The following is a 144,179-nucleotide window of genomic DNA, read 5'->3' on the forward strand; positions in this document are numbered from 1 at the left end:
CAGGAGAGAGGTTAAGGCTGGATCTATAGATCTGAGAATCATCGGCATAGAGGTGATTGTTGGCCCCATGGGAGCTGATGAGATCACAAAGGAAGATGGCATAGAGGGAATAGAGAAGAGGACATGGGATAAAACCTTTGAGGACACCAATTATTAGAGGTCATGACCTGAATGAAAACTCAGTAAAAGAGACTTAGGAGTAGTTAAATATGTGAGAGGAAAACCAGGAGAGAGTGAGGTCCTGAAAACCTAGAGAGAAGAAAATACCAAAGTCTGCAGAGAAGTCAAGAAGGATGAGGACTGAAAAAAAAGGAAGAAAACAAGTATTTGTTAAGCTTGTATAGAAAATGAGTTCAAGCACCTATGAATAAACACTGCAAACACAACAGGGTTGGCGTGAGGATCAAATGGGATAACATTTATAAAAATAAAGTAATAAAAAGTGTAAGTACTTTGCAAACATAAAAGTGATACATAAATGCTAGCTATTATTGTGATGCTACATGCTTAATCTTGGGCAAGTCAAGACCTCTTGGATCCTCAGCTCCAAAAATCCTGGACCAAGAAATAACACCGAAGAAGGGGCAGAGGAGGGGAATGAAACCCAATGGAATCCTAACTGAACTTCTCTCTCAAGCACATCCCCCTCTCCTACCTTTATTCCTCTCCAGGTCTCTGGGCAAGATCCCACATCTCCTTTCCCCTGTATCTCACTTCCATTCTAAACAAGTACACTAAAAAGAAGTGACTGGAGCTTTGCGCGAGGTCCAAAAAGAAGGCCAGCCTTTGTCCTCTCGACTTTATTTCAGATATGAGCTGGTCTTCACCTGAGCTTCAGGCCTCCGGACTTTGAAGCTTGGGAGAGGGTATAGACAGTTGCTGTTCAAATAAATAACAAGCAGATGGAATGGGACATACTCGCTGGCCACCACACCATGTCCCTGCCAGCCAGGAAGAAGCCTCCCACTGTCCCTCAATTGGTCTTCAGCATGCCCTGGGTAGAAAAGAGCAAAAAGGACACAAGATATAAGAGCTGAAGACACAACAGAATCAGTCTTAAGGGAAGGATTCTAAGAGACAGAGGTAATTCGGAAGGGCTTTGCAGATATGGGGTGCAGGCTATGCAAAGTCATGGAGATAAGAAATGGAGTCTAGTGAACAGAGAAGAGCAAAGGAGCCAATTTGACTTAACGGGACAGTGCATGATGAGAAATAATGTGGAATAAACCCAGATGGAGAAGCTGGAGCCTGATTGTTAAAGGCTTTAAATGCCAAATAGAAGAGTTTTTATTTCATCCTAGAGGCTATAGGGAGCCACAGGAGCTTCTTGAGCAGGAGAATAACATGGTCAGATCTGTGCTTTAGCTGTATCAATTCAGCAGCCATAAGGATGAAAACAGTGGAAAGGAGAGAGACTGAAAATGGAGAGACCCAGTAAGATGCTACTGCAATAGTAAAGGAGAAAAGTTGTGAAGGATCACACTAGAATGAAGGGAAGAGTATGAATGTGAGAGGAGAACCAGTAGAGAAGGAGCTCATAGAGCTTCTCTTTTCTAGGTAACATATGAGATGACATCATTCACTGACAGGTTTGAGTAGGAAAAGGGGGGAAGTATGAGAGGATCAAGGAGAGGAGAGGTTTGGAAGAGTGGCTGTGGAGAGAGAGAGATTCAACTAGGGAGGACTAAAAGGATTGCTTAGTTGTGTGAGAGTCTTGGGTAAGTTAGAGAATGTGAATTATAGTGGACTAAGATAGTTCAGTCGTATGACTTTCCTCAGCTCTGTTGAGCAGCTGGCGTATACAGATATAGGAGATGGATGGTGGGTATTTGGTGAGGCACGAATATTTACAGGACAAGGGAGCAAGGGATTTGAGAGCATCAGGCTGACCAGCCATGATATCAAGAGTTGAAAGGGAGGAAAGGAAAGCCAGAAAAGGAGTGATGGGCAGAGGACCTAGATATAATGGAGATTTTGAAGAAGAGAGGGACAAAGAGAGAGATGCTTATAGGAAGCGATGGTCTCTCACAGAGGCATTTCCAAATTCTCCATCCTGAAAGTAGAACACCCATGTAATCACAATGGTGTGATCACGACTGCATGATTTTGGCTTGGACAGCCTGGTCACTAGCCTTCTCTACTCCCATGACCTGCTCCTCCACTCCATACAAGATTGTCATAGTATCATAGACAACGGCTTGGAACAGAGCTTAGAGACCTGTAAAGTTAAACCCCCTCTCTCATTGTACAAATCAGGAAGCAGAGGTTGAGGGAAGGTTACATTGAGTGAGTCATAGAAGATGAGCTTGTTCCCATAGTGTGAAGAGCTGCCTTGGGAGGCACTGGGGGCTGTCTCCTTGGAGATCTTCACAAAGATCTGGATGACCACTTGTTCAGCATGTTTGAGACCAGGCACTTGTGGAACTCCAGTTTGGAGGGTCTGTCTCTGAGATCCCCCTTGAATGTACACAGGTCTACATGGGAGTCACAGAACCTCAGAGTCAGAAGGGACAACCAGAAGTCATTTATTACTATTCTTGCTTGACCAATGCATCTGATGAATGGTCATCCAGCTTTTGCTTCTAAATCTCCAGGAGGGGAAGCCCATTACTTCCCAACACAGCCCAGTCCCCTCTGGAACAGCTAGAACTGTGAGGAAGTTTCTGTTTCAAGCTGACATTTGCCCCTTTGTCATTTCTCCTCCCCCACCCCCATCACTCCTGGTTTTCCCCTCTGGGACCAAGAAAGAAGTATCATCAACCAGGTTTGAACAGATCTTCCTAACTCAAATTTCTTAGTTCAAGCAGAAGCCTCATAATTTAGAAGAAGAAATAATCCAGAGTGCTAGCCCTGGAGCCAGGAAGAGGCATCTTCCTAAGTTCAAATCTGGCTTCAGACACTTACTAGCTGGGTGATGCTAGGCAAGTCACTTCACCTTGTTTGCCTCAGTCTCCATATTTGTAAAATGAGCTGGAGAAGGAAATGGCAAACCACTCCAGTATCTTTTCCAAGAAAATCCCTAGTGGGGGCATGAAGAGTCAGACAGGAATTGAAAAATGACTTTTCCTGACTCCAGTCCCACCACCAAGCTGCCCTACAACCACTGCAATAATATAAAGGGGAAGAAGAAAAAAGAAACTGGATATTATGTCATTATAATGACAAAGCTTTGCCCCCCAAATGAGAAGATGCACCACCTTGTATTCTTTGCAGGGATAGAGGGCTATGAAGGTAGGTGGCATGGTGGATAGAGCACTACACCTGTAGTCAGGGAGATCTGAGTTCAAACCTTACCTCAGACATTTCCTAGCTGTGTGACCCTGGGCAAGTCACTTGACCTCTCTTAACCTCAGTTTTCCCATCTGCAAAATGGGGATAAATAATAGCACCCACTTCCCAGGGTTGTTGTGAAGGTGAAATGGGATAATCATAAAGTGCTATGCAAATCTTTTAGTACTACAGAAATGCCAGCTGGTGTTGTTGTTATGCCAACAGACTCAGGGGATGTGCTGATTGATTACACAGAACTGCCTTTTGTTATTTTCTTTCTTTTTTGGTCCTTGTTACAAGGAATGGATGACTAAATAAGGAAGAGGAGAGAGATCTATTTGGACTCTACGATGATGGAAAGACAAAAGATACCACTCCATATGGCTTTATTTTTCAATGATTTAAATTTTATTGATATCTTCTGCTTTTCATCACCTTCCTTCCCAAAGCTATTAATACAAATTATTGTTTTAGAAAGAATTCTGCTCTTTGGCCTCAGAGGGCAAAAACAAGAGCATTGGGTGGGTTATGGCAAGGCAGATTTAGGCTGGATGTCAAGAGAACTTCTGCAGAATCAGAGATGTCCTGTGGGCTCTGGTGGGTCCCTCTTAATGGAGGACCCCAAGCCAAGTGGTGCCAAACATTCCTCCTGGATGTTATAGACAGAGGGGATGGCCTCATTCACTTGGGAGACCCTTTGCAGCACTGAGATGCTTGAAGCCTGTGATTGACTTCTGAGACCAAGGTGATGAGCATTCCCATTAGTCAACTGCCCTGAGGGTGAGTCTCCCACAGGGGGTATTGCTCTTCCCCATCACCTCTGTCCTCATCGTAGCTCCCCAGCTTTCTGATCTCAGCCTGTTGCCAAACCTAGCTGCCTTCTGTGAAAGTCTGAATCAGTGCAGTGAGACTGCAGCCCACCTCACTGCCTGCCCCAGAACCATGGAGCCAAGCAAAGGAAAGCCTGGCCAAACTGCATGGTAATATTGCTTCTGGGGGTGGCAGGACCTCTAAATTTTGCAAGCCCAGGGACACAGTGGCCAATGCTGTAGGAAGATAACTGAGCTGGGGCTCAGCAGCCATTGGCTCTAGTCTCTCTAGTAACCACTTGTGTGACCTTGGGCAAGTCACCTCCCTGCTCTGAGTGTAGTTTTCACTTTGCTTAATGGTGAAAGGAGGCTGGAGTGGATCATTCCCCCCTGCCCCTTGCAGCTGACATACTCTCTTCCAAGGTCCCTCCCAGCACTGACATTCCTTGTCCTAGGGATAGTCCAAGTTCTGAAATTCCCTTTTCTAAGGCCCCTTCCAGCTCCAACATTCCTTGTTCTAAGAGCCTTCCCAGTCCTGATGTTCCCTGTTCTAAAGCCCCTCCCAGTTCTGACATTCTTTTTTCTCAGGCCCTCCCAGCTCTGACCTTCTGTGTTCTAAGACTCCTCCCAGTCTTGACAGTCTCTATTCTAAGGGCCCTCCCAGCTCTGACATTCTCTGTCCTAAGGATCCTTCAAGTTCTGAAATTCTCTGTTCTTAGAATCTTCCTGGTTCTTACATTCTGTGTCATAAGTCAGGGCAGAAGATCCTCTGGGAGAGAGGACCTATGGGCAATCCCCAGACTCAGGGACCCCTGGCAACATTCTCTTTTCATATAGACCTTGAGCACTGTGTGAGTTCTCCATATGGTGATCAGAAGTGATACAAGGACACTCTCAAGGTCTCTCTCAAGAACTTTGGAATTGATTGTGTGACATGGGAGACACTGGCACAGGACCGCCCAGCATGCCACGCCCACATCAAAGAAGGTGCTGTGCTCTATGAGCAAAGCAGAATTGAAACAGCTCCAAGGAAACACAGGATGCGCAAGTTTGGAGCATCCACCCCAAATGCTCACGTGGACTATTTGTGCCCGACATGGGGTAGAGCATCCCGAGATGATCAGCCACAGTCAGACACATTGAATCTTGACTCAAGCATAGGGATGTCATTTTGGCCCTCTTTGAGAATGAAGGACAACAACCAACCAACCAGACCTTGAGCCCACCTCCCTGTGGCCTTGGTTGGGAGACAGCTATTCATCACTGGCCCTGAAGTCAAGAAGTCCTAAATCCCACTTGGCCTCAGACACTTCCTTGCCCATCAGACATCCTGCCCCTTGTCCAGATACCCTGAATTCTGCAAAGAGCCTCTCCATTCTTCAAGGTTCAGTTCTAATCTCACTTCCTCCAAGAAACTGCCCTGGATTCTGCTGAAAGTGATCCCCTTGGGGAGATAAGACTTATTGCTCTGCTCGAGCTTTGGACTCCTTTGATATTCTAATGTGTTTTGTGTTTATTTGTGTACCTGCCTTCTATCTTTTATTGCACTCTAAAGTCCAGGAGGCCAGAGACCGTATCTAATTCACCTCTGTATCTGCTGAATCTGAGCCCCATCAGTCAGCATGCTCTCATGAATGGCAGCTAGGTGTGCACAGAGTGTTAGATCTGAATCAAGAAGACCGAAGTTCAAATTCAATCTCATACACTCACAAGGTGGGGGTCAGGCTGTTAAATGTTCAGTGTGAGCATTTACATCTCAGAAATTGGCAAATGCTACAAGACAGGGCTAGATTTATTGTTTTCTGGATTATCTAGACTTAAGAAAATCATGTAAAAAATGTTAAGAATGGAGACTAAACTTAAAAATGTATCATAATCAAGTTTTTTTTCAGAAAGCCAGTTGTTTAACATTTACCAGCCTATCCTTGTCTTCATGTCACCCTATGAATATTAACTAACATCAATCAGCCTCAGCTTTATCATCTTTAAGAGGGGGATAATAAGGGAACTTCCCTCAAAAAGCTGTTGTGAGAAGACTAAAATAATATGTTAAAGTGCTTCACAAACCTCAAAGTGCTATATAAATACTAGCTGCTGCTCCTATGACTTGTATGACTATTATGACTACGACGACGATGACGACGGCGACAATGACAACTACTACTACTAGAAAATTCTATCAAAATTTGCTTGCCTGGAGAAGTTAATCAGTATTATATGTCAATTTCATGATGCCATGCTTACCCGAGTTCTAGACAATGGATGATGTTCTCGTGCTTTCCCAGTCATCAGTGGAGTGAAGCAAGGCTGTGTGTTTGCTCCCATGCTTTTTAGTGTGATGTTTTCAGCAGTGTTGTCAGATGCCTTCAGTGACAATGAACACAGCACCAAAGTCAGCTACCACGCTGATGGTAAATTCTTCAACTTGAAAAGGCTACAAGCCAAGACTTGAGTAGAGGGAGAATTGGTGCACGATTTTTTGTTTGCAGATGGTTATGCATTCAGTGCAGCCTCTGAGGCTGAATTGCAACAAAGTATGGATCGATTCTCTGCTGCTTGTGCTAATTTGGACCGAACAATTAACAGCAAGAAAACACAGGTTCTCCACCAGCCAGCATCATCAGTTTCATCAAATGGAGAAATTTTTAATACTATGGATAAGTTCACTTACCTCGGCAGTATACTTTCCAAGGATGTCCACATAGATGATGAGGTTGAACTAGTTGAGTTTTGGGAGGCTCCAAAGGAAAGTGTGGGAGAGAAGAGGATTAGACTGCCTGACAAACTGATGGTCTACAGAGCCATGGAACCACAGTTAGGATGACACAAGACTATTTTGCAATCATTTAAATGAGAGAAAATGTTGGAATATGGTATTCCAAAAGGCAAAAGATGAGTGTTTATAGCTGAACTGCAAGTATTTGTTAAGCATTTATTCTGTTCTGGGCACTGTTCTGAGTACTGAGGATACAAACAGAAGCAAGATATAAAATACAAAAAGACAGTGTCTGTCCTCAAGGAGCTTAGATGAAAGGGAGCTTAAGGGATTAGGAAGGAAGGTTCAGAAGAAGGGGTATGGTGTTTAAGTTTGGGAGAGCCATAGTTAGGGTTGAGGGGAATGAAGCTTGGGTGACCTGGGCTTGTCCTCAAAATGGAATCTACAGAAGCAATTCACCATTAAAAAAGGGAAGGTTGTGATGGTGGAGATAAATTCCAGGATCCCAAGAGCTGAGAGAAGGTCCAAAGTCAGAAGGCAGTCATTCTAAATCATGGCAGCAAAGTCCAAGAGAGTCAATATAACCAATAATAACTTGACCTGAAAACTAAGGCTAAGCTATAGGAGTAGAAATGAACCTTTAAAAATGTAAAGAGCTTTCAAACATCTCTGATTGAAAGACCAAAGCTAAGTAGAAACTTTAAAATGCAAACACAGGAGTCCAGAGAAGCCTAGAAAGGTAAATATATTTAAGCAATTGGAAGGCGGTAAGTGATGATGAAGTAATTTCATTCTATTGGGGAAGAAAATATAAGTGTCCCCTCAGGACCTAACTATCTCCAATGGCTATGGAAGGAGTAAAAAAAGACAGAGATGGGTCCTAAATGTTGTTTTGTTCTATTTTACTGATTTGGATAAGAGAGAAAAGGAAGTGAAAGAAAGGAACAAAGGAGGCAGAAGAGAGAGGAATTTACTGGTTCTCATATCTGGAGTGTGCCAGACGAGGAGTATACAAACATGAACATCATTCTTCCATTAACCAGTTAAGTGAGGATTGAACATACATCTACATATATAATTCCAACTACACATGAAAATAGAAGTCCCTTCCTTCTTTCCTCCCTCCCTCTTCACCACAAGGGAAAGAGCCAAAATGGAATTCCTTTACAAGAGCTGAACTCTTTCTCCACAGCTGCCTGTCTTCTCAACCTTAAGAGATTACTCCTTCAAATGCCAGGGATGATTCCTTTAGTGATTGGCTGTGAAGCTAGATAACTAGTTTTTAAAGGTCAACAGAAGAATAACTGATCCTTCATCAGTTAATGACTAGGTTACTTATAGTTCCATCAAATTGCTGGGTAAACTCCTAAATGGAGCAATGGAGCATAAATATTTCTTATGCTTTCTTAAAACCTGTTAATGAGCCATTTTCTGTTTCATATCCTTTGCCACTGCTTTTTGTCCTTTGTTCTCAAAGAGAACCATGACCTCAGGGAGGTGATGCCATGACATGAAAGTGAATTGGATTTAAGTGAGGGAGGGCTGTGCAAAGTCACCAGTCTTACTTTCACCTCCAGAGCCATCTGAGTCCAGTGGCCACATATAGATCAGAACAACTGGAGATGACCCAGGATGCAGTGGGGAATCTTGGCCTTTTCAAGCTAAGGTCTTTAAAAAGGTCTCAGTTTGACTGAGGCAAGGCCTGTTCAGTGATTCATACTTTTTATCATCTGAAATAGACCATTCAGATTATGCCATTCAGGGTCTCACATCCTTTCTATGGTATGAAATAATACACTCAAACTCCGAAAGATCCATGCCTTTTACAAGTTGAAAATGTGACAGGCCCAAGTCTGAAAAGGGAGTACCCTTTACAGAGTACATATGTGACTGTTACCTGATCTTTACATCTTGTAATTTCATCCATCGATAGGGGCAGGGACGCTCAATTAATGAAGGTTCCCCTCATAACTTCTGACCCCAATCTGATAAGTAATTTCAGAATTCTTAAACAATGGAATCGATCACTCACAGGTGTGAACAAGATCAAGGTGGTAGTCATCTCTATATAGAGAGTGGAAGAATAAAGTTGGTCATGGGTGCTGAGTAGATTAAGGAACTGGCAGGTCAGAGTATTGCTGCTCCTGGTGCTATTTAATGATATTATCTGTGACTTTTTTTACACAAAGGTGGGAATGATGTACTCAACAATAGTGGCAGAAGGCAAAATTATTCCAAAAGACTAGAACCTTAGGTTAAATCTTGTAAAATTTATCTATATTCAATTTAATAGGGAGTCCAGCAGTGAAGAAAAAGGAGCAGGATCAAAAATTAACTTCACAAGTAACAGACGAGGGAGACATGATTAGACAAGAGTTTTTAAGAAACAAAAGATCAGAGGAGTTGGGAAGTCCAGGGAAGGAAGAGTTAATGGACTACAAGCCCAGCAGGAGGAGGTAGTTCAATAAGACAACCAAAAAACTGAGAGATTAGGTTGTCTTTGGATATCAAAGTGTCCAGAACCAGGAAGGCAATGGTCCTACTGGGCTCTGCCCTGGTCAGGCCACATTGGGTTAGGGCATAGAAATCTATCTTGCCCTGCAGGAAAATAGAAGGGAAAGGGATAAGAGAAGGGGGAGTGATAGAAGAGAGGGCAAATTGGGGAAAGAGGTAATCAGAATGCATGCCATCTTAGGGTGGAGAAGGGGAGAAATGGGGAGAAAAATTGGAACTTAAATTATTGTGGAAGTGAATGTTGAAAACTAAAAGTAAATTAATTAATAGAAAAGTGGTCATTACTTTCAGCTTCTCTCATCTTCAAGGAAAAGCAGGATAACCATCTGGAGGTGTGTTAGAAAAGGGATTCTAGGTCAAGTGCAGGTAGGACTACGTAGCCTGTGAAACCTCTTCCCACAGAGAGATTCTATATCTCCTGAGGAAGCCCTCTGCCTAGTACAAATGTTATCTTAGAGATGTTAGAAGTTGCTGCTGCCACCTGCTGGGTATTATAAGTATTTACTCTTTTGGTGCCTATCGTTCATAACTTTAGTGTAATTTATTATCTCCATAAACAGTGGGTAGTGTTTATGGTACTCTAGAAGAATGACTTATAATAGAACTACATAGTGTGGCTCAATTTCTAGTTTTTCATGGTTTTAGTTCATGTAAACATGCTTCTTGATCTGTAGAGAACAGATGTATAAAAAGATAAATAGATGTTTGTGAAATATGCTATTTTTGTTAATTGCATTAGGAAATTTTCACCATTCCCTGTTTTTTCCTTACCTTTTAGATCCCAATGTTCCACAAACATAGCATATGTAGTAGTGTTATTTTTTTATATTACTGTTTCAAGAATCCAGCTAGCAGCTCTTGTGCGGGTGATAGACCAACACAAGCCTAACAACAAGAATGCTGCCAAAGTCCATGTTCTTTTGATCTGCTTTAGTAAGGAAAGCAACATTAGGGGGTTAACAAGCTTACTTTAATTCAGCACACAAATACCATTCACTTAGTTCAGGGGAAAAAGCCAGCACCCTGAACTTCGGAGCTAATACAAACAACTTACAAACATAGACAGGCAGACCAAATACAATTCATAGTTACCAACATCTAGGTTCAGCCCGGGAGCTCATAACAAGGGCTGGCCCAGAGTCACTCATGCCATCATGGCTGTGCGTAAGAGCTCCAAAAAATAGAAAGCCAACCCCTGGTTTTATATCTTTTTCGGGGTCAAGGGTGAGTCACACATGCAACTCACCCACGTGACCTAAAATCATCACAAAGAGGTGACTTAAGCCCATGTGGTCTAAAAGCCTCTGATGTCCCAAACATGTCATTCAAACTCATGTGTAAACTAGGCCCTCCCCTGAGACAAGGAGGTCACCAAGGACTCCCAAATCTAATCAAGGAAACAAAGGCCAAACTCTTCAAGGGCACTTGGTTGAACTGAGTGCTAAGAGCCCATTTTGTTTACCAACACAATTACGTACTTCTAAGTCCTTGGCTTCCCCTTGATTTTCTCTAAAGTATATTTACATTTCTTCAAGGTTTCAACGATATGTCTTTAGTCTCTCCTTACCCACTGTTTACCTCTCAGCTGCCTACAAATATACACAAATATTGCTCATCCTTTCTAAAAAGACCTTCCCTTGACCCTTGCATCTCTTCAGGCTATTGTCCAAGTATCACTCCCCTCTTACATAACTAAACTCCTAGAAAAAGCTATCTACAGTCTTGCCTCAGTCTCCTCATCTCTTACTTTTCAGCATCTTGCATTCCAGCTCCTGACCCCACCACTACACTGAATTGCTCCCACTAACGTTGTCAATAATTTCTCAATTGTGAAATCCAGCGCTCTTTCCTCAACCCTCAATATTTTTGAACTCTGCAGTGTTTGACACAGTTAACCACTTCCTTCCTCCCTTGGTTTCTGTAATCCTTCTTTCTCCTGGTCCTTTTCCTCCCTACTTGAGTGCTCCTTCAAAGTCTCCTTTATTATCATTCCTATCCTTCCTCCAAAGAACCCCAAGGCTCTATCCCTTAGACCTGCCTCAATTTCTGGCTCCAGCTTCTTTCTCTCTTTGTGTGTCTCTGTGTCTTTGTGTGTCTCTCTCTGTCTGTTTCTCTTTTACTCTGTGTGTGTGTGTCTGTCTTTCATGATTCTTTGTGTGTGTGTCCCTGATGAAGTGTCTGCACTTGGACCCTAAATCCTAACAGCCTCCGCTTGGGTGCCTGTGCCTGAACCCCAATATCAAAATACATCCAGTTCTCATAAACACATCTTGTTCCCAAAACATTCTATCCCAGGCTGTCTCTCTCTAGCTAAAGGGCAGCATGACCCAACTTATCCCTGCTTCTTCCTTCGTAAGCAGCTATGTGCAACTATAGATTGAATTCTGGATGCTGATAACTGACTGAACCATATTTACTATTCACTGACCTTTCCAACATGTATCTTAGAGATAGTATTTTGTCTAACAAGATCCTAGATAAGAAACTATATAGAGATTCCCCTTTAGTCCCAACTGCCACTGAACTTAGTGACGTTTCACAGCAAAGACCACACCCCCCAGTAACCCCACTGTGGGCTATTTCCTGGAGAACTCTGGGTAATACGCCTGTGCAGCAGATACTAAATGTGCAAGTCCCTTTAAGAACTAACCGCTCCTTGAACACACCCTAAACCACTCCCTAATCCCACCCCCAAGCCTGAAACTGACATGTTTTGCCTTTTAACCCTTTATAAACATTCCCCCTGCACCCCACTAGGGTTGCAGTTTCCCTAAGAACCCTTACTCACTTTTAAGCGTAAAAATAAACTTTTGCAAACTTAAAGATTGCTTGGGTCCGAGAATTCATTCCAGGCAACCTCGTCCTGGGAACTTTGGTTTGGGATTCCTGAATCCCTGGGTTTTTCCCCCCAACATCCCTCTCTATCCATATCTATGCAAATGACTTCCAAATCTATGTACCCAGCCCACATCTCTTCTGCATCATCAACTATTTCCTGAGCATCTCGACTTGGCCTTCCCTACAATACCTCAAACTCAACATGTCTTGAACAATTCATTGTCTTTCCCCAAAACCTACACCTCTTCCTAGCATCCCTTTTTCTGTGCATAGGGAGACACAGACAGAGAAAAAAATGTAAACAAGTAAAAGGGGAGGGGAAAGAACACCTTAGTGATGTAAAGGAAAGAAGGAGGAGCTTATTTCTCCTAATATCACTATTAGAGTGGCACAAACATATTGGTAATATGAGGAAGGAGGGATTACTCATACCTCATTCTTACTGAGCTAAAGGAGGGAAGACTTGGGGAGAGGGGAGAGCAAAGTATGGAATACGACAAAGCAATCATTGATTACAAAACAACAGATTAAAGGTTATTGAACCTGGTCCACTTGTTTTGCAGATGAGGAAACTAAGGTCCAGAGAAGGTAGTAGACTTATGCAAGGTCACATAGCTAGTAAGTTCCTGAAGCAATATTGAGAGTACCATCATCCTCCTCCTTAGCCAGGTTCCCAACCTAGGAGTCATTCTCAACTCTTTCCTCTCCCCTCCTATATTCAATCAGTAAAGTTCTATTTTGTGTTGCCATGACTGAAGCTGATGAGGTGATAAAATCCATACAGATGCTACCAGGTAACTTTTATTTTGGGTACCAAAATGCTTAAGATTTTATCCTTTCCCTAAACGGTCTTTGAACATGTCTGGAAAAACAACCAAACTCAGAGAATGGCTGGGGAATTGGGATGCGACACCTTACTAGGAATGACCAGATGTCAATGCTCAAAAGGATTTAGAGCAGATGTTGGCTTTGTTTTCACCAGAAACTGTGAATTGTCTGGAAAGTTGAGATTTTAGACCATACCGGGAGCAATGGATTGTCAATTCCTTGGGATTTCTAATTTACATATTTATCTTACCCTTTTTTTACATTAAGTCAAACTTACTCCAATATATTGTAAGGGTGGGATAAATTGTGTGAATCAATCGAGCAACCCCAGCTCACTTAGAGTAAGTGATTAGATGCCCTGAGGATACCTCAGCAGGTGAGAATAAATCTCAATCAATAGATCAAACACGTTAGATTAAATTTGAAAAGTCGTAGGAACTGGAATGACATTTCACAGGAACCAAGACACACTCTAGGGGTCTACTATAAAATATCAGAGCCAGCATTATTCCAGAAATTAGAGCAACTGTGGCATTCCAGTAAAACCTCAAGGAGGAATCATTGAGGGGGTATGGGGAAAGAAGAAGCCTTGGCTTTCAGCCCAGCCTAGGTCTCTTTCTCCACCTTCTTTGTTCGAGCTTCAAAGGATCCAGACAATTTGAGGTGTTCTATCAGCTTACTAGCATCACCCCCTTCCTCCCCAAACAACAGCCCTTGGATATGGTGCATGGAGATGTGTTTACAACTCCACAAGGAGCACAGAAAAGGAGTTACACCATAACTGAGAAAAATGTCTTGAACACTTGATCAGCAACCAGGTGCTGTGAGTTATGCTTTCTCCACATGTTCTTTCTAAGCCTGAGCACACTTCCCCTTGGACTCTGTATGTACAGATTGGAGAGTTTATCACAGAATTAGTAAAGAGAGGTGTTTTGTGCTAACTGCTCCTGCTGCATCACCTTAGTAAATACTCCTTTCTAAAAGCTACTTAAAACCAGCACCAATGTGACATAATCAGTGAAGACTTATTTTGAAGAACAAACTAAGACGTTGCTAGAATTAATAGAAAACTGAATTCATTTGCAACTAATAATTTTGGAGAGAAGTATACTGGTAAGGAGATTGTGAATCACAATACTAAAAAGAAACACTCCTGAACCTTCTAGGTATATCCCTAGAACCCTGAGGAGATATAGTAGCCTTACTCTAGGGACTCAACTCAGCAGGACAAGTAGGAGTTGGGATAAGTGCCTCAGAGCATGGATTACACTGTATACTATTTAGAAAACTTTCTGGTGCACAGAAATTGAGAAAGAAATGAGACTATAAAATGGGATGGGAGCTGAGCCATTGTGATCAATTATGATTGACTGCTGGGAATCTTCATACCCTTCGACTAGTCTGGGATGAGGCACTGAGGGCTGCAGGACCCAGGCAAATCCTATATGTGCATGTACAAGACTAAAAGGGGAACTCATGACTAAGAGAACTCTATCTCTTTTGCACATGTGAAAACTGAGCTGAATTGAATGGAAGCAACCCAAGCTCTGAGCGCCATCTGGTGGCATATGCAGATGTTGTACCCTGAGTTGCTTTTCCAGTCTGCCCCCTTAGGAGAGAGACAGAGGAAGTCATGGTTGCAAACACATCTCCACAATGACCACCACCACCACCTTATGTATGAGCTCGCCTCTGTTGCTAATGTAAAGCAAGTGCTGCTGTGGAAAGGAACACCCCTCTCATACACATACAGGTAAAAACTGAATGCTAGATAGAAGAATATTCACAGAAAAACCTAAGGAATTGGTTGTAAAATACACTATCCTGTGAGAATTCTGAAGTGATCCAATAAGTCTTTTCCTGGCCCCATTTGCCAAACACAGACATTATATGGAAATTCATATTTTAAAATTTGCAGGGAAATATATCAGATATTTAGAATTTTGATAAACATTTATGAATCAGATGAATGGTATTCTACCTTCTCCCTAGTGGTTCCAAAAATCAATCAACATCAAGCACTTATTAAGCACCTATGGTATGCAGTCACCTTGAAGAATGTGTTCCTTTCCCATTTCCACCAATGTAGCCACTGATATCCCACTGGGCAAACTCCCCAGTTCATCATTCTTCAAGCTGAGCCAGCCTAGGTCTATAAGAATTGGAAGCCATCACTGAATATTTCTCATTTAGGGAGCTGGTGGCCTATTGAGAGATCATCCTAGGAATATACCCATGGATCCCTGGAATTCTGTTTTTCTCTGCTCCCCATTCTAAAGCCTGGAATAAGCTCTGACTTGGGATGAATACTAAGGTGAGTCAAAAAGCTTCTATTTCCTCATGTTGTGGGAACAAGATCTCAAGGGAATTTTTGCTTAAAGTTAATGAAATGAGGATATACACCTGATGTCTGGGGAGCTCCTACAGTTTAAATTGGCCTTCATTCACATATACTATTTGTGACCTCTCCATCTTACAGAGGAGCATAGGGGGTATTATTATACCCACTTTAGAGAGGAGAAAACTGGAATTCATTAAGGTTAAGTGATTTGCTTATGTTCACACAGCTACTAAGTGTCAGAGGCAGAATTCAAACATGACTCTTCCTGACTCTCATTCCAACACTTAATACTCTTCCCTAAGCATAGATTCCTGTGACTAAAGGCTCCAATTCTGTTACAAATTTTGCTGATGCAATCAGTGAACCGAGTTTAAAAATGGTCAAAAACATTTTATTTCATGGACAACAGATATACAATCCTTCCTGAACATGTGGCAAGTAGAAAAGGTAGATTTAGGACAAATAAAAGCAAAAAGTAAGAAAGTGGGGTCATGTAGCCAGGCAGTGCCACATGTGGGATTTAAGTACTGCTCTTTCCTTTGTACCAGACTGCCTCTTGTGTTAGAAATGAAAGGAACCCTCAAAGACCAACCAGTCAAAAAATCAGAGAATTTGAGAGGTGGAAGAGGACTCAGAAGCCACCTAGTCCAACCCACATGAGAAAGGGATTTCCATAACAATATGACTAATGAGTAGTTGTCTCCCCCTTGCTTGAATATCTCCAAGAAGGAGCAACTTGCCAGTTGCAAAGGTAGCCCATTCCCCTTGGGGACAGCTCTAATTGTTAAGACTGTCCTTGGAACCACACTAGTCTAATGCCCTCATTTTACAGATGGGGAAATTGAAGCTCAGAGGGAGAAAGGAACTTGCTCAGGGTAACCCAGAAAGTCAGTGCAGAACCAGGACTCCAGCCTATGCCTCTGGATTCTGAGTCTCGGGATCACCAGCTATCTCAACTCTTCTGGAAGTTATCACACATGGTTTCTCTGATTCCTAAGGCCTAAATTGAAGGAGAGGAGGCCATGAGTGGATCTCTAGAGGAAAGGATTCACCAGCCATAATGATCACCACAATGCTAGTGACTTCATTCTTTCAAATCAGGGTTTCCATGATGAAAATACATGAAGCCAAAATGCAGCTGATCTCATGGGAACTGTAGTTTCTAGGTATGGACATCTTCAGAGACTGTTTCATCTTCATCTTCATCTTCCCCACACCTAGAACATTGGTAGGTGCTTGATAAATGTTGGTTCCATAAAGCTGACATACCCAGGAAAACTAATAAAGTCTATCTCCATTGTTTTAGGAAGCTTTAGTATATACACCTTTCTTCATTTTGCTTGAAATATAATTTAACAATGAGAAATTTTTTTCATTTGTATATGCTCTAATTATACATATATACACTCATTTCTTAGTTCTAATTTACAACTCTCTTCCTCTCTCCCCCTCCCCCATGACAGTGCAGGATGGAATCCAGTAGTGGAGAAAGGATGAGAGATTGGCCTTCAGGAACCTGGTTTGCAGAAGGGGGCCAACTGAATCTATGCAAAGTAAGCATGGCAGAAGACAGCCACAGCCAGGAGGATGATGCCATTAATATTGACAACATTTCTCCACAAAGGCTTCTCTGATGTGTCTGTCAGCTTCATCTTGAGGGCAGCCTCCTCCTCCTTGGTCAGCTTGGGCCCCTGCTGCTGGTCCAGTCCACAGAACATGTCATAGGTCTTCCTGAGGCAGCTCTTATTCTCCTGAGGGACTTCTGCATGAAAGAAGCACAACAGAATTATGGGACTTAAGAGGTGAGGAAACCTGAAAATAGCAAAGAGAGAGAGTCTCTATTTAGACGGCGACTTCCCCTCTGGTTGCCAGCTGGATGACTTTCTTCTGTACTTGTTTACAGAAATGGAAATGATACAAAATATTTTCATGAATGTGTCCAACTTGTCAGCCATGAGGAGGCCAGAAAAGAGGAGTGGAAAGAGCCTGAGTCTTTAGTCCAGGACCCTTGGGCTCCAGTGTGGGTTAGTGATGGGTGAACGATACTTACACTTGCTGTAATGAGGAAACGAGCAAAAATAATGAGAGCCAACATTTCTTCCAAGATTTAGGGCTTTCAAAGCACTTTACATATTTTCCACTCTAGGCTAACAATAACTTCATGAAGTAAAGACTATCATTCCCATTTTGCCAATGAGGAAACTGAGGCTCAACTTGCCCATAGCAACACAGCTGATAAAAGGGAGAGGCAGGATTTGAAACCAGTTCTCTTGACTCCAGTTCACCACACTCGCACATCACACTTGCAGCCATAAAGAACTTTGCAAACGTTTTAGGGCTTTTTCTCTTTATTTCCAGAAGCATGATTTCATTCATGTAGTGAACCCCCAGTGAGTTAACGCCCTCTACCAATGAATATCAGCAATCTGTCCTGCAACTTAGGGTCTTATAAAAGTGTTCAGGGCACTGAGATATTAAGTGCCTTGCCACAGGTCACATCACTAGCACAAGACAGAGGCAAGGCCTAAACTTAGGTTGTTCTGTTGTCCTGATGTCAAGGCTGGCCCTTTAAGCCCTAATTCTCCAATAGAAATTAGTGCTGATGACTTCTTTATTCTTCCACTAATGTCTTAGTCCTGCAGTACACTGGGACCTGGAGGTGACCCTGGGCTCTCAAAGGCTATTATAATGGAGTCTAAGCTCGGAAAGTTCCTTCCAAGCCAGAGAAGATGACAGTGGCTAGGTTTGGAGAGATTTCCCGAAACTAGAGGGTCCCAAAGGCCCCTTTCAACGTTAAAAGCTGTGAGCCTAGGATTTCTTCAATTACCTTGTGAAATGTTGGCAAAAATGGCCCTAAATCCTGGAGAATGCTTCAAGGAAGCTGTCCGTGGTTCTGAAACCAGACCACTGATCTCCCAGAGCAGTTTATACAGGGGCCTCAGGGTGATGAATTTATAACAAGGGGAACTCCTTCCAAAATACACCTATAAGCTCCCTTGTGATACTAATCACTCCTCTCTGGCTCCTTAAATTAGACTGTATTTATATTGTTAACTGTGTTACCCTGAGTAAGCCATTTAACCTCTCTCAGCCTCAGTTTTCTTGTGTAAAAAATAAAGATAAAACACACCTATCTCACAGGATTGTTGTGAGGATCAAATGGCCTATGGAAAGTGTTAAAGTGCTATACAAATACTAGCTATATTTCTTATTATTCCCCCTCCCCCATACAATGCAAGCTCCTTGACAGCATGAACTATTTTCTTTTTTGCCTTTGTAAAATTTCTGCTGCCTGATACATGTTATATGCTTAATAAATTCCTTTTGAAAGGATGGATGCATGCATATATGGATGGATTCTCTGCAAATGCCCAGACTGACAGGCTCTCAGAGTCATCTGACTGTAATTCATACAGGTGTTCCTGACAAATGCACTAGGATACAAAGGGTTGGTCTATAGGCACAGTAACAGGGATAATTTGCTATTCAACTTTGGGTCTGGTCTTCCAATGATATCTCATTGAGAAAATAAGGTGTTGATCTTGCCACCTCAGGAATCAGATTCTCTCCTTTTGGCCTCCTTGTCCACTCTCTGCTTCTACAGAGAGGATGCTGGCAGAGTCAGGCCCACAGGAGTGAGTCAGTCCTGCTGTAGGAATCAGGAGACTAGGATTTTAGTCTCTAATCTCTCACTAATAAACTAGGTAAAATTCTCTCCCTCTCTGGGCCTCCTTTTTCTCATCTAGAAAATGAGCAATATACTCATTGGCCTGCCTTCCTCATGGGGCCATTGTAAAGATCACATAAATGAATGGATGTGGAAGTATTTTGTAAGTTACAAAACACTTGATGAATGGAAGCATTTAATATCAAAGATATCTAGCACTATCATATCATTATGAATGGTAATGATGACAGAGTCATGTCCCTCCTTCCACCAGAGACTCTGATAGTATGGCAGGAACAGTGCTGGATTTAGATTCAGAGGACCTGAGTTCAAATCCTGACTCTACTACTTACTTTCTGTTTGATCCTAGGCAAGTCCCCTTCCAAGCTCTTTCCCAACTCTAAAATCTATGACCTTTCTGAGATTCATGAGGGGATTGAAGTAACAGATCTTTAATGTCCCTTCTGGTACCAAAAACCCTATCAAAATTCATAATTATCCCAAAGAAATAAAAGCAAAAAGGAAAAGGACCTACATGAACAAAAATATTTATAGCAGCTCTTTTTGTGGTGGCAAAGAATTGGAACTCAGGTATGCCCATCAATTGGGAAATGGATGAACAAGTTGTTGTATATGATTGTAATGGAATACTATTGAGCTATTAAAAAATGACAAGCAGAATGGTTTCAGAGAAGCCTGGAAAGACTTACATGAAATAATGCAAAGTGAAGTGAGCAGAACCAGAAAAACATCATACACAGAAACAACCATATTGCACAATGATCAACTGTGAATGAGTTATCTATTCTCAACAATACAATGATCCAGGGCAATTCCTAAGGACTTATGATGAAAATGCTATATACATGGAGAGAAGGAACTGATGGAGTTTGCATACAGATCAAAGGATATTTTTTCACTTTATTTTTCTTGGAGGGACTTTTGTCTGTATTTTCTTTCACAACATGACTAATATGGAAATATGTTTTGCATCACTGCACATGTATAACCTATATCAAATTGTTTTCCTTCTTAATGAGGGAGAAGAGGGAGGGAGGGAATTTGGACATTAATGTTTTATGTGTAATTGGTGGAAAATAAAATATTAAATAAATAATTCAAAAGTGGATTAAAATGAATTCATTATGAATGATAATTTTGTCATTCATTAATTTATTTTACACATAGTGCAGGAATGAGTGGCTAGTGCTTCTCAGAAGATCTAGGGACAGGTGCTTTACATAGCTCATGGTTTATGCACCAGTGACCTTCATTCCTCCCCTCCATTCTGAGGATGATATTTGTCAGTAGCCATGTAAGCAAACAGAGCAGTCAATAGGCTCTTTTATCGTGAATAATTGCTGGAGGCTTCTACATACACTGGCCTGCTACGGAGAACCAGATATCTTATTTCAGAACCGTGGACAGTTCCTGAATACCTTCTAGCTAGCCGTGCTCTGGCATTCATAACCACTTTTGTCTGAATACTACAAGGGAATGACTATAGGTTCATAGGCTTCAGCATTGAAAGGAACCTTAGGGATCATCTACTGTCCCCCCCTGCCCCCTACTAATTTTACAGATGAGGAAGTTGAGGTCCAGAAAGATGGAGTCACAAAAGTAGTTAGTTCAAGTCCAGTCCTCCAACTCCAAGTCCAAGGTTCTTTCTGATACATTAAAAGACCATATTATCCAAACTCATTTTACAGAGGAGAAAACTGAGGTCCATGGATGAGGAACAACTTTAGCAGGAATATACAGAAAGTCAGTGGCAGAATATACAGGAGTCAATGGGGCTAGAATCCAGATCCCTCTTCCTAACAAAATATAAGAGAAGTGGGAAGGGCCATGACTCCATAGCTATAGCAACATGTTTTTGGTTTTACCTCTGCTCTGATTCTGGCCCCACACTCCAATCCAGGCTGAACCACACAGAAAGTGTGGTTTACTATCACTGTAGGGAGAAATAATTTGAGGTCTATAAAAAGAACTGGAGTCCTAACTCACCTATTTCCAACTTGTCTTCAGGATCATCTGGGACTTCCTTCTCATCACCTGCATCCAGATCAATGCGTTCTTCCTTGCTGTTCCTCAGACTCCAACATAGGCGATAAAGCTGACAGGATGGGAAAAGCAGAAGCAGATTAGCCAAGGAAAACAAATAGCTGGCTGCACAGTTGAGGACATAGCTGTTGGACTAGCTACAATTCCCAGGAGGGATATATCAGATCCCCAGGAAGGAGAGATCTTTTGGAGTGGGGGAAATTTAGTGCTATTTAGACTGGGAAGTTGGGGATACCAATTCTCTGTTGCCTGTGAACCGATCCACCTGTTTTTAGGAAGCAATGTGAAGAGGCAGCATGACACATTGGATGGAGAGATAACCTCAAGAAGACTCAGTTTCAAGTCCTATTTCTGACACAAACTACCAGTGTTACTCTAGAAAGTTGTTTAACCTCTTAGGAGCTATAGACAACTCTCTAAGACTGTCATTTACACAGCAGGTGTCCATCTGCATTGGTAGGTGGAATTTCCTCAATGAAAGTTCCCTATGCCAATGAAATCATGGATTCAATTAAAAGGGGGGAAAAGAAATTATACCCAAAAAGTTACAAAATTGTTCTTACACTTTGATGCAGTGATCCTACTGCTAGATTTATACTCCCAAGGAAATTAATGCCAGGAAGGAATTATTTATCTGTACAAAAATATTCATGGCAGTTTGGTGGTGCAAATGCCAGGGTTGAAATCAGGAAGACTCAATCTTCCTGAGTTCAGATCTAACCACAGACACTTACTAGCTGTGAGACCCTGGGCAAGTTACTGAACCCTGTTTGTTCCTCAACTGTAAAGTGAGCTGGAGAAGGAAATGGCAAACCACTCCAGTATCACAACTGAAAACAACTGAGCAGCAGCCACACAAAAAAGTACTCATAGCAGCACTATTTGTAATGGCAAAAAAAGTTGTGAGTAAACTTATATCCCCAACCACTGGGGGATGTCTGAGTCAATTGTGCTATGTGAATAAAATGGATCGTTATTGCAACACAATGAACAGCATGTATGAAGAATTCAGAGAGATATCAGAAGTATTGTAGGAAGTGATGCAAAATGAAGAAAGCATATCTGTATATGTGTATAGGGTGCACTCACTGACCATAACAGTGTAAACAAAGACAATATTAAATAGCAACACAATTGAGCCTCAGTTTCCTCATCTGTAAAATGTAAATAGTATGATCATCTCTCTCACAAGGTTGTCAAATGAGATTATAAAGATATACATATATGCATGTATATATGCACACACATATGTATATAGTGTCTGTATAGTTCTTCGCAAAACTCTAAGTGTTATATAAATATTGGCTGTTGGTATTAGCAGACTAAACTTAAAGTGTATGACCTTCCTTTTAAAAAGAATGAAGTTCAATGAAGCCCAATCACTGTTCAGGGTTGTTTTGTTTTTACGGTGTGTGTGTGTGTATACATACACATATATACACACACACACATATATATATATATATATAGACACACACACACATGAATTGATTGTGTTTGCTTACTTGTCTATTTGGATTTTTTCTAATTATCAATTAAAAGAAGAGGGATAACTTTCCATTCATTCCATACATCAGTCTGTTGGTCACTCACTGAGAGACCAAGTGATATCAAAGAAAAAATCCTGAACTTGGAGTCAGAAAAGTCCTGGGTTCAAGCCCTGCCTCCAATATTAACTAACCACCTAGTAGGTAGGCAGATCAGTTCATCTCTCTGAAGCTTGGTTTGTTCATCTATAAAGTGAGGAGAAGAGTACCTGGGCCTGTCTCACAGTGTGAGGCTCAAATGAAGTATCATGCAATGAGGACTTACTTACTATGAGTACTTACTATGAGTACTAACCACAGCTGTCCCCTTTTGGACAGTTCTCATAGGTAAGCAGTTACATCATAATAAGGTTCTTTTGTGTGGAGAAGCTTTGAAGGACATGGTGTAAGTGATCAGTCAGGAACCTCTGGGGAATATGAAACAACATAGGACACTGACCCTGCCAGCCCTCTCTGCTAGCTGTCTCTCACTTTTTCAGTATGTTAGCCCTGCTGTTCCAGAAGGGGTCAGCACCATAGATAGGGAAGACAGCTGGCTCAGACACTGTGAAGGGAGAAAAGACAACAGAGCTGGGGCTATGGAACCAGGACAGCTCAGGAGATGGGGTGAAGGATACACTGCAAAAGTGACTGTTCATCTAGGTAGGCCAGTCCTCTGCCTTTAAACAATCTGTACTGTTTGCACAGCAAAAGTAAGACCAGGGAGAGCCTTACTGGTTTGAGAAGGGAACCCACCACATCAGCTGATTTTCCTTAAAGAGAGATTTCCATGGAGTATCTATGATGGCTCTTCTTTGGTATGCTAACTGTCAGGGAAGCAGCCAGAAAAGAGAGAGTGTGTCTGCATGGCCTTTTCCTGGAGATAATATTAATAACAATAATTTATGTAATACTTTAAGGTTTACAAAGTGCTCTACACAGATTATCTCCTTTGATCCTCACAACAACCCTGGGAAGTAGGAGCCATTATCATCACCATTTTGCAGGTAAAGCAACTGAGGCTAAAAAGAGGTTAAATAATTTCCCCAGGGTCACAGAGCTAGGAAATGTCTAACACCAAGTCAAGAACTCTATGCACTGCACCACCTAACTGACCTGCTCCAATGTTTGGCAACATGCCTGAGTGGCCTGGGGTTGGAGTCACTTTTATGTTAAGGGCAGAATCTGTAGATTCTGAGATTTTTCAGAGACATTCTTGACTGCGTTGCTTGATGTGAGACTGTTCCATTAACCTCACAGTGTTCTGGAGAGCTTAGGTGTTTTGTTAATGCCTTCTGTCTCCTGAAATCACCTTGTATTTACTGAGCTATGTACATGTGGTACCTCCAGTGCAGAATGTGAACCTTTTAGGGACAAGGACTGTTTAGTTTTTGTCTCTGCATCCCAAGTGCCTAGGGCAGTGCCTTACACAGATGTATTTAATCAATATTTGGTGAATTGAACTGAATTAAGCCAGGGTGAAGAATCAGGCTGAGTGAGTTTAGGGCCTTGCTCCAGCTCTCCAAAAGTTGAGGGATCTCATCATGCAGGTACTCCCTCCAACAATGAAGTCCATAAGTCACTCATGCCTTCCCATTTCTTTAAAAGCTGAATAGATCAAAAATGAATGTTGACAAATTACAAAGAACAAGCCTGACCCCAAAGAAGAGAGATGGGAGGACATCCCCTATTCATTTGCAGAAATGTAAGATATATGGGAGGATAACAGTACATGTGTTGTCAGATATTCTAAAATTTTGATTGGTTTGGCTGATTTTTTTTCTCTCTTCCTCTTTCTTTTTTCCTTAAAAAATTATTGGATATATTGAATGGCTTTCTGGGAGGGGAGAAAGAGTAATACAATGGTGGGGGGGAGATTTAGTTAATGTAAAAATAAAAGATATAAATAAAATATATTTTTAAAAATCAAGCAGAACTGGGCTGGCCCAGGATCATGGCCAATCAGGCCACCCACTGACACTATAAGTGTAGCTCAAGTCTGGAAGCTGATGCTATGGTTATTCATCAACAGTTTAGGGATCTGACAGTAAGGTTAGCAATTCCTTGGGGACCCGACAGTAAGATTGTGGGTTTCTTATGGATTCCACAAATCTTTGTGGAATAGAAGCAAAACAAGAAGCAAGAAGGCAACGATCAATGGAAGAGTCCTGAAAAAGTGACAACACTTACATGCACATCTGGGATGGGCTTAGTCAAGAGAGAGACAGCTAAAATGACAATGATGGACACTACAAACAGGATAATGGCAAAGTAGAGGTAATGAACACCACAAATTATCGTAGGACAGTTGCTGGGCTCCATACAGCTGCCTGTTCCATAGGCGAACTCTGTAATCATTCGAGACAGTCCAACCAGGAGTCCCACAATCAACCCCCAAAAGGCACCCTGCAAAAGAAGGACAGAGAAGGCATGTTAACTGTAAATCAGTCTCCTGGGCAGCCATGTTTCTAAGGTTGAGTGTCATGGATAAAGCACTAGACTTGGAGTTGAAAAGACAGATTTGAATTCTGGCTTCAGTCAAGTCATGGAACCACTCTGGGCCTTGATTTCCTCATCTATAAAATGGAAATAAGGGTCATACATACCGGCTCATTGACTCTCTTGCAGAAAATGGCAAGCAGGAAAACAGCACCAATGGGTGGCCCCAAGTAACTGGTGATTGACTGGATATAGTCAAAGAGCTGCCCACTCTGAGCCGACTGCACAATAGGGACCCAGGCAATGCTGACACCAATTAGTACTAGCATGAACACCCTGCAGATGAAACCAGCCCACACAAGTCAGGAGACCAAATCCACTTAATGGAGCAACCAAAACACATACAAGTGTCCAAAGGCACAAAGGTACCTAACATTGGCAGCAGAGAAGAATAATGAGCAAGTCCGTGAATTAGCAGCCTATTTTCCTGACTATTCCCAAGGATAATCATTTGTTTTGAATGGAATTTTCTGTCTCTGTGGAAGACATCTATGCCAATAGTAAATGAAAATGTGCTTAACTTTCCCCAATAACCACGTTTTCTAGCAGGAAACCAGGCTAAGTCATTGCTTGCCTGTACAGTCAAAGCACAGAATCTTAAGCTAGTTAACAATTAACCCTCACAGAGGGAGCTCTTTGCCTCCTGCTTTTCTACCTCTCTTGATATCATCTGGTATGACTCCCTCATTTTATTGATGGATAAACTGAGGCCCAGAAGGTGGCAGTGGCAGAGGTCCCACAATTAAGCATTTACTCCAAAGAGATCAAAGATAGAATGATATGTCCCATGGACACCAATATATTCATAGCAGAACTTTCTGTGTCAATAAAGAACTAAAAACAAAGGATATGCCCATTGATTGAGGAATGACTGAACAAATTTCAGTACATGAATGAATAGACTATTATTGTATCATAAAAATGCTGGATGTGAAAAATACACAGAAAAATAGAAAACTTATAAAACTGATGCAGAGTGAACTCAGTAGAGAGAGAACAGTAATTTACACAATGAATACGATAATGGAAATGGGGTGTGGGGGGAAAATCTGAAGCTGAAATCTATGTGATTATAGTGACCATGTTTGGTCCTGGAAAAGAGATGAGAAAATGCAGATGGGAAATGAGGTTATAGAATAAAAATGTTACATTTGAAAGGATGCTTAGACACCCACTAGTGTATTCCTCTCACTATTCATATGAGAAAACTGAAACTGAGAGCAGTTGCACTTCCTTTGCAGGTGGGACATTATGAGTGTGGAACATTGTATACACCATCAGTCTCGGTTAATGTTTGCTTTTGGCTTTGCTGAAACGCATCTTTTTCCTTCTATTTTTTTATTTTTAGAGATAGTTCTTTGAGGAAGGGAAGGGTGGAGGGCACAAATGGAAATGAAGAAAGCAATACAACTTTTTTTAAAAGTAACAAAAGGAATGGACTGCCTCAGAATGTAGGGATTTCCCCATCAACGGAGGTCTTCCAGTAAAGGCTGGATGATCATTTGCTTGGGATGTCAAACCAGGACAGGGATTCTTGGGTTGGCCTGGAGAAATTCTCAGTTCACTTCCAACCCCTACTAAATGTAATAAAAGGTACATTGTGGGGAAGTGGGGAAAGTGCAGGGCTGGGGGCAATGAAACTGGCAGCGTAGTACACTAATAATAGTGAATATATACATATGTGTGTATGTAGTGTGTATGTATGTGTGTATGTGTGCATGTATGTGTGTATATGTGTGCATGTATGTGTATATGTGTGTGTGTATGCGTGTATGTGTGTGTATGCATGTGTGTGTGTAGTGATTTCCATGTGCCAGGCAATGTGCTAAGTGCTTTACAATTATGATTTCATTTGAGCCTCACAACAAGCCTGGAAGGTAGATGCTATTAGTAACCCCATTTTACAGATCATAAAACTGAGGCAAACACAGTTAAGTGACTCACCCAGGGTCACACAGCAAAGACTTGTCTGAGGCTGAGAGCCCCAGATTTAGAGGCAGAGGACATAGCTTTGAATCTCTACTACCTGGTTGACGTCGGACAAGTGATTTCTTCCCTCTGGGTTTCCATTTGCTCACATGTAAAAGAGGTATTTGGACATGTTGTGATAGAAATAAACACGGAATCTGAAGACTTGTGTGAAGTCCTAACCATGATACCTACTACGTGTGAAGTCCTGGCAAGTTTCAGCTTCTTCATATGGAAATGAGAGGATCCTTCCAAATGGGACATTTTTATTCTATGACCTCATGCTCTTGAAGGTTCCTTCTAGCACTAGCCCCAGTGAGCCCTATGAACCTGGGCTCCTGACTCTGCTACTAAATTATCATGTGACCTGGAAGCCCCTCTCTGGGTCTCAGTCTTCTCATCTGCAACATGGGGTTGGGTGACTGATGAATGATTGATTTCTAGGTTCCTTTTTTTTCTAGCTTCTATGACTATAACGACAAGCAAAGTGGGACTTTTTACTGTTTTTTCTTTTGGAGGGCTTCTCAGCACCAAGGCGATCAAGTGCCTTTGATTGAGTCTTGTCTTTGTTTGTAGGAAGGCCCACACCCTTTTGCTATTTAGGTCACTGAGAGGTGTGAAACTTTTGAGAGGTATGAAACCTCTGACAGGTGTAAAGCCCTCAAGAGGTGTGAAGCTCTCAGGCCCTGAAAAGGGGTATATATACTCTGAGGTTAGCATTTTGTTTGCTGCTCACTCCTTGGAAGACTGTTGGTGTGGAGACTCTGAGTAGCTGTTAAAGAGCCCCCTGGCTTTGAAAACCCAGATGTTTGTGCTTTTCTCTCTGGTAACTATGTATGTATAGCTTTGGTCAGACAACTAGAAGCCTGCCTGTTGATTTGTTTTATTTGCTCTGTTTATTTTCTCTGTTTGTAATTTCTGTTTGTATTTGCTCTGAAGTTCAGGGTGCTGACGCTTTCCCCCAAACTAAGTGAATGATATATGTGTGTTTAATTAAAGTGAGATTGCAAACCCCTTAAAGTTGCTTTCCTTAGAAAAGCAGATCACAGAACCTGTGCTAGCAGTCCCCCACTGTGTGCTGGTGTTATTGGCCTTACACAGCCACAGTAGCTGCAAGTAACATTGTCGTTACAATGACCTGGCCTAAATCCTGAGGTCGAAAGTAACTTCAGAAGGACAGCTTCAAAATTTCCAGATAAAGACAGTGTTCAAGGAGGGGACAAAAGTAGCCACAGAGAAACACTCATGTTCCACACAAGCCTCAGACAGGATGGGAGACATGGGTATGAGAAGGGAGCTATTGTGGATCCATCTGGGTACACCTAGTTTTAAGGTCCTTCTCAACCCTGGCTTGCAATGTTCTGCTTTATGTATTAAGCACCTATGTGCCAGGAACTGTTCTAAATGCTGGGGATAAAAAGAAAGACAAAAGACAACCCCTACCCTTGAGGAGCTCAAAAATCCAACTACATACAAATAGCTATGTAGCAATAAACTATAGAAGGATAAATAGTAAATCACCAACAAAGGGAGGGCTCTAGAATGGAGGGGCTGAGAAAGGTTTCCTGCAGATAATAAGATTTTAGCTGGCACCCAAAGGAAACAAGGAAAGCAGATGAGGAGGAAGAGAGAGCATTCCAGGTATGGAGATGCCAATGAAAATGCCCGGAGGGGAGAGATGGAGGGCTTTCTTCAAGGAACAGCCAGGAGACTGGTGTCACTGGAGCAAAGAATGGGGGAGGATGAGCGGAAGCATACGAAGACTGAAAAGGGAGTGGGGCATGGTAGGAAAGGCTCTGAATATCAAACAGAGGATTTTGTATTTGATTCTGGAGATTGTAGGGAGTCACTGGAGTTGATTGAGTTATGAGGGGATGGGGTGGGGTGACATGATCAGACCTCTGTGATGGGAAAATCACTTTGGGGCAGGTAAAGGATATACTGGAGTAGGGAGAGACTTGGGGCAGACAGACGTCCCAGTAGCCAGGTGTGAGGTAATGAGGGCTGCACAAAATGGGGGCAGGGTCAGAAGAGGGATGAGGGCTCATTTGAGTGATGTCCCAAAGGTGAAATTAGCAGGCTTTGGCAGCAGCATGGTTATGGGGGGAGAGGGAAAGTAAGGAGTCCAGGATGACTCCTAGGTTGGGGGCAGGGAGGACAGAGAGTATGATGGTGCCCTCAACAGTAATGGGGAAGTTTGGAAATAGGGAGGGTTTGGGAGGGGGGAAGATAGTAACTTCAGTTTGGGAATAAGGTTTCTTCCAGTTCACTCTACCATTTTAGGCATGGAAGCTCCTCCATGTTTTGACATTCTGTGTTCTCAGTACCCTTCCAGCTCACACATTCAATGTTCTAAAGTTCATTCTAGCTCCAACATTCTAAAGCCCTTCCAGATCCTGACTGTTGTTCTGAAGTCCTTCCCAGTTCTGACAATTCATGTTCTAAGCTATCTCCCAACTCTAACACTCTATGTTCTGAGGTCCCTCTCACTTCCAAAAATTCTGACATTTGATGCCCTAAGGTTCTCCCCTCCCCCCACCCCACCTCTGACATCGTCTGTCCCAAAGGCCTTCCAAGTTCCGATATTCCATGTTCTAATGCACCTCCCAGCTCTGACATTCTGTTCTAAGGTCCTTCCTGTCTCAGATAATTTGGGTCCTAAGGGTTCCCCTAGCTCTGACATTATTTGACCCCCTAGATTTATGATTCAGGCAAGAGGAGTATACAGTCTCACCTTCCAGCTATCATAAGCTCCTTCTCAGATGCCTTCTTCCGGATTTTGGTGTAGACGTCCATGGTGAACAGAGTGCTGGCACTATTGAAGATGGAGGTGAGGGAGCTCATGAGGGAGGCCAACATGACAGACAGCATCAGGCCACGAAGACCTAGAACACAAAGGAGGATCCTGAGGTTGGGTCTGGGAGGAGCCATTGTCAGGGACCGGAAATACAGTTAATAAGTGTCCAGTTTACCACTTCCCTCTCCCCTCCCCCTTCTCTTCTCCCCACCCTCCATGCTGATTGCTGTTCCCACAACTGTCCAATGACACCAATTTCTGCTCTGAGCTGGAGCATGTGCTGAACCTTTAGATGCCAGAAGCCAGCTTTCGTTGTTCTCCAAACACATCACCATCACAAGTGCCCAAGATGTCGGGCTTCTGGCCTTGCCTCGGCAACTACTTCACTGAATGATAAGTAAATAAATTGTTATTGACTGATTTTGAGGAAAACACTTCCTCTGTCTGGGCCTCAGTTTCTTCATTTGTATTATCAGACCATTTGATCTCTAAAGTCCCTTCTAAACATTCCATCATCTCATGTCTCTCCCAGCATCGATATTCTATGATCTAATTTCCCTCCCAGCTCTGATATTCCCTGTTCTAAGGCCCCTCCCAGCTCTAGCATTAGCTGTTGTAAGGGCACTCTCAACTTTGACATTCCATGTTCTAAGGACCCTCCCAACTTTCACAGCCTATGTTCTAGGATTCTATGACTTTGTTCTTGGTACTGATCAGTGAATACAGCACATTATCTCCCTCAGTGATCTTACAGTCTAATGGGGGAAAACTTACCTATGTGACAATTGTCCCCCCAATTAGACTGTAAGCACCCTGAAGGCAAGTCCCCTGTATCCCTTATGGCTTTCCCCAGCACAGTAGCTGCTCAACAGGCTTTTTGATGAACAGTCATGTTTACAGTACCACCCAACAAGGGTGTCTTTGCATCATGCCTCAACCAAAGGGTCACAGCCAAGTTTGGAAGAAATATGTTGAGACTGGGGGTCAAGAGACCAGGAGGAAAGCAAGGGCTCTGCCACTGTGTGAGTGACCTGGAGAGGGCAATGGCACGTCTAAGGTCACACAGGGAATCGAGCTCTAACCCCTATACCACACAGCCAATCCTCTTTACTCCCAGCTCTGGCTTTCCCACTGCCCCACAGCATATGCTCACCAATGGCAACCTTCACTTGAAATCTTTCCTAGCATGGCCTCCCAAAGCAGCTCCTTTCACTTTGGTACCACCCAAATGGTCATTTTGCCATTTAGGGCCTCAGTTCCCTCACCTGTAAAATGGAGATGATAAAACTTGCCTTACCCTCCTTAGGAGAATGTGATGAGGTTAAAATCAGGTTATGAATGCAAGTCATCCATAAATGTGGGTTAGCCACCTATGATGATTAAGGCAATGTAGGGGACCCGGGGCATGTGAGAAAGCTTTGTGCGGTCAGCAGGAGGGATCATCAGTTACTGTTCTTCCAGTCTGATGGAAGGGTGGGGGGAGGGGAGAAAGGGGAGAGTTTAATGTCTTCCATCAATTCAGGTCAACCCACAATATGTGGAAAGAGACCAGGATCTAGAATCAGACACTCTGGGATCAATTCTTAGCTAAACATTCCATCACTATGTGATCTTGTAGGCAATTGCAACCCCAGTCCAGGCACTTTTCCTCTGGGTAAGAAACTTCAGAGGAAGCCAACAGCACCTCCCAGGGGTGTGCTTTCTCCCCTCCCCATGGCCCTCCCCCCTCTCACCACTGACAACATCAGCCTCATTGGATCACAGAAGGGACTGCAAAGTCAAGTCCAACCCCTACATTTTACAGAGAAGGAAACTGAGGCCCAAAGATGGGAAGGACCTCACCCACGGTCACAGAGAGAAGTAAGGACTTGACTCCAGCACCACTGTTCTTCCTACTATACTCCACGGCCTCATACTAAAACATTCCTATAGCCATTCAGGTGTCCATTCAGATACCATCAATCACATCCTCGGCCAATGGGCAGCAACTGTCCTACATGGAGGTCACCACAGCCCCAGCTGCAACCCAAATAGCCACTTCAGCCTTTTCTTAATTATGGGGCTTAATCAACAGGCAGCCCCAGTCTCTGAGGTGTTTAACAATTACCTTTGGTTGTTGTTGGTTTATAATGTTTTGCCCAAGGTTATGAATTATGTCTATATGGAAAACTCCACATTCTTCCCTCCCAAGCCAGGACAGAATATTTCAGGCCAGTGTGTGGAGTCAATAACTCCCTGTATGACCTTGATTAAGACCTTTCCCCATCTGGAACCTTCCTTAAGCACAAGATGGGAGAGTCATGCTTAAATAGCAACATGTCTGAAGAAGATCTTGGGGTCTTAGTGGACTGCAAGCACAATATGAATCAGCAGAGTGAGGCACAGACCAGAAAAGAAAAGAGAAAAAAGTAATGGGATCTTGGTTTTCACTCAGAGAGGCCAAGTTTCCAGGAACAGAGAGCTGACAGCCCCTAGTCAGACCTCATCTGAAGTATTCTTTTCAGCTCTGGATGACACAGTTAAAGGATGTGAATAAGTTAGGCTGGGGAAGGGTCTTGAGACCGTGGAACTGGGAGTGTTTAGCCTGGAGTAGAAAAGAGTCTGGGGGAGTTATGAAAGTTGTGTATAAGCATTTGAAGGGTTTCATGTGATGGAGGGGTTACATCCACTGCATTTGGCCCCAGAAGGCAGAGCCAGAAAGTGGCACAGAAGCCAATTGGCGCTTGATGTCAGGAAAAAGATGTGACCCATGAGAGATGCCCTAAGGTGGCACGACTGCCAGCAGAGATAGTGAGCTCATCCTCCTTGGAGGTATTTAACCAGAGGAGAAATGACATTTTGTCACTGGGCATGCCTTCCATGTATGTATGCATTGGACCAGATGGTCACTGAGGCCCCTTCCAACTCTGAAGCATTGAGTCTTCATGTGTGACTTTGGGCAAGCCACTTAAACTCTGGGCCTTGTTTCCTCAGCCATAAAATTAGGGACTTGGATTAGAAAACTTATGATGGGCCTCTTGGCCCTGGTGGCCTGGACCAAATGCAAACACTACCATCAAAAATCTCTATGGACCTAGTCCCTCCAACAGCCCCTTCCTTCCCAAGATCCCCCTGCCACCTGCCCTCCCAGAAATGGCCCTACTGGCTGAGCCGGGTCCTTACCATTTGGCATGAGTTCCACTACCAGGGTTGGGAAGGCAATGTTGGAACAGCCTACTTTGGTGCCGCACTGGGCTTCACACTCTGAGGGAAGGACACAGGCCACCTTATCTGGAAAGAAAAGGAGTGTGGCAGGGATGAGGACTTGAACCTGGGACTCCTGCCCCACTGGGACCTCCTCAAATGCCTACTGTCTTCAGATCACTCCCCTACTCAGAAACCTGCTTTGGTTCCCCACACCAAGATCCAACCAATCCCTTTGCCTGGCATCCCCAGACCCCCATAATCTCCCTGGATCTCCCTCAAAGATCCAGCCAACCTTATGCCCACATCCTGTTGCTCCAGCCCCACCCCAGATGAGGGCAACTACAGCTCCTGGGCAGGGGCAGAGGGAGGGAAGGCTTGAAGGTAGAGTGGGAGGAGGTGTCCTACCCCTCTTTGCTGTGGGGACAATTGTCTCATTTCTCCTGAGAGTTGCAATCCAGAAATTCAACTCAACAAACATTGCTACATGCAAGAGACTAGAGATGCAAGGATGAAAAATGACAAAGTCCCTGGCCTCAAGGAGATTGTGATCTAATGGGGGTATCCCCCTCCCCCATCCTCTATCCCCTGAAGTATCTGTCCCACTCCCATCATTTCCGTCTCTTGAAGTCCTCTCTCTTCCTTCGGGATTCTCCACAATCTGGCTCCCACCTGTCTTCCTAATCCTATCTCATATCATTCTCCTTCATTCACTCTCTGTGTCCCTGCCAAATTGGCTGGCTAGTCATTTCCTCTACACAACATTCTCATTTCCCACCTCTGTGATTTTGCACAGTGTGCTCCCCACTCCTAGAATGCCATCACCTCCACTTCACAACATCCTTGGCTTCCATATAGGTGCCACTTCCTACATGAGCCCTTCCTCCTCTGCACAGTACTCTCTCCTCACTAAAACTGTTTTGTATTGATCCTGTGCAAAGTTGTTGTATGTCTGTGTATATCCTGTGGTGCCTAGTAGAGTGTTATTGGCTTGAGGAACTGGGCTGATTCATTTGTGTCCTAGTAACCCCGGCACCCAGCACTGAGCCTGGCACACAGAAGGTGATTAATAAATGCTGTTGATTGGTTGGTCTTGCCCAGTCTCCCCTTGAGGACAGGGACTGATTCATCTTTGTCTTTATACCTCAAGACCTTGTGGTCACATGAATAAACAGGTCCTCTTAGGGGATGGAGAAGGGATATAATTAAAAAGTAAATTTATGGCAAATTTAGTTTGCTATGAAAACAAAAGAGCAATAAGTATTTTCAAAAACCACTAGTTTGTTGACTAAATCTGGACTGCATTGGATTCCAGGCCCACCACAGATGCCAGCCCCTCCAAGCAGACAGACTCCTCTGACCCCTTCCCTCCCACTTTCAAGTGATCACTCCCTCCTGGAACATCTCGGAGAGCTCTGACTTGCTTCCTTCTCCCTGGACACCCACCAAATCCCCTCTCTGCATCTGACTTATGTGTCACATCCCCCTAAAAGAAGGTCAAGTTTCCAGAAGGTGGCAAAGAATGGGTTGGCAAGAGGAGACAGGAACAGTCTAGGCTCTTGACAAGCAAATAATGCCCATATCTGGGGCCAGGCCAGCCTCACTGGGGATCTAAGAGGCTGCTGGGGTCAGGATTCCATGCAGGTGGTCCTGGGGCTGCAGGAGCTGGCTACCTGTGTAGAGTATCCGACTGATCATGCCAGGCATCACCATAAGAAACATGGGCAGTAGCTTCAGATAACCACACAGTATGCAGCCAGCCTTCACATGGGACATGTTCTTGGCTGAGAGGCACCTCTGCACGATGACCTGCCAAGAAAAGCCACAGAATGAGGAACATAGGCCAGGAACCCCCAGCCTCACCATACCTGCCACATCCACAGCTGGAGCCCTTGAGGACCTCCATTGAGATGGAGGTAGGCTGACAGCCTCTCAGCAGCAGAGAAAAAAATGATTGAGCTCAGCACAAAGAATTCCTTTATGTAGGAATAGGTTCTTCTTCCAGCAAACGCTGCTACCTATCTTATGAATTCCTGCATCTGTAGCTGTTGTCTCTCCCGTTAAGCTTCTTGTGGATAGGGCACATTTCAGTTTTTCGGTCTTCGTAGCCCTGGTTCCTAACACAGTGCCTGGCACAAAGTAGGAGCTGGCCTAGGGAACCTCCTTCTGCCAACACAGCTCTGCCCCTTGCCTGGAGCCCTGAAAGGTGCCCAGTCCACGGAAGTGTTGGCACTCGAGCCCCTGTCTTCCTGATGTGGAGGCTGGCTCTCTATTCATCATCTGAGGTTCTCTCTGTTACGTGTCCATAGTGGTCAAGTCTAGGCAATGAGTATTAAGCACCTACTACGTGATACAAAGAAATGTTTAAAGAAACCCAGTATCGTCTCAAGGAGTTATGGAAACAACATGCAAATAACCGTGGATAAGCAAGATAAGAATAGGAAAATGGGAAATAAGCCCCAAAGGGAAGGTGCTGCCCTTAAGGGAGAGCCAGAAAGGCTTCTTGTAAAAGGTGGGATTTTAGCAGGGAGTTGAAAGAAGCCAGGAAAGGCAGGAGGGGGAGATAAGGAGGAAGAGCATTCCAGGCAGGGGGCACAGCCAGGAAAAATGCCTGGAGTCAGGAGATGGAGGGGCTTGTTCAAGATTGATGTCCAAAAATTGAAGAGTATGTGGGCAAGAGGAGTGTAAGGCATATGAAGACTAGACAGACTGGGGCAGGGGACAAGTTATGAAAGGCCCTAAATGCCAAACAGAGGGCCTCATGTTTCATCCTGGAGGTCATAGGGAGATACTGAAGGTTATTGACCTCCTCAGACCTGTAGTTTAGGAGCGCTGATTTCATAGTTGAGTGGAGGGTGGGCTAGAGTGGGGAGAAAGAAACTGAGGGCAAGGATTCCAGGTAGGCACCACTTCACAAATGCTTGCTGATTAACTGACCATGTAAGTTATTTATGTATTATGTATAGACACATAGAATCTATCTTAGAGTAAGCTCCCTGAGGGCAGAGACTGGCTCCATTTCTGTATCCAGCACCTGCCTCAGGTAAGTAAATGCTTATTGATTGGTTGGTGAATGGCTGCTCAGATCATCACCATCACCACAGCTCTTGGTCCTATGAGACCTTAGACTCTTAGCTTCAGAGCTGGAAGAAGCCTCAGAACCCTCTCATTTTCCAGGGGCCCAGGGACTTGCCCAGGATCACCCAGGTAGTAAGTGTCTGAAGAAAGATTGATCTCTGATCTTCCTCACTCCAAACCCAGGACCCTATTTATTAAATCAGTGGTTCTCCAAGTGTGCTCCAGGGACCCCTGGACATCCTAGAGACCCTTTTCATGAAGTCCTTGGAGCCAAAACTATTTTTATAATGAAATTAAGATGTTTTAGTTCCTAATGTGGTAAATATTGATAGATATTACTCATGTAAGAAAAAGCTCTTAGAGGGGCTTGAGAAATTATCTAAACTATGATAGGGTCCAAAGACCAAGAAGTTTGAGGACTACTAGATTATATCATGCTGCCCCTTAGCTGAGTCTCTGTTCTTTTAATGATTTGGTTTTCCCATTATAAACTTGACCTTCTCACAAAAATTAATAAAAAATTGAAATAACATTGCAGCTGAAACTGTAAAAATTCTAACTATTTTCCTTTTGGTTAAAAGAAAAGACCAACAGAATCCACGCTTTGGCAGAATGAGAGCAATGGCGAGGGCCAACGTGGCATGCTGGAGAGCCAGCCTCCGAGTCTGAGAGGACTGACTCCAAGGGTCAATGTCCTGGACTTAAAGTCAGGAAGACCTGGGTTCAAATCCTGCCTCAGCCACTTGTTGTTTGACCCTGGGCAAATCAGATAACCCTGATCAGCCTCAACTTCCTCATCTGTAAGATTTGATAGCCTCGACACTCCTTCCAGACCTGAATCCTGTGGTCTCACTATTGTCCACCATGGAAAGAAAGCAGGACAGAATCTTTACCTCATGCATATCAGGGCCATTGCAGGACTCTTGGGAAAGGGCCCAGTGCTGAGCATGCTTAGAGATCCCCAACAGCCCCATTGGGTGGGCAGCAAGGAAGCACACACACACACACATGCACACACACTCATACTCTCACACATTCACACACACGGGCACAGGTATGCACACACTCACACACACAATCACTCACTGGAGTCACTTACCTGATCAGTGCACCAATACCACAGGGCAAGGATGGCAAGGCCAAAGATAAGACCCGGCCAGGGGAGGTCACTGGTTATAGGATCACGAAACAGATGAAAGGAATCTGCCCTCGGTGTGTAGCACTCGGAAGGGGCAGTGAAGTTCCCCTCAGAGATTTTGCTTGGAATGGCTTTCATGTACTTCTCCATGAAGGCATTATAGCCCCCAACTTCATTAAAGGCTTTAAAAAAACCATCACAAACACTGGTGAGCAGTCAGCCCCCACCCATGGCAATCCATTAATATCCAAGGAATACCCAAGGGGAAAGGGAACCTGGGCAGAAACACAACTACTAGGCTAACTGATGGGAAACCTGAGCTCCAGTCCTGGATGGGCAAGTCCTCTGCCCTCACTGAGCCTCAGTTTTCCCATCTGTATAATGAGGGGGAATTGGACTAGATTCTCTTTTAGGTCCCCTTCCAGCTCTGACATTCAAAGATGAGTAGGTCTCTGGTGAGGAGAGGAGAGAGATCAGACTAGATGGAGGTCAAGAGGCCTCTCTCTCTACCACAAACCCCTGGGTGACCTGAGGCAAGGCTCATCTGTAAGAGGGGCCCCTCCCTGCCCACCACTTAGGCCTCCTGTGAGAACCAAATCAAATCATTCATTCAGTAAACGTTTCATTAAACATCTGATAAAATCCAGTTTGTTCACTGCAAAGCCCTGTATAAATATGAAATTGTTTATTATTTTTTTAAGTACTCCTCCTCAGCATATCAGAAAGGACAGTGAGGAAAACCTGAGTTCAAAACCTACCTCAAACCCTTACTAACTGTATGGCCTTGGGCAAGTCAAGGGACATCACTTCTGGTGAATTCCCTAGGTCTTCCTGACTGGGTCATAGATAGCGCTGCAATCTGTCTTAGGAGAAGGAGTTTCCCTATCCTGCTGGACTCCAGAATCAAACTCACACTGACTCCTCCACCCTTTCCCTGCCTCTGGAAGTGTGTGCACATGAACACACACAGAGAGAAACATTCACACCAAAGAAATTGCCTAAGGGTGAATATCAAATCAAATCAAATCAAATTCAAATGTTTAAGCACATGATGGGGAAGGCACATTACCCATTAGCGAGGTAATATAAGCTACAGCAAGAAAGACAGGTGAGGGAACTGTGCCCTGGTCAGTCCCCAGCAGGAATATGTATTTAGTTCTGGGTGTCCACATTTAGGAAAGACCTTGGATTCACGGGAAAGCATCCCAGGGACAGACAACTAGGATGCGAGAGTGGGTAGGGGAACCATGCCGTATGAGCCCAGGTGGTGGGAAATGGGGATATTTACACTGCTGAAGGTAAAACTCATGGCAGGATGTGACAAGTGACACTATCATGGAGAAAGAATGATTTGTCTTATTCTTCTTGGAGACACAGGACAGAACCAAAACCAACAGGTAGAATTTAGGAAGGTAGATTTAGGCTTGATTTAAAGAAAAATGTCTTAGCATTTAGAACACTGTCCAAGAGTGGGATGAACCATCTTAGGAGGTGGTAAGTTTCCCACTTACTGGAATTCTTCCAATAAAGGCTGGATGAACACTTATTCTATGAGGGGGAACCCTGGTCAGGACCCAGTTGGACAAGATAACTTGGGAGAGCCTTTTCAACTGAGATTTTTACAGCAAGAAAATCTAGGCTGCTCTATGGATGAATCCTATAGTAAACCCTGATGACCCCAACTTCAATCATGAGAAAGACTGTCCTCTGTTCCTACATAACTAATTATTCACTCAGTTTTGTATATAAAATATGAGCTCATCTTCCTTCTTGGCATTAAAAGGATGTGTACTTCTGGGGTTTCTTTGGGTTTTTCTTCTGAGAAAGGAACAGTGAGCCAGCCCCCTCCTCCTTCTCACTCTCCTTGTGTTCCTGTGGGACAAGTAGCCTGCCCAGGGATCACACCCACAAGATCATTAGTCCCACATCGCATCCTGCCATGCTCCACTTCCAGTCTGTCCCCACATCCAAATCCCAATTCATAGGTGTCAGTGTTTTCAGGATTTCCCTCCCCCCACCACCTTCTCCAGCCTCACTTACCAAACCCGGCCAGGATCAAGGATCCCACCAGCATAATGGCAGTCTGTAAGGTGTCCGTATAGATCACAGCTGCCAGGCCCCCTGGTAAGCAGAAGGAAACAAAATTAGACCTCATCAGAGGACTTTTTTCTAGATCCCTGGGCTTGGAGTCAGGAAACCTGGATTCAAATTGGATCAATACCAGCTTGTGATCCTGGACAGGTCACTTTATCTTTTTCACCTCAGTCTCTTCATCCATAAAATGGGGAGAATAATAACATCTATTTCCCAGGATTATTGTGAGGATCAAATCAGTGTCCTCTGGGCTATTTAGGCCAAGTTTGGAGACAACAGAAAGGAACAAGAAAGTAGGGTCAGGTAATGATGATCATGATGATGTTGGTGGTGGTGATGATGATGGTGATCATGGTGATGATGATGATGATGATGATGGTGATAATGGTGATGATGACGATGGTGATGGTGATGATGGTGATGGTGATGGTGATGATGGTGATGATGATGATGGTGATGGTGATGGTGATGGTGATCATGGTGATCATGGTGATGGTGATGGTGGGGACATTGATGACGGTAATGGTGATGATGGTGATGATGGTAATGATGATGATGATGGTGATCATGGTGATGGTGGTGGTAATGGTGATGGTGATGTTGATAATGATGACGGTGGTGATGGTGGTGGTAATGGTGATGATGGTGATGATGGTGATGGTGATAATGATGACAGTGGTGATGGTAGTGGTGATGATGGTGGTGATGTTGATAATGATGATGGTAGTGATGGTGGTGGTGGGGATAGTGATAACGGTAATGGTGATGATGGTGATGATGATGATGACAACAATGATGATGATGATGATGATGATGATGATGACCTACTATGTGCCAGGCACTGTACTAAGCACTTTACAAATGTTACCTCATTTGATCCTCACCACAACCCTGGAGGGTGGGTGCTATTGTTAAATCCATTTCACAAATGAGATAATAGAAAACACTTGGCAAGTCTTACAGGGCCATAAAAATTTGAGTCATACTTACGGTGGCACATTAGACAGAGAGGCAGCTGCAGGGTCTGTAAGTCTTACCTGTGACTCATACTGGGCAGCCAGGTGGTGCAATGGGCAGAGCACCCAGTATGGAGTCAGGAGGACCTGAGTTTAAATCCGCCTCAGACACTTACTAGCTGTCTGATCCTGGACAAATCACTTAACCGCTATTTCCCTCAGTTTCCCCAAATGTAAAATCTGGATAATAATAGCACCTCTCTCCAAGGGTTGTGGTGAGGATCAAATGAGATAGTAATTGCAAAGCACCTAACACAATATCAGGCACATAGCAAGTGCAGTATAAATGTTGGCTATCATTGTTATTAGTAGCTGTGTGACTCTAGGCAAATCACTAAACCTCTCAGTACCCAAGGCAACTCTTTAAAGGTGTGAGGTACACACAGTCTGACCTGCATCTGCTTTGGTGAAGGAAGTTTCCATCCATACTTGGAGGCCCTCAAACCAATTTACTCACAGATCCTGACCCCTCCCCCAAAATATATTATTGTTATTGGAAGCAACATGAATGGAGGCAAAGCCAAGATGGTGAAAGAGCTGGAAGCAGTAGAGACAAGTTGCTTTCCATAAAACTCCAAACAGAGCTAAGAACCAACGCACCGGACCAAACAGTGATGAGAAAAGTTGGAAGCAATGTGGCACAATGGAGACAGCCCTGACTGGAGTCAGAGGACCTGGGTTCAAATTCTAATTATGCCATGTGCTACCTGGTGGGTGACCTTGGGTAATTCACTTATCCTCTCAATACCTCAGTTCCTCATCCCACCTCTAAAATTACCTGTATGACCCTGGGTGAGTCCCTTCCCTTCTACCTCAGTTTCCTCATCTGTAAAATTTGGGAGTTGGACTAGATGACCTCAAAAACTTTGATCACTTCACTCTCCTACTAAATTATAAGCTATATCCCTCAGCTTCTGCTTGTGTAGGCATAGAATCCGACTCTTCCCCCAGAAATGGCTCCAAGACCACTGGGAGGAGAGAACAAGAAAATTGGATCTATTCTAGAGGACCCTTTCTCAGTTCTCCCCTCCCCCCCCCCACCATGTTTGCCTACAGACACCCCACCAAACACACTTTGGAGGAAAGCCTGCATTAACTATTTGGCCACAAGAGGGAGCTGATGTGTCAGCAGAATGACATGATTAGTCTGAAAATCATGGACCACTGTAGCTTGATAGGGTCAAAGGGCTCATACAGGATCATAGATCTTGTACCAAGAGGGACTTTAAGGACCATCTGGCCCAACCCCACATCTGACAAATGAGGAAACTGAGGCCCAGAAAGGTTGAGGGACTTGCCAAGAGTCATACAACTAATGAGAGTCAAAGTCAGGATTTGGACTCAGTTCCTCTGACTCCAAATCCAGCATCCTTTCCACTCCATCTTCTCATTTTCCAGATGCGAAAACTCAGGGTTTGACTAAATGCTGAACAGGTTGCCTTAGAATTTAGGGAATCTCCCTTCCCTTCCCCTGCCCAACAGAAATTCTTTAAGCAAAGTTTGGATGTCATAGAAGGGATCAAATCTAAGTCTGGATTGGACTCGTGGCCACTGAGGTCCCTTCGACCTGGGAGATGCTCCTTCTCAATCTTGGCTGGATCTTCATCCAGGTCATTCCCACCAACAGTGGGGGCCCCCAAGGCTCTGCTCTGGGCGATCCTCTTCTCCTTCTAGATAATCTCCCTTGGTCATCAGTCCCCATGAGTTTGATGATCATCTCTATGAAAATGCTTCCTGGATCCACAAATCCAGCTCCAGTCTCTCTCCTGAGCCCATTATTACACATCTCAAACTGTATGTCCCACAGTCATCTCAAACTCAACACATCCCAAACTGAACTCATTCTCTTTCCTCCAAATCCAAGCTCCCCCATTACTGTCCATGGCATTTCCAATCTCCTAGTCACCAAGGCTCACAACCTCAGTATCATCCTCTCTCCTCACCCTCATTCTTCCCCCATATCCAATCTGTTGTCAAATCTTGTCATTTCTATATTCACAGTATCTCTCACGTTTATCCCCTTCTCTTCTGACATGGCCCCCACCCGGTGCAGACCCTCATCTCCTCACACCCAGCCCAGTGACCTGCTGGGAGGGGTCTGCCTGCCTCAAGTCTCTCCCCACTCTAGCCCATCTACCATTTAGCCACTAAAGTGATTTTCCTCGTATTCAATAAATCCAGATGTACTGTTGCCTCCAAGATCAAATATAAAATCCTCTGTTTGACACTGAAAGCTCTTCACCACCTGGCCCCTTCCTACCTTTCCAGTCTTCTTGCATCTTACTCCCCTCTAAACTCTTAGTGATCCAGCTACATTGGTTTACATGGTGTTCCTCAAACACAATATTCCAACCTCTCATCTTTGTACCTTTGCACTGGCTGTGTCCCCTCCCTGAAATGCCCTCCCTCCTCCCCTATATCTCCTGGCTTTCCTCAAGACTCACCTCAAATTCCACCTTTGGCAGGAGGCTTTTTCTAGTCCCCCTAGCTGCTCATGCCTTCCCCTCTGAGATTACCTCCCATTTATACTAGGTAAAGCTTGTATGCCCAGCTTTATTTGCATGTCGTCCCTCTCCTTAGATTGTGAGCTCCTTAAGGGCAAGTCGAGAGCAAGCTGTTGACTTTCTTTGGATCCCTGCTGCCAGTTCTAGTAGGCCCTTGCTTGTTGACTGTCCCACAGATGGTAGTTGTGGGATTCAGAGGTGCCCAGCCCCAGGTTACAAATGAAGAAAGTGACAGTGTCAGAACTGGAACCATGGAGAGCACTGAGCTTGCAATTTAAACTCTCACATCAGATCCTTGCTAGCTAGCTGTGTGAGCTTGAGCAAACCAGGTCATTTCTCTGAGCCTCAGTTTCCACATCTGTAGCATCTCCCATGTGAAGTTCCTGTGAGGCTCAATGAGATTCCACATGTCAGGCATGTGGCAAACATTTCAGCAGCTCCGTATCTCAGTTGTTAATGCGATGAATATGATTATTATTAACAGTAATTAATAATTAATCATCCCAGGGTTGTTGTGAAGATAAATAAGCTAATGATTGTAACATGCTCTGGAAACTTTGAAGTGCTATATAAATGTTGGCTCAGATCTGCTAATTGCTACCTGGCATTTGGGTATGGTGTTGGAGTCAGAAGAACCCGGTTCTAATTCTGCTTCTCACACTGGGTGAACTTGGACAATCCCTCCCATTTCCAGGGCCACAGCTGGTCCCATCCAGGCTCGATATCTCATTCCAGCTGCCCGGGCCACAGTTACCTTCTCCCTACTTGCCCGTAGTACACATGGCCCCTGCATATCTTGAGGACATTCAGCTGAGGCCTTGTCTTATATCAATACCTAATAATTTTTTGGATGTAAATTTCTCTCCAACCAGCCCTTGCTCTTTGAGAGCAAAAAGTGCTCTCCCACTCCCATTCCTCTGTGTTTCTCCAAAGTGCCTAGCATAGAGCTGGCCATACACAGCACACTCCAAGACTGTTCCTCCTCTTCCCCATATCTCACCTGTGATGGTATAAAGGGCTGTGATGAGCAGAAGAATAACTATGGCCACGTACAGGTCAAGTCCCAAGGCCAACTTAATGAATATGGCTCCTGAGAAGATGTCAGCCTGAAAAAGAGAAAGGGCCATTACAGTCAATGGGTACATGATAGAATTCATGGTACTTTAGCATCACCCCACCATCAAGTTTTCCCTTTTTGGTTGATGGAGCAACCATTTTCCCAGGCACCCATGCTCACATCCTCAGACTTCCCCTGAGATCTTCCTTCTGAAGATCTCCAGTCTGTTGTCAACCTTTGTTGACTCCCCCTTCACACCTTTTCTCCCATCCTCACTTCGCTCACACTGCACAAGTTGAGAAAGCTTGGACATATCCTCCCACCTGAGGACTCTCTTGGTGGCCGATAGTGTCTCCCCTGACAGCCCATAGTATCTCCCCTGACACCCCAAGTAAACACCTCATGTTTATTTTGTCTCTATTTTGTGTATGAGACAGTATTGTATAGCAGTAAGGAAGACCTGGGTTTGAGTCCTGCCTCTGACATCTTCTCTGTGTGACCCTGGGTAAATCTCTTAACTTCTCGGAGTTCTAGTCAAGTCTCTTCTATTATAAGTTGCAGAGGAGGCACTGACTTACATTACTAAAGAGTTTCGTCCTCCAGGAGTTCTCTAGGCCAATGAAATCATTGATCCAAACCATATTCTTGTCCTTATTCTTAGGAACAAGTTGTAGTATACAAGTTGTATACCCCAGCAGAAGGTAAGCATCCTGAGGGCAGGAACTGTTTCATTTTGTCTTTTTGTCCTTAGCACCTAGCACAGTGTTTGGCACGTAGTAGGTCCTTCATAAATGCTTATTGAGAAGATGGCTCTCATTCCTGAAGCCCAGCTGTTCCCAGGAATCACTCAAGAGCATCTGTGGGACTGGAATGATCGATTATAGAGCCCCCAAAGATTTCAGATCATTTCCTCTCTATCCCCCCATATCAACAATGCAACCACCTGCTTCTTAACTAAGGTGTCATAATTAGATGTGCCTTCCCAAAGTTATCACCTGCCAGAGCTAGAAGCTTCTTTAGGTCATCTAGTCAAAATTTTTGGCTGATACTAGAATCTACACCATGAGAAGCATGTGCTTGAAGACCTCCAGTGACAGGGAACTCACAACTTTCTAAGCCAACCCATTCCACTATGGGACAGCTGTCATTGATCCGAAGTGTTCCCTGATAACAAGGTGAAATCCATTTCTTTGCAACATCCTTTCAATGGTCCTGGCTCTGCCCTCTGGGGCCAAACAGAGATTTATTCCTTCTATGAAGTAAGCCTTCAAATGCTTGAAAGTTGCTCTTATGTCCCATTCCCCCCAAGTCCTCTTTTCTCCAAATTAAATATCTTTATTATAGCTTAGATGCCAGGCCTCCCTCATGCTCATCATCCTCCTCTCTACATTCTCTGGATCAATGCCCAATCCAGTTAAAATCAAACTCCCTTGTTTCCAGATAAGGAAAGTAAAGCCCACAGAGAGGAAGGTACTTGTGTAATGAAATGGAATAGGCCTTTTTAAGTACCTACTATGTTCCAGGCACTGTGCTAAACATTTTTTACAAATACAACCTCTTTAATAATACACAGTATTCATGAATATTTGATCTTTACAACAACCCTGAGAGGTAGGTGCTATTATGATCCCTGTTTTACAGTTGAGGAAACTGAGGCAAACAGTAAACAGTGATATGCCCAGGATCATGCTGCTAATAAGTGTCTAAGGCCAGATTTTAACTCAAGTTGAAATTTAGGTCTTGGTCCAATGATCTATCCACTGTCCCACCAGCTGCCTCTTCCTTGTGGAAGTTAGTGAGTTCTTATCCTGCTACAGTCAGTCAGCTGTGTGGCCTTGGCCAAGTCTCTTCTCTCTCTAGGACTCAGTTTTCACATCTGTCAACTGAGGGGAGAGAAAAAGATGATCGCTAAAGGCCTTTCCACCTCTGGCATCCCAGCCCTCCAGGATTCTGAGTGATGGTCAGGGAGGAAGAAGGCAGGATGCTCCAGGAGAACCCAGCCTCAGCTGGGATCTGGCAGGGCCCTCACTGATCCAATGCCAGGTCCATGCACTGGTGAGTGCCATCCTCTGGGCATTGAGAGCCCTCCCTCCTCATCTTCTACTTCACTGCTCACAAGGCTTGGATAAGATGTGAGTCACTGCCTCTATTTCTTCTGATGAGATGGAGACCAACACTCTCGCCTTCATATATTCGGTATATCTTGTATGTTCCTAGATATTGGTTTACATGTTGTCTCCCGAGCTCCTTGAGAACAGGGATTGTTTTTTGCTCTTTTTTGTATCCCTAGCACTTAGTACAGTGCCTGGCACATAGTAGGTGCTTAATAAATGTTTGCTGACTGACTAGTCGTCTGACCTGCTGCTGCTTCCTAGGATCCTCTAGACCTTACTGTCTTCCCCATCTCTATTTCTGGAATCCCACCAGTACCTACCCATGTGCTACCCTACCATCTGACCTACCGATCAACTGACAAATATTATTAAGAGCCTACTATGTGCCAAGCAATGTGGATACAAGTATCCAGAATAAAACAACCCCTGCTCTCCAGATTTCATTCTAATGGGGGATACAAGCACACATTTAAGGATTTACGGTATCGATAGAAAGGGATTCTATATAAATATATACAAAGGGAGTAAATACAAGGTGGTTTGGGAAGGAGGGCACCAGAAGTTGGGGGAATTGGGAGAAGCCTCATGCAGAAGATGGCACTGGAACCATATAGTAAAACAAGTGATGAAGTCTATGAGGCAGAGATAAGGAGGGAGTGCATTGCAGGCATGGAAGATGGCCCCTGCAATGGAGTGGAGAGAGGCCAGTCTGGGTGGATGGAAGAATTGGGGGCAGGGAGGGCAAGACTGTGAAGCTAGGCTGGGGCTGAAGAGAGATATCTGAAGTGTATCCTGGAGGCAACAGGAAGCCTCTGGAGCAGAATCCTGGGGAGTCACATGCTAAGATCAGAATTTCCACTTAAGGATGTTACATTGTTAAGAAGCCCTGAACCTCAACATCTGCCTGGCTAGGTAACCCTTGAGATTCCTTGGTCTTTCCATCCACTCTGCATCTGAGCTCGCTTTATGAGTTGTCTATGAAAACACGGATTAGTTCCCTTTGATGATTTATATCCCCACTACTCATGTGCTTGGCACCTAGTAAGCACCTGAGAAAGTCATTCATTCATTCATTTATTCATTCACCTTCTGTTGAAATCCTTTTTTTCCATCAAGGACCCAGCTCAGTTGCCACTCCCTCCACAGCTGAAAGTTCTCTCTGTCTCTGTCTCTGTCTCTATCTCTGTCTGTCTGTCTATCTGTGTGTATCTCTCTCTCTCTCTCTCTCTCTCTCCCCAAATTATCCCAAAGGACTTTGTCAGACTTTCTCCTTTGTGCCTTTTGTTGTTCAGTCATTTTCGGATGTCCAACTCTTCATGACCCCACCTGGGGTTTTCTTGACAAAGATACTGGAGTGGTTTGCCATTTCCTTCTCCAGCTCATTTTACAGATGAGGAAACTGAGGGAAACACAGTTAAGTGACTTGCCCAGGGTCATACAAAGTATCTGAGGCCAAATTGGAACACAGGAAGACCAGTTTTCCTGACTCAGGCAGGCACTTTATGCACTATGCCTATGGCTCCATCTAGCGGCCACACTTCTTGCCATATATAGCTGTGCACACGTCATGGCTCATGGGATCAATCAATTGCAGAATTTATTAAGTACCAACCACATACCAGGCCTTGTGCTAGACACTGGCAATACAAAGACAAAAGCAGGACAGTCTCTGCTCTCAGGGAACCTACATTCTATCAAGGGAAAGACAATGTGCACAGACGAATATCTACAATCACTCTAAATGCCTTCTCGGGGATGCAAGGCAGGGAGGCCCTCCTTATATTGACCATGTTGATTCATTCAATTGCTTGCTCTATCTGTGGACACAAACATGCCATCCCTGCTTCTTGGGTTTCTCCTTCTTTCTGGCCTTGGGGCATAAGGATGACTCTTTACATTCCAGAGAGCCATTGGGAAGGGGGCAATACTCTTCCCTCCACTAGGCTGCCCCGTGAGCCCATGGCCTGCCAGACAAGCCAGTGCCTGGGATGGGGCCACCTCCTGTTTGTGCCTCCTTTTCTCTGGCCCAAGGCTTTGTGAGGTCTGAAAAGGTAACTGGCATCTTCCCCCTTCCGAGGTCCACAAGCTGTGGGGTATGGTTTACCCAAACAGTTGTAACAGGGGCAGAGGCAGCAGCATTAGACTGACCAATAGGGCTAAAGAGTCACCCACAGAGGGAAAATCCACCAGAAAGCAGAAGCCACTTGGCATTTATCAGGATGAACTCAGTCAAAGTGAAATGTAAAAGGGCTGATGAGCAGCCCCATTGCAAGGGTTCAAGCAAGACTTCTGAACTACCTCTTCAGTGGATGGTGATTCTTCAATACTTAGCATCCCCAATCTGTACGGGAACCAAACTGCCCCTTGGGGCACTGGCTGACCCCTAACAACCCTTCAAGCTTGAAATTTACGATCCTACAATCCCAGTCCATTGTTGTTCATCTTTGCTTCCCCAGGGTTGAACCTGGGGTCTCACACATGGTAAATGTTTGTTGACTTGGCATGGAGTAGACAAAATGTCCCCACTCACTGCAGTGACCCTTGTATTGCTGAGGGCCATCTCTTCCAGACTCTGCCCCCAAAGTGCAGTGACCCCAGTGTTTTATAGCATGACATAAATACACACACCCCTGGAACTCCCCATAAATCTGTCCAAATTCAGGAGTAATTCTGGAGGAGTGTTGGGCAATGGAATGTCATCAATTGCCTTTGTTGTTGACTTCCGAGATTAGCCAGTAAGGGGGAAATCAGTTAAAACAACAACCAAACTATTGCAGAAGAGTCCTGACTGGCTTGTTGCCAAGTTGTTCATTGTTCATGTTTTATGAGGGCTGCGTATCTCCAGCCTGAGCTCTCCCATTCATATCTTTCCTGGGGTCTCTAGTCACCAGCAGGTGCCTCCCAGCTCTTATAGAGTCATTCAGGAAGTGGAAGCTTCAGGGACAAGCTGGGTTTTCAGAAGACTATCTTCTGCTGGTAGAGTTGGTAATCAGCTCTAAGAAGTACCTCTCCCTCTTGTGACTTTGGGAACCCGGGGACAAATTCTTCTTCCTTCCATGACTCACACTGTGCTCCAAAGACAGCACCAGACCTTGGACTTCCTAGTATTAGAGCTACACAGAAGGCAGAGAGTGGGGTTGGGAAACAATTTCAGTAAGAGTTGGAAGGGAATTAAAATGTCAAGTCCAGCCTCTTGGCTTTGTATGTTCATTTTTCAAACCCTTCCCTCTTCACTTTAATAGGGGAAGAAACAGAGGCCCAAGGAAGCGAAGGGACCTATCCAAAGTCACACAGATAGGAAGTGGCAGAGCCAGAATTCAAATACAGAGCTTCTGAATCTATATGAAAAGATCTTTCCATTACATTGCTATTATCACCATCACTGCAGCCTCCCATGCAGACTGAGATTCTCCCTAAGAATTCTAAGCCAAGATATGTCACAATGCCCTGAGGGAGCCGGTCATTCCAGAAAGGAGAGGTGTTCACAAGTCTTTTAGCCTCTGACTATCTTCCACCTGTTTCTCCACTAAGGCATTTCTTAATTCAATGAGAAATTTACAATGTGTTGAGTGGAGGTATATGCATTTCACAGAATCACAGTATCTCAGAATTAAAAGGAACTCAGAGACCACCTAGTTCAACCAACCAACATCCAACCCACCCAATCCAAACAAAAACTCCATCTAAAACATCCCTGGCAAGTGGTCAACCAGCCTTTATGTGAAGGTCTCCATTTGGGGAAGCTCACTACCACTACCTCAACCCTTGCCACTGGGGCAGCCCACTTCTCTTTTGGACAACTCTGTTAGAAAGCTTTTCCTGACACCAAGATGAGGCCTACCTCAGCATGCTCCCCAATTGCTCCTGATTCTGCCCTTTGGGACAAAACAGACCAAGTCTGATCTTTCTTTCCCAATGGCATCCCTTTAAATACTTTAACACAGCTGTTGTATTCCAACCCAAACCACCTTCTCTTCTCTTCTCCAAGATAAACATTCCTAGTTCTTTCAACCAATCATTATGAAACATGATTTCATCCCACGACGCAGTAGAATCGTAGAATCTCAGGATTGAAAAGGAACTCAGGAAGAATCTAGTTTGATGTCCTGCCCGAATTTATCGGGTCATTCATCCTCCTCCTGAACAGCGCCAGGGACCAAGAACTCCGAAAGAAACCTCATGCTGGACAGCTCCAGTTTTTAGAATTCTTCCTTGTATAAGATATCATCTTCTTCCAACTTTTCTCTGGTCCTAGTCCTTCCTTCTTCCCCTCTAAAGTCACACTGGATTAGTCTGCTCCCTTAAAAAAACCCCACAAAGTAGAAGATACTTTCAAGTTCTCTGGCCCCTGATTTCCACATCTGAAAAAATATGATCCCAGAATCACAGAAAGAAACCTAGGGAGTCATCTACCCCAATATCTACCTTGAATAGAAATGCCCTCTCCGCCATCCCCAACAAGTGGACATCTGGTCTCTGATTGAAGACTTTCAATGACAGGAAGCTCACTACTCCTCCAAGGCAGTTTATTGTGCTTTGGGACACCTCAAAATGTTAGTAGGTTTTCTCTAATATCAAGCCTAAATTTGTCTCTTTAAAACTTTTTCCAACACTCCCAGTTCTGCCCTTCAAGGTCAGGTAGTACAAGCCTAATCCCTCTTCTATGTGAAAGCCTTTCAAATGCTTTAAGACAGCGAGTGTGTCTGAGTCTCTCCAGGCCTGATCTTGAGATTCTCCACTCTTCCAGTTTCCCTCCTGTGGACCCTCTCGAGTCTATCAGTGTCCTTCTTGAAATGTGTCACCAAGAATTGAATGCAATACTCCAGATATGTTCTGATAAGGGTAGAATACTGTGTATCACTTCCCTAGCCCTGTACACTCTACCTCTCTTAATAAAACTCACAATCACATAAGCTTTTTTGTCAGCCATATCACTATTAACTTGTGTTGCACTTGTGGTCCACTCATATACCCAGATCTTTTTTAGATAAACTCCCATCCAACCATAGCTCCCCTATTTTGTACTTATAAAGTTGCGTAGTGGAATCCAAAGCTGACATTCATACATTCGTCTCTTTAGCCCAAGCAGGGGATGAATACACAGCTGAAGAAAGAGTCAAAGCTCAGATATGTGACCTGAAGGACTCAAAGTGGTCACTAGTGTCACCGTAAAATTTTATAGTGGTTGTGATTGCTGATATCAATTGTAATAAGCATTGATAGTGCCATTTGGGCATCATGTGCAATTGATAAAATTATAGCTTTAATCATCATTGACCTGTGCCCCCAGCTTCATGGAAAGAACCCATTGGTGTGGATGCTCCCTGGGAAAGCTGTGACAATTCAAGGATTCAGTCGATAAGCATTTATTAAGCATCTATTATGTGCCAGGCACTGTGCTAATCATATCATTCATGCCATACTTCCCAAGGGCAAACAAAGCATTATTTTTTAAGAATGGCCCCAACATCGCATCAAGGCTTCAAAGAATGAAGAGTTTGTCTTCAGTCATAGAAGGTCCATAGTGGCCTTGCTGTCCATCTTTGGTGTGCTACACACACAGACATAGGGATGCCTGCACACTGGACAGCCACAGCCAGGAGGCAATGTGCTATAGTGGACAGAGGGCCAGACCTGGAATGAAGAAGACCTGCATTCCCATCTTGGCTCAGACACTTACTAGCTGTGTGACCCTGGAAAAGTCAATTCTCATCTCTGAGCCTCAGTTTCGTCATCTGTAAACAGGTGATAATAATAATATCATTGGGTTGATGTGAGCAGCCAGGTGATGCAGTGGATAAAGTGCTGAAGTCAGGAAGATTCATCTTCCCGAGTTCAAATCTGGCCTCAGATATTTGCTAGCTGTGTGCCACTGGGCAAGTCACTTAACCCTGCTTGCCTCAGTTTCTTCATCTGTAAAATGATCTGGAGAAGAAAATGGCAAACCACTCCAGTGTTTTTGCCAAGAAAACCCCAAATGGGGTCATGAAGAGTCAGACACAACTGAAACCACTGAACAGCAGTAGGGTTAATGTGAGACTTCGGTGAGTCAGGACGGTATTTTGTAAACCTCAGAGAGCTATGTAAATGTCTTTTGTGATTATTATCTGGGCCTTCTGGCTGTGATCTCCTTCCTTTCACCAGCCAACCAAGTCTCCAACTCTCTCATTAGGTAGACACTGTCTGAAATGCTACCTCTTCCAATAAGTCTTCTCAAATGGACCATAGATTCACAGAATTGGAGCATTGGCAGAGACCTCAGTGGCTGTCAAGTCTGATCCATCCATGAAAAGAAAAAAGAAAGAAGAAGGTATGGGAGAAAACCTGTTGGCTTGCTCCTTCTTCACCTCAGTAGCATACACTTCCTTGACACCTCTGCCACTAAAAAACATTCAGCCTTGCCCTAGGGGTGATGTAAATACTTTCTTTTCTTGATTCTACTCTTCTGATGGAAAAAATGGCAAGACCTAACCCTCAGAGCCAGCCTAAGATAGGACAGACTTCCTAATGAGATAGTGAGTTCTCCACTGGTGCAGATATTTCAAAAGCAACAAGAGGTCCATTTGAAGAGGATACCATAAAGGAGACTGCTACTCTGATATCAGTTGTCATATGTTCTCCAAAGTATCTTCAAACTCTTGTAGAATCTTGGGGGCCCACTAGGAACCTCAGAGTCCATCTAGCCCAAGCCAGGCCTGAACAGAAAGAAATCCCCTCTACAACTTCCCTGACAAATGGGCATCCAGACTGCCCTGGAAATCCTCCCAAGACCTCCTGGAGGCAACCCATTTTAGGGCTAATTATCTGGAAGCTAACCTTTCCATCAAGCCAAAATCTGCCTCCCCAACTCCCACTTGTTGCTTCTTCCTCTGCCCTCAGGGGGCCCTCTTCAGTCTGCCAGCCCTTCAAGACTTAAGGCAGTTCTCCTGTACCCATCCTGAGTCTTCTCTTCTCCAGGCTGAATATGCCCAGTTCGTTTCAATGATCCTCATAGGGCAGAATGTAAAGGCCTCCATCTTGGCTGTCCTCCTCCAGACCCTCTCCTGATTCTCCACGTTCCACCTAAAACATGTCTCCTAGAAGTGAACCCAGCACTCCAGAGGGGGTCTGAGCAGGGCAGAGGGCAGCAGGACTATTACTCCCCTCATTCCCGAAACTGTGACTCTCCTAATGCAGCCTCCGAAATGCTGAGAACCTAACAACTGATCAAAATTCACCTTTGGAGACATCAGCCTTCTCCTTCTGTGCCCATGCCCTCTAACTCCCAGGTTCCTCTGGGTAGGGCCTTCCTGCTCATTTGTTCACTCTCTATGTCTGTGTCTCTAACCAAACTCTCTCCTCTCTTCTTCTTTCTCTCTCTGTCTCTCTCTTTCTCTCCTCTCTCTCTTTCTCTCCTCCTTCCTTTTCTTCTTCTTTCTCTTCTTCCTCTTGTTCTTCTTCCTCTTCTTTTCTTTCCTCTTCCTCTTCTTCCTCCTCCTCTCCCTCCTCTTCTTCTACTTCTTCTTCCTCCTTCCCTCTTTCCTTCTCTCTCCTCTTTCCTCCCTCCCTCCTTCCCTTTCTCTCCTTCTGTCTATTTAAGCAGTGGTTGACACTGGACTCATCATTAAAATTTTCCCCATCTATAAAATGAAGTTTTCATCTCCCCTACAGTGTCTAAAACCCTGTGTTTCCAAGTTCCTGGGCTCTCTCTCTGTCTCAGAGTCCTTTGTACCTGGAGCAGTGATATCGCTCTGGAATCATAGAGCCATAGAATTCAGAACTGACTCTCCCTCCCCTCTCTGAAGAGGTGGGTGACTATAGGTATAGAATAAGGCATATGGTGTCAGGCACACTTGATAGGCTGGTTGGTTTTCTTGATGCACTTTTTCTTTATTTTTTATTCTTTTTGACAAGAAATGGTTCTCTGGGTGGGAGAAGGGATATATTGGGAAATGAAAGTATTGTTTTAAAAAACTATTATAGGAAATGGGAGGAGGAATTTTGTTTCCACAGAACTGAAGGTGTACTTCCCCCCCCCCACCCCAGCTTTAGCAGAAACCAGGCCTCAGGTTGGTCAGGCAAAAGGTCAGAGGCTTGTACGAATGCTGAAACAAGTCATTTGAGGAGAGCATGACATACACAGTCAGGGGGTTGTATCTGGCCAATGAACAGCCTGGCAGGAGATTCAAGGTGAGGGTCTATTAAATGACTAGCATCCATCTGAGTCCTTCGTACTTTCTCCTGTACTCTGTTCAGGGGAGGTACCCATTTATTCAGGGAGAATAAATGTAAATTATAATTAAAATGTTCCTGACTTCTCAATGAGTCTTGCTTATTCCTAGACAATGTGAGTATGTTTCTAACAGTTGGGTGCTAGTCGCAGGATCAATATAGCATCAGAAGAAAGAGGTATTTCATGCAGAGAATGGGTGGCACCCCCACTATTTTGCAGTGGGCCCTAGTATCTGCAGGTGAAAATTTCCTTCTTCAGACTGCTAATTTCCTGAGAGTATTTTTCTGGAATCCTTGGGAACTCAGGAACATGAGTAAAGGGGAAGAAAAGGAATGGAAAATGGCCATAGGCAAGTCAGATGCCTGAGCAAGGTGGGGGAGTCCTGCTTTGTCATGTCTCTCCAAACTAAGAAATAAGATTTGCTTGGAATGGGGAAAAGAGTTCTTCAAATATTTGACCTAGGTGGGGAGAATGGATTTCTCCTAGTGCTTGGAAGAAAAGCACTGGTGGGTTGACCCAGGGAAAGTGATTTGGCTGTGAGCAATTGCTGTCACTTAAATTCTGCTCTACACCCTGGAGCAAGCTCTCAAGAAATCCCAAACAAGAAACAGGGAGTTCTTGTGAGGATTGGCTCTGTTGAGTTTGGGAGGTTGAGGGAGGACAAGAAAAAAGGGGGAAAGGGGAAAGAAAATGGCCATAGACAGTGCAAGTCAGGTACCTGAGCAAGGTGGGGGAGTCCTGTTTTGTCATGTCTGGATTTGCTCCAAGTTGAGAAATAAGATTTGCTTGGAATGGGGAAAAGAGCTCTTAAAATATTTGACCTAGGTGGGGAGAATGGATTTCTCCTAGTGCTTGGAAGAAAAGCACTGGTGGGTTGACCCAGGAAAAGTGATTTGGCTGTGAGCAATTGCTGTCACTTAAATTCTGCTCTATACCCAACAATTCAGCTCTCAAGAAATCCCGAACAAGAAACAGGGAGTCCTTGTGAGGATTGACTCTGTTGAGTTTTCGGGGTAGAGGGAGGACAAGAAAACATAAAGGAAGAGAGCTCTTAGAAGTTATGACCAAATTGGAAAGAGAAGAAAGCTGGGAGCTCTGAATTAAGATTTGATTAGGTCCTAAAGGTTTAAAAAAAATCTGTGTTTCCGTTAACTCTAACATCAAGCAAAGTGTTTTAAAAACTGTAGAAGTAAAGGATGTCTTCTGTATGATGCGATGATCACTTTGTGGATTCAGTGGTCCGCTTAGAATATGATTAAAAATTGTTGGTCATTTTAACCTTTTAAGTTTTAAGGTAAAAAGAAAGAGGCTGGGAAAAGAAAAAGCCTGGTGAGTATAATATTATTTTTCTCTTATTTGAAATGGTTGAGGCAGTTTGGGTCAAGATTAGGAAAGAAAGATTGAAATTGGAGATACAGAGGGTAAAAAAAAAAAGTTTCAGTAAAGATTGGGAAAGAAAGAGAGATAGAAGTTAGAGATAAAGGGATTTGGGTGGGGGTTGTAGAATGGTGGCTTGAGACCACCATGGAATTTAATCCGTGTGCTGCTCTTAGCTACCATGTGCTCTTGGCCACCCCCTCCCTCCCATTCCACCTTAGAAGACTGGGTGTGTCAATCAGGAGCTGAAGCTAAAAGAAACTTGTAACCTGATTGGAAAATAGGGCTGATTAGTTAGTGATGAAAGGTTTTATTGAATCTGGGTATTGAGTATGAGAAAGATTTTGATTTGTATAATCATTAAGCTTTGCTTTTGTAAGGTATGACTGAATTTTGTTTCCAAGGAGATTATATAAAAAAATGGAGCCTTACTGTTGATTAGTGGTAGGAAATTAAACTGCATTCCAAGGAAGCTGACCTTCTGAAAATTAGCATATCTAAAAGGCTGGCTCCTTTGTTCTCAAAGGGACTGCCAGGCCCAAAGTAATTTACCAATAGCTGAGCTCTTTATTATGGATAATCCTGTGTTCCTCTTCAACTCACCTTTGTCCATCCTCCTCAGCAAGTGAAAGGGATCCCCCTCTCTTGCTGAGGCAGACAAAGAAAGGGGAAACTAAAAATGTTTTAGCTTGGTCCTTTTGCTTGAAAGGGAAATGGCTCACCATCTTCAAATTCCTTAGGCCTTTTGTTAATTCAAACCTTTTTGTAAAAACTCTGAAGAATGGGAGTCAAGGATTGGAATGCCTAAAGTAGAGTTTGGTGAAAGCTGACCAGTGAAAGTCAGGGTGCCAAATTCATATCTGGATGGTTCTAAAAGCAAATAATGATATGAAATAAAATTTCCTTTTTTTATAAGTTCATTCATGGCCAGGCAAATATTCTTAATACCTGGGCCACAGGCAACAGTTGGCTAGGAAGAGCTGTTCAGTGCTGAAGAATATACAGCTAAAAAAAATAAAATGTATTTAAGGTATTAATGTATTAATATATAAACACCAGAAGTATTGGGATGAATAATGTCAATGTGTGATAATCTGAAAATGCAATTGAAGTCATCTTATTTCTAAATTGTATTTTTAGAGTTCTCTTAGGCTGTAAAATTTGAGGGACCCTTGTGAGATCTGAATTTTGTTATATATGAATTGATCTTTTAAAAAAAGGGTGTGACAAAAATGTAATAGTTTGAAACTGTTATATTTGGTTATGCAAGTTTCTAAACACATAAAAATGTTTAAAGCATTAAATTTATATGGTTCAAACATACATTTGTATGGTTTAAATGTTGTTAAAATTGTACTATCAGAGAAAAACGCTGAATGGATTAAAAAGTTGTTATTGTCCAGTTAAAATTGCTTTGCTAACACTTAATAGCATTTGTGAGATTATTAATTAAGTCTTTGTGAGAATCTCCTGTTGTAATTGTTATGTACAAGAGGTTCTAGAAATTCTGTAATAACAAAGAATTGAGTTGTGGGAATCTATGAAAAAGCATTTTTTTCTTATAATCTCAATGTTGTTAGATTAAGAATTGTACTTAATCAAGAAATTGAGGCTGCTAACTAAAACAAGGATTTTGAACTTAAACTCTTGAATTTTGTGACTCCCTGGATGGGAGCAGGGATAGAAGATAAGGCAGAGACAGGAATTCTAAAGGAGTTAAAGTTTAAAAAGTGGGGACTATGTTGAAAAGCCAGTCCCTCCCCCCATTTGCCCTCCTCTCCTTTGGTCTAGATAAGAAGAGAGCTTGATCTAGGCCCACCTGGTAGAAGGGAAGGAAGGGGGAGGGGCAGCGTTACTGGTATTTGAGTTTTTACTGAAAGAAAGAGAACAGTAGGGGTCAGAAGCCTCTGAACCTGGCTTCTTAAAGTCAGCAGAACTTATAAGATTAGATTTGCAGAAATAAGTAAGTAATGATAAAAGGGAAGGTATATACCTACAGATGTAGAAGGGTTTATGGGGGGAAATGGAAAATTGGATAAATGCAAATATGTGAAAGATAGTGTTGTTTCTGGATATTGGTGGGAATAGTTTGGATGGGGGAAGAGAGGTTTGTGAAGTGAAGGTGCAAATGTAAGGTTGAATCATTATCCCATAAACTAAGGCTGGGATTTAAAGTTACATTGTATCTATGTGGGATAGAGTCCTTAGATGTTTTAAAGTGATATAAGAGCAATTAGGTATTAAAACAAATAGTGTAATTAATCACTGGAACTAAATCAGAGACATCTTCAGTTCATAAGTCTCTTTAGGAGAGATAAGTTGTAGAATATTTTTGTATTGATGGGAAAAGTTTAATGTGGATTTGAATTCATTCCATCATCTAAAACATAAAGTTATATGGTTCAAGTCTTTCAGATCAGCCATAATTAGAGAAGAATAGAAAAATAGAGAAGAATTTGATGCAAATATGTTAGAGCAATAACTTATGATCTTAATGGGAAGATTTTATGAACAAAGGAGGAAATGCATGCAAGCTATTTAGAGCTAGCTTTAAGGATGTTCCTTAAGCAATGTGAGATTATAGTCACTGATCATTGGAACTTGCCATTCAAAGACTTAATGGGACTGTTAACTGACTGTTTTTGTGAGTCTAACTCCAGGTGTGAGTATCAAGGAAGGCTGACTCAAGATGCCAGCAGCCCTGTGGGAGGGCAGGCATGAGCTGGTGGTATGAGTTCATGGGAGGGTTGAGAGGACAACTGTTCAGCATGTGCTGAAGTGAGACCCTCTTGACTTGATCCCCTTAACTGAAACCTGGCAGACTAGGCTTGGCTCAAAGCAGCTTACAGTTTGACACCATCTCTGCCTGGAGTTGATAGGAAGCTGGGGAAAATATGGTCCCCCTTACTCTAAGTCCCTACTCTCTTGGTGGCAAATTTCTATAATCAGAAGGTTTTGTAAATACAGTAACAAATCTATTAAAATAATTGATTATGGAACATCTTAGATTAGGACTGGGACTAGTGTCCTTGTATAGGGCCTTGTATAAATTAGGTTTTTTTCTTGGTAATGGTATGGAGACAATTAGTAATGTTAAAAGAAGAATGGCTTGTGGTTTATTTTGTAAATGCCATCAGAGAAACATGACATGACTAAAAGTTTATGATGTTGCATGTACTGTGTTAAGAATCATTATCTAATGTGTTTATGTATGTGCTGGAGCTGGTTGTTTATTCCTTAGTGAAATCTCATCCTCCTGGTGAGGAAATTAATAATGAGTTAATGTAAAGTATAAGAAACTTGGTTCTGATGGGAATTTCTTAAACATGACAATTGGCTAAGGTTCCAACTTCTAATTTGCAAAAATGATCAGGGTATAATGATTAGAAATGGTAACTTAAAATTGTGCTAAGGTAACTTTTATAGCAGAATAGAAAGAAAGCTGGTTCCTACAAGAAAGCAAGAAGAAGATGCTGGAGATGGCTGGAACAAATACCAAGGATCAGAGGGCTTCATTGATGGATGTTCCCTGCCAGACAGCCTTATGGGAAGAGACTTTTGAATCTTAAAGGGACAATTGCATTGTCATTTTCTTTTGGGTCTCTGTATCTGTATTTACAAAGGGGACTGCCCCCTTTGATTTGTCAATGCGTCAATCAGTCCTTCCCACATTTACTTAAATGGGTGATGGTTAAGGGGAAAAATTCAGATGAGAAAGAGTAACGGAGTATTAAAAATCTGGAAACAAAAGTTTGAATAAAAGAAGACGGTTAAATTGTAAGAAATGGGAGGAGGAGTTTTGTTTCCACAGAACTAAAGGTGTACTTCTCCCTCTCCCCCACCCCAGCTTTAGCAGAAATCAGGCCTCAGGTTGGTCAAGTGAAAGGTCAGAGGCTTGTACTCATACTTAAATGAGCCATTTGAAGAGGGCATGACGCACACAGTCAGGCGGTTGTATCTGGCCAATGAACAGCCTGGCAGGAGATTCAAGGTGAGGGTCTATTAAATGACTAGCGTCCATCTGAGTCCTTTGTACTTTTTCCTGTATTCTGTTCAGGGGAGGTACCAATTTATTCAGGGGGAATAAATGTAAATTATAATTAAAATGTTCCTGACTTCCCAACGAGTCTTGCTTGTTCCTAAACAATGTAAATATGTTTCTAACAGTATCAATAAAAATAAGATTTTTAAAATAATTTAGAGACAGAAGGGGATCCCCAAAATCAAATCCAACTGTTTCATCTTAAAGAGAAGGAAAACTGAGGCTCATAGAGAGGAAGAAGAGAACTCTAACCCTGTGGATGAACTTTCAGGCTCTGAACAGCAGTTGAGAAGGTCTGTTTTGGTGGGTGCCATGCAGGGGGATGGGAAGATTCCTGGACCCTCTGAAGAGGAGACAGAGGAGGGCAAGCAGAAAAGTAAAGGACATCGAGATCAAACCATGAGTATTGGGTAAAGAAAGTGAGGGTGGTAGGTTGGAAAAGAGAAGACTCAGGTTGGGGGCGGGGATGGCAGCTCCCTTAAAGCACTTGAAGGCCTGTCTTGTGGAAGAGAGATTAGCTTTGTTCTACTTGAAGCCACAGGGCCAAACCAAGATCAATGAGGGGAGACAAAAAAACCATTATAGGCTGAATGTCCTGGATAGGCTGGGGCACCATAATGCACAAGGCACTCATCTCCCTGAGGTCAAATCCAACCTCAGACATTTCTTAGTTGTGTGAACTGGGGCAAGTCACTTAACCATGTTTGCCTCAGTTTCCTCATCTGTAAAATGAGATAGACAAGGAAATTGCCAACCACTCCAATATCTCTACAAAGAAAACCCCAAATGGGCTCACAGAGAGTCAGTCAAGACTGAAAAATGGCTGACAAAAAAAAACAGGATAGGCTTCCTAGCCACAAGAATTGTCTAAAAGTGGCTGGCCTCGACTTATATACCCTCTATCGAACTGCTTACCACTTTAGGAAGAGGGGAGGGAAGGAGAAAAATTTGGAACTCAAAATCTTGCAAAAATGCATGCTGAAAATTGTCTTTACATATAATTGGCAAAAAAATAAAATATTATTTTTATTAAAACCAAAGTGTCTGCCCTGGGAGGTAGCAAGGGCTGGGGGACCAGTTGTCAGGGGTATGGCAGAGGAAATTGTTGTTTACATATAGGTTGGACTAGATGCCTCTGAGGGTCCTCCCAACTCAGACTGGGGCTTTCTGTGAAATCCTACTGGGAGGGCAGTCACCTACACCACCCACATTGAGGCCAGTCCCATTAGCATCCCAGTCCCTGTCAAACTCAGAGGACAAACCCATGTGCATGCAGATAGCCTCCACCACCATCCAAGCCTAGGCTAGTCCTACAGGTGGTTGGGGAGCTCCACGGTGAGGCCCATTTAATCAGTAACCAGAGGCAAGGGGTTGGGGGAGGGAGGTGAGAAAAGCCAGTACTTTTAGGTTAATTTATATTATTATCCTAAGCATAGATGCAGAGGGCAAAGAGTGGTCTGTCATGGCAACTGTGACTCACAGCCCCTCATCACCAGCTGAACTGTGGACTTGGTGGCTCCAGAGAAGGGCTGAGCCCAGCTCCCCTCCTACAATGTGCTTACTACACACGCATCAGCAAGCACATCTAACCAGAGCCATTAGCATACTACCTTGGAGAAGGTCCCCACTGGAAGGGATCTCAGAGCCCATCAAAGCCAACCCTTTCATTTTACAAGTGGGGAAACTGAGACCTAGAGAGAGGAAATGGCTTAGCTAAGGTCACACAGATAGTAAGCACAGAAATCTGAACCCTCATCTTCTGAGTCCAGATCTGATTTCTCTCCTTTCTTTCTCTATTTATTTCCATATGTGTATGTTGTCTCTCCCCTTAAGCTCTAATTCCTAGAGGTCAGAGACTCTTTTTTGCTTTTTTTGTATCCTCAAATCCTTAGCACAGTGCCTGACACATACTGGGACCTTAATAAATGTTTGTTGACTGTTGACTGACTGAATGATGTACAATCCCATGATGAGCACACATATTAGGCACTTGGTAAGTATTTATTTAATTGAATTCAGTTGGATAAGATTATAAGATTGAATTGAACTTGTAAAGAAGCCAATGCAGAAGTAGAAGAAGGAAGTGAAGATGTCCTGTGAAGATTTCAGTCTCTATCCCCAAGAGAAATCCTCTCAAATATTTTCACAGCCCCAGGCCCCAAACTGATCCTGTCTTGCTCCTCATTTCATCATCCTAGATCAGTGATGGGGGACAGGGAACTCCAAGGACCTGGATTCAAATCCTGCCTCCCCTATTTACTGGTTGGCTGGTTTCAAGGAAGCCAATTCAATCACTCTGGGCTTCTATTTTCTTATCAGAAAAATAAGAGGCTTGAACTAGATCACTTCCAAGGGCCCTCTGAACTCTGAGACTTGGAGGGATTGGTTTTTGCATTGCAAAGAACAGATCCTACAATCATGCATTTGTGGAAATCCTTTCAGTTTCTGTTTTCAGCCTTTACCATTCCAAGGAGATGAATGAATGAATGCATGGATGGATGGATGGATGGATGAGTGGGTGAATGAATGAATGAATGGATGGATGGATGAGTGGGTGAACGAATGGATGAATGAATGGTAAATTTTATCTCTTGACTCATCTCCACGTAAGGCAGAATTTTCTATCTTTATCTTGCTGAGTCTAGGTTCATGGCGTTAGACAAAATTCCTTCTTTTCCTTCCCCTACAGGAGAGGTAACAACATGGTGTAGTAGGAGTCAGGACACCTAGGTTGGAGGCCCAGGTCCCTCACTTATCTCAGAGGAACTGATGCCCATGTTCCTCTTGAAGGAATGGATTTAGCTGTGTGACCTTAGAGAAGTCATGACACCTTGTATCAGCAAGGCAATAGTCACAATATAGATGATAATTGCTGAAATAGCTATGTGGTTCTGTATTGCAAAATATATAAGACTCTCCACGTAGAAGGCAAAAGAAGTGAACCATTTATTCAGACACCAAATAACTAGATCCCGTAACCAATAAGTCCACAACATAACAGCAGAAAACCACTCCATCCCACAACCTTCTGCCCCCTGCTAGGGCCTTGCCACCAACAAGAAAACTTACAGCACAGCTATTACACGTCTGCTCTCTTTCCCTCAGCTCTGTCATAACTGCTCTCTCAGCATTTCCTATGACACAATGTCCTTCTCCTCTCAGCAAGCTCCTCCCACCACATGTGACTTAGGCTTCCTGTGACATAAGCAGGCCACATGGCCTATTAATGGGTGGGAAAGATCTTCAAATCTAAATTGCTGCTACACACCTGGATCTCAGATTTCTCAACAGTAATACAAGCACAATAATTCTTGCCTTAATGAGTTGTCATGAAGAAAGTACTTTGTAAATCTTGCTGTGTTCAAAAATGAAAAGTATTAAGGAAGGGGAATGAGAAGGAGGGGAAGGAAAAAAGGGAGAATGAAGGAGGAAGTATCACAAAGTTGTGATATAATAGATGATCCTAGGATTGCCCTCAAGTCAAAAACACCCTGTGGGCCTGCACTCCTAAGTAGTATAGCTCCTGAGCCCCCATCAATGTGTTTACCTTAATTCTCATCAGCTGGAGGATACAATTAGCTTAAAGCAAAGACATTCACTGAAATGGCATAGTCAAGGGAGAGGAACTCACCGAGATCTTGGTAAAAATGTAAATCAACAAAGAAAGGACAGACAGGTAGACTTGTATGCGCTTCCCACCAAATCGCTTCCTTAGGTATTCTGGCATTGTCACCACCTGTAATATATGCAAGATATAAAATCAGTGCTAGACAGGTCACATAGAATTCTAAAAGACAGGAAATTCATGTTGTTGAAGATGGCATCAATCCATAATTCTGAGTTCCCAGGCCCTAGTTTAGTCATGGCTGGGATAGAGTAAGTTCTGACTTGACTGAGAATTCCCACTACTCTATTTGCATATAGACAATAAAGATGATATATATAAATAATAAAGGTACTATAATAAAGAAACAATTTCTTTAGGTGCATATATGGAAGCACACTCTAAATCCTGGTAACCCTGAAAAGAAAAGGATATTATATACACATTCCCACAGTCCCATAGAACCTACTTCCAGCTTCTGTGGAAGGAACAGAAGAAGAGAGAAGGCCTCAGGCTGAACAAGCAGAAAAAGAAAATTGTGATCTGAAGGGGCTTTGACTTGTAAAGAAGGCTGGAGATTGAATTTGGGAAAGAGAAATTTGGGAGAACTGGAGATGAGGCCAAAGGAGAACCATCTGTGTGAAAGGAGATGAAGGGATCAATGGGAAGGAGGAAAAGGAGTAAGGAAAAAAGGTCCTGAAGAGCAGAAGCCAAGGAAAGGAGAAGGCAGATGGTGAGACAAGTACAACCGGTGCATAAAACAAACAGGTGAAGCAACTAAGCATTTAGTAAGGGAAGAGAAGGGACAGCAGGAAGGTTTTGAAAGAAAGTTGGATGGGCAATCTCATGCACATTTACACTCACACTGTCAAGCACACGCCCAAAATCTCTCAGACACAGGCAAAAATTCTGAAACCAGCACTTGGTGCACACTTACACACATTGACACAATCAGAGGTGAGCACCTCCACATTGACACACACGCACACTTGTAAGCGCACTCTCCCACACATTTCCACATATACACCCAAATGCTAAACTGTTGCACTCATTTACAAGCACACTTGTGTGCAGACCACTTTTCTCATGCACACAGACACTCTCTCACTAATTTGTAGCTTCCCCCACACTGACACCAGATGAACCACTTGCCAGGTGTGATGCAGAAGGAATTTTCATCCTGGTAGAAGTTGGACTGTATGGGTTCTGACGTCCTTTCCATCGATGAAATCCTGTGGTTCTGAGCCAGTCAATACCTTGGGAACTCGGGGCCAAAGACTAAAAGCTAAAGTTTCTCTACTGCCTCACTGGGAAAAGTCATGTGCGTTTCCCAGGATTCTACCAGCCCATCTTCAATACTTGCATGTAGGTAACCAAGTCACAGAGTACAAATACTCACCCCAGCCCTGATGTAGATTGGTACAAACACCCAGCCCAGGACAACCACAAGCACAAGGGCCTGAAACCAAGAAGGAAGCCTTTAGAAAACTGAGCAATCTGTCTCCCATCCTGGCCTATGCATTACCTGCAAATCCAATGATCCCAGAGTGTTTCAACTAAGATGGGTCAACAGATATCTTTTGGAATTCAGGACAATATAATTCAGCCTTTCCTTTCCTTTGACTATAAAGAAGCTTAGGGATAGAATTTCTTGGACAGCACATATAGTCTGGAAGACTCCCCATTCAATGGCCCCAGTGGAGACTGGACTTGGTGGGCAATGAAGAAGACTCAGAAGGTTCCACATTCTCAGTAGAGACCCAAGGCTAGCAAGATCTTCTGAGCCCCAGATGAGGCTACATCCTTACCTTTCAAAAACAATCTAATGGAAATATTTAATGATGGAAGGGCCACATCACTGACAAGAGCTGATGGGGGGGGGCAGGTTGTGGGGTCAAAAGAAAGATAAAAGTAGCAACGATATTATTGCAATTTGTTATATGTCACAGGCCAAGTCATTTCTTCTCTGTGCCTTAATTTCCTTCTCTATAAAATGAGGAGCTTTGTCTAAATAAGTTCCCTTTCCAACTCAGACATTCTTGGTTCTAAGGCCCCTCCCAGCTCTGATATTCTCTGTTCTAGGGGCCCTTCTAGCCCTGACCTTCCCTGTTCTAAAGCCAGCTCTGACATCCATATCCTAAGGCCCTCTCAGCTTCAACATTTTCTCTTCTCTATCTGGAGCTGTTCCTCCTAACTCCAACATTCCATGTCTCTTACTCACATTCCATTCAAAGCCTCCTATGGCAATGCCTGATGCTGCTCCAGTCCCGGCCAACCCCACAAAGTGGCCACTGCCAATGTTACTGGCAAAGAGAGAGGCACCAATCTGGAAGAAAAGATGAGTCAAGTCAGAATCCCTCCTGCTGGACCCTCAGAGATCATCTCATGAAAGACCCATTCACTGGAGCTCTGGCCACCATCAAGAGCCATGAAAGAGAGCAAGGACCTGGCCAAGGCAGAGCTCAATTTGGACCTAGGTAATAACCTGGATAGAGAGAACTTGCAGACAATGCTGATCAGAGCTATGAACAGGACTGCGAGAAGGGGAAGGGAGAGGAGCCAGAGAGAAGACATACCATCAGAAAATCTGTGCTTCCTTAGCACCATCCACTGTATCCAGCCCTAGGCTTAGTGAGGCTGCAGAGGCTGCAGCAGAAACCCCCAAGGAACTCACAGTCTCATTGGGAAGAAAAGATGTATGTGTGTGAAACAAGGAACAGGATGAAGCTGTCTTGAGATAAGTGATAAATTGCATGGTTCATGGAGAACACAAGCACACCAAGTTCTAGGTTCTTCTCTGCAACAACTTTATTGTGGGACCTAGGGCTCCCTCTCTGAGCCTCACCTCCCTCTTCTGAAAAATTAGGGAGTTGGATGAGGTGGTCTCTAGTATTGCAGCACCCACTCTTTCTTCCTTCAAGACTCAGGTCAAGCATTAGCCTTTTGTGAAGCTTTTCCTGATCCCCACAGCTGCTGGTATCTTCTCTCTGAATTACCCTGTTCTTAACCACTTTCTATATGTTTGTAATTACTTTCTTTAAAGCTATTCTGAAGATAATTCCATCTGTTCTGCTTGTTGGCCCTGTTAGATTGTAACACCCTTGTGAGTAGGGCTTGTTTCATTCATTGTCTTTATTGTCACAGTGCCTGGCACACAGTAGGTGCTTAATAAATGCCTGTTGGCATTGTACACAACCACAGATATATGGATTCCATGAGGACCAACCCTGACAGACTTCGCTCTTCTCAGCAACACAAGGTGCAAGGACAACTCCAAGGGACTCCCGATGGAGAATGCTATCTATACCCAGAGAAAGAACTGTGAAGTTTGAATGCAGATTGAGGCATACTACATGCTCGCCTTTTTTCTTCTCTTTTGTTTTTGTTTTTGGGGTTCTTTTTTTTGATTATGTTTCTTCTTTCTCATGATTCATTACATTGGTCATAATTCTTCTCCACAACTTGACTAGTGTATACATTAATTCAATGCGAAGTTATACATGGTAGTTATATGAGATTCTATGCCGTCTTGGGGAGGGAGGGCGGAGGGAGGGGAGAAAATCGGGAACTCAAAATTATGTAGAACCGTGTGTTGTAAACTAAAAATAAAAAAAAAATTTAAAAAAAAAAATAAATAAATGCCTGTCGGTTGCTTGTTACTCCACACTCATTCTTCTAGTCAGTACAGGTCCCTGCAGAGGCCATGGTTCAGAGGCCTCTTCTTATCAGTACTGCACCTATCTCTGGCTATTATCTTCCCACTATCACCTTTACTTCCAGATGAATTCTTAACCCTAATGCGAAATTATTAAGGGTGCAATTGCCAGCAATAATTAACCGTCCCCAGTTAATCCCTAATTCTCATGATTCGGTCCAGTGGGAACCATGGACTGTAACCAGCTCTGATGGGAAAAGTCCTCAAGGATTTCCTTTCTCTTCAGCTGCGCATGGTGACAGCTCTGGATCTGGCCAGGGCTTGCTCAGCCAGTTTCATAGGATGGTGGTTCTCTCAGGACTCTCATATGATGTCATGGAAAAAGCGCAGAGATGGAGTGAGACGACCTGAGTTTGAATTCTAGTTCAGCCCTGTGCTGGCTTGTGTCTGTTCTCTGTGTGTTTTGTATATCTCTAAACATTTGTACGTTGTGTCTTTACTCCCCACTCCCATTAGAATGTAATCTCCTGGAGGGCAGAAACTATTTCTTCTCTGTCGTTGTCCCTCAGCACCAAGGACAGCGCCTGCCACGTGGGAGACACTAAATAAATACAAGGGATTGGCTGATTGCTTAGCTCTATGCCCTTAGGTAAGTTACTTCCCCTCTCTGAGTCTGCTTCCTCTTCTCTAAAATAAGGGAGCTGCCTTTAATGATCTCTGAGCTCCTTTCCAGCTCCCACGTCTTGTGATTCTGTGGTAGTTTCTGTCAGTTTTCTTATATGGAGAAATAATAGAGAGATCACAGGAAACCCGGGTTCAAATCCTGCCTTGGGCAATTCCAGCCGTGTGATTGGAAGCCAGTCACATTACCTACTGGAGCCTCAGTTTCCTCATCCTTAGACTGGGGATAATCATGTTTGCAATACCCATGTCACTGGATTATTGGGAGGAAAGGGCTTTGGCAGCCCTAAAGCCTGGCTCTAAAGAAGGGATTTCTTTTCTAAATGTACCTCTCTTCCTTCTTTTGCAGAGGTGGGGGACTATGGGTGTGGAACACTGGATATACTGTCAGACTAAGCTGCATTTGGTTAGTTTCAATGAACTGCTTTGTTTCTTTTTTCTCTTTCATTCTTTGTTATAAGGAATATCCTTCTGGGTAGGAGAGTCAGGAGAGATATATTTAATATATGTCTTATGTATACTTAATATATTAAAGCCTCAAGCTGGGCCTGGAGGCAGAAAATGTGAGTTCAGATCCAGCCTCAGACACTTACTGTGTGACCCTGGACAAGTTGCCTCTGTGTGCCTCAGTTTCCTTAACTGTAAATAATAACATTAGCACCTACCTCCCATGGTTGTCCTGAGGATCAGATGAGGTGATATTTGTAAAATTAGCACATGACAGGGACTCAATAAGTGCTTTTCTCCTTCCCACTTCCCTTAAGTCTTTAACAAATTAAAACTGCACTAAGACTTGGGTACACCTTGGAGTTGGAAATGAAGGTGATTAAAAACAAAAACTACCAAAAATCTTAATTAAAAACAAAATGGCAGACCTTAAATAGGGATGAGAGGCTTTGATAGCTGGCCTTAGCCTTATGATTTTCTGAGGCTCAGAACCCTGGAGTCAGCCTTGATTCTTCCCTCTTCCTTCCCCCCCCCCCCATCAAGACCTTTCCTTCACTATGGCCTTCATATTCATCCCTGTTCATTGCCACTCCCACCCTCCCCCAAATCAGAGAACCATTCCTGTTTACCCAGCTTGTTTTGATAGCCTCTGAAATGAACCTCCTTGCCTCCATGTCTCTTCCCCTCCAATCCATCCTGAATTGACCAAATTTCAGAGTTGGAAGGGACTTAGAGGCACCTAATCCAACCCATACCTGAAAAGATTATCCTTTACAATGCCCCTGTTGAGTAGTCATTCAGCCTCAGCTCGAAGACTTCCAAAGATGGGGAGTTCATGGGGGAGCTAGGTGGCACAGTGAGTAGAGCACCGGCCCTGATGTCAGGAGGACCTGAGTTCAAACCCAGCCTCAGACACTTGACACAGGTACTAGCTGTGTGACCTTGAGCAAGTCACTTACCCCCAATTGCCCTGCCTTCCCCACCCCCTGCAAAAAAAAAAAGATGGAGAGCTCACTGCCTCCCAGCCTGGGAGTTAAGAAGTTTTATCTGATTTCAAGCCTAAATCTTCCTCTTTGCAACTTCGACCAATTACTTCTAGTCCAGCTTTCTGGATTCAGACAGAGAATGTTGCACATCAATGTCTTTCAAATACTTAAGTCAAACATTATGGTATCCCTGAGTCTTCTTTTCTCTGGGCTAAATATTCCCAATTCCTTTCATCGAACCTCTTATGCTATGATCTAGAGGCCCTTTATGAATCCTGGTCACCTTCCTCTGGCCTTTCACCAGCTTATCAACATCCTTCCTAAACTGCAACACCCAGAATGAAGTATGATCGTCCTAACATTGAGGGCAGAGAATGATGGGACTGTCCCCTCCTTAGCTTACTAGAAAATTCACTTTCCTGGCAGCTACATCATGCTACTGACTCAGACTGGACTTACTGTCCACTAAGGCTTCAAACTCTTTCTCGGATGAGCTGCCACCACACCCCTCCTATCTGGTCCCTGTAAAATGGATTTTTAGCACTCAAGGGTACTTTACATCCATCCCTATTAGTCAAGTCAGCAAGCATTTATTAAGAGTCAATTATGCTCCAGGCACTGCACTAAGTCCTGGGGTTATAGAGAAAAAAGACAGTTCCTGACCTCAAGGAGCTCACAGTCTAATGGCGGTGGGAGGAACACCATGCAACTATTTGCAAGCAGGATAGAGACAGGATAAATTGGAGACAACCAACATATAAATTAGATGTCATCTTGTTTAATTCAGTCCACTATTTAACCTTGAAAATCTTCAAGGTCCATCTGACTATATCCAGTTCTGATTACATCATTCCTTGCTCCAAAGTCTCCAATAGCTCCCCTTTTCAGTCATTTTTCAGTCATATCTAACTCTCTGAGACCCCATTTGGTGTTTTCATGGCAAAGATACTGGAGCAGTTTGCCATTGCCTCTTCCAGCTCATTTTACAGAGGAGGAAACGGAGGCAAACAGGATGAAGTTATTTGCCCAGGGTCATGCAAGTAGGAAGTGTCTGAAGCCAGATTTGAACTCAGGGACGTGAGTCTTTCTGATTCTAGGCCCAGCATGCTATACTGTACCACCTACTTGCCCCTCAATATCCCTATGGCTCCTCAACATGGTGGAAATCAGTGCTGGATTAGAAGCCAGGATACCAGGATTCTAAGATTTGCTGTCCCTACCAATTAGTTGTGTCTCCAGGGATAAGTCACATCCTCCCTCTGAACCTGTTTCCTCTTCTGTAAAATGCAAGTGTTTGTAGCTTCAGAGCTAGAAGGAACCTTAGAGGACATTGATTCCAACCCCCTCATTGTACCCATGAGGAAACTGAGGCCAGAAGAGGTCAAGTGAATTGTCCAAGGTTCCACAGTAAGAAGTAGAAGAGGAAGAAATTGAGCCATATGATTCAGCAGAACTATTGTTAGACCAAAGTATCTCTAAAAACCATTCCATCCCTACCATCCTATGGTTTGAGAAAGCAGAGAGTGTAGGGGATGTCACTGAAACTCCTGTACAGCTATATGCTACTTAACTAGAAACTTTCCCCACACAGCCAGGTATTTAAAGACACCTGTTTATGTCTGAGACATGGCATGAAGGTCTTCAGGAGCCTAGGGGCTCTCTTCCCTTGGTTTTCAATCTTGAGCACGCAGAATTCGACAAATCCTTTCTGAAGGGTCATGGCTTTAGAACCCTTAGCCCACACATCAGTTATACAAACCCTTCAGGACCCTGGCCAGTGGCACATCCTCATAGCTTAGTTTTTAGCTTAGACATTAGACCTTCACTGGACTTTGGTGAACTCTCTTGAAGTATTAGAGTTTTAAAGACTCCTAGGTCTAAAGCTGCAAGGGTCTTCAGTGACCATGTAGTTTAACCTCCTCATTTTCTAGAGAAGGACACTGAAGTCTAGGGAGTTTTACCCACAAGATCACAGAGGTAGTAAAGGACTAAGGAAGGCAGCAAGGACAGCTGTTCTGAGACTTACAAAGTTTCTTCCCTCCCTGAATCTCCATCATTCTAGGAGTCTAACTTCCTCATCCCAAGACCTGGCTGCTGCCTCTTCTTGGATACCCAGCCTTTGAAGGCCAAATCAAGCACCACCCAGGACCCAGGCATCCAGGATGCCTTCCATGATCCCTGGTAGTAAATAATGACCTCTGTCTGCCTCCATTTTATCAATTGTAAAATGGGGATAGTATAGCACCTACATTGAAGGGTTGTGGTGAGGATCAAATGAGATATTTGTAAATGTGCTTAGCACAGCATATAATAGGTGCTATATAAATGCTTATTTCCTCCCTCATGTTTAAAACCAAGTGTTCAGACTCCAAATTCAGTGCTTTTTTTCTCAGCATCTGTTCCCCAAGGTCAAGTGGCTGGCTCAGGGTTACACAGTAAGTGTTAATTTGAACTCAGGTCCCCTGACAACAAGTCCAGGAGGCTTTACACATGCCATGCTACCTTCCTCAGATTCTTCCTCCCCTTTCCCCAGACCAGACCCAGACCTAACCCTGACCTCAAGGCCTGGGCTGACCCTCCTAACTCCAGTTGCCACCCAAGCCATGACCCCAGCTATTGACTAACCCTTGTCAGCTAGCTGTGGGTCCCAGTTCTCAGGGAAGAGAAGGCCTCTGTGGTTGTCAGTCAGCTCTCTTCTCCAGTGGTTCATGCTAAGCTGGACCTCTCCCCACCAACCAGGTCTGGGACTTCCCCAAGTCCAAGAAGCACTCTAGTACTCCAATGAGCCCTGGGTACCCCAAAAGGGTCCAAACCAAATAAGCATCCAGATTAAACCTGGAAGGGCTGTCCTCACCCTGCCCAGCTGATCTCAACAAATAGGAACTGAGCTTCAGCTATGTACAGGATACTGTAAGGACCCCAAAAACAATGCAAGGCATGATCACTGCCCCCTACTCCAATTGTGAGGAAAGTGCTTTGCAAATCTGAAAGCCATAGAGTGAGGTTGATTTGGGGGGGGGTGACCAGATCTATGATTTCATTGGTGTAAGGAAACCCTCGGGATGGAAAGTGTAGACAGATCACTGCTTTCTCTGGACCCTGAGAGCTTCAGTGGCTACCCAACTAGTATGTGATTGAGGCAGGATTGGAACCCAAGTCTTTCTGATTCCAAGGACAGCTCCCTGCCCACTATGGTGCACTGCTTTTTATTATGAGAGACAGAAAGGGAGGGAAGGAGGGAGGGAGGGAGAGAGATGGATGGATGGATGGATGGATGGATGGATGGATGGATGGAAGGATGGATGGATGTATGGATAGAAGGATGGATACATAGATGATTGATAGATATACACATTGTTATTGTTGCTAATAATAATAAAGGACATAATACACTCTAGTGGAAGGGACAAAACTGCACATGAAAAGTTAAACAAAGCTATGAGGCACCACTAACAGAAGATGTTGCAGATTAGCATGTGCTAAGAACAGAGGACAGGTTAGTTTTGAGGAGGGAAGACCTAGAGTTCATGTCATTTCTAGGAGGGCAGGTAAAGCCCTCAGAGACATTCCAAATGTTCAGAAATGTAAGTTCCTTTAGGAAGTGACTGTCTCATTTTTTTTAATCTTCACATGCCTAGCATCTCTTACAAAGCACAGCAGGTGCTTATTAAATGCTCACTAAAAGAATTAACGAAAATCTGGAGGTGTATACATGAATACTACCTTCAGGCCTTTCATCACCTCACACCTGGATTGCTGCAGTAGCTTGGGGGGGGGGGGGGGAGGCGGGGTGCCTGCCCACCTCAAGTTTTTCAGTCTATCCTCCATTCAGCTGCCAAGGGGATTTTCCTAAAGCACCAGTCTATGTCACAGCCACACTCAATAAACTCTGGTGGCTTCCTATCACCTCCAGGATGAAATACCAAAAAATCTTTTGGTCTGCAAGGCTCTTCATAACTGAGCCCCCCCTCACCTTTCTTTCTCCTTACTCTTTATACACTTCCCCTGCCCCCCACCATGCACTCTTCTATCCAGTGATGCTGGTCTTCTGGCCATTTCTCACACTCTCCATCTCTCAGCTCTGGGCATTTTCTCTGGCTGTCCTCCATGCCTGGAATGTTCTCACTCCTCATCTCTGCCTCCTTAAACCTTAAATTTCCCCTTCTACAGGAAGCCTTTCCCAACGCTTCTGAATTCCAGTGCCTTCCTTCTGTTAATTATCTCCTATTTGTCCTGTATTTTACTTTGTTTGTACATATTTGTTCACGTGTTGTCTCCCCCATTAGACAGGGAGCTCCTTGAGGGCAGGGACTGTCTTTTATCTTTTGTTGTATCCCCAGTGCTTAGCACAGTGCCTAGCACATAGTAGGCACTTAATAACTGCTAACTGAGTAATTGACTGAACGTAAACTTCTTGAGAATAGAAACTGGCATTTTTGTCTTTTACGTCCAAATGATAATAATTATTATAGGCTTGCAAAGTACTTTACAAATACCTTCTCATATATATAAATATTTGAGCAGTTCTGAAAAACATTTCATTTGTAATGTTGAGCAAGCCATTCAAGAACATGGGTTCAGAGGACATGAATTCAAATTCTGCCTCTTTGTGTGATCCTCGACAAATCATTTGACCTCTGTGGACCTCAGTTTCTTCTTCTTTCAAATGAGGGGTATGAACCAATGGTCACTAAATCTGTGATGCTTGTGATCCTGGGATCGTTAGGGCAGATGGGTGGCACAGTGCATAGAATTCCAGGCCTGGAGTCAGGAAGACCTGTGTTCAAATTCAGCCTCAGACACTTACTAGCAGTGTGACTCTGGGCCTCAGTTTCCTTATCTGTAAAAATGAGCTGGAGAAGGAAATGGCAAACTATTCCAATATCTATGCCAAAAAAAACCCCAAATGGGGTCATGAAAAGTCAGGCACAACTGAACCAATTTAACAACAAAAACATGATCCAGGGACTTCTTGGGGCCCACTTTGAACATTAGGTGAAAACATCAATGGGAAAGGGCTGAGGAATGTTCAGGGTGGGATGTGAACCCCTGGAACGATTCTTATTAAGGTTCCTACAGACCATCTCTTTCAGGAGACCCTGATTTTCCTAACAGAAAACAGGTTAATAGTTTTCTCTTAACCAGATCAAGATGATCACAGCACAAATAGAAATCCAGCAAGGCTGATTTCAGAGCATTGCTTTCCTTTGTTAACATGCTATTCAATGCCATGGTGCCCAAAGTTACCAAGTAATGCCAAATAGTTCCTGGTCCCTGTTGCTAGTGCCATCTTTGAGGAGTGGGATCCTGAAACTCCAGGGGGGAGCTGAAGGAATGGGAGTGGGGATTGGGGAAAGGAAGGGGTTCCCTCCACCCTGGTTCTCTCCTCTTTCCTGTATGGATCCAGACCTGAAAGAAACCTTAAAGACTATCTTGCCCAATCCTTTTTATTTTACAGATGGAAACAGGAGAAACTGAGGTGCAGAGGGGCCAAAGGACTTGTCCAGGTGGTGTCAGAGGTGGCATTTGGACCCATATCCTCCAACTCTAGACTGAGCTCTTTTTCCACCAGACCCTGAAAAATGAGCAGTAGTGATAGCCCCTCCTACCCACTCCCACCCCGGGAAGATCTCCCATAGAATTGCAGGCTTGAGAGTTGGGAGGAAGCTTAGGGACTAAATAATGAGACATCCTCATTTGGCAGTCAGTCCATTAGCCAATTCACATTTATTAAGCTCCTACTATGTGCCAGGTACTGTGCTAAACATAGTCTTTCCTTACTGTTTCTTTCTGAACTTCCCTGAAGTCTAGAAGCCTCATCTGTCTTCTCCATCCCCCTGAATATTCAGAAATGTTATTTGTTTGTCCCACATTGAGCCCTGACTTGCTAACTGAGGAAGCACTGACTATGCAGGCAAAGGGCCCAAGTTCATGTCCTGTCTCCTGGGAAGAAATTGATTTGAAAAATAGAAGAGGCGAGATATCCAGGAACATTGGGATTCAAGTCCCACCTGTTCTACATAATCACCCCGGGGATCAGAATCGCAAGCCACAGTTTAAAAAGAGCTGAAGGGGAAGGGGTCGCGAGTAGAGAGTTTAAGAAGCCTCAGGTTAGATGACATTTAAGTGCTGGAATCTGATGACTTTAAAGTATCTCTACTTACAGTGACATTATGAAAACTGATAAAATTATGGAATTTTCATAAAAATGATTTGATTTTCTCAAATAGCATGTATGAATGAACGGAAAAGCAGTCATGAAGTTCCTTCTGTGTGCCAGGAACTCTGCTAAGTATTGGAAATACAACAGCAAAAAGGAGACAATCCTGTCCTAAGGAGCTTATATTCAGATAGGGAGCAACACATAGAGGGGAATGGTAAGGAAAGAACACAATTGTGTCTAGGAAATCGTTGGATTAATGAGGAGAGCCAAAGGGCTTGAGTTAATTTGATTAACGAATAAAATGTTCGCAGGAACATAATGCATCCCACCCCAAACCATCCTCAGGGTACGACTGAGTCCACTGTCACTTCAGGTTGTGTCCTGGACGCTCGCTACGCGCAATCTGGGCAAACACAGTGGTTGTCACCAGCTCGTCGCAGCTTCCTTGTTGCAGACCAACTTTGAAGCTGCTGCTTACACAAAGTAACAGAGCTCTCCAGGGTTCCTGTTTCACATACTCGCCCAGACCAAGCGCTTGAAGGTTTTGAGGGAGAGAGGACGGGTTCAGTTGAAGGGTGATCATGGAGAAGAGATATTGGAGTTTTTGTTCTATATTTCGGTGAGTTAAAAAAAAAAGTAGGACTTTGGATTGCAGTCATAGAATCATAGCATTTAGGGCTGAAAGAGACCTTAGGAGATGCCTGGTAAAATCTATTCATTTTGCAGATGAGAAAACTGAGGCTCAGATGAAATGCTTTGCTCCATAGCATAGAGCTGAGGCAGGATTTGAATACGGGTCTTGTGCCTTTAATTCTGTTCTCTATTCAGTTGCACAGTGAGATTCCCAGCTAACTGTGTGACCATTTCCCCAAGCGGGGGCTAGGTGGCATAGTGCTCAGAGAGCTGGGTCTGAAGTTAGGGAAGACCTGAGTTCAAATGTGACCTCAGACACTCGCTGGCTGTGTGACCCTGGGCAAGTCACTTGGCCTTGTTTGCCTCAGTTTCCTCGTAGGTAATATGTGGATAAGTAATAGCACCTTCCACTCAGGGTTATTGTGAGGATCAGACGAGATAAGCATGAAGCACTCAGCACGGTGCCTTTCATGTAGGAAGCACCCCATAATTAGCCACTGTTATTACTGATCTCTTACGAGCAAAATGCAAATAACGGTATATACACTATTTACCTCACTTGATTGTTGTGAGGAAAACCATAAAATAAAAGTTATTACTAGTGCCCCCCGAAAAGAGGGTGACCTTGGGTGACCTTGGGCCAGTTATTTCTGCTCAGGCCACAGTTTCCTTCTCTGTAAAGTGAGGGTATTAGACCGTCTGAGTTCTCAGGGCCCTTCTAGCTCTAGAACAGTGGTTCTGTGTCCTTGAGTTGGACCTTTCCTCGCTCTGTGCCTCAGTTTTCTTATTTGTAGAAAGAACGGCTTAGCCTAGATGACCTCTGAAGTCCCTGCCAACTTTAGACCAGCGGTCCTGCCTGGGCAACCTTGAAGAAGTAGCTCTCCCTTCCTGGGTCTCGGTTTCCTCATCTGTAAAATGAGGAGGGGGTTCACTAGACAACCCCTGGGGTAGCTGTCCAGGTTTTCTATCATTTGAACAAATCTCCTTTTGAAGGCTAATATTTTGGGCAGCATTATCCTTTGACCTTGGTCTAAAATTCACAGAGGGTCACCTAGCAATCAATCCTTCTACCAACAAGCATTCATTGAGTACTTACTGGGTACCTAAGACATAGCTGCACACAGAATAGGTGCCTAATAAATGCTTCTTGGTCAGTTGACTGACTCTCTGTGGTGGGCTGGGAAGATGACAAGGTGGAACCTATTCAGGATATTTTCATTTCTGAGCCTTGAATAAATATTTAGACACCAGCTCCAGAAGCCAAAACTATGTTTTTCTGCTTACTCTGGGGCAGGTAACTCCCTCCTCAAGACAATAGCTGGATTCTACTCTGGCAGATTCCACCCTTCATGAACACCTCACCTCCTCAAAGAGCCAAAAGGTTAGGAACTCAGGAAACTGGAATTTTGCCATCAGCTTGGGGACAAAACACACACAGAGTAACAATGCAAAGAGTCATGGGAAGAAGCTTCAAAAAGGTCTATTTAGCCATGACATCAGGAAAAACTTCGTAACCATCAGAACTATATGAAAGAGGAACTGGATGCCTTGAGAAGTAGTGAGTTCACTGTCACTGGAGGTCTTCAATTGAAGACTGAAAACAAGGGCTTGAATTGAGTTGGCCACCAAGGCCCCTTCCTAACTCTGAAATTCTGTGATTCTGTAATTCAGGTTTCCAGGAAACTACAACTAGGAGCTTATTAGTGTGAATAACAAATTCCACGAAGTAGTCAAATTATTCAAGTTCATACTGAATATTTCCATTGGGCTGGAACCAAGTACCATGTTTTACATAATCATAACTTAGAATAGTGTAAATGAAAATGCATGCAATCACTTCTGCAGATTTCTTATTCACACCAATTGAGACCTGGCTGCATAATTTTGTCATCAGTGTGGTTACACTCACTCTAACTTAGAAAATGATCTTTGACACCTTCCAGACCCCTTATGGTTGAACAAGGCTTTGCTTCTTCCTTTCTGTGGGGTTTTGACCAAGCTGCACAGTAGAAGACAGATTCTCAAAGGGCCCACTTTTTGGATGCTTCAAAGCGGGGGTCTCTAAGCCTGCTGGGTGGAAATTCTAAGGGATATAGCACATATACTGCCCCCTAGTGTGTCCCGTAGAATAACACTAGACCATATACAAACAAAGGCCTCCCCAGTGGTGTTGACAGCCTGGCCTTCTTCCAGCAAGATGCCCTAGAAGAGTTGGGTCCCTGGAGAATGGGAATGGAGCCACATGGCCAAGCGGTCCAAGGAACAGGTCAGACAGGGAGTGAGGCAATGTTACTGCCAGCCAGCTAGTGGAGGGAATGCCCAGCTTAGCAACAACTCTCTAAGGATGAGAGCCAGCATCCAGGCCCGAATCACGTCATGCTGGCTCAGTCCATGTGGCCCCATTGAGACCCTAGTGTCTGAAGCCACTCTTGTTTGTGGGCTCAGGAACAGAAGAGCCATGGGAAGGAGAAAAAGAGTCCTGGACTGGGAAGCAGAAGGCCTGAGCTCTAGTCTTAACTACTGTGTGATCCCGGCTGACTCGATTAAACTCCGTGAACCTCAGTTCTCGGGCTGTCCAGCTCTAGACTAGTCTCTCTTAGGATCAGGTAGAAACTTCTCTGTCTGGCATTTCTTCACAGGGTTGCTAAGAGGGAAAGAGAAGCCAGGCAGTGCCAAGACATTGGAAAAGTGTGGATCGACACAAATTAAGAACAATGATGAGAATTATATTGGGTTACCGTGGAATAAATAGCATCAGCTGCTGAACAATGCACGAAGGCGGCAGAAGGGCTGCGGATTTGTAGCAGTCAGAGGAAATCCCCCAGCATGGATGGACAGAATGGAGTTCTTGGGTGCCACTGAGACCTCAGCAGGGAGGGGCAAACACAAAGAAAGCTGCACCAAGATCCAAAAGCCAGAAGACTGGAGGTCACATTCATGGTGACCATCCAGGCAAGAAAAACAGGGCTGGGGACAAAGATAGAAACCTGATGGCATCTCAGAGGGAGGGACAGAAATCCTATTATTCTGCTTGGTGTGTGAAAATAAATTGATTGAAATGTAAACAGTACCCAAGCCAATTTGTCTGCCTGGGCTGGTGTTTGACACAATAAATTCCTTCGAAAACATTTAGAGATAAATAAGTGGCAGAATGCATAGAGTATCAGGCCTGGAATCAGGAAGCCCTGAAGTCCAAATGTGGCCTCAGACTGTCTATGTGACTCTGGGCAAGTCACTTCACCCTGTTTGCCTCAGTTTCTTCATCTGTAAAATAAACTGGAGAAGAAAATGGCAAACTATTTCAGTATCTTTGCCAAAAAAAATCCCAAATGGGGTCACAAGGAGTCAGGACTGAAAAACATTCTGAGGAATTATCAGAACCTCAACCAAACTTCAAACAAAGCAGAGAACTGATCTAGGAAGAGCATGTTTACCTTTATCCAATAAGTGGTGAGTGAAGCATGAAAGAATAATGCCAGGCATCTTTGTTGGGCAGAACAATTCCAGATTGGAGAACCCTTGTCCAAAGCCTTGGGAGCCAGCCTCCCCCCTACACCCCTACCAGCACCCCCTAGTCTTTTGGTGTTATCATCCTCACCAATAAACCCCCAAGCTTCAGGCCCAGGGAGAAATCTGGAGGGATTGGGCCACTGTTGGGTAAAGGCCTTGGGCCTTTGGATCTATGTGACATCATGTTGGGAGGCCCTAAGGACCCTGCTTCTCCCTCCCTTGTGACTGACTCCCAGGGTACCTATGTCTGCCTTGTCTTTCCTGCTCCCAGCTGAACTGATAGAAGAGGAGAAAAATTCATATCCTGCCCCCTTCCCCCACCTTAGCCTGCCTAGCCTTCTTTCTTCCAATCAGCCAGCATTTATTAAATGTATTAAGCATCTAATATGGGCCAACCACTGATGATATAAAGGGAAAAGTGAAACTATCCCTGCCCTCAAGAAGCTTCCATCCTATTGGGAGACACAATATGCACACAGTTATGTTCACCTCAGCAGATTGTCTCTTACTTATATCCCTGCTGGAGAGACATTATGTTATAGTGGAAAGTGTCCTGGATTTGTAACCAGAAGACCTGAGTTCGAGTCCCTGCTCTGCAGCTTAAAGGCTAGCTGGGTACCCTTTGGCAAGTCACATCCCCTCCTTGGGATTCAGTTTCCTCACCTATAAAGTGATGGGTTTGGATTTAATGATCTGCCTCTAAGGGCCTTCCTGCTCTAAATTTATACTCCCACGATCCCTCACTCCCATAAAGTTCCTGATGGCTCCCCTCTCTTTGATTCCCCCCGGGCCAGTGCCACCCTCAGGGGGGTCAGTGAAGAAGGTGCACTCAGTTACACATTGCTACAAACAAACTCCCACATTAACCCTGGTTGTCTTTGTTTGCTCCCCCCTGGAAATCATTTGCTTGTAGGAAGCAAAGGTTAACAAAGGTCTCCTGCTCTGTGAGGAAATAAAAGAGCGTGAAACACAGGGACCCCTCTGAAGGATGGATGAACAATGGCAGAGAGAGACCAGCCCACTTACACACTCTACTTCCCCTAGGTGTTGATCAGGTGCCTGGGACAAGGTTTACCTTGGAATGTGCTTCACTGTTTAGCCGCAAGTCATGTTTTAAAGAGGATTAAGAAAATGGCACACATAAAAAGTGATGCCTGAAAATAATAAATCAGGGAGGGACTGCTCCAAAGAGGTTCAGATGTCATCTTACAGAAAGAGTCAATTGGAAAATTATAAAATTCTGGAGAAGATGTGGGAAAATTGGAACACTATTGCATTGTTGGTGGAGTTGTGAACTGATCCAACCATTTTGGAAAGCAATTGGGAACTATGCCCAAAGAGCAATAAAAATGTGTATACCCTTTGACCCAGCAATACTATTTCTAGGGCTGTATCCCAAAGAGATCATACAAGTAGAAAAAGGACCCATATGTACAAAAAAAAATTTATAGTAGCTCTCTTTCTGGTGGCAAAGAATTGGAAATCAAGGGGATGTCCATCAATTGGGGAATGGCTAAACAAATTGTGGTATATGAATGTAATGAAATGCTATTATGCTATAAAAAATGAGGAGCAGATTCATTTCATAGTAACCTGGAAAGACTAATATGAACTGATGCTGAGTGAGGGGAGCAGAACCAGGAGAACATTATACAAGATTACAGACACACGGTATCTCTGATGACTCACTTTGATAGGCTTGCTCTTCTCAGCAATGCAAGGTTCTAACACAGCTCCAAAGGACTCATGATGGAAAGAGCTATCCACATCCAGAGAAAGACTTAGGGAGTCTGAATGCAGATTGAAACAAACTATTTGCTCTCTCTCTTTTTTGTTTTGTTTTGTTTCTTCTTTCTCATGGTTCATTTCATTGGTTATAATTCTTCTTTACAACTTGACTATTGTGTAAATAAGTTTAATGCTAAGGTAGATGTAGGACCTATGTCAGATTACATGCCATCTTGGCGGGGGGGGGAAGTGGGGAGGAGAGGAAGGGAGAGAAAATTTGGAACTCAAAAACTAAAGATAAAAAATATTTTTTTTAAAAAAAAAAAGGATTCGCTTTAGGATTCTTCTCTTTTTTAATATTATGCCTCTCTAAGGAACATTTCAAATACGATTCAGTGAAGAGGGACCTTGGGTGAATCATTTGATTTCCATGGGACTTAGTTGTAAAATGAGAGGGTTGGAAGCGAGGACTTCTAAGCCCTAGATCAATGATTCTACGATATCCCTGTGCCTCAGTTTTCTTATATGTGAAATGTAGTCATTGTACTTGATGGCTGATAAGGTCTTTTCTCACTCTGGGATGCTGTGATTGTAAGGCGAACTCCTGTTTTTGCTCCTGGTCCCTCCTCGGCTCTCCCCACCCAATTCCACAGTTCACTGCCCCCGGTCTCTTTCCAGTGGGCAGGAGAAAATGGGAGTTGGTGTAGAATGGAACCCCTCTGCACTGCTTCAGAGGACAGCAGGATTGGAATGCTGAGTTACCTGGAGAACTGGCTCAATGCTCCACTTGGGTTGGCCCGTTCTGATAAATATACAGACAATCTATCTATCTCTCTCTGATTATCTGTATGTGTCTACATACATGTATGGGTGTATGCATGTATATTTACATGTATGTATTATAGATCATATGTAATAATTATATATAATGTCATGTTCACTTAAATGATAAGTAAACATACATGCACAGAGACAGAGAGACAGAGACTAGTCCAAGGAGCAGCTGATTCAATCATTTGGGCCATGACCACTCTCCCCCATTTGTCCCCTTGTCTTCACTCACGAAGCCACTGCTCTGCTTCAGACCCTCATCTCTTGCCAGGCCCATTGTAATAACTTCCTAATTGGTCTCCTTGCCTCTGTCCCTTCCCTCTCCAATCCAGCCTCTCCGCCGCTATCCTAACGATCTTCTAAAACACAGGTCTCCCAAGGTCACCTTGGATTCCTGATCTGAGCTCGCTTCATTGGATCTTTCCTCATTCTCCTCAGAGTTGAATGAGAAGAGTGTTGGGGGAGGAGGAAGGAAGGCGAAGGGAGAGATGGATAGCTGGCTATCTCAGGGCTCTGGTCAGTCAAAGTTTTAGTGTGTGAATGTCCGGACATCACTTCATCATCTGATCAGGACTGAATCTGTCATAGGAAGATTTGCAGAGCTACGGAAGGGATGAATAGACACACTGTCGTTAACTTCTCTTTCACAGAATCATGGAGCCAAAGAGAGCCTCTGAGCTCAGTTAGTCTAACCCTCTCATTTTACAGATAAGGAAACAGAGTCTCACAGAGGAAAAGAGGACCTGCTGGTCCAGGAGAAGACCAGCAAAGTCTGTGCTGCAAAAAGTCAGGCATGCATCCTAAAGCTAGGACAAGGGAAGCAAAATTATGCTGAAGGGGTCAGAAGACCTGAGTTCGAATCCCAACTCTGCCACTGACTCGAAATAGGACCCTAGCCAAGAAATTCCCCCTCCAAGGGTCTGTTTCCTCCTCTGTGAAATGGGGAGGTTGAATTCAATGACCTCTGGAGTCCCTTCCTGCACCAGATTTACAATGCTGCGAATGTGGACCAGGGAGAGGGGACAATGCTCCTGGTATCGTCATCTGTCCCTGACCCTAATAGGAACAGCTTCAGCACTTTACATTGACACACCAGAGACCTATGATTTCCCTGAAAGGGATGTCAGATCCCTCTAAATCCAGGGTTCTATGTAGATAGACAAGGAAAGGATGACAGCCTGCTCGATCTTCTGACATTTTCTCTCTTTTCAGATGAGGAAATCAAGGCCAATATTAAGTGACTTGCCCAAGGTCACGCAGGCGTTAAGCATCAAAGGAATTCTTACCCACCATGGGAGCTGAGGAAGCATGGCCTCATCCCTGTGCTCCCTTTCCTGGGTCAAGTTCACACAAACAGGGTGTAGGGATATAGACTCACAAACTAACACCTCCAGTCCCCTCCATTCAAACTTGGGCATGGGGTCACTTAGAAACCAATTGAAGGAGGCTGCTGTTCTCTAACCTTTCCCAAGAGGCAATTGCCCTCTGATGCTCACAGCCAAAGAAGGAGACAGAAGGCTCGATCACACAACAGGGCTCATCCACAGGGAAAGGAAGATGCCACCGCTGGGTTTTCATGACACCAAGGCTCTGGCCAGGCTGGTTTCTTCCCAGAACTGGCTGAATCTGTTCTATAATCTGGCATTGTCAAGACCAAGCCTTTGAGATGACAGAGTGAACACAGTTTAGTCGTCAAGGTCCAGCCCTAATAAACTAATCCTGGACATTTTTTTGCAAGATGAAATAGGGAGACAATTACAATTAATGCCCTAGGAGAAAACTACAGAGAAGAAACTCTGCAAATGTTTATTAAATTCCTGCTACATGAAAGGCTCTGGACCTAGCTAAAGAGAGACATGACCCACATCTGACTTTCAAGGGGTCTTAAATCTAATGGTTGGGGGATAGGAAGTGGACAAGGGCATTGGCAAGTATGGCATAACGGAATGTGGGCCAAGTACAAAAGAAAGATCAGGGTCAAATACCTGGCAGCTGAATTCAGGCAAAAGGCAGCGGACAGAGGCTTAAACACACTTCTCTCCTGGCACTAAACACTGCCTTTGCTGCTGAGATGCATGGTCACTGTGTCAGTGGTTTTGCTTGGATGGTTTTCAGCATAGCAGGGAGTGCTTAGGGATTTGGGGAGGGGAATATCAGGAAATGTCTTCAGCATAAAAAAACAAAGGGCATAGATTAAACTCAAAAAATTATAATTGAGCTTCTCCATGTCACACTAATCACCAATCCAACCACACTTCAGTGTGAGATCATGGAAAAAGTGCTGGGACGTAGAACCCGGGTTCTGTCTCCATGACTCTGGACACCTCACTTCCCCCCTCTGTCAATCTCAGTTTCCTTGTCTGTAAAGTAGGGGGAGGGGGCTTGGACGAGATTAATTCTGAGACGTCTTCCACCTCGTGATCTATAAACCTATGGCCTCCCTGGGCCTCAGTTTCTCCATATATAAAATGACTGAGGTCCTCTCCAGCTCCAGAGTTACAGTCCTATGAGTCCATGACAGTGAAGTCTCACTCCCTGTGTGACCTGGGAAAATCTCTTAACCTTTTTGAGTTTCAATCAGCTAGATTCACTGAACTGGAAATCAAGAAGCCCCTTAGCAAGCCTCTCTCAGTCTCAATTTCCTCATCTGTAAAGTGGAGCTAATAAGGGCACCTGGTTGTAGTGAGGATCAGATCTGTGTTGAGCACTTTGCAGCCCTTGGAAGGCTAGGGGAATAAGAGCTATGATTATTATTCCAGTTTTCTCTTCTATAAAAATGGGGAGAATGGGGGCATTTACTGTGGGACTCAAATAAAATAATGTATGTAAAACTCTTTCCAAGTCCAAAAGCATTACCTACATGTAGCTAGCTGGGACAAGGAGGAGAAAGAGGAGGAAGAGGAGGAGGAGGAAGAGGAGGAGGAGGAGGAGGAGGAGGAGGAGGAGGAGGAGGAGGAAGTCAGTCCAGAAGCCAGGGTCAGGCTCTTCACTTTGTCACACGGACTTGGCCATCAGGATGATCAAACCAGCTGAGCAAGTGGGCACAGCCTTGAGGCTCTGGGGAGCTGGCCTCCCTCTGCCCACGAGCACCAATACCCACTCGGGTCCCCAACATTTCCAGAATAAGGCCCAGGTGTCATTCCCAGAACAAGAAGGGACCTTGATGACCATCTAGTCCGATGCTGTTGTTTTTCACAGGAGAAAAGTGAGTCAGGGAGGAGAAGGGGCTCCCTAAAGTCTCTTGCCTAATAGCAATCCATCAAAGTAGATTTGGAACCCAGGTCTTCAAGTCCCAGGGCTGGAGCTCTGGCCAATTCTCCTCTGCCCACTCTATTTGGTACATGTTATAGCATTCTAGTCACCTGCTTGCTGCTCTACACTCTTCACTATTACTCATTGTCTTCTCCCTTCCTCATCCTCTCAGTTACAAGTCTCAGGACAATGTCTAAACCCAGGCAACCAGTGGGTTTGATCAGTTAGGCCCAATCCAATCCAAAAACTTCAGTCAAATCAGCCACATATTTAACTGACCCCGACTGATTATTTAATTAAATCGATTGAATCTGGATAAGATAACCAAACAAATAATGATGAGCAGACCCAAATGAGAGGATGTCACCTCTTCCTCATCTCTCTACATAGAGCCCTGGTTTTAGATTCTTGATTATAATCCTAAATCTCAGATAAGGTCCTGGCCAACTCCGAATCCTATGGTCCTAACAAAATATAGAAATAGTTAATGTTGGAGGGGCTGTGGAAAGACAGGCATTCTAATATGCTCTTGGTAAAACCATTAATTAGTTCTTCCATTCTAGACAGCAATTTGGAATTATCCCCCCCAAAAGTGACTAAAATGTTCATATACCCCAAAGAGGTTAAAAAAAACAGAAAGAAATGTCACATAAACTACCCACTTCCATACAGAGGAAAGGTGGACTCAAAATGCAAAATGAGAAATATATTTTAGACGTGGCTGACCCATGGACTTTTTTGCTTTATTATGCTTTTTGGTTTCAACGACTGCACTTTTTAAAAAAAGGAAAGGGGGCAAGGGAATTTAGGGGGTGGGGAAGTAACAATAGTGTTGCCCTTAAAGAAGAAAAGTGGCCATTGGAACATTTTTTTTCAATGCATAGAAGAAAAAGGAAGGACGTTAAGAAGAAAACACAGAAAAGCAAGACAGATTTGAAAGTAACATGTTGAATTTATTTTATATATTTTTAAAAGCAAGATGTATATAATAGTAATTTACTCTTTTTGGTCTCCTTTGTACATAGAAATTCACTGTTCGTGGGGATTTTATTCAATTCAATTTCTTTTTAATATTTTTTTAGAAAAGAAAGGCCTCACATACACCAAAATGACCATACCAGCACTTTTTGTGGTATCAAAGAGCTGGAAACAAAGTGTCTGCCCCTTGAATGGCGAATGGCTAAACAAGTTACCATACATGAATAAAGTGAAACATTAACACACTGAAAGAGTAGTTAATAGGAGGCTTACAGAGAAGCATGAGAAGACTTACAGGAACTGATGCAAACCCAAAGTAAACAGAACCAAGAAAGCGTTCTCTGTGGCAACCACAACAATGTGAACAAAGAGACAAAAATGAATGCCACAAATTGGCCTTGGAGAAGATGTGAGAAAACGCAGCTCATCCTTTTATTGGAGATGTGGGGCAGAGGCAGGGTGAGGGAGGGGGTATGAGTGTGGAATGTTGCTAGCCAATGTGTCTGTTGGCTTTGCTAACCCGTATCTTTCTTTTTACTGTTGTTGTGACAAAGGAAATCTCTCTGGCTGGAGAGGAAGGGATGGATTCAGAAATGAAAAAGATATAAAGACAGAAGTCATCAACAGAAACTTTTATAATGATAAGTCCTGTGGTCCTGAAATCACCTATGGATAGGAAAGGGGTGCTCACATGCTGAGGTTCAGATGTACCCAACGGAGCCAGGCCTGAGGGGCAGGAAGGCACCAATGCCCACACAGACAAGAAGCAGATGGATCCTTTAGAACCGAATAAGTTGAAACACAGAGGGGGTCGATCCTTTTTAACTAAGGACCATCTCTGGTAACACTCACCGGCCACCACACCATACTCCGGCCTGCCAGGAAGAAGCCTCCAACAGTCCCACGATTGGTTGACAGCATGGCCTAGAAGGATAAGACCAGAAGAATCTGATGAAATCCGCAGAAAGAACACCTCCTTCCCATTCCATATCACACCCCACCTCGACTCCACAAAATCCCTCATGGAGGTGTGGAGGTGAACACAGGTCTTCAAAGGCTACACCAATTGAGCATGGGTCTTCACAGGTCCTACCAAACCAGAAGGGCTTCAGGCACAGACCTGGCAATAGACAATTTTGTCTGCTGGCCAGTAGCTAGCTAAGTCAAGCACAGAGGGGCTCATCTCCAGGAGGCCATGAATTGTTCTGGTTTTGCAGGAACAGTGCTAAATGGTAGAAAGAGGGCAGAGACTGTCTTTTACTTTTCTGTATATCCCCAGTCTTGTTGTGCTTGGCACGCAGTAGGTGCTTAATAAATGTTTATTGATTGACTGACTGGCCTCCACCTGTGGACTCTTAGACATTCCCATTAAGAAACAGGGCTCACCAAGGGAGCAAATTAGATCAACTTTGGAATCATTGGTGTGAATGTTAGCCAGGGAAACCCTTTATGTAGGGAGAAGCCAGGATGTGGATCCGTGTGGGTACAAAGGCCCTTCCCCCAAGAAGTTGGGGTACTCAGAAAGAGCTAGAATGTCACTGGTACCTCATCATTCTGCTTCCCTTCAGGATGGAAATCCAGTGTCCCCTCCACTAGAAGGCTTTCTCCATTTCTTTTCTGGGAAGCCTGGCTTCCATGCCCTGACATCCTCTGTTCTGAGGCCCCTCCTAGCTCTGCCATCCCCTGTTCTAAGGCCCCTCCCAGCCCTGACATTCCATATCCTCAGTCCTCTTAGACTCTAGGTTCAGATATCTATCCATTGTACCACAGTAGGGACCAGGCATTGTGCATTACACAGATTGTTTGGGTGTTTTTCAATCATGTCTGACTCTCCATGACCCAGTTTGGGATTTTCTTGGCAAAAATACTTTGCCATTTCCTTCTCCAGCTCATTTTACAGAGGAGGAAACTGAGGCAAACAGGGTTAAGTGACTTGCCAAGGTCACACAGCTAGTAAGTGTCCAATGCCAGATTTGAACTCAGGAAGATGAGTCCTCCTGACTTCAGGTCCGGCACCCTAGACTAGTAGAAGACAACTAGTAAATATAAATTTGATTGAATTCTCTTTTCTCCCACCTATGTGCCTTTGCATTGGCTGTTCCCATGCCTGGCTTGGTCTCACCCCTCAATTCTTGAGCCTCATCTCCAATGCCACCTTGGGCAGGAAGCCTTTCCCAGGCTCCCAGAACTAGGCCCTTCCCTCCCAGCTGACCTTCCATGGACTCCATGAATCTAATACTCATGTCATCTCCTTTCACAGGAGGTCCATGAGGGCCTTGAACACAGTAAGCACTTAATAAATGCTTGTTCACTGACTGACTATCTCCTCTGGGCCTCCCTCTTCCTTCCCATCCCTTCATGCATAGACTCTCAGATCTGTCAGGCTACCAAACCAGTATCTCCCACTACCTCCCAGCATTGCCGCCTCTTCCCCAGGGCCACACAACTCCCACCCCCGTTCACTTCATTGCCAGCCAGCCCAGTACATCAGAGTGAAGCTTCCAAGCCAACGGGTCCTCAGTCCCTCCTCCCTCTGATTCCTCCTTCCTCTCACTGCTCTCCTCCTAATGCACAGTCCAAAGAGTGCTGCATTTGAAATCATGGGGCCAGGCTTTGAACCCTGGGTCTGCTACGTATCCCCTAGGTAGCCTTGGCTCCCTTCCCCAGCCTCCCTGGGCCTCAGTTTTCCTCCTCTGTGAAATGGACAGATTGGACTCAGTGACTTCTCAGATCCCTCCCAGTTCTAAAGTTTCCATCCTGTGATCAGTGTCACCCCTGAGGCTTACTGCCCAGATGACCTTGAACAAGTTTGTCACTAAATCTCCCTGGGCTTCAGTTTCCTCCCCCGGAAAATGCTTGGTGAAGGGCATGGAATGATCTCTGATGTCCTGGCCACCCCCGACTGTCTATGATTCTAACATCAGAAGACTCTAAGTTCTTAAACATCCTATAATTCTAACAGAGGTGGCTGGTGGCTCAGTGGTCAGAATGCTGGGCCTGGGGTAAGGAGGACATGAGGTCAAATCCAAACTCAAGCACCATCTCTGTGACTCTGGACAAGCCACTAAACCTCCGTCTGCCTCAGTTTCTTCCACTGTAAAGTAGAAATAATGATGGTACCTATCTCCCAGGGTTATTGTAAGGATGAAATGAGAAATGATTTAGAAAGTGCTTACCACAATGCCACGAGCATAGTGAGCACTTTATAAATGTTTCCTTGCTAACATATGTAGGGCACTCATGCCCTCAAAAGGGATGGAGAAGCAGTACTACATGGCAAGCCAGAGAATCTGGGCTCTTTTCCCATCTCAGCCATGTACCTCACTCCACCACTGTGACCTTGAATAAGTCACTTCCCTGAAGCTCCCAGGAGTCTGAACTTAGAAGCAGAAAGGACCCAGAGGCCATCTAGCACATCCAGCTCATTTTACAGATGAGGACGGTGACCCCAAAAAGTGACTTGCCCAGGGTGACTCAGCTACTAATAGTCAGAGGTGAGATTTGAACCCAGACCCTCCCTGACTCAAATAAAGTCCAGCCTTCTATCCAACACTCCATACTTCCTCTCTGTCCTCAGTTTCCTTCCTTGTAAACTGGGGGGGGGGGGTGGTGACTAAGATGGCCTTGAAGGTAACTCCCAGCTCTCAATCTGCAATCTCCACAATGTGCTGGCAGGACAGCTGAGGGAGGTTCGTGCAAAGCGATACAAATGACTAAGGAAGAAGACACTGGTGTGTGGGAACAAACAGACCCAGGCGCTGAGGGGCCGTTATCCCTGTGACAAAGTGGGAGAATCCCCAGAAGAAGGACTGGCAGGCCGCAGGCTGGCAAAGGACAGGGGAGAGGCCAGGCAGGGACAGTCCTGGGTCCTCTGAGAGGCAGGGAGATAGCATCGCGCACAGGGGATGTTCTTCTCAGAACTCTCCAGGCAAAAAGAATGTGAGCTGAAGGCTATGGGGGCCATAAAGTGAGGCAGCAGGCTCTAGAGAACGAGGTTTATGGGCAGGAATAAAAGCTGAAATGGTCAGCGTTGAACTAAATGGCCATTAATGAGGCATGAACATTGGGAAGGTGTAAACACCTCAGAGGCAGGAGAGAGCAGATGAGCTGAGAAAAGGACAGGAGATTAACAGAGTGTGTCTGAGAAGGCTTGGCCCTTGGGAAGAACACCACCAGCGATGGGTGCTGGGAGCAAAGGTCCCGGGGTGGGGAGGGGGGGAAACGGCAGACAGAAGATAGGGTCCCATCAATGGACTATCTGGCTCTGCCTCCAACCCAGCCTAGGGACAGCTCCATGTCCTGGCCCCGCGGGCTCCAATAGCCAGAGCCCAGAGCTGGGAAGCATGGGACCAGGGTTCTCTGCTGCGGGCTCTGCTGCTAACATCTCAGTTTGATCAGTTATTAAACGGCAATTATTAAATGGGGATAGCATGATAGAGGAAAGGAGCCTAGGAGTCAGATAATACAATGTGTGACCCGCCCCCCCCATGCCTTGGTTTTCCCATCTGTAGAAAGAGGGGGTTAGACTTGGTGACCTTTAAAGGTCCTTTCTGCCAGTTAGTCAATGAGCCTGTGATGATCCTAGGGCCCTGGCTGGGTTACAGCCATAGCCCTGCCTTGTTTGGACAATTCCTGGGTAATTCATTCAGTACTGTCACTGACTCCTAGGGAAAAGGTCTTCAGCAGTTCCTAAAGTGTTAATCCTCAATTCCCTCATCTTCTGAGCCACCCAGAGTTAAGCAAGGGAACCACACTCACTCCTGCCTCCTCACTCAGTCAGTCACCTATACAACCACAGAATCCACTTGGGAAGTTTGCTGGCTAAGCCACCCCCTTCACTGTCCCCTGGGTGTGCCCTGAGAACAAGTTTCTCTGGTTAGGTGCCATGTCCCAGAAGTACCTCCCTCATAAGAAGGGCCTCCCTGAGAATCTGGGCAGAGTCACCAGTGTCTGAAGGGATGGCTGCCAGGAAGCTAACTCTTGGACCCTTCTGGAGTCCCAGACCCCTAGGCATTCTGCCCCTCCTCACTGGGATCCATAGGGCACTGAAGGTCTGGCAGCCCAAGCTGGCTTCTCTCAGTTCCTAGATGTGAACACCTGTGAGCCTTTGGGGAATGTGGCCTCTCAGCTCTGTACCTGACCCTGAGCCACTGGGCAAGCCCCTTTCCTGCCTTCCCTGACTTCCCTGCCCAGCCCCTCACACTCTACCCTCTAACCTTCTCCAAATCCCCCAGCTCTCTTATGGATTCTATGCCCCCTCCCTGCTTCACTGAGCTCTCCTACCTTCTGCTTCCCCACCACCGTTCCCAGACCCTCATGATTCCTGATAGGTGGTCCTTTCTCCAAGTCCCTTCCCTGTTCTCCCAACCCTGCCCCCAATTCCCAGCCCCTTGAGCCTACCATTAGCCTGGGGACCTCTAGGGTAGCCTCAGCCCCTGCCTCCACCCACCTTCCCATCCCCTGCTGCCTCAGTCATCCTTACTCCTTCAAACTGTCCCTTGCCTCTCCTTCCCCAAGTTTCTGGACTATACTGCTAGCCCAGAAACTCCCCCTCGCTTTCCTTGTTTCTGCTGCCCCAGTCCCTCTTCCTTGGTGCAGCAGAGCCATTGTCTAAGCCTGGGTTTTCCAGCTCCTGCTCTCCTGCTCCCTCCCTGCACTCCCCTTCCCATGCATCAATCTTCTCCCAAGTCATAGGATCATAGACTCTCCAGCTGGAAAGACCTTTAAGCATAGTGTCTGATCCACCCTTTAGAAAATAGCATGTTCAGGTTAGGGGGGTTCTTAGAACATGGTGCATTAAATGTCTGTCACAGCTAGGAGGAAACTTAGAACAGACTGTCAGAGCCTAAAGGGTCACCGAAACGGTGTCATGGTTGGAGAGCTAGCTCAGCTAGTCCAGCCCCCTCATTTTGCGGGCTCAGAGGGTTGAATGACTTATCCTCGGTCTTTCGGTCGCCCCCTTAGCTCCCGCTGTCTGTGCTCTCCTGCCCTGCCCCTGGGTCCCCTACGTACCCACAGCCCCACGGCCATGACCACCACGAAGTAGATGACAATGACTGAGATGTCCGCAGCATTCTTGATGCGGTCCGACGAGAGGGGAGGCGCGGGGGTCCCGGCAGAGACACTGGGGCTCACGGTGACGTCCATGGTGGCAGGTCCGTCCCGACCGACAGACAGATAGTTCTGTGCAGTCCCGGATCCGCTGCCTGCCTCCTTATAGTGCCTGTGCCGGGGCTCCGGGTTAACGATCAGCCCCGGCCCGGGGAGGGGAGGGCAGAGGAGGCGGTGGAGGGCAGGACGGGGGAGTGGCTGGAGAGGTGGGAGAGGGAGGCCCCCTCGGGTCCTTCCTGGGCAGAAGTTCCTTGGGGACGGGTTTGGGGGTGGATCTGAGAGAAGTGGAGTGCCGAGCTTCTGGGATCCCGAGAAAGGCGGAGGCTGGGCCGGGGCAGGGCAGAGGCAGGGTAGGTATCGAGCCGGGTGCGGGGAGGAGCCCGGGCGGCCTGGGGAAGGGAGGGGAGGGTGCCCGCCTGCCCTTAAGGATCTGGAGCCCAAGAACGGTGGCCACTCTTGACGCTGGACTCCTGCCCAGGGCAACGCTGGGGGCCCTGAGTAGCCCTGGCCATGATGATGACCCTCTCTGGGCCTCAGTTTCCACAGCTTAAAAATGGACAGAATAACCTAGTGAAAAGAAGGCTTGATTTCCTGAGTTGATATGGACTCTGCCACTTGCTGCCTTTGCGACTCTGTTCGGGTCCCTTGAACACATGGAAAACAGGAGCAATCCTGTAGCAGAAAGAGCGCTGCTATTGGCATCTGGAAAACCAGCCTCAAAGGCCAGCTCTGCTACTGGATACCTAGCAGCCCTGCTCCAGTCACTTACCCTACCTACCTGGAGGAGCTCTTGTGAGGAAATCCGTTGGATCTGAGGCAGCCTGGTCTAGTGGAAAGAGAGCTGACTTAAGCATAAACCTTAGGGAATGGGAGCCTTGGAGTCCAGAAGACCTAGGTTCAAATCCAACTTCAGATACTTACCAGCTGTGTGATCCTAGGTAAGTCATTTCATCTCTGTCTGCCTCAGTTTCCTCATCTGTAAAATAGTTATACTCTATGGGGTTGTTGTAAGGGTCAAATAAAATAGTATTTGTCAAATGCCTTGCCACTCACTAAGTGCCATGTCATATAATAATATTAATAATGAGTGTTTGTATGTATACAAAGCCTTAAAGTTTCCAGAGCGCTTTACAAATATAGTCTCATTATGTCCTCAGAGCAACAGTGAGAGGTAGGCGCTACTGTGATCTCCGTTTTACAAATGAGGACACTGAGAGGAAGGGAAGAATGAGTATTTATATAGCACCTGTTATTTGCCAGGCATTGTGCTAAGTGTCCTCACAACACCAAGGTAGATGCTGTTTTTACCCCCATTTTACAATTAAGGAAACTGAGGCATATAAAGGTGAAGTGACTGGCCCAGGCTCATACAGCTGGTGGGTGTCTGAGGCAGGGTCTGAGCTCAGATCTTCCTGACTTCACATCATCATAGGTTTTAACATTCTTTCCTTTTTCGTTTTTGAGATCCAGATTCTCTCCTGCTTGCCCCTCCCCCACCCACTAAGAAGGCAAACAATTACACATGTGAAATCATGCAAAACATATTTCCATATTAGCCACATCACAAAAAAAAGGCAAAAAAGTTAAGAAATTGAGAAAATTATACTCCAATTTGCACTCAGAGTTCATCATTTCTCTCTTTGGAAGTGGATAGCATTTTTTCATCATGAGTCCTTTGGAATTGTCTTGGATCATTGTATCGATCAGAGTCGCCAAGTCTTTCACTGTTGATCATCATACAACATTGCCGTCGCTGTGTGCAATGATCTCCCGGTTCTGCTCACTTCGCTTTGTATCAGTTCATATAGTTCTTGCCATGTTGCGGTTTTTTTCCCTGAAACCACCCTCTTAATCATTTCTTGTATAGCAAATAGTATTTCAATGCAATCATATGTCACAACTTGTTCAGTCATTTGCCAATTGATGAGTATTCCCTCAGTTTCCAATTCTTTGCCACCAAAAAGAGTTGCTATAAATATTTCTAACATATACATCTTTTTCCTTTTTCTTTGGTCTCTTTGGGGTACAGACATAATAGTGGTCAAAGGGTATGCACAATTCTACAGCCCTTTGGGCATAGTTTCAGATTGTTCTCCAGAATGGTTGGAGTGGTTGCCTACTCTACCAACAATTCATTAATGTACCTATTTTCCCTCATCCCCTCCAGCATTTGTCATTTCTGATAGGTATGAGGTGGTACCTCGGGGTTGTTTTAGTTTGAATCTCTCTAATCAATAGTGGTTTAGAGCATTTTTTTGTGTGACTATGGATAGCTTTGATTTCTTCTTCTGAAAACTGTTCGTATCCTTTGATCACTTGTCTATTGGAGAATGGCTGTTATTTTTTATAAATTTGACTCAGTTCTATACTGAGTATATATTTGAGAAATGAGCCCCTTATCAGAGAAGCTTTCTGTAAAAAAAAATAATACAACTTCATTATCAGTTGCCTTTTAGCAAAATGTAGTTTCCCTGATTGTCTCTTTCAATTAGGTCTAATCATGTTTTTACTTCATCTGAGATCATGATTGCTACCCTTCCCTTTTTTTAATTCAGCTGAAGCATAATAGACTCCAGCCCTTTATTTTAACTCTGTGTGTGACTTTCTGTTTCAACTGTGTTTCTTCTATATAACATATTGTTGGATTCTGATTTCCAATCCCTTCTGCTATCTGCTTCCATTCTATGGGTCAACTCATCCCATTCATATTAAAAATTATAATCACTAATTGTACATTTCCCTCTATCCCATTTTTCTCTGTTTATCCTTCTCTCTCTCTTTTTTTATCCTGTCCCTCGTCAAAAGTCTACCTTGCTTCAGACCACTGTCTCCTCCAATTTACGCCCCCTTGTCATCCTCTCAAAAATCTCTTATCCTCTTCCCCTCTTATCTCCCTATTGGGTAAGAAAGATTTCTATACCCAATTGACAGTATATGTGTGTGTGCATGTGTGTATACACATATACATGCATACATATATATATATACACTTTCCATCTTTGAACCAATTCTTATGAGTGAGGTTTAAGCATTGCCTGCCATCTGCCCATTTTCCCCTCCATTATATAAGCTCTTCCTTGCAAGCTTCTTTTATAAAAATTTGTCCCACTCTACCTCTCCCTTCCCCCTTCTCCCACTGCATCCTTCTTTCTCACCCCCACATTCTTTTTTTGGAGAGCATTCCAACTAATCAATTCATACCTGTGTCTTATGTCTATGCAGACTCTTTCTAACTCCCCTAATAATGATAAAGAGATAAAATAATAATGATAAAGATTCTTAAGAGTTACATTACCATCTTCCCATATGGGAACATAAAACAGTTTAACTTTACTGACTCCATTATGATTACTCTTTCACATTTATCTTTTTTATGATTCTCTTAAGTCTTTTGTTTGACTCTCAAATTTTCAGTTCAGCTCTGCTCTTTTCATCAGGAATGCTTGAAAATCCTGTTTCATTAAATATCCATTTTTCCCCAAAAGCATTATACTCCATTTCATTGGGTGGGCTATTCTTGGTTGTAATCCTAGCTCCTTTGCCCTCCAGAATATTATATTCCAAGCCCTCTGCTCCTTTACTGTGGAAGCTGCTAAATCTTGTGTGAGCCTGCCTGTGGCTCCACAATATTTTAATTGCTTCTTTCTGGGCACTTCAAATATTTTCTCTTTGATCTGGGAGCTCTGGAATTGGGCTATCATATTCGTGGAAGTTTTCATTTTGGGATCACTTTCAGGAGATGAATATTTGCAATTTCTATTTTACCCTCTAGATCTAAGATACTGGGGCAGTGTCCTTTATAATTTCTCAAAATATAATGTCTAGATTCTTTCTTTAATCATGTCTTCCAGGTAGTCTAATAGTTCTTAGATTATCTGTTCTCAATCTATTTGCCACTTCAGTTGTTTTTCCAATGACTTATTTCACATTTTCTTCCATTTTTTTCTCATTCTTTTTACTCCATTTATTGTTTCTAATATCTCATGGAGTCATTAGCTTCCACTTGCTCAATGCTAATTTTTAAGTAATTATTTTCTTCAGTGAGTTTTTTAACCTCTACTTTCATTCGTCAAGTCTGCTTTTTAAGGAGCTTTTTTCTTCAGTGAATTTTTGTACCACTTCTTCCATTTGGCCTATTCTGCTTTTAACGGAATTCTTTTCTCTGGTGAACTTTTGTGCATCTTTGACCATTAGGGTAATCCTGTTTTTCAAGGTGATATTTTCTTCAGTATTTTTGATGTCTTTTTTATGAAGTTCTTCTTTTTTCATGTTTGTCTTGCATTGCCCTCATTTCTTTTCCCAAGTTTTCCTCTAGTGTTCTAATCTCTTTCTTTAACTCTTCCAGGAATTCTTGGTGGAATTGGGTCCAATCAGCATTTCAGTTGGAGGCTGCTTTTTTGAGCTGTTTTCACATTGTTGTCTTCTCACTTACTGTCTTAGTTTTCCTTGCTTTTTATGGTTAAGTTTTTGTGACTGTTGTTTTTGTTGTTGGTGGTTGCTCATCTTTCCAACCCATTTCTTGACTTTGAACTTTGTGTTAAAGTTTCACTCTGCTCACCTGGGATGGGGAGGCACTGGCCCAAGCTTCAAGCTTCAGTCTTCTTCAGGCATCTATTTTCAGAGCTAGTTCTGGGGGTCTGCAAGTTTTTAGTATTTTCAGGGTAGTGTGATCCTGGGAGAAGTGTGGTCGCTGCTCTCCTTGTCTGCATTCTGGTCTTTACCCAGGAAGCCACAAGTACTGTTGCTCCTCTCTGCCTTGGAACTGAGACCAGGGTCCCTGCTCCCTTGGGACCAATAACCAGTGCTCTCCTCTGCCCTGGAACTGCAACTCAGAACTGATTATGAGGAATAGACTTGCCAATCAGTGCCAGCTGCACCCAGTGCCAGCAGAGGGTTCCCTATAATCTCTTTCTGACCAGTTGTCCAACTCCTTCACTGTCTCTGGGCTGAGAGCTCCTGAAGCTGCTGCTGTTGCAGTGGACACCTCCAAGGTCTACTACTGGTGGTCCTGCCACCCTCCAGACTTTCACCCACCCTGTGTTGCAGACCTCTCCTGAAGATCTCCAAAGTTGTCTTAGGCTGGATAAATGTCTCCCTCTGACCTTTTTTGTCTCTGTTGCTCCAAAATTTTATTTAAGGTATTATTTTAGAGTTGTTTGGAGAAGAATATTGGGAGAGCTCAGCTAGGTCATGGCTTATACTCTGCCATCTTGGCTCTGCCCATCATGGTTGTTATTACTCTCCACCCCACAATCTGTGTGTGGTCCAGACATTGTCCTTTTGATTCCTTCCTTTGGACAACCCATATCCTCTTTTCATGCCTTTGTATCTATTGTTCCTCATGCCTGGAATGTACTCCTTCTTCACCTTCCAGATACAACTGAAACATCTGCATGAAGCTTTTCCTGATTCCCCAGATGCTATTGCCCTTCTCCACCCCCAAAACTGTCTTGTGTCTCTTTTGTATATGTCTATGGATGTATATATGTCTTTCTGAGTAGAATGCAAGCCCCCTTGAGGGCATAGACTGCTCACCTTTGCCTTTTTTCCCTAGCACTTAGCCCAGGGGTTCACTAGTTCCTACTGTAGTGACTGGCCTGGGACAAATCACCCCTCCGAGACTCCAGCAAGTAAGACACTGAATTATAGAGTTAGTGCTTCACCATCTGCCCAGGGTGGACAGGGAGGCAGCTTAGTACAGTGGGCACTGCTGGATTGGATGTCAGAGGAGTTGGGTTCAAGTCACTAGCTTGAGAAAGTCCTTTTCCCCCTCTGAGTGTCAGTTTCCTCACCTGTAAAATGGAGAAGTTGGATCTGATTGGAGCCCAAGGTCCCTTCCAGATCAATATAATTCATGACACCCCTCCCAAAGAAATCACAGGTCCTTGATGCAGTGATAGAACGTGCTAGTCTGTTGTGAGTTATTAGTATTATAGCTTTATCTATGAACCTGACCCCCAATGTGCCTTTGCAACCACAAATGTAGAGATGAAGCCAGCTTATGGGGAATGGCAACTCCTGTATCCCCAGTCAGTTACCTTTTGCAATCACAAGGTAGTTGGGCTTGCTGGCTATAACCATAAATATAAGTAAGTTATATAAATATCATATATACATACCTATTAGATGTTATATATAATAGGTACTATATATATATATATATGTATATATGCATACACATTTGTGTGTGTATATTTGTATTTGCTTATCTGTGTTCATGTTGCCCACACAGCTCACAGTAGAATGTGAGCCTTTTGAAGACAGGGGCGATTTCATTTTGTCTTCTGGTCCCTAACACCAGCAAGCACTTTGTAAATGTTTGTTCCATCATCAGAAAGTACCAAGGATAAAACCAAAACGCCTATTTGGGGAACAACATGGACACAGATAAACTGCATAGGGAGGTGAAACAAAGTAATTGGGAGTGGCGGGGCGGAGAACAAGAGTAAATGGAATCAGGACTCGAACCCAGGTAGCAGTTAATCTGGGACCTGGAGGATAGCGCCCGTGTCAGCGATCCGGGTAAATAATCAGCCTCTGCCTGGTCAGAGAGGGGGTGGCAGAGCAGCAGTGGAGGTAGGGGCAGAAGAGGGACCCCACCAGGTTTAGGGAGCGAGGAGCGGGTCCTTCCTGGGCCGGATGTCGGATTGTGGAGTGGATCCAAGAGGAGTTGAGTATGGTGCTACTGGGCTCCAAAAAAAGGCTCAGGCTGGGTCGGGACAAGGCAGGGTAGGTATCAGGAAAGGTTCAAGGAAGAGCCCGGGCTTAGTTTCCACAGGTGAAGATGGGGAGTGAGGAGGAAGGCGAGTCATTCCTGGTTCGGGTGTCAACAAGTCCGCAGTTTCGCTGGAACCCTGGGAACTTATTAGACAGTAAGCTCCCTGAGGGCAGCTCAATGTTGTACTCCCCTAGGAGAGAGCACAGGATTCTACTCAGAAAGGGTACTCAACCAATAATTATTGCATTTTAATTATCCCTCAGTAAACTAGTATTTATTAAGCTTTTACTATATGCCAGGCACTGTTCCTATGAGCTCCTAGAGAACTGGGGCTGGTTTTTGTCTCTTTTTGTATGCCCAACACCTAGCACAGTGCCTGGCACATAGTAGGCACCTAATAAATGTTGACTAAGTGCTGAAGATACAACTAAGAACAAAACTATGGTTCCCTCTGTAGTAGGAGACTGGAGGAACAGAGATCCTCAAAAAGCCTTGAATGCCAGACAAAGGAGGAGTGGGGGGTGGGGGAAGGAAATTAAAAGTATGTCAGCAGGTATCTGAAGGGCTGTCCTTGGCAAAGGTGTTAAACTTGTTTGGTCCTGGGGGACAGAACTAATAGAAATGTGGTGAGCTATTGACAAGTCCAGCAGGGCAGAGCTGGCTGGCTCAGGAGGAGAGTTCTTCAAGCACCTGCCAGAGAAGTTGTAGAAGGGTCGATGTGGGTGGGATTCCATTTCTTCCAAGCTTCCAGCTCTGAGATTCTGTGAATTCACACCTTAGTGGGTAAGGGGGAGCTCAGTGAGAGACAATATGCATAGGACTTATCTAAGCACAATTTGGATGAGGAAATTACAGAGGCAAACTGGGGGAGTAGGTGGCCCGATGCATTCCAATTACATTTGGAATCAAGAGAGATGAGGTGAAGACCCTAGGCAAGTCATGTAACCTCTCTGAGCCTCAGTTTCCTCATCTGCAAAATGAGGGGTGATAGTAAATAGCACCCACCTCACAGAGTTGCTATGAGGATCAAATAAGGCATTATTTCAAATATTCAAGCAAAATAAGCCAGTCTTGAGTGAGGGAGGGATGTGAAAAGGTCTCTGCATTCAATGGACTAAGTTGGTGTGGACATGTCGGATGGGCTGGAGGAGAGAAGCTAGTACAGGTGAGAAGTGGGGAGCTCCTAAGGCGAATGGCTGGGGTGGCTGTGGAAGCTAAGAGAAGGGGATGGTTAGGGAAGATGGAGAAGACAAAGAAATGACAGCATTTGGGGACTAGTTGAATGAGGAGAGAGGGGAGAAAAGGAGTGAGAAGTCAAAGATGACTTGCGTTTTAAGGCTTGGGTGCCAGGTGCAATGAACAAAAAGAGGGAAAGGAAGATTGAGGGGGGATGAGAAAGTGGGATTGCTCCCCCTCTGACACTCTGGCATCGGGCCAAACAGCACCTCTTTTTGTCCCTCAAACACCACCCTCCATCTCCAGTCTCCAGATCTTGCTCTGGCCATCCCACACGCCTTTCATTGTGTTGCCTGTGCTTAGAAGTGCATGGCATATAGTAAATGCTTAATAGATATTTGTTGACTTAACTGATTCCCCCAGTTACTAGTTCCTTCCCTCCCAAACTACCTTATATTTTACTTTGGCTTTATCTGGATTTATTCTCCTTGTATTCATTCTGTATGTGTTTATTTGTTATCTTTCCTATTGGAGCATGAAGTTCCTTGTGACTAGGAATGGTTTCATCCATTGTCCTTGTAATCCCAACATCTAGCCCAGAGCATAGCAGGCATTTAATAAATGTTGTTGATTTATTGGTTGACATGTCAAGACTAAGGTAACAGTGGGACATCCAGATAGAATCTAGAATTCTAAAAGATTGCCCAATTATGGCTCTGCCTCACTTAAATCCAATTCATGAGCAGGTCAGGACATCACCCTTGTGATGTCGTTGGTCCCTCTTCCAGAACCAAGGATGAACAACAATAATAACAACAAAAACAAAGAACTCTAAAAAGAGGTCAGGAAAAAAAAAAAGAAAAAAAAGAGGTCAGGGCTGGACACACTGGATGAATTGCAAAAGTGAGTGGTACAATGTCATAGAGGGAGAGAAGATTGGCAAGGGTTGCCATGATGAGTAGAATTTAGAAAGTCAAGAAGGAAATCATTAATTTGGATGAGGACATAAATAATAGCTTGTGTGTTTATAGCACTTTAAGCTTTGTAAAATGCCTTACAAACATCTCATTTGATCCTCACAACAACCTTGTGAGGGGATTGCTATTATTATCCCCATTTTTCAGGTGAGGAAACTGAAGCCAACAGAGGTTAAGTAAGTGACTTGTCCAGAGTCACACAGCTGATAAGTGTTTGAAGTTAGATTTGAACTCAGGTCTTCCTAACTCCAAGTCCAGTGCTCTATCCATAATAAATAGTCTGTTTATCAATTTATCAATGACACCAGGCTGAGGGGACTACCCAACACATCAGATAACAGAATCAGGATCCAAAAAGACCTTGACAGGACAGAACATTAGACAAAACTGAAGATGAAATGTAATTAAGGTCAATGTAAAGTCTTGCATTCCAGTTCAAAAACTCCATTCCCCAAGGATGAGCCGGGTGAGGTCTGGTTAGACGACAGTTCATTTGAAAAATATCTGGGGTTTTGGTGTGCTAAAATGTAGCTTAGTTGGCTCAATGAGTCAGCTGTATGAAGCCTCAGCCCTTCCACCCACCCTACCCCGATAAAAGCTACTATGATATTGAGCTATATGAGGAGAAGCATGGATACCAGGAAAAGAGAGGTGATCACAATAGGAGTATCATGATCCATTCTGGCCACCACAGGCTAGAAAGGTCTTTGAAAAGCTAGAGAGTGGCCTTCTGGGAGCCAAGATGGCAGAATAAGCAGTAAACAGATGTCACTCTCCCTTATTGACCTCTGGAAGAAAAAAAAGACAGAAAACAGCACCCCAGGAAAAATCCTGAAACAACAGAGCCAGGAGAAAGATGGGGTGTAGCAGTCTTTTAGCCCACAAAACTTGAAAGAGTGGCTAGAAAGATTCATCTCACTCTGGTAAAAGGAGAGTACATTGTAGGACAGGAAGCATCCAAGCAAGACAGCAGCAAGCCCCACCTCAACCAACCAGCAGAAGATCCTGAGCCCCACGGTGGTGGAGTAGGCAAACACCAAAACCAGGACTTGCCCCCCACCACCAATGTGCCTTAGCATAGCCAGGGGAACTGGCAGACTCTAGCTTGGAGAACCATGACATGCACCAGTGCAGCTCTGGGCAGGCAGGCATCCTCCAGAGGTCAGACCTCTATGTGCTTCAATGCAGCCCAAGGAAAATGTAGAAAAACCCCACCCAGCCTTAGCAATACCAGACACCACCACTAGGTCCCCAGCTCAGCACTAGGTAAGCTGCCAGATCTCTACAGTCTTCAGCTGCCAACACCTGAAGCCCCAGCACACAGAGCCAGTGACAAGACTCTTGGCCCCCAGCACAAGAAGCTTGGGACAGTATCCCCTATGACCCAGAAGCAGAGCTCAACTTTAAAAGCCAGGAAAGAGACAAGGAAGATGAGAAAAAAACAAAAATGAACACTGACCATAGATAGTTTCTGTGGGGACCGAGAAGATCCTCAGAAGAGGACAAACTCAGAAGAGGACAACATTGTCAATATATCTACATCTGAAACCTCAAAGAGGAATATGAATTGGTCTCAAGCCCAAAAAGCCTTCTTGGAAGAGCTCAAGAAGGATTTTAAAAGTCAAATAAGAGAGGGAGAAGCAAAATGGGAAAAGAAATGAGAGGTATGAAAGAGAGAGTCAACATCTTGGAAAAGGAAGGACAAAAATTGATTGAGGAAAACAATTCCTTAACAAATACAACTGGCCAAATGCAAAAAAAAAAAAAATCCACTGAAGAAAACAACTTCTTAAAAAGTATAATTGGCCAATGGAAAATGAGGTAAAACATCCAACTGAAGAAAACAATTCCTTAAAAATTAGAATTAGGCAAATGAAAAATAATGACTCTATGGGACATCAGGAATGAGTCAAACAAAATCAAAAGAACAAAAAATAGAAGAAATTGTAAAATACCTCCTTGGAAAAACCACTGACCCAGAAAATAGATCCAGGAGAGATAATTTAAGAATTATTGGTCTACCTGAAAGCCATGATCAAAAAAAGAGCCTGGGCATCATTTTTCAAGAAATTATCAAGGAAAACTGCCCTGAGCCCTGTAACAACAATGCTACTTTCTGCTACTGTGGCTATGTAACACCAGCAACACCAGCACACAGGAAGGCTACTAGAACAGGTTCTTTGATCTGCTTTTCTAAGGAAAGCAACTTTAAGGGTTTTACTACCTCACTTTAATTAAACATACATATATCATTCACTTAGTTCAGGGGGAAAAGTCAGCACTTTGAACTTCAGAGAAAGCACCAACAGAAATTACAAGCAGAAATTATATAAACAAAGCAAAATAACACAAATCAGCAGACAGGCTTCTAGCTGTCTGTCCAAGACATTACATACATAGTTACCAAAGAGAGAAGCACCAACATCTTGGTTTTTCAAAGCCAGGGGGCTTTGAAATGGCTACCCAGAGTCTTGTCTGGTCAAATCACATGACACTCTTCCAGTGAGTAAGCCCCCAAAGCAAGATGCTAACCTCAGAGTATATATACACTTCCTCAGGGTCAGCCTACAGTGGGCGTCATGACCATGTGACTCAAACTCATGTCACTTAGGCTTTCTTGTGACTTAAGCAGGTCATCAAATTGATTCAAACAAAGGCAAGTCTCAATAAAAAGCACTTGACTGCCTTAGTGCTGAGAAGAACTAGAACAAGAGTCCAAGTAAAGTCCTCTTTCATCTTGACTCGAGGTTGACTTCCCATTCCTAAGGCTCTTCCTCTGTAGGCTGACTGCTCCAGACTCTTGCCTAGATTCACACCTAGGCAGCTCTCCCCACCTGCATCAGGTCTCAGCTCATGGGAACGACTCCACTCCAAGCTCCTGCCCAACAGCAAGCTTCAGGGCTTTCTGCCCACAGCTTCTGTTTCTGGGAAAACAAAGCTTAACAGGGCGGCAACACAGACCACCAACACCACCATCTCAATTCATCTCCAAAGTCCAGAAGCTCTGCGTTAACAGCTCAGTTCACTTTAACAGCTCTCAAAAGGGACTTAAGCCAAGCCTCCTTCCCATGGGCAGGTCTCTGCCCTGCAGCTCCACTTGTCTCCACTCATCTTCAAACTTCAGAGGCTCCTTCAGCAAGTCACTGCCATCAAAGGTCTCCTCACTCTCAGAGATCTCCTCTCTGCTCTGGAGGTCTCCTCCCATCTCCTTTAGGTCTCCTCTCAGCTCAACGCTCACAGCTCATTCTTCTTCATCGCTTCTCTTCTCAACGCTGGCAGCTCTCTCGATGTCTTCTCTTCAATGCCCTCTCAATGTCTGCTTCTCTCACACTCTGGGCTCTCCTTATATACAGTTCTAGCCAGCATCTGATTGGCTAGAACTGAGGTCTCTGATTAGCTGGATACATGCACATCTGATTGGCTAGAACTCAACACACATCCAATCCAGCAAAAACCCCACTTTGCTTGCCATTACAATCCCCTGGTACCAGAGGGTAAAATAATAATTGAAAGAATCCACCTATAACATCCTGAAAAAGATCCCAAAATGAAAACTCCAAGAAATATTGTAGTCAAATTCCAAAATTATCAGGTCAAGGAGAAAATACTGCAAGCATCCAGAAAGAAACAATCTAAATATTGTGGAACCATAGTCAGGATTACATAGGACTTAGCAGCTTCTACATTAAAGGATCAGAGGACTTGGAATATGGTATTCCAGAAGGCAAAGGAGCTTGGATTACAACAAAGAATCCGCTACCCAGCAAAACTGAGCATAATCTTTCAGGGGAGGAGATGGGTATTCAATAAAATAGGGGACTTCCAAACTTTCTTAATGGAAAAAAGCAGAGCTGAACAGAAAATTCAGTCTTTAAATACAAGACTCAGGAGAAGCATAGAAAGGTAAACAGGAAAGAAAAACAAATACGTTATTCAATAAGATTAGACTGTTTGCATCCCTACATGGGAAGACAATACTTGTAACTCCTGAAAACTATACCTTTATTATGACATTTAGAAGGGTTATACATAGACAGAGGGTATGGGTACAAATTTCTGGAATGGCCCTAAACATACTTCTGCCATTTTGTACTATGTATTTATGTGAAATGACATTCTCAGCATTGATGATTATAAAATCAAAATATTAATCAACTCTGAAAAACATTGAAGATGCTCTATGTCCTGCAGTATCAAATACCCTGCCAAGATTTAATTCTTTATGTAGAAATAAATAAGTACATCCATCTCATTAGTACGCGACTTTGCTTTTGTTTTTAAAAAATGGTAAAATTTTATGTATACCAAAGAATTGTTTTAAAATAAATTTCTTTATGATTCATTATCAGTTAATGTTTGATTTGTATACCTATTTTATATACCTATATGCCCGGGATTGCATAAAAATTTCTCGGGGGAACAGGGGTCACAAGTGGAAAAAGTTTAAGAAGCCCAGACCTATAGGAAGTAGGAGGGGAAAGGGGGGAAAAAGGAAGGGGGTTAATAAAAGGGAAGGTAGATAAAGGAAAGCGGTGGTTAGAAGCAAAACACTAGTGAGGAGGGAAAGGGAGAAAGAGAGAAAAGCATACACGGGGGTGGGAATAGAATGGAGAGAAAGAAACAATCAGTAATCATAACTGTGAGTGTGAATGGGATGAACTCTCCCATAAAATGGAAGTGGATAGCAGAGTGAATTAAAAACCATAATCCTACAGTACATTGTTTACAAGAAGCACATCTGAAGCAGAGAAACACACAGAGTAAAGGTAAAAGGCTGGAGTAGAACATATTGTGCTTCATCTGAAGTAAAAAAAAAAAAAAGCAGGGGTAGCAATCCTAATCTCAAAGAAAAAGCAAAAATAGATCTAATTAAAAGAGATAAGGAAAGAAACTGCATCATGCTAAAAGGCACCCTAGACAATGAAGTAATATCAATACTAAACATATATGCACCAAGTGGTATAGCATCCAGACTCTTAGAGGAGAAATTAACTGAGTTACAGGAAGAAACAGACAGCAAACGTATGCTAGTGGGGTACCTCAACCTCCCCCTATCTGAACTTGATAAATCTAACAACAAAATAAACAAGAAATAAGTTAGGGAGGTAAATAGAATTTTAGAAAAGTTAGATATGATAGACCTCTGGAGAAAATTGAATGGTGATAGAAAGGCATATAACTTTTTCTCAGCAGTATGTGGCATCTACACAAAAATTGACCATGTACTAGGGCACAAAAACCTCACAAGCCAATGCAGAAAGGCAGAAATGTTAAGTGCATCATTTTCAAATCATGATGCAATAAAAATTACATTACATTGAATGACCATGGAAAGGTATTCTAAAAATTAATTGGAAACTAAATAATCTAATACTAAAGAATGAGTGGGGTAAACAACAAATCATAGAAACAATCAATAACTTCACCAAAGAGAATGATAATAATGAGACAACATACCAAAACTTATGGGATGCAGGCAAAGCTGTTCCTAGGGGAAATTTTATATCCCTAAGTGCTTACATGAATAAAATAGAGAAAGAAGAGATCGATGAACTGGGCATGCAACTAAAAAAAGCTAAAAAAAAAGAACAAATTAAAAATCCCCAATTAAATACCAAATTAGAAATTCTGAAAATCAAAGGAGAGATTAATAAAATTGAAATTAAGAAAACTATTGAACTAATAAATAAAACTAAGAGCTGGTTTTATGGAAAAACAACAAAATAGATAAACCTCGGTTTAATTTGATTTAAAATGAAAAGAAAGAAGAAAACCAAATTGCCAGTATCAAAAATGAAAAAGGTGAATTTGCCACCAGTGAAGGGGAAATTAAAACAATAACTAGGAGCTCTTTTGCCCAACTGTATACCAATAAATCTGACAGTCTAAGTGAAATAGATGAATATTTTAAAAATATAAATTGCCCAGAATAACAAAAGAGGAAATAAAATACTTAAATAACTATTTCAGAAAAAAAATGAACAAGCTGTTAATGAGGTCTCTAAGAAAAAATCACCAGGGCTAGAAGGATTTACAAGTGAATTCTGCCAAATATTTAAACTACAATTTATTCTAAAACTATATAAACTATTTGGGAAAATAGGTGAAGAAGGAGTCCTGTCAAATTCTTTTTTTATGATACAAATATGGTGCTGATGCCTAAACCAGGAAGAGCCAAAACAGAGAAAGAAAATTATAGAACAATTTCCCTAATGGATATTGATCCAAAATTTTTAAATAAAATATTAGCAAAGAGATTACAGCAATTTATCACAAAGATAACACACTATGAGCATGTGGGATTTAGACCAGGAACCCAAGGCTGGTTCAATATTAAGAAAACTGTCAGCATAATTGACCATATCAATAACAAAATTAACAGAAATCATAAGACTATCTCAATAGATACAGAAAAAAGCTTTTTGACAAAATACAGCAGTCATTCCCATTAAAAACACTACAGAGCCAGGAATAAATGCAGTTTTCCTTAAAACAATAAGCAGCACGTATCTAAAACCATCAGCAAGCATTGTCTGTAATGGGGATAAATTAGAAGCATTTCCAATAAGATCAGGAGTGAAACGAGAATGTCAATTATTTTCACTCTTATTCAATGTTGTACTAGAAACGTTAGCTTTGGCATTAAGAGAAGAAAAAGAAATTGAAGGAATTAGAATAGGCAAAGAAGAAACAAAGCTATCACTCTTTGCAGATGATATGATGGTATATTTGGAGAATCAGAGAAAATCAAGTAAAAAATCACTTGAAATAATAAACAAATTTAGCAAAGTTTCAGGTAAAATAAAACATGTATATCATTGACATTCTATATATTACCAAGCCCAGCAGCAAGAGAAAGAAAAGGAAATTCCATTTAAAATAAATGGAGACAAAGGACAAAGGATATGAACAAGCAGTTTTCAGATGAAGAAATTAAAGTTATCTATAGTCACATAAAAAATACTCAATCACTATTGTAAGAAATGGGAGGAGGAGTTTTGTTTCCACAGAACTGAAGGTATACTTCCCCTTCCTCCTCCACCCCAGCTTTAGCAGAAACCAGGCCTCAAGGTCAGTCAGGTGAAGGTCAGAGGCTTGTACATGCCTTTTCAGAAGGCAGTCAGGGGAACCAGGTTGAACCAGTTCAAGCTTATCTAGGGTCTGGTCTTGGTCAAGAGTCCAGGCCTACTGATTTGCATAATTTGCATGTGTTAAAGAGGGAACGTAGGGGAGTAAAGAATGTAGATTAATCCTAAACTCAGACAAGGAAAATCTAATTAACTTCACTTTTGCTTCTGTATCCTTATTATCCTACTTATATAAACTGTATAACCTAGGAAAACTATGTAAAAAAATAAAAAAATGTAAACTAACCATAACTGTAGCAGGAGTGGAGGGAATGGTTACCCCTGCTCCTGCAGCTGTATCAGTGTGAGTGTCCAGTGAGCACTACACCCGCTCTCTCGAGTGAGCCTAATAAATGCCTTTCTCTGCGCGCTCTAGTCCTGAGTTCTTTGGGTGAGAATGGGCCAATCACATGGATTTTCCTAAGGTAAAGGAAAGCAACGAGCAGCGGAAGCTTGTCATGGCTTGCTTCCTGATCCTGCCTTGGAGAGTCCTGTGATCCACTAATGGTCCTGTAAATCCACTCAGGATTTCCCTGGGGAACCCTATGGTCTGCACAGCCTTCTTAAGTGGACATCACTTGGGACTTCCGGCCCTGTCGCAGGAGCCTTGTGATCTTACCGCTGTTCCAAGAGGCTATCACTTGGGTTCTCCTTAGGGTCTGACCCTTAGGGGGGCCCTGGGATCCCCACAGATTAAGAGGGGTTAAAGGGGGTCTTCCTTGGGGAGTCCTGTGGTCTGCACAGCCTTCCTTAAGGGTCATCACATAGCTCTTTCCCAGGGTCCAGCCCTAGGAGGTCCTGGGATTTCCCCACAACTGTTCTAAGGGGCCATCGCTTGGGTCCTCCTTAGGGTCTGACCCCTAGGGGGCCCTGTGATCCCCACAGATTAAGGGGGGGCCACCGCTTGGTCTTCCTCTGGGAGTCCTGTGGTCTGTACAGCCTTCCCTAGGGATTATCACAGGGTTCTTCCTCAGGACTTTGGCCCTGCCTAGGAAGTCCAGTGTTCTCACAACTTGGGGAAGTCCAGCGATCCCCAAAACTGCATTTCCCACACTATTGATTAGAGGAACGCAAGTTAAAATAACTCTGAGCTACCACATTACACCTATCAGATTAGCTAACATGACAAAACAGGAAAATAATAAATGGTGGAGAAGATGCAGGAAAGATGGAACACTAATGCATCGCTACTGGAGTTGTGAGCTGATCCAACCACTCTGGAGTGCAATTCGAAACTATGCCCAAAGGGCTTTAAAACTGCACATCCTTTGATCCAGCAAGACCGCTGCTAGGTCTGTATTCCAAAAAGAGAAAGGGACGAGCGCGGACAAAAATATATCTACGTTTGTTTGATTGAATTTCATTACTTGTTGATTAATATCTATCCATAGAACAGGGAATGTCGGGGCAGGGAGGGGCCTCAGGACAGGGACGTCAGAGCTGGGAGGGGCCTCAGGACGGGGACGTCAGAGCTGGGAGGGGCCTCAGGACGGGGACGTCAGAGCAGGGAGGGGCCTCAGGACGGGGACGTCAGGGCTGGGAGGGGCCTCAGGACGGGGACGTCAGAGCTGGGAGGGGCCTCAGGACGGGGACGTCAGAGCTGGGAGGGGCCTCAGGACGGGAACGTCAGAGCTGGGAGGGGCCTCAGGACGGGGACGTCAGAGCTGGGAGGGGCCTCAGGACGGGGACGTCAGAGCTGGGAGGGGCCTCAGGACGGGGACGTCAGAGCTGGGAGGGGCCTCAGGACGGGGACGTCAGAGCTGGGAGGGGCCTCAGGACGGGGATGTCAGAGGTTGGAAGACTCTGGCAACAAGAGCTGGGAGGGCCGGTTGGGGGTGGGGGAGTGTCTCTTGATAATGGCAGCTAGGTGGCATTGGGCCTAGAGTCAAGAAGACCCGCGTTCACCTCTGTCCCAGATGCCAGCGGTGTGACCCTGGGCGAGTCACTTAACCTGCCTGTCTCAGCGCCCTCATCTGTAAAATGGAGACAATAATAGCCCCTACGTCCCAGGGTTGCAGTGAGGACAAAATGAGACAACATTCGTAGATACCTAGAGAACCCGAGCGCGTTCTGCGAGTGCGGCTCTGCGTTACATCCTGTCTACGTGAAGAATCCAAGGAAGCGTGGGGGTAGAACAAGGGAAGAGAGCGCCGCCTGCGAACGATGGGCCGGACGCTCGCCTTTCGGTCCCGATTCGTTTTGGGGCGGATCATTCGAAGAGACTGGAAGCAGAGTTTGCAAAGGGCCAGCGCGCCTCTGGGCCAGTCTGATCTCGGTTCCTTTTGCCGAAAATGACCGGACTTGCGCGGGAATACTGAAGATGCAGCGCGGTTGGATTTTAGCCAAGATTTCCGTAAGATGCGGCCCGCTCTTCCTATGGAGAAGTCAGCGACGAATGGATTAGACAATAAAACTGTCGGTGGGTTCTGACACGGCGGTCTGACCAGTCTCAAGGAACGGTGATTGATGGTTCAACGTCAGCGTGGTGTGTGGTCTCTAGTGGGGTGCCATGGGGCTCTCTTATGCTGTTTAATAATTTTTATCCATACCTTGGGCAAAGGCGTGAAGTACACCGATCGGATGTGCAGATGGCTTACAAGGCAGAATAAGCTTCCCGAAGGGTCTTGAGGGACAGAAGGAGATTAAATGGAGATCATTGTAAAGTCTTTCAACGAGGACACCAGCTGCACTAAGGAAGGGGATCCTGGGTTGTCTAGGAGGTGAGAGTCCCTGTGTGCTCTTTAGACCTCATCCAGAACATCGTAGTCCACTCAGGGTACTACAATTTACAATATAGCTGGGTGGCACAGTGGGTAGAGCACTGGACTTGGAATCAGGAAGACTGATCTTCCTGAGTTCAAACCTGGCCTCAGACAATTACTAGCTGGAAGACTCTCTGGACAAGTCGCTTAATCCTATTTGCCTCAGTTTCCATGTCTGTAAAATGAGCTGGAGAAGGTAATGGCAAACCACTCTAATATCTTTGCCAAGAAAATTCATACAGGAATATTTATAGCAGCTCTTTTTGTGGTGGCCAAGAATTAGAAATCAAGAGGATATCCAATAATTGGGTAATGGGTGAACAAGTTGTCATACATGATTGTGATGGAATAGTGTTGTGCCATAAGAAACAATGAGCAGGCAGATTTCAGAAAAACCTGAAAAGACTTACATGAACTGATGCTGAGTGAAGTGAGCACAACCAGGAGAACATTGTACACAGTAACAGCAACATTGTGCGATGACCAACTGGGAACAACTTAGCTGTTCTGAGCAATACAATGACACAAGACAGTCCGGAAGGACTCAGGATGAAAAATGTTATCTGTCTCCAGAGAAAGCACTGATGGCAGGGAGGGAGGGAGGGAGGAAGGAAGCAAGGGAGGGAGGGAGGAAAGAAGGAAGGAAGGAGGGAAGGAAGGAAGGAAAGAAAGAGGGAGGGAGGGAGGAAGGGAGAAAATAAGGGAAGAAGGACGGAAGGAAGGAAGGAAGGAAGGAAGGAAGGAAGGAAGGAAGGAAGGAAGGAAGGAAGGAAGGAAAGAAGGAAGGAAGGAAGGAAGGAAGGAAGAGGAAGGGAGGAAGGGAGGAAGGACTCGCTGGGGACAGTATAGCCATCTGTAAGTATTTGAAGCCCTGATGTATGGAAGAGGAGCTAGCCTTGTTCTGCATGGCCCCAGGGGGCAGAACAAGGAGAAGTAAGGGGAAGCCTTGAGAGGTAGTGAGCTCTCTGTTAAGTGGATGGATATCTTTAAGCAGATGCTAGATAACCTCTTGCCAGGTATTTTATTGAAGATTCTTATCCAAATCTGGATGGGACAAGAGTGTCTCAGGCACCTTCCAAGTCCAACATTCTGTGATTAGAAGAGGTGTCCAAAGCCCAGAGAAGAATTCATTACCTTTTCTCCCAGATCCTGTCCCCCTCCTCCTAACTGGCCCTCAAGGCTTATAGCCTCAGTACCACCTGCCCTTCTCACTCTCCCTCACTCCGCATAACCTATCAGTGGCCAAATCTTTGTCATTTGTCCCTTCACAAGATCTCTCCCCTAGGACCCCTTCTCTGCAGCCACACAGACACCACCCACCCCCAAAAAGCCTACTTTCTGTTGGGGCAGGAAGCACGTTTTGTATAAATAGATACCAAATGTATCTATGGTAATTTTGGGGGGTTGGGAAGATCTACCCTAGCAGCTGATGGGGGGATGGTGAAGAAAGGCTTCAGAGAGAAGGGGATGCCTGAACTGGGCTTTGAAGGAAGCTGGGCATCCAAAGAGGGGAAGTAGATTGCAGGCTGGGGGGAGTGGGCAGGGCACAGAGATGGTGATGGGATGGCAGCGTCAAGGAACAACTAGAAGGCCAGTCTGGCTGGTCTGGAGATTACATGGAGGGAAGTCACATATAATCAAAAAGCCAGGAAAGAGAGCCTGGTGTCAAATGGGAGAGTTCGCTTTTGATCTTTGAGGTAATAGGGAGCTACAGGAGTTTATTGAGCTGAAGAGACATGTGGCCGGCCTGTGCTTCTGGAAGATCTCTTTATCAGGATGGACTGGAGGGGGAAACACTGGAGGCAGGAGTGATGGGGGCTGAACCAGGCATGATGTCCGTGCGGATGGAGAGAAGGGGTCGTAGGGGAGAGGTCTTATGAAGGGAGAAATGACAAAGATTTGGTCACTAATTGGTTATTAGTTTTTGTTTTGGATATTCAGGAAACAGCAGAGAGGACCTGGCACTCATTAGGTGCTTAATAAATGCTCATTGGTTGGTCCATTGCTAAAAGAGAAAGAGTGAACACCCCTCTTCCTCTAACACTTTCAGAATTTCGCAGGGCTTTCTATGATACAAACCTATAAGTGTTGAGTGCTACCAAGCCCATTTTACAGATGAAAAACAGAGGCACTGGTAGCTGTGAAGTGACAAGGCCCCAACAGTTTGTTAAATATCAGAGCTGGGTCAGAAACCCAGGTCTGCGTGACTCCAGCTCGTAGGAACCCCTGGGCCATCTACTATAATCCTCTTGTTTTACAGATAGGGAAACTGAGACCCAGAGAGGTTGTCGTTGTCATATGATCATAGGTGGATAGTGCCTCAGAGGCCATCACTAACCTCTCATTTAAAAGAGGAGGAAACTCAGACCCAGGGAGTGCTCTTTCTCCTATATCATGCTCCCTTTGGGTGGATGGATAGATGGATGGATGGATGGGTGGGTGGATGGACGGATGGAGAGAGGGAGGGAGGGAGGGATGGATGGATGGACGGACGGACGGATGGACTGATGAATGAGAAAGAGCTTAGGCCACCATGAGTTTGTGCTCAGTCTCCAGCCCAAGCCAAGGGTAGGAGTACAAAGAAGGTCAAATGCCCAAAGGAATAAACATTTTCCTCCTGGTGATCCCCAGAGGCAGCGAGTATGGATAGAATTATACTTATTGCAGAAAAAAAAAACCGAATTGACTAGATGGAATGCATAAGACCCAGAATTTGAATTTAGGGAGAGAGGAGAGGAGGACTGGGGTTGGGAGGGGAGGGAAGATTTGGAAAAGGAAGCAGAGGGGAAGGGAGCTGAGGAGAGGGGAGGGGACTTTAAAGCTGAGCTTAGAAGATAAAGATGCGGAGGTTTCAGTGAGATTAAGGAGGAGCTGGAGGGGGACTGGGGAGTTGGGGGGCACTCCCAGGGGAGCCTGGAGCTACTGGTTGGTAGCTAACTCTATCCCAGGCTGGGCCCTTCCCTGGCATCCCAGAAGTGCGGGTGCATGGACCTCCCAGGGAACAAGGACAAAGAGGTGTGAATGGGCCATTGTCAGAGTTGAGTTAAGGCCCAGAAGACGCCCAACGGGCCACACCATTCCTTACCTCCAGCCTTTTTTCCTTGTTCCCAGTGGCACTGGAGGCATCTTCCTGCCAGGTAGAAACCAGTAGAACTGGTCCCAGAAGGCTGGCGGAGGGTTGGGAGGCCTGGGCAGGCTTTAGGGACTCCTGACAGCCCCAGCCTATGCACATATGGCCACTTTGTCAGCGATCAGACACCAAGGTCCTTACCCATGGGCAAAGCAGGAGGGAGCCTGGGATATGGCAGGCTTGGAAGTCACAGTTCCCAATTCTGCTTCAAATCCAAATTCCGCTAATTACTACCAGTGTGACAAAGTCCCCTAACCCCTCTGGCCTCAGTTTCCTTCCCTGTAAATGAAAGAATTCGCTCAGATGACCCTCCTAAATCCTATGAGGAAAGACAAACTTCCTACCCACCCCACCCCTGCCCCAACCAGTCTTTTTCATCAAAAATACTTTGTTCTACCTGCTGGTGCCTAAAAATTCACACTTAGAACTTTATTCCTTTTGCTGGAAGCTTGGAGCCCTAGAAAAATGCCCCCCACCACCCCCACCTTGTATAGGTCATGGCTGAAGCTGCCTCTAGTCACGAATGCCTGCCTCAGCTCAAATGAGTTTCAAATCTTTGGGGACCAGCAGGTTTGAAGGGAAGAGAGGATGGGGACACTGGGCCTCTGGTGGTGAAGAAGAGAAGCTTCTGGACCTAGGCTAGCTGGGCCTGAGAAACGGAGGACCTAGGGGATAGTCCCTGCTCTGTGTGAACCTGCACATGTCACTTCTTCACTCAAAGTCTATTTCCTGCTCTGGAAAAGGGGGCCATCATACTTGCCTTCATAAAACATCACCTCCCTGGCTGGCCAAGCACCCCTTCTATGCCCTCCCCAGAAAGGGGTGACCTCAGAGCCCTCTACCAAAGTGGTCCCCGCTGGTGTGCTGGTGCCCACTCCAGGCTGGGACAGCCCTCGCTGGCAGTATGGCCTCCTGAGAAGAAGCCACAATCCGCCTCCCTGGGTAACCCCTTAGACACCTGCAAAGCTGCTGCGTCTCCTTCCAGTAACCACAGTAACCGACATGCCTATCGAATGTAAGCCCCTTGAAGGCAGGGACTGTTTGGTACAGGGCCTAGCATACAGCAGACACTTAATAAATGTTTGTTTCCTTCCTAGCATAGGACGTAGTACCTGATGGGTGCCTGCTGCTGTAGTTTGGCTGTTTCAGGCATGGCCAGCTCTTGGTGACCCCGTCTGGGGCTTTCTTGGCAAAGACACTAAAGCTGTTTACCATTTCCTTCTCTGGATGTGGAAACTGAGGCAAGCAGGGGTGAGTGACTTGCCCAAGGTCACAAAACTAGTGAGTGTCTGGGGCCAGATTTGAACTCAGGAATATGAGTCTTTCTGATTCCAGGCCCAGCATTCAACCCATTGAGCCACCTAGCTGCCCTGGTGGGTGCCTAATAAGTGCTTATTTATTTTGCATTCCCAGCAAGGTGGTGGGTGAATAGTAGGTGCTTAATAAATGCACATTTTCTCCCTTTCTCTCATTAGGACATAGCACACAATAGAAGTCTAATAAATGCTTGTTGATTTCACACCCCCAGTACCGTGGCTGGCACATAGTAGGGTCATAGCTTTGGCGCTGGAAAGGACTTCAGAGATCACTGGGTCCAACCACTCCTTCCCCCATTTTACAGATGAGGAAACTAAGGCACAAAGAGTGCCCAGAGTCACACACAACTAATGAGTGTCTAAGGCAGGATTTGAACTCGGATCTTTCTGACTCCACTTCCAGCATTCTAGCAGCCCCTGATAGAGGCTTGTTGGTTGATTGTTAATTTATAAAACTCCTCGCCTGCATTTTCTCCCTTGAACCTTAGAAAGTAGTTTGTGCAGGCGTTATTATCACTATCTTACAGACGAGGAAACTGAAGCACAGAGAGGATCACACAGCTGGAAAGTGACAGGGGCAGTCTGGGTCAAATGCTCAAGACCCTCCACAACAGTCACAAGCATTAGAACCAATCCCAAGGGTCATGGACTGCCCTGAGAGCCAGTGGCTTCCTTCTCGTTGGAGGCTGTAGAGCCACGTACTGGAGATGTTGGACAAGGGATTCTAATCAAATCACAGACCCAGATGTGTTAGGGAAATAGGAGGCTTCTTGTCCAACCCAACCTGAACAAGTGTCTCCCACTGTAAAATGAGGAGTCTGGACTGGCTGGAAAACCCCTGAGAGACTTCTGAAGTCCTATGGCAGCTTCCAGTACCTCCATCAAGAGAACGTCGCACACGACTATTTTGAAGCATGTTTCCATTTCCTGTGTTTTTCTGTTTTTTTTTCAATAGATGCCACTGTAATTGATAAAACACAAATCCAATGAATAGCGTCACTACATTCAGAGTAACTTGTTGTCACCAGGTTTCTCTCTAGGATCTGAGCAGTCCTTACAGCCTGATACCAAGACTTGGGGGTCCATAACATCTTTTTCCTTTTGAAAGCATTCGTCACAGTGGCAAAGACCGGGAGGGCTGCCCTGACGGCTCTCCAAGATCCCTCAGCTCTCAGAACTCGGATCCTTCTTTCCTGTCCCCCAGGAGTGCAGGGTGAAGTCCATCTGAGCCATCCCAGAGGGAAAGGGCAGGACGGGAGCTGTGCCAGAGAATGCTCAACTGCAGAAAGCCAAGGCCAGCCCACAGCTGAACACCTGAGCTCCCGGATCCCCAGCTGTTTCCTGGGGCACGTGGGCAAAGTCCTCTTTGGGGATTTTCCCAACTTGGGCAACTCAGCTGGAGAAGGGAGGCGTGGAGAGTGGGTAGAAGAAGAAGGTCCCAGGAATTCCCTGTAACAGGCAGCCTCCTTCAAGGGTGTTTGAAGTTATTGGTGAACTCACATGCAATCTATAGACACAGGCATGTACATGCACATACAAGAAGACACATATGATGTAGGCACACACACGTATGTAACACAGTGGATAGATGGCACGTCAGGAAGACGTGAGTCCAAATTTAGTTTCAGGCACCCTCTGTGTGTGACCCTGGGCAAGTCAATTAGCCTCTCTGTGCCTCAGTTTCCTCATCTGTAAACCGGGGATAACAATAGTACCCTAGGGTTGTCATGAGGATCAAACGATATATAATGTGCCGGCTGTTACTGTTGATCACAGAGGCAGCGCACGCCCGAGAGTCAAAGGCTGTCAATCAAAGGACGGGAGCCAGGACTCCATAACCCCAAACATCAGATCATCCAAAAAGCAATGCCTTTTGGCTTTGGAGTAAGCACCGGGTGTATCGATACGCCACCCGGAAGGTTGTTGGGGGCGGTGGGAAGAATGTCAAATCTGAACCTGAAGAACCTGCTCAAACTCCAGCTCTGCCCCTTTCCTACCTACGGGGTCATTGACAGGGGAAGGCACTAATAGTGGGAAGGACCAGGAAAGTGATGGAGACGGGGAGGGATGGGCGCAGAGCCCGTGAAAAGGTCAGGGCCAAGAGAGAGGGAGGGAGGGAGGAGGAGGAGGAGGGAGAGAGGAGAGAGGGAGTTAGAAAGAGAGAGAGAAAGGCAGAGGAGGGGGAGAAGGAGGGAAAGAAGAGGGAGGGAGGGGGAAGGAAGGAGGGAGAGGGGAGGGACAGAAGGAGAGAGAGAGAGAGAGAGAGAGAGAGAGAGAGGAGAGAAAGAGGGAGAGAGAGAGAGAGGAGAGAAAGAGGGAGAGAAGAAGGAAGGAGGGGCAAGGAGGGAGAGGGGAGAGAGGGAGTGAGAGAGAGAGGAAAGGAAGGGAAGAGAGGGGAGGGAGGGAGGGGGAGAGAAGGAGAGAGAAATAGGGAGAGAGGGGGAGAAAAAGAGAAGGAAGAAAGGAGGAAGAGGGAGAGAAGGAAGGAGAAAGAGGGAGGAAGGGAGAGAGGGGCAGGGGGAGAGAGAGAGAAAGGCAAAGAAAGAGACAGAGGCAGAGACAGCCAGAGAGACAGAGAGAGAGAAAGTGTATCCTGTCCAAGAAATAACCAGGAGGTCAATGTGGATGGTTGCAGGATTCACAGAAGAGAGGCTAGTGAGAGCAGCCTGCAAAGGGAGGAAGGCGCCAGGTTGTAAAGGGCTCCAAAAGCAAACAAAAGTAGGTGCCATTATCAGCCCGTTTCGTAGGCAAGGAACCGAGGTTCTGAAAACTAAAATGACTTGCCCAGGGTCACACCAATAAATGCCTGAAGAAGGATCTGACCCGCCAGCTGTTCTAACCTCCAGCCCAGCTCTCTCCACAGCCGCACTCCTGTAAGATTAGAGTTGGGAGGAAAGACCTCAGAGGACCAGGATCGTGGACCTTCCTAGACCATACACGGACAACATGTACAGAGGCTCGTTGTCTATGGATGATGAGAAATTGATGGTAATGTATGATCTCAAGGCCAATGGAGACATAAGGAGGCAGGGAGGCTCAGTGGAAAGAACACCAACCTGAGAGTCTGAGATCCTGGGTTCAAATCCCACACCTATAATTTATAATCTGTGTGACCTTGGGCAAATCCCTTCATCTACCTGGATGAACTAGATAATCTCAGAGCTTCTTTCTGGCTCTGGAGCCAGGAGCTCAGGAGCCTGGAGTTGGGCTCTCCCATTGACCTGCTCTCTGGCTTACGCTTCCTCCTCTTCCTCCTCCTCCTCCCCTTCCTCATTCTCCTCTTCCCCTCCTCCTTCTTCCCCTCTTCCTTTTCTTCCTCCTCCTCCTCATCTCCTTGGGAAAATGCTGAGGACAGAGCTCTCTCTCTCTATCTCTATCTCTCCAGGGCAAAGGACTCTCTGACTGCACAAGAGATACAGGTACACTCCATGGGGCAAAGGCCTCTATAAACCCACCTCCCAATGAGCGCTGGGATCACCCCAGATCACACTGATGGGGGAGGATCACCAGCTCTCCTGTGGGGCCCGAGCTGAAAACTCTACCTGAGAGCTGGGGCTTCCCTACATGTCCCCACACACACACACATTAGCAGCTAAATGAATCCCCTAAACACGTGAGAAGCCCAGAATTCTTGGACTGCAGGGGCCTCAGAGACGCTACTCCAACCCACAGTCATTGGTTCTTTTTACCCATTTTTATATCACCTTCATTTCCAAGTGTATCACCTGGCTGCTCTCTCCAAAGACAGCAAAGAGCCATCCTTTGTAACAAAGAATTCAAAAGAGGGAAAAAACCCCAGTCAGCAAAACTAACCAAAGCTGACGGCTCAGTATCCCAAAAGTCTTAGCTCAAAACTGCGCTGAGATTTTTGAGACACCCTGTTTATGCAGTTTCACACTCATGGTCCCCCACCTCTAGAGAGAAGGGAGGGGAGTGCATTTTCTCCTGTCTTTTTCAGGGCCAAGCTTGGTCATTATAAGTATATAATGTTGAGTTTGGGGGGAGTTTTTGTTGTTCTCCTCATTTACATTTTTGTAATCATTGCAGTCAATCAACAAACATTTAGTAAGGTTTAAAATTAGTACAAGGTATAAAATTAGTGAGGTATAAAATAAGCAGCTGGCAATTTGGGAGAGATTTGTGTTTGTCCCTGCCCAAGTCCTGCTCTCCTTACCAATTTCATTCATTTGCTTGTTTCTTCATTCATTCATTCATGCCCTCCCTCCTTCACCGAAGGGATTTATTAAGTTCTTGCCGGGCACACTGCACAGGACAGGAAGATATTCAAGGTATGCCCCAACCCCCTTTCTGCCTTCAATGAGTTTACAATCCTGTAGTGGTGATAAGAATTGTCTGAAAATAGCTACAGTGCAAATTAGATTGTGATAAGGGAATAAGAGGACAAAGTGCTATGAGATCAGAAGAGGTAGAAATTCCATCCAGCTGGAGGCACCAGAGAGAGCTCCTAGGCACATAGATTCTTTTAGATGACTTCTTTTTTTTTATTCTTTTTTTAATTAGATTTTTTTTTTATTTTTAGTTTACAACACTCAGTTCTACATGTTCTTGAGTTTCAAATTTTCTTTCCTTCTCTCCCCTCCCCCTTCCCCCCCCAAGACAGCAGGTCTGATTTAGATTCTATATACACCTTCACATTAAACTTATTTACACAATAATCAAGTTGTAAAGAAGAATTATGACCAATGGAATGAATCACGAGAAAGAAGAAACAAAACTAAAAAAGAAGAGAAAATAAAGAGCAAATAGTTTGCCTCAATCTGCATTCAGACTCCACAGTTCTTTCCCTGGATGTAGATAGCTCTCTCCATCATGAGTCCTTTGGAGCTGTCTTAGAACCTTGTATCGCTAAGAAGAGCCAAGTCTATCAAAGTTAGTCATCACAGAATCAATGTGTCTGTGTTTGTGTACAATGCTCTCCTCGTTCTGCTCCTCTCACTCAGCATCATATCATGTAGGTCTTTCCAGGTTATTATGAAGTCTGTATCTTCCCCATTTCTTATAGCACAATAGCACTCCATTCCATTCATATACCACAACTTGTTCAGCCATTCCCCAATTGATGGGTATCCCCTTGATTTCCAATTCTTTGCTACCACAAAAAGGGCTGCTACAAATATTTTTGTACATACAGGTCCCTTTCCCACTTGTATGATCTCTTTGGGATTTAGCTATAGGAGTGGTTTTGGTGGGTCAAAGGGTATGCACATTTTTATAGCCTTTTAGGCATAGTTCCAAATTGCTCTCCAAAAGGCCTGGATCTGTTCACAACTCCACCAACAATGTAACAATATTCCAATTTTCCCACAACCTCTCCAGCATTTATCATTTTCCTGTTTTGTCATGTTAGCCAATCTGACAGGAGAGATGTGGTACCTAAGAGTTGTTTTGATTTGCATTTCTCTAATCAATAGTGATCTAGAGCATTTTTTCATATGCCTATAGATATCTTTAATTTCTTCCTCTGAAAACTGCCTGTTCATATCCTTTGACCATTTCTCAGTTGGGGAATGGCTGTTATTCCTATAAATTTATCTCAGTTCCCTGTATATTTTAGAGATGAGGCTTTTATCAGAGACACTGGTTGTAAAGATTTTCTGCCAATTTTCTGCTTCCCTCCTAATCTTTGTTGCATTGGCTTTGTTTATACAAAAACTTTTCAGTTTTGCATAATCAAAATTATCCATTTTGCATTTTATAATGCTCTTTATCTCTTGTTTGGTCATGAATTCTTCCCTTTCCCATAGATCTGATAGGTAAACTATTCCCTGCTCTCCCAAATTGCTTATAGTATCAGCTTTTATTTCTAAATCGTGAACCCATTTTGATTTTATTTTGGTATATGGTGTAAGATATTGGCCTATGTCCAGTTTCTGCCCTGTCACCAGAATAGTGAATTCTTAGCCCAGAAGCTGGATTCTCTGGGTTTATCAAAGAGTACATTGCTATAGTCGGTGACTACTGCGTCTTGTGTACCTAACCTATTCCACTGATCCACGACTCTGTTTCTTAGCCAGTACCAGGTAGTTTTGATGACTGCTGCTTTATAGTAGTACAGTGTGATATCTGGTATGGCTAGGCCACCTTCCCTGGCATTTCTTTACATTAATTCTCTTCATAATCTGGACCTTTTGTTCTTCCAGATGAATTTTGTTATTATTTTATCCAGCTCTGTAAAATAATTTTTTGGTAGTTTGATTGATATGGCACTGAATAAGTAAATTAATTTAGGCAAAATTGTCATTTCCATTATATTAGCTCAGCCTAAGCATGAGCAGCTGATATTTTTCCATTTATTTAGATCTGACTTTATTTGTGTGAGAAGTGTTTCGTAATTGTGTTCATAGAGGCCCTGGGTTTGTCTTGGCAGATAGACTCCCAAATATTTTGGTTTTTTATCCTTTTAAATTAATTAATTTTTAACATTCTTTTCATTTTAAATTTTGAGTTCCATAGTCTCTCTCTCCTTCCTATCCCTCCCCCACCCACTGAAAAGACAAACAAAATATCAATTAATTATATATGTGAATTTATGTAAGACATATTTCAATATTAGCCATATAACAAAAATAAAGGCAAAAAAGTAAAAAAAAATTAGACTTCAATTTATACCCAGAGCTCATCTGTTCTCTCTCTGGAGTCATGAAGAGGTAGATGCAACTCATCAACAACCACAGTTCCCTATATGTTTGAGAAATGAGACTTTTATCAGAAAAATTTGCTGTAAAAAATTTTGATACTACCTCATTTTCTATGTTCTCTTTCTGCAAAATGTAGTTTCCCTGATTCCCTCTTTCAGTTAGGTCTAATTTTGTTTTTGCTTTGCCTGAGATTGTCTGAGATTGCTACCTCTTCCTTTTTTACTTTAGCTGAAGCATAATAAATTGTCCTCTAGCCCTTTATTTTAACTCTGTGTGTGTCTTTCTGTTTCAAATGTGTCCCTTGCGAAAAAAAAAAAAAAACATATTATTGGATTCTGATTTCTAATCTGTCCTGCTATTGGCTTCCATTTTATGAGTGAGCTCTTCCCATTCACATTCACAGTTATGATTACTATGTATTTCCCTTCAGCTTATTTTCTTCCATTTATCCTTCTCTCTCTCTTTTTATCCTGTCTCTCCTCTAAAGTCTGTTTTTTATCTGACTACTGCTTCCCTTAATCCACCCTCCTTTTTGTATCTTCCTCTCCCCTCTAATATCTCTTATTGCCTTCCCTTCTTATTTCCCAATTGGGTAAGATAGATTTTTTTACCCAACTAAGTGTATGTGTGTATGTGTGTGTATATATATGTGTGTATATATATATATGTATATATATATATATGTGTGTGTGTGTGTATACACATATATGTATGCATATATGTGAGTGCATGTGCATATGCATATGTGTGTATGTCTGTATGTATATGTGTATGTATGGGTATGGGTATATGTTGTGTATGTACGTATGTATGTATGTATGTATTCTTTCCTCTTTGAACCAATTCTGATGAGAATGAGGATCGAGCATTGCCCACCTACCCCCATTTTCTTCTTCACTATAAAAGGTCTTCCTTGCAAGTCTCTTTTATATGAGAAGATTTTCTCCATATCACCTCTCCCTGCCCCCTCCTCCCAATGCATCCCTCTTTTTCACCCCTTCTTTTCTTTTCTTTTCTTTTTTTTGGGGGGGGGGAGATCATCCAACATAATTGACTCACACTCATACCCTCTGTCTTTGTAGACTCTTTCTAACTGCCCTAATAATAATAAAGTTCTTAGGAATTACATTTATCACCTTCTCATATAGGAATGTAAACAGTTTGACTTTATTGAGTCCTTTCTTTCATGTTTACCTTTTTGTGTTTCACTAGAGTCTTCTGTTTGAATGTCAAATTTTCTATTTAGCTTTGATGTTTTCATCAGGAATGCTTGAAAGTCCTCTATTGCATTGAATATCCATTTTTTCCCTGAACGATTATACTCAGTTTTGTTGGGTAGCTTATTCTTAGTTGTAATCCTTGCTCCTTTGCCCTCCAGAATATCATATTCTAAACCCTCCAATCCTTTGCTCTGGAACCTGCTAAATCTTGTGCGATCCTGACTGGGGCTCCACAATATTTGAACTGCTTCTTTCTGACTTCTTGTGGTATTTTCTCCTTGACTTGGGAGCTCTGGAATTTGGCTATAATATTCCTGTAAGTTTTTATTTTCAGATATCTTTAAGAAGGTCATCAGTGGATTCTGTTAATTTCTAGTTTACCTTCTGGATCTAAGATATTTGGGCAATTTTCCTTTATAATTTCTTGAAATTTGATACCTAGGCTCTTGTTTTGATTATGGCTTTCGGATAGTCCAATAATCTTAAATTATCTGTCCTTGATCTATTTTCCAAGTCACCTGTTTTTACAATGATAATTTCATATTTTATTCTTTTTTTCATTCTTTTGATTCTATTTTATTGTTTCTTGATGTCTTATGGAATCATTAGTTTGCACTTGCCCAATTCCAATTTTAAAGGAATTTTTTTTCTTCAGTGATCTTTTGTACCTCTTTTTCCATTTGGCTAATTCTGCTTTTAAAGGAGTTCTTTTCTTCAGTGAATTTTTGTGCCTCTTTTACCATTTGGCCAACTCTGTTTTTAAGGTAATATTTTCTTCAGTATTTTTTGGTGCCTCTTTTACCAAACTGTTAATTCTCTTTTCATAATTTTCTTGCATCACTCTCATTTCTTTTTCCAATTTTTCCTCTACCAGTCTAATCTCTTTTTTTAACTCTTCCAAGAATTCTTAGTGAGTTTGGGTTCAATTAGCATTTTTCTTTGAGGCTTTGCTTGTAGCTCTTTTCACATTGTTATCTTCTTGGTCTTCTCTGCCACTATAGTAGCTTTTTATGATAAAGTTCTTTTGTTTTTGTTGTTGTTGCATGCTCATTTTTCCAATCTATTTCTTGACTTTGAACTTTTTGTTAAAGTTCGATTCTGCTTGCCAGGAAGGCACTGTGTAAGCATTAGGCCTTTTCCAGCTGCTGTTCAGAGCTAGTTCCAGGGGTCTGCAAGTTTTAGGTGCTTCCAAGGTGGCGTGGTCCAGGGAGATGTATGGTCACTGCTGTCCTTGTCTGAACTCTGGTCTGTACCCAGAAAGGGCCCCTGCTCCTCTGCAGCCATAAACACTCCTCTCTGCCCTGTAACTGCAACCAAGAACTGCATGTGGACAATAGAGTTGCCACTCAGCACCAGCTGCACCAGTGCCAGAAAAGAGTCCCCTGTAATCTCTTTCTGACCAGTTGTCCAACCTCCTTACTATCTCTGGGCTGAGAGCTCCCAGAGCTGTTAATGCTGCTGCCACCACTACTGTTGTGCCCATCTCCAAGGCCTGGCATAAGCCTGCCACTATGTAGACTTTAGGCTAGCTTCCACCCTGATATGATAGGCCTCTCTTGCTGACCTCTTAAGTCATCTTAGTCTGAAAAAAAATGTCTCTTGTTGGTTCAGCTGCTCTGAATTTTGATTTGAGGTGTTATTTTAAAGTTATTTGGAGGGGAATGTTGGAAAAGTTCTGCTGGGTTGCTGCCTGTACTCCAGCATCTTGGCTCCACCTCTGAACACCATCTTTTAACTGAGGACCAGAGATTTTAAAAATCAATTGATTAATTAGCACTTATTGAGCACCTACTGTAGATACAAAGAAAGGCAAAAGACAATCCCTGCTCTCCAGGAGTTCATAGTCCAATAGGTGAGACAAAAATGGGAAAATTTATGTACAAAGAAGATACATGTGAGGGATAGGAAGATAGCTTCAGAGGGAAGGTGCTGGGGTGGGGGTAAGGAGGATGGGGGGAGGAGTGAGATGAATAAGGAAAGCATTGGGGGTCATGAGAGACAGTCAAAGTAGTGCCAAGGGTTCAAGAAATGTTGTGTCACCAATAAGGAACAGTAAATATACTAGTGTGGCTAGATTATAGAATATGTCAGGGGTGGGGAGCCTGTGGCCTTCTAAGTCCTTAAGTGCAGCCCTTTGACTGAATTCAAGTTTTACAGAACATAGCCTTCTATTTTTATTAATTCATTTTTCTTCATCTTTTACATTTTTATTTTATTTTTAAAATGAATGTATTTAAAATACCAAAGAATAAAATAAGTTTCAAGGAAATAACCCTCCCAGATTGACTGGCACAATTAGAACATTAGTAAGCCATAAGGGCTGAATTGATAGCTGCTATGCTCATGATTTAGTTCTCACTTTCCCCACCTGACTGATGCCACAACCACATAAGGCTGGTTGACAAGAGTTTATGGGGTTCGAGTATGCTGGTCTGTTATCAGCTTTAGACAATGGTGCACTGTTTCTATTTGAAGTGGAATTTGTAAATAGTTGCACAACTTGACAGTATTTTTTTACATCTGTCTGCTTAACAGCCCATCATGTCAAAGAAGACCAAGTGAACACTGAAGGAAGAAAACAGATTTTTAATGAGGACTGGGAATTGCAATGTTATTTTGTTTCTGCTAAACATAAGATAATTTGCTTGCTTTGTGATACTGCAACATCAGCATTAAAGAAATTCAATGCTCATCAGCATTATAACACTCATAAGGACCACGAATATTTTAAATTAAAGGGAGAGGTGTAAAAGGTTGTATTGCAGAAATTAAAAGATGAAAAGCAAAAGCAAAGACAATTCTTTCAAGCAGCAATAAGAATTGGAAATAATGCCACTGAAGCAACTTAAAAAGTAGCTTATATCCTCTGGAAAAAAAGGGAAGCTTTTCAGTAATGTGAAAATTGTGAAAGAATGCATTGTCAAAATTGTAGGATGCTTAGACCCTGATAATGTTTCAAAGTACACACAACAATCTCTTTCAAGGAGAACCATAACTGATCAGCAGCATGAAATAGATTTCAACTTAACAGAAAAATTTGAAGCAATACTTCAAAAGGAAAATATATGTTATTCCCATACCAGATATTAAACTATATTATAAAGCAGAAGTCCTCAAAACTACTTAGTACTGGCTAAGAAACAGAGTGGTGTATCAGTGGAATAGGTTAGGTACACAAGATGCAGTAGTTAACAACTATAGCAATCTGCTCTTCAATAAACCCAAAGGATCCAGCTCCCAGGTTAAAAATTCACAATTTCACAAAAACTGTTGGGAAAACTGGAAAGTAGCAGGGAAGAAACTGGGCATAGGCCAATATCTTACACCATATACCAAAATAAAGTCAGAACAGGCTCATGACTTAGGAACAAAGGTTGATACTATACGCAATTTGGGAGAGCATACCTGTCAGATTTATGGAGAAGGGAAGAATTCATGACCAAACAAGAGATAAAGAGTGTTACAAAATGCAAAATGATAAGTTTTATTACGTTAAATTGAAAAGCTTTTGTAGAAGCAAAGCCAATGCAACAAAGATTAGGAAAATTGGGAAAGAGTGTCTCTGATAAAGGCCTCATATCTAAAATATACAAGGAACTGAGATAAATTTATAAGAATACAAGTCATTCCTCAGTTGAGAAATGGTCAAAGGATATGAACAGGCAGTTTTCAGAAGAAGAAATTAAAGATATCTATAGGCATATGAAAAAATGCTCTAAATTACTATTGATTAGAGAAATGCAAATCAAAACAACTCTTAGGTACCACATCTCTCCTGTCAGATTGGCTAACATGACAAAACAGGAAAATGATAAATGCTGGAGAGGATATGGGAAAATTGGAACCCTGTTACACTGTTGGTGGAGTTGTGAATGGATCCAGCCATTCTGGAGAACAATTTGCAACTATGCCCAAAGGACTATAAAAAAGTGCATACCCTTCAACCCAGCAATACCACTTCTAGGGTTGTATCCCAAAGATATCACACAAGTGGGAAATGGACCAGTATGTACAAAAATATTTATAGCAGCCCTTTTTGTGGTGGCAAAGAATTGGAAATCAAGGGGATGCCCATCAATTGGGGAATGACTAAACAAAGTGTGGCATATTGTTCTATAAGAAACGAGGAGCAGATGGAATTCATTATAACCTGGAGAGAACTACATGATATCATGCTGAGTGAGGGGAGCAGAACCAGGAGATCATTATACACAATTACAGACAGATGATATCTGTAAGGACTAACTTTGATAGACTTGGTCCTTCTCAGTGATACAAGGTTCAAAGACAGCTCCAAAGGACTCATGATGGAAAAGGCTATGCACATCCAGAGAAAGAATTACAGAGTCTGAATGCAGATTGAGCCAAACTATTGGCTCTTGTTTTTCCTTCTTTTTTGGTTTCGTTTCTTCTTTCTCATGATTCATTCCATTGGTTATAATTCTTCTTTACAACTGGACTATTATGTAAATAAGCTCAATGCAAAGGTATATGTAGAACCTATGTTGGATTACATGCCATCTTGGGGGAGGAAGAGGGAGGAGAGGGAGGGAGAGAAAATTTGGAACTCAAAAAATTGCAAAACTGAGTGTTGTAAACTAGAAATAAAAAATAAATTTTAAAAAAAGGCAAAAAAGAAAAGAAAATATATGTTATTCAATCACTTTGGTTGAATCAACTGATGCTACGGACTTGGTGCATGTTTTATACTTCATTCGGATCATAACAGGAGATTTTCTTTGCTGCAAAGAATTACCCTCTTTGGGCACTGTTGCAAACAGAACATAGGGAATAGATATCTTCAACGACTTTAAAGACAAATGTCATTAAGTTGGACTGAATTTGGTAAATATCATATGTACAGACGGTGTACATGACAGGAAAACATGAAGGGTTTATTGCACAGATTAAAAAAAAAGTATTAACAGATCCAGGTGCTCTCATTTCTTTTCATTGTATCTTGCATCAGCAAATTTTCTGTGCTAAAGCTACTATTTTAAGTGACACCTTGCAACGGGTTGTAAGTATTGTTAAATATATACTTGCAAATGCAACACAGTTATCATCAGTTTCATAACAGGCTAAAGTTGAATGGTGAGGTATTCAGCGTGGATTTGCCATATCATTCCCTAGTGTATCGCAGGGACGGGTGTTGGCCAAAATTTTATCTCTGCAAGAAAAGAAAGTTAAATTTTATGAAGAACAGAATCAGCTATATGAATTATTGAAAGAAGATTTCTATAGGAATGCTGCATTCCTGTGTGATATCATGTCAAATCAAAATGACTTGAATATATCTTTGCAAGGTACAACTAAGTCTATGTATGATATGTGACCAAAAATCCAAGCCCTTTTTTCAGAACACTTCTTCTTCAAAAGGAAATTTTAGGTGAACTTTTTCCCCAGTTACCGAAAGTCATTGATGAGAAGGGTGATATATGTGAATCATTTGAAGAATATACAGCTGTTGTAGACCTATTAACTGGAGAATACCATGAAAGGTTCACTGACTTTGAGAATCATGACATCACACTCTAATGAGCATTTCAGCCTCACCTAGCTGACATCACTAAAGCACCTAAAGAATCACAGATGGAACTGATTGAGCTCTCAGTAGATGACATTTTTAAGCCATTGTCTGATGCTAAGAAAGATCCAATTGAAATACAGGAAAATGGAACGCAGCCACCGAGTCACACCGTCACTGCCACATTCCTCATGATCATCGACCAGGCCAGTAAGCACTCGAGCTTGATCCCCTGTTTGTGTCCATTGGAGCAGGGGGCGGGGCGTACCAAGGAGACCCTGGACATGATGCACCTGGCTCTGTACAATCCTGACATCAGCTGGGACAGAAGGAATAACCCAGAGCCTTGGAACAAAATGAATGCCACCTATCAGTACAAGTTCTACTCAGTGAACGTGGATTATAGCAAACTGAAGAAAGAAGGCCTGGAGTTCTAAGTGAAAGTGATGCTTTTTCAGCTGCTGAGAATAAAGGTCTTCCACAAGCCATCCATACAATTGTACATACAATTAGGAAGTGCTTGATTTTTCCCTCATGTTGCATGAAATCATGTTGAATTTAATAGCTGAATAAAGATGTGAAACTTGAAAAAAAAAAAGAAATATGGGAAAATGCAGTGTAACACCCACGCCTTCACCAACACGCCTGAAAAATGCTTTCTTGCTTTTCAATCGCTTATTGCTGTGAATGTACATTCTCTCATCTAACCCAAGTCAAGATTCTCTTAAGATCACAAATGACTGATACCCGTCTAGAGGGTCAACTGAAACTGCAGACCTCCATGTTGCACCCAAACATTCGAATGCTCTCCAACAAAAAGCAGACACAACAAAGTCACTAAAATGTTAGTTAACTTTAAAATTAACAAATAGTTTTCATTTTTTGAAACCATTAAGTACATAATTTTGCAATTAAGTACATAGGAAGATTTATCCAAAATAATATACATTTTTAAGTATATCTAAATTGAAGTATCTTGAATATAGCCTTATTTGATTATAGCTAAATATTAACGCAACCTTCCAACATGAAAAGGTTCCCCACCCCTGGAATATATATTGGGGAGTAAGGTACAAGAACACTGGAAAGGTAGGAAGAGACCAGATTATGAAGCACTTTGAACACTAAACAGAGGATTTGGAATTTGTTCCTGGAGGTGATAGGGAGCCACTGGAGTTTGTAGAGTAGGGGAGTGACATGGTCAGACCTTGGCTTTAAGAAAATCACTTTGGTAGCTGAATGGAGGGTGGACTAGAGTGGGAAGAAATTGGAGGTGAGCAGACCCAGCAGAAGGCTATTGCAATAGTCCAGGCAGGAGGTGATGAGTGGCTTGCACCAGAGGAATGGCAGTGTCAGAGGAGAGAGGAAGATGTATTCGAGAGATGCTGCAAAGGTGACATGCTTTGACAATAGATTGGAATGGGGGAGGGAGGAGAGGGGAGCCATGGTTAGACAGCCGTGGTTCAGAAAAGGATCTGGGACTGTTAGTGGCCTGAAAGCTCAGCAGTTTGATGGAGCAACCCCCACCCCCAAAAAGGACTAATGCAAATTTGGGCTCCGTGAATCATAGCCAACATTTCTGAAGCACTTTAAGGTTTGCAAAGAGATTGTCACATGATCTTCACAACAACCCTGGTGTTACCATTGCACCCATTTTACAGATAGGCAAACTGAGGCTGAGAGCGTGTGTGTGTGTGTGTGTGTGTGTGTGTGTGTGTGTGTGTGTGTGCGCACACACACACATACACATATATAGCTATATATGGCTGGATTTGAACTCAGGTCTTCCTCACTGTCTATTGCTGTACCCACTGCACCACATAGCTACCCATTAAGAGGAGCCGAGTCTAACAGTGTTTGTGTTTTATCTTAGAGGTGATAGGCAGGCGGGGGGCGTGTTCAGACCTGTGACTTGGGGAGATTATTGCCACAGCTATGTGAAAAAGGGATGTGGGAGTGGGGTGGGGCGTAATTGAGGGAGGAGCCCAGTTAGGCTCTCGCAGTGGTCCAGGTGAGGGGGGTGATGGGAGCCTGGTACATGTTCAGACACAGGACCAACAATAGGGCCCAGGAGAGTATTCTTGGTATGAGGAGCACGTAAGGAAAGCCTCAGAGGTAGGAAAGCATGGAATTTCCGGGAAGACGATGCATTGCCCAGGTTACTGGGAGCACAAAGTATGTGGAGGAGTAGAATGAGCCACATCTGGGAAAGCTGATTGGAACCAAATTATAGAGGACCTTGAAAGCCAGACTAAGAAAGCTCGTGGGAAACTGACTTATTCCATCATGGAATTTCCATGCCTGCCACCCTCAATCAAGGACCTGGTCCTGTAACTGCCCTCAGAGAATCTCAGAGCTGGAAGGAACCTCAATGGCCTATGGTCCTCCAGTCTCCACATGAGAATCTCCAGCAAGGGGCAACTCGCTGCCTGCCTTGACAATCCTTTTTAATTTGGCACAGCTCTTACTGTTAGGGAAGGGTTTCCTCACAAGCCTAAATCTGCCTCTGCAGTTTCCCTCCCATTATTCCTCATTCTGATCTCCGAGACAAGCAAACAAAGTGCATCTCTCTTCCATGTGGCAATACTTTATTCAAGCCTAGGACCAAGATCTCCTCCTTCTCAGGCCAGGGCTTTTTCTACTCCATTTCTACTCCTATCCCACCCCATCACCACCTCCCAAGGGGGAAAGAAAAAAGCTTGCTAACAAAGAAGCAGCCCCTACACAAAGCCTAGTTCAGGAACTAAAGCTGGAGAGATGACTAAACAAAGAAAAAAAAACAGTATAAATATATATATAGTATATGTATATATGTGTGTATATATATATATATATATATATGATCCAGAGAATTCTTTTAAAAGGGCAAAAGTAACTCTTAACAAAAGCAAGTACAGACTTTTAAAGATGGATATTCCAGAAGGACTACATGAATACCCAGAAGAAATGAAGCGAGGAAACTCTGGAGGAAGGAATTGGAGGGCTAATAAATGGTTTAGAAGAGAAAGTAGTAAACCTTACCTAAGTGACAGACTCCCTGAAAACTAGAATAGACCAAACACAGATCAATGACTCTACTAGAAAGCAAGAAATATCAGAATAAAAATCAAAAGTTTTTTTTAACGTACCTGATATCAAAAAGTGACATGGAAAACAGGTCAAAGAGAGACAATTTAAGAGCTGTTGGACTCCCTGAAAACCATGGTTTTGTTTTGTTTTTTTTTGAAAAAGGGACTGGGGGGTGGCCTGGGTACTATACAGATCTCACTTTTTGGAAATTTGCATTACACAAATTAGATTTTATGTAAAGAAATCTGAAAGAAATCCCCATTCCAAAAGAACACCTATGTTAACTTCACTGTACAGTACTGTGTTTTCTCCCTCCACTCCTGCCCCTGGCTTGGTGCTTCACAGCCTCCCCCACCACCTCCACCAAAAAAAAAGAAAATAAAATAAAAACCCTTTTTTAAAAAAAGAAGCAAAATGGACAGGTTTGAAAATTACCTTTCCTCTCTTCATCAAAGAGGTGAGGGACCACTGGTGTAGAAAACTGCGTATAATATTAGCTTTGATGGATATTGGTTATTTTGGCTTGACTGGTTTATTTTTTCTTTTTTATTCATCGGCATAGTTGGAGGGGATAGAGAAGGGCAAAATTGGGAAATTAAAGTCACATTTTAAAAGTATCAGTATTTTTTTAAATAGTAGCTAGCCTTGATATATCACTTTAATATTGCAAAGTGTTTTACAAATATTACCTCATTTTGTCTTTATAACAGCTCTGGGAGGTAGATGCTATCATTTTCCACATTGTACGGTTGAGGAAACTGAGACACAGCAGTTAAATGACTTACCCAAGGTCATGCAACTAATAAGTATCTGAAGTCACATTTGAACTCGGGTCTTCCTGATTCCAGGTCCAGCCCTCTGTGTACTTACTACACAACCTAGTTGCCTTTTTTTTTTATTTTTTAGATTTTTTATTTTTAGTTTACAACACAGTTTAGTTTACAACATTTTATTTTTAGTTTCCACTGCCTTTTATTTTAAAAGAATGTTATCTTTAGGATTTTAAAAAGTTTTATTCTTGTCTTCTGTCACTTTCTGATATCACAACACGTGTTTGTGTGCACACACACACTCAGACACAAACACACACATCAGAGAATGGGCAGGTGGTAAAACAAGGGACAGACTAATTCTGTGGTTCAAACCAACAATGATGCTATGTAGATCATAGGATTTTGAGAAGTAACTAGCCTCAGAAGCCTCCTGGTGCACCCTATTAAGCACCCAGAGGCGGAAACTGAGGCACAGAAAAAGGAAGTGGCATGCCTAAGGTCACACAGTGAGTCAGGAGCAGACATGGGAATGAAGCCCGGATCTCTTATACACAAATTCTGTGCCCCAGCTGTCACACCTAGCTGCCAAGAGTCTAGCTTCAAGGAGTCTGAGGCCACCATAGACCAGGCATCCAGGAAGGTTTCACAGAGGGGGCCAGGCTTGAGCTAGACCTTCCAGAATAGAAAGCCAGAATAGGCAGTGGGGCAATCCCTCAAGGCTGAGGGAATAGGCAAGAGGAAGGGAAGAAAGGAATCTGGGGGCGGGAGAGCAGGGATGAAGCAGGGACAAGGCAGGGCAGAGAGGGAAGGAGCAGACATCAAGGAAAGCACCCTGGATAAGCCAGGGCTTGGCAGCTGCCTGTGGCCGCCCATGGGAAGCCTAGCACTAACACCCAACCAGTGTTTGGAAAGAAGGATTTTCCATAATCCTAGTACCGGACCAAAGAAGCCAAGGACTTCCTGGCCACAATGGCCGGGAGCCAAACCTTGTCAGCCTACACACCATGCAGACAGCTGCCAGAGCCCAGGCAGTACCAGTGTGTTGGGGACCTCATGCACGCCTGCCCATAAGCCCCCAAGGAAGGCAAAGCTGGGGAAAAAAACCTCTCCCCTGCTACTGGGGATGCCTGTCCCCTCATCCACTGTCCCTAGGACAGTGGGCTCTGCCCAGGTCTGCCCACTCCCTGCAATGCATTGGGTCCCAAAACTCTCCCATTCAGTGGGAAAGGGCCTGATAATCAAGGTCATGCTCGATCAATTAATGTTCCTGCACCAAGCACCAGGCTAAGCTTTGAGGCTACAAAGATCAGTGATCCCCTGAGAAGCTAAAGATGGATACATAACAGGGTGTTAACACGGGCTTTGCCACGCATATCCGTCATTGTCACCGAGGACAGTTCCGCTCCGATGGTTGAATTTCAAGCATTAGCCCTAGCATTTACTAAGTAACCACCTACTATATGCCAGGCAAAGACAAAAATGTAACATGGCCCCTGTCCTCTGGGACCTTCCATCCATCCTACTGAGAATTGTTCCTCCTTCATTCTCAAAGAGGACCAATGGAGTCATGAGGCCGATGTCTTGCCTTGCGGGCAAATTGGATTTCAGTGAGTTACGACCCATACAAGGTCATTGTGGGGGGAGGGGGGCACTAACCACAGGGGCATCAAAGAGAGCTTCCCGTAGGAGGTGGCAGCTGAGCTGAATCTCAAAGATCAGGCTTTCTAGAGTCCTGGGGAAGAAAGTGCCGGGAATGGTTCGTGCAAATGTCATGGCAGAAGGTGGGCTCGTGGGCGTAAAGGGAAGTTAGGGGAGAGAAGATACTAAACAAAGACTTTTAGCCTTTGTTCACATGTGGTCCGAACCAGTCTCTTATGAAGATTAGTTTGGCAGATGTGTGGAGCATGGATTGGAGAGGGGAGAAACTGAGAAGAAGGAGAATTTAACTCTTAAAAAAGAGGTAACGGCCACAAGTTGGCGCAAGTGGTGATGAGGACGTGAACCCAGGAGGTCACATAAGTGAAGGAAATGAGACAGACTTGAGCCAAAGCCATCCTGATGGAGATGACGAAACTCGGCCACGGACCGGAGATGGGGAGAGTCGAGGCTAAGAATCACAGATTACACACCTGGATCGTAGGGCCATAGGATCAAGATGGGGAAAGGACTCCAGAGGTTATCTGTAGACCAGCTCCCTCATTTTACAGAAAAGAAAACTGAGGCCATTAAAAAGGTCAGTGACTTGCCCAAGGTTACACAGGTAGTTATATCAGAAGTGGAATCTGAACCCAGATCCCAAGATCTATCTCTCAGCTCTGGGCATTTTCTCTAGCTGTCCCCCATGCCTGGCATGCTCTTCTTGATCGTCTCTGCCCCAGGCTTCCCTGGTTCTCAAGTCCCAACTAAAATCCCATCTTCTTCAGGAAGTGTTTTCCAATCCCCCTCGATTCTAGTGCCTTCCTTCCATTGATTATTTCCTATTTATCCTGCATAGATCTCGTTGGTACATTTTTGCTTGTTGCCTTCACCATTAGATGGGGAGCTCCTTGAGAGAAGGGATTGCCTTTTTTGCCTTTGTATGCCTAGAGCCCTGCACAGCGCCTGGTATATAGTAGGTGCTTAATCAATGCTTGACCATTGACTGACTGCTCAACGGCTGTGTCCTGATTGTGAGCCCAAGTCCTACGACTCCAAGCCCAAAGGGTGGAAATGTCTGCTTCTTCGCCTCCCATCTCCCTCAGCTCCTTTTGAGGACTGACATTTGGGATTTCTTCCTATGTGTCCCCTACAGCTGAGTCAGGCAGCTCCCCAGAACCGGGCATTCCGTGACCCATTTCCATGCTCTGGGTATTGCAGAGGTGGTGCTAAGCTCTAAGGAGGAGCCACCCAAAGGCAAGAACCAGGGTCACACCTTTCTCTGACACAGGCAGAGCTAAGCGTTCAGGTTTGCCTCTTTAGAAGTCCCTTGAAGTAGGTGGGGGGAGACCAGGTTGGGGTGGAGTCCTGAGGTCCATTCCACAGCTGGGGAAAATGAGGCTGAAGGATGGAGGACCTGTGCTGAATCTGGGATTGTGCCTAGAGAACCCACATAGAACACACAGTAGGTGCTTAACAATAATAATAATTATTATTATATATAATTATAATATATGTTATTAATATATTATATAAATATATCATTTTATATTATATGTAGTTAATATATTAATTTATTACATATATAATATATTAATAATAAATGCCTGTTGACTGAGTGACTAAGACCCGAAGTCAGGATTTAAACCCAATCTCTCCTAAGCCTGTCTAGTGTTCTTTCCCTAATGACTTCCTGAAATGCTCCAGCTGCTGAATGAATGGATAGATGGATGAATGGATGAATGATATGTTTCCTGGAAGAAAGAAGTGGAGGTGGGGTTACAGGGGTGCCAAACAGGGAGTGAAGACCCCAAAGAAAACTCCCCCTCCTTCCTCTTGTTCCAGGATAGCCAGCCTTTAGGAAGAGTGCTTCCTTGCAGCCTCCAGGGAGCCAGAGAGTAGAGCCGGGTGTTGATAGAAGGAGCCCAGCAGGCCCCATCATGCCCAAGCTCTCTGACTGGGCTCTGAGCTCACAGATGAGCATTTGGGCCAACACCCTTCGGATCCATCCCTGCGTTTCAGGTTGAGAAAGCCAACGTAGAAACCACAGCTCTCTCAGTCATGAAATCCTCCCAAGAGTATTAGAAATCCACGAATATGCAAAGAGGATATGATTGCCTCAGCTCGGGGGAATTCCCAGTGTGGGAAAACCCTCCAATGAAGCAAAGGGCAGCCAGTCCATAACTTAGTAGAGAAGTCTTAGGGAGTATCTGAGTCTTGGAGAGGTGAATCAGCTTTCCCAAGGGCACACAGCTAGTAAGTGTCAGAGTCAGGATACGTAACTGGATCTCCCCAACATCAAGTCCAGTGAGGCAGCATGCTGCATGGAGCGCTGAACCTGGAGTTCAAATCCTGCCTCAGACATTTCCAAACCTATGACTTCACTGGTGAGAGGAACTCCCCCGTGGGAAGACATCCTCTATTAATGCTGCCTGTATATCATCTATAACTTAGACCCTTAGAGATCCATCTAGGGCATTAGGAGGTTAAGTGGTTACCCTGGGTGAGCCGGGGTCCCCCTGCTTCCAAAGCTAATTCTCTAACCACTACACCACACTGTCTTTGGTGGTCATTAAATCAATAGTGGTATCTATTATTATTGTTAATAACTGTTACAAGTAGTAAACTTAAAATAAATAATACCAGCTTCTCACCTCCATGGGGCAGCTCTAGAGTTTTGAAAATATTACCGCACAAGATAGACAATGTGATGTGGTGATATGATCTTGACTCTGACACTTAACCTCTCTGGGGCTCAGTCTCCCCATCTGTCAAATGAATGGGTGGGACTAAATGGCCCCTAAGGCCCCTTATGATTCTCAGTTCTTCAATCCATTACCTTATTTGAGCCTCGCAACAAAATTGTGGGGTGAGCTTGGCAAGTATTTCACCTTCCTGGGCCTCGATTTCCTCATCTGTCAAATGAGTGGGTGGGATTAGATGGCCCCTAAGGCCCCTTCCAATTCCCATCATCTTATCTGAGCCTCCCAAGAACACTACGAGCTGAGCAGCACAAGCACTCAGTTTCCATTCTGTAAAATGATGAGTGGGACTATTGTCCTATGTGATCCCATGTGATCTTTTTACAGTCCTCAGTAATTATAGACATGGTAAAATGATACGCCCAGGGTGTGACAGCCACAGAACCATCCCTAGGGGATGGTGAGTAAGGTAATCCCCCTGAGCCCGGAGCTTTACATCCCACATCCTCTGCCCCCAGGCCGCTGGGCAGTCCCAGAGGCGAGCAGGAGGTGGTTCTAACAGCTGATAGAAAGGTGACCTAAGGTTCACATACACGCCATCAGTCCACCACTAGCCACGCTAACCCCTCTCGCCCCTGGAATAATAGGAACAGAATGTCCAAGCTGGGAAGAACCTTAGTCGGTCAATAAGCCTTTATTAATCAGTTCACTGTGGACCAGATACTATTCTGAGCCTGAGGGGCCCAAAGAAAGGCAAAAACAGTCCCTGCCCTCAAGGAGTTCACAGTCCAATGGGGGAAACATGGAAACAGGCACACACAGACAGAGAGGGTAAATGGGCAGTTATCTTAGAGGGGAAGGCATCAGCATTGGGGCGAGGGGAGATTGGGAAAGTCTTTCCACTTTGAACCGAGTCTAAAAGGAAGCTGGGGATCCTAAGGGGCAGAGGTGAGAGCATGATCATTCCAGACGCGGGGGACAGCCAGCACCAAGACAGAGACAGGAAATGGAGCGTCCTGAGTGAGGAACACCAGGTAAGCTAATGTCGTGATTCTGTGGAGTCCATGGGGTGGAGGGTGTGTCAGACTGGGAAGGTAGGAGAGGGCCAGGTTATAAATATACAACGTGGGACTTCACACATCATCCTAGTAGAAACAGGGAGCCATGGGAGTTTATTGAATAGGACACGGGCAGACCTACGCTTGAGGAGATCACTTGGTTAGCTGGGTGAGTAGGTAGGCAAACTAGAAAGCTAATGCTACAGCCCAGGAGAGAGGTGATGAGGGCTTGAACCAAGGTGGTTAGTATGTGAACGAGGAGAAGGGCGTGTGAATGAGAGCAAATGGGTCAGGGAAAACAAAACTAATATTTCTATGACTAATGAAAGTTTGCAAAGCTCTTTACAAAACTGTCTCCTTTTAGTCTTACAACCATCCTGGGAGTTGGTGCAATGATCAGCCCCAGGAAACTGAGGCAGACGGAGGTTTAAATGAATTGCCCCAGGTCACACAGCGAGTAAGCGCCTGAGGCTGGATTTGAACTCAAGTCTTCCTCGACGTCAGGTCCAAGGCTTTTTTCACTTAGCTGCCTCCAGGAAAATGAAGAGACAATCAAGGAGGAGAGAGTGATCATCAGCATGATGATCATCAGCATTGACTTCAGAGAGGTCAAGGAGAATGAGGATTGGGAAAAGGCCACTGGACTTGGTAACTAAGAGATCTTTAGTAACTTCAGAGAGAGCATTGTTGGTGGAGTGATAAGATTAGAAGCCAGACCACAAAGAATTACCAGAGTGAAAGGGGGAAAAAGTGGAGATATCAATTAAAGACAAAGCTTCTCAAGTCTGGGCCGCGCAGAGTAAGTGTCTGAGAACTCCGATCTTCTTCACTCCAGGTCCAGCACTCGACCCACTGCAACACCTAGCCGCCTGGGTGACTAGAAGGATGGTAGTGTCCTTGACAGTAATAGGAAATCTGGGAAGACTGAAGTATTTGGGGGAGGAGGGAGAGAGAACTATCAGACATGTGGAGTCTGAGACGCTTGGTCCGGCAGTTCTCAAACCTTTTGGTCTCAGGACCCCTTTACATTCTTCAAAACTATCGAAAACCCCAAGCCCTTTTGTTTATGTGGGTTATAGCTATCAAATGTTTAACATTACAACTGATAAAAATTTAAATATTTATTCCTTTTAAAATAATAATAATAAGCCAATTACACAGTAACATGAATAATATCCTTCGTGAAAAATAATTATATTTTCCAAAACCAAAGATATTTAGTGAGAGAATTCCACTGTTTCACATGTTTTTGAATGTCGCATTTTCCTGTCTGCTTCTGTATTCAGTCTGTTATGATAATGTTGTTTTGGTTGAAATCCATGAAGAAAATCTGGCCCACAGAAATATGTCGCTGAAAAAAGGAAAAGCATTTTAGCAACCACGTAAGATCTTAGTATTATCATGAAAATAGTTCTTGCCTCGGCGGCCCCCAGGGGTTCCCAACACCCTCTGAGAACTGCTGAGGCAGCAGGTAGATGGCTATCCTCCGCATCACAAAGACCAGGGTTCAAGGCCTCGGTGACCTGGGCAGTCCCCCAAGATAACTCTCTCAATCTCTCAGTAGCTAGGCTAAAGCACTGGAGAGAGCTCATTAAACAAATGAAATTACCCTCCCCAAGAGGCTGAATTGCCCGAGTATTATTGGCATGTTAATACATTGCTGGTTGGTTAATACATTCTTGCTTGCAGGGGGACCCTGCATGCCTTCAAGGTACAGAGAGACACTATTCCCTCCTGCTCCCTCTGGCTAGCTCCTGGGGTGACCTGGCCTGGCCTGGCCTGCAGGAAAAAGGGAGAAATGGTATCAGCTCCGGCCACTGTCCCCTTGTCTCAGCTGCCTCACACCCTGAGAGGACACCAGCCTGAGGCCAAACCCCTAGGGATGTTAATAACCCTCCAGAGCTCATCCTCAGTGATCAACAAGCTCCCACCTGCCATATGCTCCCCATCCCAGTGATTCTGAATCCCCATCTGTTGGATCCTTTATTCCCATCTCCTTCAACCCAACCCTCCCCCTTCAATATCTCACCCTAAAGCTACCCACCCTTCCTCTGTGCTCCCTCAACGCTTGTTCCATAGGCAACACTTCTTTTGTTCACCTTAAATCTTTCTCACTCCTTCCATCTTCTAGATCTCACTGAGACCTGGCTTCTTCCTAATGACAAAGCCTCCCTGACTCCACTTTCCAGGCCTGGTTGCACCAGGGAAAGGAACTGAAAGAGAGAGAGAGAGAGAGAGAGACTCTGTTCCCAAGGCGCCCACATTCGAATGGGGCCGGTTTTCTCCTGCTTGTCTGATTGCTACTTCTCACTGTCCTTTGTTAGATCTTCATCCAGGTCATGCTCACAGTTATGAGGGTCCCTGAGGCTCTGTCCTGGGCCTTCTCTTTTCCCTCCAGTCTGTACTGTTTCACTTAGCGATCTCATTATCTCCAATGGATTAAATCAGGACCCAGAGGATGACATGTAGCCTTGAGGCTGAAGGTTCCCCACCCCTGGATTAAATTATCACCTCTATGTTGATGATTCTCAGATTTATTTGTCCAGCTCTCTGCTTCCTTCTAGTCTCTCATCTACTGGACGTCCAGTAGACATCTTAAATTCAACATGTCCAAAACAGAACTCATTATCTTCCCCCCAAAATCCCTCCCCCTTCCAAACTTTCCTATCACTATTGAGGACAACCCATCCTCACAGTCACTCAGGCTCAAAATGTAAATTGCCACCCTCAATTCCTCTCTCTCTGTCTCTCTATCTCTCCTCTGTCTCTCTCTGTCTCTCCTTCTCTCTCTCTCTCTCTCTCTCTCTCTCTTTCTCTCTCTTTCTCTCACTAACTGTCTCTCTCTGTCTCTCTCTCTCTCTCTCTCTCTCTCTCTCTCTCTCTCTCTCTCTTTCTCTCTCTCTCCCCCTCACTCCTTCCCTCCCTCCCTCTCCCTCTCTCTCCCTCTCCCTCCTTCCCTCTCTCTCTCTCTCTCTCTCTCCCTCTCACTCTCGCTCTTGCTCTGTCTCTCACCTTCCAATCTGTTGCCAAATTCTGTTGGTTTCACCTTCTCAAATTTCTCCCACATTCCTCCTTTTCTCCTCCCACATTGTCTCCACCTTGCTCTCATCACCTCATTCCTGGACTATCGCAATGGCTGCCGGGAAGGGGCGGGGGTGGGGGGGCGGTGTCTCCCTGCCACAAGTCTCTCCTCACTCCAGTCCATCCTCCACTCAGCTGTCAAAGGGATCTTCCTAAATCACAAGTCTGACCATATCACTAATCCTATTCCAGGATCAAATATAAAACTCCCTTTGGCTTTTAAAGCCTCCCATAACCTGCCTCCCTCCCCACCAACACCTTCCTGGTCTTTTTACATCTTACACTTCCCTCCCTATATTCTATGATCCAATGACTTAAGCCCCTTTGCTATTCCTAAAAACAAGACACCCCATCTCCAGATTCCAGGCCTTTGCACTGGCTGTGTCCCCTGCCAGGAATGCTCTCCCTCTTCATCTCTACCTTCTGGCTTCCCTGGCTTCCTTCAAGTCCCAGCTAAAATCCCACCTTTTGCAGGAAGGCTTTCCCAACCCACCTGAATTCCAGCGCCTTCTCTCTATTGATTGTTTTCCATTTCTCTTGTCTCTAGCTTGTTTGTACGTAGCTACTTACCTGTTGTCTCCCCCATTAGGCTGTGAGCTGCTTGAGGGCAGGGACCATACATGTTGTCCCCAGAGTCTGGCACAGAGTAGGCATTAAATGTTCGTTGACTGGCTAACTGGAGCTCTTATTTGGTCCAAACATTCTGGAAACATTCTAATTGGGAATTAGGTTAAAAAGTCATTAAAGTTTCCATACCTTTTGACCCAGAGATCCTCAAAGAGGTAGAAGACAGAGAGAAAGATCACATTTACACCAAAATATTCGGGAGAAGCACTTTTTGTAGTAACCCAAAACTGGAAACAAAGTGGGTTCCCCATCAGTTGGGAAATGACTGAACAAACTGTGGCATTAAAATAGAACATTATTACAGCAACACGAGGAACAAAAGAAAGGAGGAATCCAGAGAAACACGCCAAGACTCCCAAGAACTGATGCATTCACAAGTCAACAAAACCAAGAGGTCACTACGCAGAGTAACTTCAATGATGCAAATTAAAAGAACACTGAAATGAAACCAAAAACTGAGGAATTGCTATAACCAGGGATGGTCCCGGAAGAAGAAATGAGGAAGCATCTACCAAATTTCAGCTAGGGGGCACCACAGTGCGTAGAGTGCTGCGCCTGGGGTCAGGGAGCCCTGAGTTTAAATCCAGATTCAGACACTTAGCTGCGTGATTCTGGGTAAGCCACTTCACCACTGTCTGCCTCAGTTTCCCCATCTGTAAAATGAGGGAAATAATAGCACCTACCTCCCAGGGTTTTCATGTGAATAAATATGTGTAATAATAATAATTAATAATTGTAATTATATTGCAAATATTTATAATAATCTTACAAATAAATCTTTGTAATAATATTTGCAAAGCATTTTATCAAGCTTAGAGAGGTGAGGAACTATGGGTGTAAAATGTTGTGTACACTAGCAGTCACGTCACAAGTTGGGTGATTTTGCTTTGAAGAACAAACAGCTCATTTGGAGGTGAGGACCATTGGCATTTCCAGAAATGATTGTGATGTTAAAAAAAAAGGCTTGATGAAACTTTTTAATGTAATTTTTTCTTAAAAGAAAGAAGGAAAGCCTCCCAGGAGTCTGGTCCAGGAAGCAGGATGTGGCCATTTGGGTAGGTTAGCTAGGCAGGCTTTGGAGTTTCCCCAGGAGGAGTCTCTACTCCTACTTCCTGAAGTATGAGTCAAGAATGGCCTTCAGTACTGAGAGAGTCTTGGGCTGGGTCGAGGGCTGAGCTCACCTGTCTACGACAGGTGTTTGCTTTCATGGCTCTAGGCAACCCCTTCATTCCTCCCATGCAGCCACCATTAAGGAACCTCTTCAGTGACTTCAGACTTTGTTCCCCTCTAGCAAGCATTCACATATCTTTTGGCTGAAAACAGATTTTATTTATTTCTGAGTCTTTTTTAAAATTTATGGAATAAAACAAGCATTTCCATAACATGGGACAATAAAAATATAAAGTATAAATATTTAATTAACAAAAATAATCATTATTAAAATTATTTAAAATTTAAATAATAATATAAATATAAATGAAAAAGATAATGGCACATGAAACTGCAAATCTACTATGCACAACTTGCTATTCCTTTCAAATATATAACAAAATTAGCAGTAAATTTCTCTTTTTTTCTTCCCTCTCACCTCCCCCCAACCCCAGCCCTAGGGATGGCTGCCATTAGATACAAATAAACATATATATGTAAAATTATTCTATACACACTTCTCTTTATCAGTTCTTTCTTTGGATGCAGATAGAGTGTTTCTTCTTATGTCCTTTATAGTTCATTTGGGTATTTATAATAATCAAAATAACTGATTCAGTCAAAGTTGGTCTTAAAACAATGTAGTTACTGTAAACACTATCTCTCAGTCCTGCTCATTTCGATCTTTGCTATTTCATAAAAGTCTTTCCTTGTTTTTTCCAATATCGTCACACTCATCATTTTTTACAGCACAGTAGTATTCCACCACAATCATAGAGCACAACTTGTTCAGCCATTCTCCAATTGATGGCTACATTTGTTTTATTTGTACAAAAGTTCTTTCACTTAATATAATCAAACTTACCCATTTTATACCTAACTTTGCTCGCTGTCTCTCTTGTTTCTTCATAAATTGTTCACCTGTCTATACGTCTGATAAGTAATATATTCCATGGTCTAATTTTTTTGTAAAAATCTTTATATCTAGGTCATGTATCCATTTTGACTTTATCTTGGTAAATGGTGTAAGATACTGGTCCATGCTGGGTTTCTGCCAGACTGCTTTAGTTTCCCCAACAATTTTTACCAAATAATGAATTCTTACCCCAAAATTGTAAGTCTTTACACTTGTCAAATACAGGGTTATTATGTTTATTTGGTGACATAAATTTGAATGTCTATTCTATTCCATTGCTCCACCTTTCTATTTCTCAGCTAGTACCAGATAGTTTTGCTAATTAC

At 43.9% G+C, this 144,179-nt stretch overlaps 1 protein-coding gene across 5 annotated transcripts; it reads right to left on the reverse strand.

Moving 5' to 3' along the window:
• Positions 1-16,608: 16,608 nt before the first annotated feature.
• Positions 16,609-92,267, reverse strand: SLC5A1 (solute carrier family 5 member 1). 5 transcript variants are annotated; one of them, XM_036738049.1, is made up of 17 exons: positions 92,133-92,196; positions 86,973-87,044; positions 65,478-65,582; positions 64,656-64,715; positions 63,284-63,388; positions 43,851-43,956; positions 39,277-39,357; positions 37,198-37,418; positions 34,694-34,829; positions 33,000-33,107; positions 29,775-29,925; positions 25,180-25,348; positions 24,764-24,979; positions 20,991-21,099; positions 18,808-18,819; positions 17,981-17,988; positions 16,609-17,058 (listed from the first exon to the last, which is right to left on the reverse strand). In XM_036738049.1, exons 1-17 carry the CDS (start codon positions 92,148-92,150, stop codon positions 16,861-16,863), a joined length of 1,875 nt encoding a protein of 624 aa, XP_036593944.1. In that variant the 5' UTR covers positions 92,151-92,196; the 3' UTR covers positions 16,609-16,860. The 5 variants fall into 5 exon arrangements, with proteins under 5 accessions (XP_036593944.1, XP_036593935.1, XP_036593925.1 ...); XM_036738040.1 differs by lacking the exon at positions 18,808-18,819 and having other exon boundaries at positions 16,609-17,056; positions 17,981-17,986; positions 21,002-21,099; positions 92,133-92,267; XM_036738030.1 differs by lacking the exons at positions 17,981-17,988; positions 18,808-18,819 and having other exon boundaries at positions 16,609-17,075; positions 92,133-92,267.
• Positions 92,268-144,179: the final 51,912 nt, after the last annotated feature.

This window comes from Trichosurus vulpecula, chromosome 1 (genome assembly GCF_011100635.1).
Source record: "Trichosurus vulpecula isolate mTriVul1 chromosome 1, mTriVul1.pri, whole genome shotgun sequence".
Taxonomy (NCBI): Eukaryota; Metazoa; Chordata; class Mammalia; order Diprotodontia; family Phalangeridae; genus Trichosurus; species Trichosurus vulpecula.

What these genes read in the sequence shown, in the direction of transcription:
- SLC5A1 (XM_036738020.1), bottom strand. Translation starts at nt 92,267, where the DNA reads ATGGACGTCACCGTGAGCCCCAGTGTCTCTGCCGGGACCCCCGCGCCT. An exon ending in GCAAGAGAGTCAATGAGCCG is followed by an intron (nt 24,980 to 25,179) that starts GTATGTATGACC and finishes CTTCTTTTGCAG; the next exon opens with GGTGCCTTTTGGGGGTTGAT. An exon ending in TGAAGACAAGTTGGAAATAG is followed by an intron (nt 17,085 to 20,990) that starts GTGAGTTAGGAC and finishes TGTGCTTCTTTC; the next exon opens with ATGCAGAAGTCCCTCAGGAG.